This window comes from Dermochelys coriacea, chromosome 7 (assembly GCF_009764565.3).
Source record: "Dermochelys coriacea isolate rDerCor1 chromosome 7, rDerCor1.pri.v4, whole genome shotgun sequence".
Lineage (NCBI taxonomy): Eukaryota > Metazoa > Chordata > Testudines > Dermochelyidae > Dermochelys > Dermochelys coriacea.
In genome coordinates this window covers 55,430,676-55,569,813 of record NC_050074.1, presented here as the reverse complement: position 1 = coordinate 55,569,813, position 139,138 = coordinate 55,430,676, and the positions used below count along the sequence as shown (strand labels likewise).

Below are 139,138 nucleotides of genomic sequence, written 5' to 3'. Positions count from 1 at the left end.
CTGCTCTTGTTTCTCTACCCCAACCCTTCAGCTGAGCTCCCCGTTTAATTCATGGGAAGGAACAGGGATGCATCTAGCTATTTTGCAGCCACACCTGATGCAAGCAGAGCAAAGACTGTGTCCTTACAGCTTCATCTCTGGCTTGCATCTCCTAATGCAGCAATGTGGTTCCTTCCCAAATGCTGCAGAAGGTGGGAGCGGACAGGCTACCTTCCCAGCTTGGAGCCAGCTATCACTTTGGATAGGAAGGCAAAAAACCCTCCCATCCATTGGGGTTTTTGATGAGATGGGAACTGAGGTCTAGAGCAGGTTGGGTGGAGTGGGCAATGAAATGCACTGTGGTGCTCACCAAACTCTAAGCTGGATACTCAGGGCACCCGGTTCTGGGTGGTGATGGCAGTGGGGTTCTGATTCTTCATCAGAAGTGATTTCTGGACCGAGCCAAAACAGCAGCCAAAACCCTTAGAAAACAATATGGGAAAGTCCACAGAGGTGTACAGTCCTTATTCACCGGTGTAGGAAAGAGAGGCATCAATGTGTTGTCTTAAAGGACCGGCAGCGTGAAGGGAGATGTTTGGAATTGTGGGATATTTAATTGTCTGAGTCTCTTTTCCTTTTAGGCGCAGGATCACTGAAAACTTGGCCACAGGCTAGTGCTGTTGATAAGGTGTCTTCTCTTCCACAGGGGTCAGCTCTTCCTCCCTCTAAGCACCTAGATGATAGACATGGGAGGAGGTGCAAAATTCAGATCCAGATTTTCCTGAAGCTGGGGATGTCTCACACACACACACACACACACACACAAAACATGCAGATAGATACATGGAGAGAAGCAGTATCAGCATCTATTGAGGCGGGTTTAGCTACCAAGATGCATTGGCCTATGCTCAAGCTTGTGTGTGGAGGGGAAGCGAATTGGCACATCAGGAGATTTAAGGGTTAAACAGCCAGTGAAGTGTCCTTCCTTCTCCTCCCCCTTCCCAAGTATGCAGCAGAGTGTCCAGTAGGTTAGTGCGCGGAGAGGACTAATTGTTATTAAAAGGCTTTAATCTGGAGATTAGTGCTGGCTCCAGGCGCTGTTTGCACATGAAGAAGACATTTCCAATGAGATGAACTAGAATTTGTCCCTGCTGTTTTGTTGATAGAAAATCATCTTCCCCTTGGTTTCTTCTCTTTATCTCTGCCTCTCTCTCGCTCTCTGATTATTTGCTTTTGCCTCTTCCTCTAAGTCGAGCTAAGAGCCTTATTACTTTAATAGGAACCGTCCTCTCTGAGCTCGATTGTGGGTTGACAAATGCGCACAGTCATCCAGGGGTCTCCCATTGAAACCAGAATCCCATGCTCCAAAAAGAGCCCTCCAGTGAATGGCTCCTGATTAGACAGAATAATGTTTGTATTTTCCCTGGGGTTATGATGCTTCTCTCACAGGGGATTCAAGTGCCTATCAAACTCTTCCTGCACCATGGGACTGGCCAACCGCAAGCTCTCCCAGGGCAGAGGCCAACCATGATCTTCAGTGGGAGCAGGAAGGAGATGCATGGCCTTTTGATGGCCCCACTGTCCCTATAGAGAATTAGTGTGAGATAATAAAATGTATGGGAAGAGGTGGAGAGTTAATGGGCCTGATCCAGCACCCATGGGGATGTTCCCATTAACATTGATGGACATTGGCTCAGGCTAATAGTGAATGAATTTAGTTAAATGCCTGGTCATTTTTCCAAAGAGCCTGTCACTTTTGTCCTGTGAGCCCAGGAGTCCCTGCACCCCACCAGGATCCAGGAGCAAGGTCCAGTGGTGGAACTTGAGATGGAGTCACATACATGAGAAATCTTTGTGCCTGCCTGCCTGCCTGCACTGGATGTATCAGTAGACGGTTCCTGCTGTTCCTTTCTGCTGGGGGTTTCAAAGAGACCTAAGGAAGGTGGGTGCTCAGCTCCCATTCAAAAGCCCATGTCGAAGCCATAGAACCTCACTAGGGGAACAGAAGGACCAAGGAGCTGGCATCCTGAGGAGATGGAGATGGGAGGGTTGGATTCTCCCATTGAGACATCTAGATAAGGGGAATTCAGATGAAGACATGAATTTACCTCTTCAATCTATCCATGAGGGAGGATCAGAGAGGATTCATTGAAGAGGTCAACGTAATGTAGAACTGAGCAGCCTCAATTTGAAAGTGGTAGTGAATCTTAAAGGCAGATCTATGAAGGGCAGGAGTCCATGGGTAAGAGGGAGGGTTTCAGGACCTTGGTGTGATGTGCAGCAGTATCTGAGAGGTTGAAGTGTTTTGTTTACACACCTGAGAGTCAGGTCTTCCCTTTCTGTGCAATCAGGTCATTAGGGATTCAGTTAATCCCTGGTGAACACCATTAGGTTCAGTGGAATTGCACTAGAGATTAATTTGACCCTTGTTTTCTAAGTTTGGAGGACAGTTGGTAGAAGCTCAGGATGGAAAAGAAACTAGTTGGTCAACCTTCACTGGGATCTTCTTTAGCAGGAATGCTTCCTGATCAGAGCTAAAGAGTGTGGAGACAGCTGGTTGGTAGGATTTCTCTTTAAAGAATCTTAAAGGAGATTCTTTCAGGGGTTCACAGTGCAATTTCTCTTTTGGGTAGCCTTCGTATTTGATTGAAATTTCCAAAGGAGATGATTCTAAACTGCTCTTTGTCTGAACCTGTCTGAAAATTCAAACTGTTAACCAGCTCTTCAGCTGGTGACAATTGCCATAGCTCCGTTATTTCCACTTGTTACATCAGGTTTGCATTTGATGCTGATTTACAACAGCTGAGGATCTAGCCCTTTGCGTGTGTTTCTCCCCTCTACTAGCCAGCATTTTAACTTGCATGTAATACACAAACTTGCATGGACTATAATTTCAGGTTGGAACTACTATGTCAGGTTGGGACTGTGATTGAGCTGGTCCTTGTGTTTCTGCTGACACCAGGAAAGTCACATGGGAATGGAGCATATGTTACACCTTTGGGATGAGCAGAGCAAGAACTGATTCTGAGAATGCTCCCTCTGCCAGCATCCCTAAGCATAGGGGGTTTGATTTTCATAAGTACTCCATATACAAAAGCTCCCAATGTGAGTCTTCTGGCTAGGTTTTCTCAAACCTGCTAGAGGGGGTTGAAAAATGTGAGGTGAGAGGGGTCACAGAAAATTTTGATTCGAATGACATTTTCAACTTTTGTCAAAATCCTGGAAATTTTCAGCCAAACACTGCTAAAAACCTATTCAGCCCCCCCCCCACCCCAGTTTTTGGCTACGATTTTGGATTTTTCCAACTAAAAAATTAAAAATGTGTGAGGAAAGCAGGCCCTGTTCATTTTGTTAAAAACCCAGTTTTCCATCAAAAATATGTTGACAGAAAGCTTTTGATGAGCCCTACGCAGTACCCAATGTGATGAGCTAGTTTGGAAACCTGGTTGACATCCCCATAACCCCTGCTCCTTCCCTCTTTCGCCAGTAGCTGTGCTTTCTATTTCTTTTTTGTTCCTTTATGCAGAACATTGTTTTCTGTTTTGTATTGAGCCTTGCTGACTAAGCCAAAGACAGCTTGAACCTGTTTCAACAAAACTAGGAAATCCTGTGGGGCAATTTGGAGATTCATCGTTCCCTCTACATGACCTATTCTGAACAATTTGCATAGCGCCTTTTGCACCACTTAAAGGGCACCATCAGCTTAAAAATCACCCCGCCTTAAGTCTTTTTTAACCTGCCATTGTTACAAGCAACACCTCAAGCCTGGATCCTGCAATGAGGTCTGTGCGGGTGGATCCCTGTGCCTGCACAAAGTCCATGCAAAGCTCATTACTGGATTGGGCCCTAGCATTCCTATGAGTCTAACAGATTAGAAGAAAAATATTAGTTCACTTCTTTGTGCATTGCTCTGGATCTATTCAAACTTGATAGGAGGGGAACAATGTTAGGCTATGACACAAGTTGGTCTTAACTTCTTGAAATTTAATGTTGACAAAATGCACAGATGTTAATGGCCAGGTTTTTTAAAAGTGTTTAGCCCCTTTCAAGCATCTCTGGCTGGGGATTTAAAACTGGAGGTATCCAGAATCACTTCGGATAATGTTGGCCACTGTGTATTTTTTTTTTTTTGCTTGTCAGTGATTTTAAGCAAGTGGCCTGTGGCACTCAGCAGTGTTGCCAACTCTCACAGTTTTATTGCAAGTCTTGTGTGTTTCCAGCTCCTGGAGTCATGTGAATATATGAGAATTTCTGGTTTCTTTTTTTTTTTTTTAAAGGTACATTTTGAAGCCTTGCATGTACAGAGAAAACAGGAAAACGTGTCCTCTGGGTATCCTAGAGGTTCAAAACCAAAATGATAAATAACAAGAACTCAAGGTTTTTTGTTTTTTGAAGTCTTGTGATTTTTTAAGCGAACCTCATGATTTTGAGGGCATAACTCTTGAGGTTTGGCCATCGTGCAACCAGATTCCAGAGTGCTTCTGGATGCTTTGGGAAATGTGTAGAACAGCTGCATGGTCATGCCCATGGCCCCTGAGTGTTCTGGAGTCTGGACTCTGAGCAGGCAGATCCAGCATGCAGGGAAGGGGCTGGGTTCTCCAAGAGCATTTTGGCATGTGCTCAGAGATCCCCACAGGCTCTGGCAGGACCCAATTTAGGGCTTGAGCCACAGCCCTGTGATGATAATTGTAAGACTCCCCCTGACATCAGAGGGCTTTGGATCAGACCCTTAGTCCAGGAGGGGCAGGTTCCATCACTCAAGTACTCCCACATCACAAACCCAGCCGCACCATTCTAAACACACAGGAGAACAAAGGCAAGGGAGAACCATCCAGAGGCAGGCAGCTAGCAGTTCTTTTGGGGCTGGGATGGGACAGGAGATGTGGAAGGGACAAGGTGAGGGATCCATACAAAACAGCTGTAGGGGGCAGATCATCAATAAAGTGAATGCAGTGGGAGGCCGCAGCAGGCAGTGGCGGAATGTTAAAAATATACAGACATCATTCCCAGCACAAGACGGCCCATTGCTTGGCAGCTGTGCAGGGAACAGCAAGCCTGCAGAAACAGGGATCTTTACTCAGTGAGTAATCGCTCATCCCTGATCTTCCCTGGAGCTCTCCAAGGGCAGGGGATTAGCCCCTCATAGCCTAGTAATGGTTTTAGCAATTGTAAGGCAAATAAATAAAGAAATAATCCCAGCCCCAGAAGGGGGCTCTGTGCCCCAAATCCAATTAGCCAATCGTGGCTTTTCACTTAACTACAATGCCTTTAATTGGATCAGAGTGACCGGGAAAGGAAATAAAACAACAATGATCAAGTTAGCATAGTGGGTGGGGCCTATTTACAGACTCCAGCCACATCACTCCATCTAAAATTCAGACCCCAATGATCTCCAGCTACCAGCACCATCCATCTGGCCACGCAAAATCCCAGCACGTTTCAGACCTTAAAGGTGCCAAAATTGCTTACAGCAATAGAGCTGCAGATTTTAAGGCCCAAGAGAACAAGTGCGATCATCTGGTCTGACCTCCGACATAACACAGGCTAGAGAATTCCACCACAATTCTTAACATTCCATGCACTGTATACTAAATTGTGTCGAGTTCCTGCCCATTCCAGCCCACTGGAAAGAAATACTCCTTTGATTTTTGTCTCAGGGGATGAACCAGACCACTTCTCAGACAGGCTCAGTTTGAAGAGTAATTCAGTGGAATCTGGGCTCAAGGGTCCCTGAGAACACTTTGTTTAGAAACCCTTGTCCCAAAGCAGCCCTAGCCAAAGATTGCCACAAAGGCTATAAGTAGGAACGGACTAAACTTATCTCAATAAACGCAAAGCATCCTGGGAAATCTGGAGCCACAAAGAGCCTAGATGATATATAGGATGAGCTTGTGACCTAGCAGACAAGGCAAAAGGAGTCTCCAGAAAGTGCTGTGGCAGCATGACAGGGTTACTGGCCCCTTGTAGCGGGAAGAAGCCAGAGCATCTGTGATGGGCCAGCTGCCTCACATCTGGTCTGAAGAGAGGGCTCCTGGGCCGTAAGGGAATGAGCACCATTAGAAGGAGCAGCAAAGAGTTGTCTGAGGGAATGAGCTGCAGGAGACCAGGTGGAAGGTGGTAATTGTGAGCTGCTGGTGACGAGTTCTGAGCTGTGGGGAGGACTGGCTGGAGCTGGGGGACCCTGCTGAGCTGCATGAAGGCTTGTGTAGAAGCCCTTAGGAATGAGGGGAAGAATCAGCTTGGTCAGTGTAAGCAGGGCCCAGAAGCATGTTGATGCTGGAGGGTGGATCCCAGGACTCACAGACAAGGAGGCCTGGGGAGGTGAACACTGTAGGGAGCCCTTTAGCAGAAGACCTGAGTGGAGAGCTGCAGGAGGACCCCAGAAAGAAGGGGTTGGTACTGGGAGGAGGTTCCCCTGAGCAGGGGTAGGGCTCGCAGGTGAGGAGGCCTGGGGGAGACCTGATTGTGGGAGAGGAGTGGCAAATGAACTGGGACTGGGTGGTTAATGACTGTTGAGTGGGTGACCTGGGAATGGTGACCTTTAAATGGGATTGAAGAGCTGCTGCATTGTCACCTTGTTTTTCTTTAGGAATCTGGGAGGAGACCCAGGAGAGAGGAACTTGGGAGCTCCCTCTCTGAGAAGGGCATGGTGAAGGCAGGGTGAACAGGGCCTACAGGGAACAGGTTAGTTTCCTATGGGAGGCCTGTAAGAAGCAGGGAGATCCCTGGGAGAAGCTGCCAAAGTACCCAGGGAAGGGAGGCAGTGGGGAAACCTGCTGGAAAGAAGGGGCTCCAGGGGGAAGCCCTGGGAGACAGTGTTCAGCTTAAGAAGCACAGAAGAATCAGTAGGGGTGAAGAGCCAGGACTTCAGTATAGGCTAAGTGAGCAGAAGGATCACTTATGTGTATATTCAGGTGGACATTTATCCCAGAAGGGGACTGAACATAAAAAGTGATCTGTCCTGAGGGCTATGAATGAATCACCTATGACAGGAAAAACATAGAATACACTAGCCTATTGCATTTTTATCCACTTTAATGCTTTTTTTACACTTGTCTGGCAATGTAAAGGGGCGTTAGCATAAATAATTTAAGTCAATGAGCAGGACTCCTATCACAGCAATGTCGGGCTGGAAGGGACCTCAAGAAGTCATCAAGTCCAGCCCCCTGCTCTTGATGGCAGAACCAAGTAAAACCTAGACCATCCCTGACATGTACTTGTCCAACCTGCTCTTAAAAACCTCCAATGACGGGGATTCCACAACCTCCCTTGGAAGCCTGTTTCAGAGGTTAACTACCTTTACAATTAGAAATTTTTCCTAATATTTACTCTAAATCTCCCTTGCTGCAGATTCAGCCCATTACTTCTTGTCCTACCTTCAGTGGACATGGAGAACATTTGATCAGTCCTCTTTTAAAACAGCCCTTAACATATTGGAAGACTGTCATCAGGTCCTCACTCAGTCTTCTTTTCTCAAGACTAGACACGCCCAGTTTTGTTTTAACCTTTCCTCACAGGTCAGGTTTTCTGAACCTGTTTGTTGCTCTCTCTGATTTGCCCCCATCTTTCCTAAAGTGCAATGCCCAGAATTGGACACAATAATCCAGCTCAGGCCTCACCAGTGCCAACCAGAGTGGGACACTTGCATCCCATGTCTTATGTACAACATTGCTGTTAATACGCCTCAGAATAGCAACTTTTTTTGCAGATGCATCACATTGTGGACTCGCATTCAATTTGTGATCCACTATAACCCCCAGAGACGTTTCAGCAATACTAACACCAGTTATTCCCCATTTTGTAGTTTTGTGTTGGCTTTTCCTTCTTAAGTGAAGTACTTTGCACTTGTCTTTATTGAATTTTATCTTGTTGATTTCAGACCAATTCTCCAATTTGTCAAGATCGTTTTGAATTCTAATCCTGTCCTCCAAATCCCTGTAACCCCTCCCAGGCTGATGTCATCTGAAAATTTTATAAGCAGACTCTCCACTCCATTATCAAAATTGGACTGCCCATGTGCTTAAAATTCAGCATGTGCTGAAGTGCTTTGCTGAATAAGGGCCTATAATCAACAGAGTTCCATGGGGCTGTGTCACAAGAATCCAATCATTATTTTGAAACACAGTGGCTCTGAAAGGCGTAGTCTTACCCCAGTAGTTTGGGGCTTAAGAGCCTATGATGCTACCCAGCAGCAGAGTTCTAGATGTGACAGCAAAGGGTGTAACTTCAAAGCAGGCGCTCAGTGATGAGGAGAGCTGGTCAGTGTCTTCTGAAATCCAATTTTTCAACAAAATTTGTAAAAGAAAGTTTGATTAAAAAAGCAAAACAAAAACAATTGACCACATTTTAGTGATTTTCCCCAGCTGCATCTCTCAACCGGTTCTGGTGAGGAGCTAGATGTGTTATAAATGCCAAATTGTTGTAGCCATGTTGGTCCTAGGATATGTCCCTGGTCTCTTCCATCAACAGAAGTTGGTCCAATAAAAGATATTCCCTCACCTCGTTTGTTTCTTTTATAAATGCCAAGACAGACAAATCTGAGCAAAAACTAAACTAAAGCTACCACTTTCTGTGCCATATACTGACCCCACTTATACCTATACCAAGTCCCATAAGTCAATGGGCCAGATTCAGATTGATTCTACCCCAGTGTAAATCCAAACAGTTACTCTGGATTTACACCTAGGTATCTGAGATCAGAATCTAGTCCAGTGCAAGTTGTACAGGGTTGAATGGAGGCAAACTTAGGCCAGTATTTATATAGCACGCTCACCCAGGGCCTGGTTCTGTTCTGTTTCACGGATGTAAATCAGGAATAAATAGAAAGTGTAACTGATCACAGAATCAAGCCCACATACCGGTGACAAGTGCTAAGAGCACCATTATCCCAAGCTAATGTAATGCCATAAACAGACAAAATGAGTTTCGCTGCAGCTGATGGTCATTAATTCCAGTGGAAAGAGTGGCTCACCATGCTGGGACCTATGCCAGCAAGAGTTTGCAGCAGGTATGCCATGAATCTGTGCCCCCATTCTAGAGAATAAACTCCCCAAAGACCCAGAGGTGACCACAAATCTATGTGGATGAGGCCAAAATCCTGAGAGGCGCTGGTATGGGGGCAGGGGTGATGAGCTATGCCCCATTGCTTAGCAAGGAGGAAGGGGCAGCATAATGAATGGCACGGAGGGCTTGGAAATTGTTTATGATGCAAATATGTTTAAAAGCACCACATTGCCTCCCCTGGGAAAAGGAGCCTAAAATTGAAGTCTAATGATAACAAATGATTGTTAATGAGTTGTCTAAACATAATAGATGGAAAGAATTAAAAGCCTAGAATAAACAGTGTTTCATTAAAGCACAATAAAGAAACAACACGAGTTTCATATCTCAGAATAAATGTGCTCTCATCAGGAGCAGGAGGGGAATGACTTGTGTGGGAGGTGGGAAGGAATGGACAGGCATCGGGGTAAGGGAAGGGTGGGTGAAGGTCATGCCTCTCCAGTGCTCCTACCCCTCATTGGAAGCAGGACAGTGTGAAGAGCTGAGCAGCTGGACGCTGATAGAGGGAAGGGTCCGACTCAGCCGTGGCTGAGTGGCTGTTGAAGGCCCAGTTCAGCAAGGTACTTAAGCATGTGGCTAACATGGAATTCCTTATGTGCTTCGTGGATTTCACTGGGACTCCCTATGTGTTTAAAATTAGACACATGCTTAAATATCTTGCTGAATTGGGGCCTAAGCTCCTATTATTGTTATTAGCTCAGAGGAAGAACCAGTCCCTGCCCAGTGAAGCTTGCAGACAAAAATGTGGCAAGACCTTTCAGAGGACCAGCCAGTAACTCATCAGGGAAAGCACCAACTCCACACCCACCCTCCTCTAAAGACCTGAGGGAAATGTACTGGTGACAGTATGCAATTCTGTAGAGAATCCATGAGTGGGTTTGAGGAACTGGCTTTACTTGCTGGATGTATGTCGCATCTGTCTCGGTAATGTGGCATGTCACAACCACACTTCAGATTAAGGGTGTATTTAGGGTTTGAGAAGGGTTAATTAATATCCCTCTATGAGTTTGTTTCATGCAATATTGATATTGGAGATAATGCAAAATTTTAATTATAAAAATATTGAAATTTCAAAGTTTTGCAGGGTTTGAAATGGATTCATTTTTTCTAAAAAAAAATATTTAGTAACTTTTTTATCATTGGCAATGTTTGCAAAGCCCTTCATTTGAATGTTTTGTTTCCTGAAAACTGGGATTTTGGTCAATGAAAAATTTCAACAACTGTTTGCTGACAGTTTTTACAATGGTTTTGATAAAGGCACGGAAAATGTACTGGAAAACATTGAAAAACAAATTTTTCAGTTTTGAAAAAGGCTTTTTTATTTTTCCTCCCAAAAAGTTTTTGTCCAAAAATTTTGACTGGCTGTAGTCTGTATTTTCTTATGGAGTCTGTACATTCAGTGGTATGTGTGAGCACAAATATGCTGGATGTACGTGCATAGTTGTAGTATGCCTGTGTTTTTTAAAGAGTCTGTGTATATATGTAGCATAATGTGCTTCTCTTTATATGTCTATCTTGCAGATATGTCTCTGGTGGGGAGCTCTTTGCAATAGGGATGGTCTCTTCCTATGTGTTCGTACAGCATACACAATAGGGCGCTAATCCTGATGGGAGTCCTACAGCAGTTCAGATAGGGTCTACTCCTACCACCTTTATTCATGCTGACTAATACCTTACTTTGTGTCTGGTCTGACCATAACCTATGGGTTACTTGTGGAATATAAGATTCTACTCAATGGGAGGAAGGCTGGCAAAATCCAACCCAGAATTAGAGCTGATCGAAAACCTTCTGAGTCTGCATTTTTCCCCATAGTAAAATGGCTTTTTGCCAGAAAAAAAAAATTTCCGTTTTTGTCAAAAATGTTCAGGGTTTGTCGAAAAGTTGAAAATTTGTGGTTTTAGTTAAACGGAAAAATGTTTGGTGTTCATCTTGGGTTTTTTGGGTAAAAACTTGAAAAATAAAAAAAGTGAAGATACCGAAAAAATTTGGTTGACATTTTTCAGGGTAAAAAAAAATATTTCCTGACCTATTCCATTACCAATAACAAGAATTATTGATGATATATTGAGGTGTGTTTGGGTTTAATGCAGTGCAGTCTGCTTGAGTGTGCGTATGCAGCTGTGTTTTTAAGCAGTGTGAGAGTGCAGGATCTGTTGAACCCCTCAGTTGGTTTGATAATATTGTCCCAGTTGCACAGAGCCCTTATGAAGGTCTAAATGTGAGTGAGACATCTCTCTAATTATCTGTGTTTATATTTAATGGCACATGTGAATATAGGAATAAGACACTCGTGTGTGTGTGTGTGTATCCTTAACAGAGGGGATGGGCTTGTGACAGTACTCTGAGTATTTGCATTTGAGAAGTGTTTGAGTGAAGTTATGTGCAACCTGCTTTGTGCATGTTTAACAAAGTGTGTGTGTTGGAATTTGAACACAGGTATATAGTTTTAATAAGAGAATCGTGGGTGGGTTCCAGAGTCAATATCCCTTGGGGAGTATAAATTATGATTACAGTAAGTGTAGACGTGTGAGACTGGTGTGTGTGTGTGTGTGTGTGTGTGTGTGTACATGCACCCATGTCTGATAGTGCAATGGTGTGTTAGGAGTGCAGGAGTGTGATAACTGTGTGTGTTAGTATATGCAAGGGCAGATGTGAGATTTCTGTGTGCGTACCCATGTGCTATGGAGTGTTGTGAGTGCAGGTGTGTGACAGCTAGAGCTATCCAGAGGATGATAATTCCAGTATGTGACAACTTTTGAGGTTTGGGAATTTGACTTTGTTCTAACATGGAACATAAACAAAACCTTTCATACATTTTCACAAAACAGAATTGTATCAAAATATAGCTTATATAGTTATTTATTGCATTCTCTTTCTCTCATTGAAAGAGACAAGGGAACCTCTGGGCCAAAAAAATCTTTCTCAATGAAAACTTTGTTGAAACCGACACATCTCCATGTAATGCTTTGGCTTTGACTAGATGAAATTTCATCCAAACAGTTCTGACCACTCTAAGGATGTCTGAGTGTCCGTGTTGCAGGTTTGCAATAACCAAGGGCGAGGGGGTGTCTGTTGGCAATATGTGTGTGTGTGTTTAGAGTGTCTCTTGCACGTGTGATTGTGGCTAATTGCATTGTGTGTCTTTGTGTTTCGGCGTGTATCTTTGTGTTTAATGAAGTATGTGTGTTTGTTTAATGACCTGACTGTGGGTGTGTGACACACATCCCTGCATGCCCGTGGTAGGAATAGCAGGCCTCAGTTAGCCAGCGCTGGCCGGTCAGTAAATCATTGTGCAGTTTGTTTGTTCCACCTTGGACTCCATAGAGAATCAGACAGACTGTGCTGAGCTGGTCCCATCTGCACACTACCCGGACAGCAGCTTTATCTTGCCTTGTAAAACTGCAGAGCCTGTGACAAAAGAGTTAATCTCTGCCTTTGTTTCTCTTCCTCTCTCTCCTCTCTTTTGCAGCAGGACTGAAAGGCAAGACGAGAGCAGATCCATCAATGTCAGCCGCTTTCGGCACATCAGCACTTTTGGGGGGTTTATTGGGGACTAGCCCATCAGCAGTGCTTCCAAACTGCAAATACATTGCAGGCGGGCCCCTCCTCCTGAGATGCAGCCAGGCATCCTGGAGAAGCAGTGGAAAGACCCAGAGTGCTACTGACCAGTGACTGGGTGATAAATGATTCTGTGCAGCATCTCCTCTACTGGCAACGTCCGGAAGGGAGGCTGGATCCAAGCTCTGGGATAGACGGCAATGAAACGGCATTAATTTCTGGGCACATTAGTGTGTGGGGGGGTACCCCCCTTCCCAACACATACACGCTTTTTTAAACAGAGCAATGTAGGTGCAAGGCAGAGTGAGAGGGAGAGAGATAATGTGATTGACAGGTTAATGAAGCAATTCATAATAGTGATGTATATTATAACCATAGAAGCAGCTTGTAAATACCCAGTTGCTTTACACATATAAACACACAACTATATATAAAGTGTGTGTGTATGTATCTATATATTTTTGGCATATTTATATGAATGCAGTGTTAACGCACAGCAAAAGTAAAGGAAAAATGGGAAGTGCAAAAGTTAAAGTTCATTAACTTAGCAGCATTGCACAGCATGTATCTTGCAGTTTATTTAGAAGGAGTGGCACTTGCAAAAGCGCCTATGAGACTTGGGCGCACAATTCTCAATGGCTTGTGCTCCTAAACCCTTTAGGTGCTTTAGGAAATGCATTTTTATACACTAATCATCTTAGTTTCTGAGCATCTCACAAGCCTCATCCTTGTGAGGGGGAAACGGAGGCACAGAAAATAAGTGACTTGCCTAAGGACGTGCAGAACCTGGCAATTGAACCCAGATATCCTGAATTTTAGTCTAGTACTGGAACCTCTTCCTCATCACCTTGTCATATCACTTTTTAAACAGCTATTTGTTTTACTATGCACCTATTTAGATGCCTCTGAATTCACCATGTTGCTGTGCATTTGTCTGTGTATTGTATGTGCATGTGGGAATTCACCAAAGCATTCTGCACTAGGGCAGTGATTTAACTGCAAGACCATCCTTTCTCTGTTGTGGTAATGTATTAAGCTACTGTATAAGGGTAGCAAAACCAAAGGCAGAAAATATGACATGCAAAGAGGCTGAGTTCACATTGTTGTAGGGACCTTCCTTTTTGCATGTTGTGACTTGTTTTTACTCTTAGGCCTATATGTTACCCTAATACAGTCCTATGCACTCCCCCACCACCCTCAAATCCTAATTTATTTTAAAGGAAAGAGAAAAAACTAGGGGGAGTGTAGCGCTGCGAGACTTACCACCATGGCACCTCCTGCTGGCCGTTCTGGGATTAGCTCAAGACTTTCCACCAGGCACCCTCCTCCAGTGGTGTCTCACTCACCATTACTCCCGGTTTGCTGTCTCCACCACTCTGGGACCTGCGTTGCTCCCCGGAACCGGAGTCTATAGTCCAGCAACTCGCCTCGGTGGCCTGCTGCAGTCACCAGTCTAGCCCCTTGCTCCAGGGGCAAACTGCAGTCTGGGTTGGCCACGTCTCTCCGGGCAAATGAGGGCAGCCCTAGCCCCTTATCTGCCCTTCCTCCAGGGCCTCAGTCTGGCCACGGTCAGCAAGAAGCTCCTTCTGCTCTGCTACCCTGCCCAGCACCGCTCTAGCCATGTTGCTCCTGGGCAGCCAGCCCTGCTCCCTAACAGGCCAGGAAGAGACTCTCTCGGCTCCATAGAGCCCCTGTAGGCCTGATTGGCTGCTCAACAAGCCACCTCCCAATTGGCTCGCTTAGTGAGCCCTCCTCACTAGAATTGGAGGGTTCTGCGCAGGCTCCCTCTGGCCTGCTTTAATCCTTGGTGTGAGGCAATCGCCCCACTACAGGGAGATTTTGAAAGGCACAATGGGCAGCTGGGCTCCCAACTCCCATTGAGAGCCATTGGGAACATGATTCAGGGTTTGCCACCTCTTGGGCTATTTGGTATTTTTCATGTGAAGTCCCAGCTCCTGGAGTCATGTGATTAGGTGAGAATTTTAGCTTGCTCTTTTTTAAGTGAAAGTTTCTGTTGCTCATGGTTGCGGAGAAAAGTGTGGCCTAAGTGCATCCTAAAGGCTCAAAAAGCACGGCAAAGAAAAAGAACCCCAAATGTATATGTTTACCAAAACAACCTCCCAATTTTAAAGATTAACACCTGATTTTGGGGGGGGCCTGATTCAAAATTTCAGAGTGTTTGCGGTTGGCAACACTGCATTTGTACCTCTGCACGTGTCCCCCTGAATGTGTGCAGTTAAGCTTCTTGCACATATGTATCAGTGCTTCTACAAGTGGTCACTTAGACTGCAGATCTGTTAATGGCGCAGTTAAACAGGCACAGATGGGATGTTTATAAAGATTTCTCATGGAACTTGAATAATACTCAGAGAAGTTGCAAAGATGCTGGATCTAGATAGGAACCAGAATTTCTATTTCATGGGAAAGACCATGATTTTGAAAGTTGTCTTTATTCCAAGTCAGAACAAAACTGAAAAACTTTGAAATTTCCTGCAGCACAAAATTTCTGGAAAAAAAAATTCATTCTGGGGCAATCAAAATATTTCATTTCAATAAAATCAAAATATTTCTTTCTGATTTTGTCTCAATTTTTTTTCCAAAACAAAATTGTTTTTAAATGAAAAACTGAAGCCTTCAGATAGCAAAATGATTCACTGTGACATCAGTAAAATACTTTATTTTAATGCAATTTAATTGAAATTGACAAAATATTTTAATTTTGACAAAATGACATTTGCCATCTGAAAACTGTTCCACTGAAAACTTTCTGACCAGCTCTAATAGATACACATATTAACCCATACCTCTGCAAACCAACATACATACTTGTGAGTAGATAGACATACACACAGGCACTAGAGCTTTTACGAGCTAGTGGTATTATGGTAGTACTTTAAGGCTCTATGATCAGAACCCCATTGTCCTAGGATCTGTACCAATAGATAGCAATGAAGAGTCTCTGCCCTGAAGAGCTTACAGTCTAAACAAACAAATCAGGTAGAACTATGACCCATTTTACAGATACAGAAATCAGGCAGAGACTAGACTAAGATACTGTGAAAAGGTGATACCGGAGCTGGGAATTGAACCCAGAATGCCAAGACCATCCTTCACCACTTGATCTAGAATCTCAATAATTCATAATGAGTAACTAAACTGAGTTATTTTGCCTCTTTTCATGTTTGGGAATAGTCTGAGATTAGCTCTGTGCTCTTATTCACCCAATAATTTCTGCAAATACTTCTTGGTCTGTAGATTGGTCATTGTAAGGCTCTGCTATTCAAAACTGGAATTGTTTTCATTGAACACGTTGGTCACATGGTATGTTTCTGTCCCTTAACTGGATACCAACAACTCTTGCAATGTTTTTTGAGGCCATATTTACTTTTGATTGTAATTTTGAATGTGGCTTTCTGCAAACACTCATTATTAGCTGTTCAGTTAATATTCTTCCCAGGGAACGAACTTACTAGGGTATTCACAGAAACGGCTTCAAATCGGATCTGTGCAGCACAGATTCAGTTCAGGACAGGCTTGTGAATGTTTCTCTTTCAGAACAGGGTTCAGGGAATAAGATCACTGACCCTAACATTCCAACGGCCTGGGGTTCAAACCATTTCCAAAGGCCAAATCTTATTGCAAACCGCTAGGCAAGGATTGGGTTTGATGAGTGTGCACCTTTGCTAAGAGGGTATTTGAAGGGGCTGGAATCATGGCTTTATACTAGTGATGGGCAAAGAGTCCATTGTGCTGAACTGGAAGACAGCCATTTTGAACAGAACTGGACAGAAATTTTCCAATGGAAAATGCCAGTTTGTCAAAATGGGAACATTCTGTGGGAACGTGTTGATTTTAACAAAACATTCTACCTAATTTCTTGCTGCCTGCCCTGGCTCTGCAGAAGCCCATTTAGTGAGGTGCAATGGAGCCAGGGCTCACAGCTCCTCTGCAGCCTCGTAGGCAGGGACCATGAAGCAAGGGATTCCAGGGCACATCTACACTGCAAAACCAAAAAGCCCCAGCAGCAAATCTCAGAGCTGGGTAGACTGACTCAGGTTGGCAGGATTCATGTTCCAGGGCTAAAAACAGTAGCATTAATGTTTAGACTTGGGCTGCAGGCCAGGCTCTGAAACCCGGTGATGGGGAGGGTCTCAGAGCCCAGGCTCCAGCCAGAGTGGGAGGCTCTTGCCTGAGTCAGTTGACCCAGACTCTGAGACTTGCTGTTTGGTTTTTGCAGTGTAGCTGTGGCCCCAGACCCAGGGCTCTGCAGCAGCCTCCTTGGTGAGCTGTCACAGAGCCTGGTGCCCGGCGAGCTGGGACCAGACAATTGCCAAAAAATCCTGTTGAATTTCTCCTTTGGCCAATGTCCCTCCAGTGGGACACTCTGCCTCTTCTGCTTTCCATGCTGATTTGGAACAAATATTTTTCAGACATTCAAAATTCTCCCTGGGTGGGAAATTCTGGTTCTCTCACAGGTCTGATATCTAGGGCTCCTCATTTTCAGCAGGCCTTTGGACCTCTGAATATGAACATCATCCAATCCAGCATCCTCTGCCACTGCCTGGCCTTCCCAGCTGCCAGTTGGCCCCACCCCATTTGATGTTGGGTGGGGAGTGGCTGTCGACCAGCCTTCTCATCCCCCTCCCATGGTGGATTAAGAGTGGACTCAGGCCCAGGCCTGGGAGAGTGACTGGGATAGATAAGGACAGATGTGTAGCTGGGAAAGACCAGGGGTCCTGGGCCTGAATTTGTGGCTCCAACAATTTAGCCTTAATTCTCTCTAGGGAGGGCTGCTAGTGTTTGGGCAGACAGGTGCTGGCCATATAATTGTCCCCCCTGCTCAGGAGAAGGCGAGATCTCTGCTCTCGTCACCTGGGGCAATAGGGTGGGGAGTCTGCTTTTTCTCTCTCTCCTTCCCTTCAGTGGCAGGTAGGATGAGGGAGCCTAGCTCTGACACCAGCAGCTCTGATACTACCTGCCATCCAGTCCAGAGAGACAAATCTAGGAGCCCTTCCCCCACCCCCCGGCCCCCACATCAGTGCTGCTAGCTCAGCTTTGCTGCTGTCAGCACTGCTGAGCGCAGAAGACGGGGATGGGTGAATCCGGATAGCACGGATATTGGCTAGAAATGGTCTACCATATCCGGGTGGCTGGCTTTGGCTGATATTCATGCTCTTTGGAAAATTAATTATTCCATTCAGCCGTCCCATTGTGTGGGAGGGTTACCTCTTAATGCCGAGTGCTCGTCTGACACACTCAGGGCATATGTGGGCACCTGGGTGCATATTAGTGTGTGTGTCCATACGGTAGTGTGCGTGCCTCTATGAGCCGGGAAAGATTGTGTGCGTCTGCAGGCGTGTGAGGGAATGGTTGTATATGTAATCGGGAATGGGGGAGAGGGCAGGTGTCGGTGTCTGTCTTTCCTTATGTGTTAGTGATACCTCTGAGGTGTCTGGGGTTGGGGGGGATACTGGGAATTCCTTTATCTTGGTAACTGGGTGATGTGCCTAGAAGAATGAGTACAGGGCGGGTCTGACAGGTACTTATGTGTATAGAGCGGGGATGATGTAGGTATGGTGTGAGTGTGGCCCATGAGTGTGTGTCCTGCACCCCTGTAACACAAACACACACACTTAGGTGTACTGCACACACAGTTATGCCAACCAAACTGAAGCAGGTAATTGGGGAAATAAATACATGCATATGTGTGGGAGAGTGTTTCTGTGTGTGCGTGTAATGTGTGTGCACTTCTGTGTATGTGGAATGCCTGGGGACTGTGTATGCACATGAGTTTGTGTGTGACTTGTTTGTGCAGGGAAAGAGAAATATACATCATATGCCTATTGGGTATAGAAGAGAGCTGTGTGTGTGTGTGAGAGAGAGAGAGATCATGCTCCAGGGTGTGTGTGATTTTGGACACAGTTAGATTTAACTATTGCCCTCAGCATCATGGCTCTGATTCTGTTCTCACTTACACCTGTTATACACTAGTCTATCACCATTGACTTCAATGGGGCTACTCCCAATTTACACCTGTGTAACTGAGAGCAGGATCAGGCCTGGTGTGGCTTTTTTAAAACACCTCTTCCTGCACCGATTCCTGCTCCTTGCTCTGCTGTAGCATGGGGCCCTTGCTCTGACACGGGGTGGGACGTCTTGTTGGCTATGCAGGTGGCTTGTGGGGCTTTCATACTTGATACATTCATCAAGGAAGGCCGGGGATCCTTGAGAGGAAGCCTCTAATTGCAGCCTGAATCAGGAAGTGTCCTGATTGGCTTCGTTAGGCAGCGCCGCGCTGAGACTCAGGCTGGAGGTAGTCTTGGAAATTTGTGTTATTAATTTAAAGCTTATTAATGGCGAACACGGGATGACATTTTACATGGTTTAGTTATGTTCTGCGAGTCACTGGTACAAAGCAGCCTCAGCCACAGGGCAAGGAAGCTCTGCCATCACCATTTGCTGCTGTAGCTGATAACAGAGGAGCAATAACCAGCATGGTTCCCTCCAGGCTGATCATGGGACATCCCTGGCAAATCTCCTGGGGTGGCACTTGGGGTCCAGTAGAAATGGAAAGGCTCAAAGAGAAGGAGATTTATCCCCAGAGAAGAGAAACTTACACAATCCTGAGGGGGGGAAAACTTGAGTTGTCCAAACTGCTGGGCTCTTGGCTTAAAATTCAGATGGTCCTGTCTCTGTGGAGTTAGGAAGCCACCAGCATAATATCAAGTCAGTATCATACCACTGAAAGCTAATAAAACTACAATCAAACCTCGACACCCAGAATCTCACTGCCAGCAGCTTTCACTGACTATCTCCTCTGGAGTGAGACTTCGGGTCATGCTGACATAATGTCTGCCCGGAGCTATGCCCTGTGCAACCCCACTGAAGTCCAAGAACACTGTGCCTCCAAGTACCCAGAACAGTCACAACGGACTCAGCACCACCGCAGACTGACAGGTGCTTTCCCCTGGTTTCTGAAGCCGTTCACATGGCCAGTGGAAATCCAGAGTGACGGAACTGATTTATGCACTGAAGTTGGCACAGTGACTCTAGATTTGCACAGATACAACTGGCCAGAGTTTTCTCACATGATGGGTGATTTAGGGGCCTCCATTTCTCAGTGCCCAGCTTCAGACACCTATGGCACCCAAAATCACTGGTCACTTTTGCCCATTGTAGCCACTGAGGGCACATTCTGACCCCTGGAGTTACAGGGGGAGGAGAGGAAGTCAGAGCATCATGACAGAGTTTGGCTCAAAGTTTTTCTATTCCTAAAACCCTCCAGAAACCTTCCTTTGCTAAAGTCCCATAGCCACATCCTCAGATTGCCAATGCCAAGTAGGCCAAAATTTGACCTATCTTTAACCTGTCCCAGTCTGGTGGCTGCTATCCTTTGGGTTATAAATATCCACTAGAAACCAAAGAAAACAGCATAGCTACTATTGGGAGAAGACACTGCTGCTGCGGCGCCATCTAGTCAGTGTAGAGCAGGTCAACCCATCTCCCGGATCTCTGCAGACCTTGGGCCAAACCCAGAGCCCAGAGTAGTCATGTCCTTCTCACCCTCTGGCCATTCGATCACTACCTCCCAAGTCAGAAAGGAAGAAGGAGGCTGGACCCCTTGTCAGTGCCATGAAGGGCCAACCATGAGTGTGGGAATCTCCAGGGTGTGACCTGCCTGGGGGACAGGGCTGCAAACCTCAGAAGACAGGTAAAGACCCCGAAGCATCATGACTCTCTAGCAGAGCCCTCTCTTAAAGGGAGAGTGTCTCAGAAGTGGGCGCCAGCTGGGGAATCCCTGACTCTGCAGCTCCAGGGGAGCTGTACTGCCCAGTAGTACAGAGTCACAGGGGGGACAGAGTCACAGGGGGCCCACCATCAGTGCAGGCCAACCAGACCTTTCCCATGGATTTCTCTTTGCCCCCATAGATCTCCCATGTCCATGGGGCTTGTGGGATGGACCCTATGTTTCTTCATGCCAGAAATTTGAGGAAGGGAATGGTGGCTCCTAATTTGGACATAGGGGCACAACCTGGCCCTACTCCCACTGACCTCACTGTGAGCAGGTGCTGAGCACGACTGCATCAAGGATCAGTCCCCAGTGCATAGAGGTGACAGGGCCACCCATAAGTGAACATACAGACAAACCTTCACAGTCTCCAGGGGAGGAAGGTAGGAAAGGATCGCTATTTCCACCCAGGCCACACAAACAGCAGGGGATTACAGACCAACTGCTCCAACTCTTCCACTCGTACTTAAAAAGAGCCCCACAGCTGCGGCTCTCCTGAAGCCAGCAAAGCCAACCAGATGGAGTACATGGATGGAGCCCGGCCAAGTTGGGATGGATAGTACACAATACCGTCCTGCCTTAATGGACTGCTGGAAGATGATGCGTGGGCAGGCTGGGATTAAAAGCACCTCTGGCACTAAAGCGCCCCCTAGTCTAATATGGAGGTGTGGGGAGATGGAAGCCCCTGGTTAGGTTGGAAAAGCAACACCGGTGGCAGACCGCCATGGCTAATATCATGCTAAAGCAGTGGAGATGGGGCAGTTGGCCCAGCCAAAGTAGGATGGCACTTCCTAACCTAGTGAGTTGCTGGAGAAATGGGACCCGTCCAGGCTATAAAGGGAATGTCAGTTCAAAGAGGACTTCCCGCCTCCCATTCTAGCATGGACCATATTTGGCTTCTGAAGGGTAACACTTCCGGCACCACTGTGCCCCCTATCAGTGTGGTGGTATGTTGAGAAGGAGCATGCCCTTGTTATCAAGGACACACCCCCAGCAGCATGCTGAGTTACTACAAGGTGGAGCATGTCTGGGCTACAAAGCTGGATGCTCCTTGGCACCATACAGGCGTGCTGGGAGATGGAGCGTGTGCAGGCTCTGAATGATTGCTCCTCCAGTAGCACTACCCGCTGGTTATCACTACCTGCTCCTTGAGTTACAGTGGCATCTAGAACCGAGGTCAGGGCTAGGTGCCGGACATATGAATAGTGAGAGGCAGTCCCTGCCACAAACAGCTATCCAGCTACATAAGTAAGACTGCCAAGGAAGTATTATTATTTCCATTTTGGCCCAGAGAGACTAAGTAACATGCCCAAGATCACACAGGGCATCTGTGACAGAGCAGGGAGCTGAACCCAGGTTTGTCCTTGTCCAGCACCTTAATTACAAGAATGTCTCTTCCTCTCTAGAGACCCCCAACACCACTGCATCCCCCCAATGGCACACTGAGATGCAGTCTTCCAGGTGAGAAAGGCTACCTCTTCCGGCAGACCGCCTCCCTAGCATCCTGCTGAGCTTCTGGGTGATGGTACTTGTCTGCTTAGAACAACCAGCTGGAGGTATCAGGTAGTGCCCTGCTCAGCCATGCTGGGCTGTGGGCAGAGGGAGCCGTGCAGTTCATGAAGGTGCTGCTGCCTAGAAGCATCATATTGTGATGGTGGGAGTTGGAAGGACTCATGTGTAGGTACCAGGTACACGCAAACTAAATAGCACCGGCCGTTACTCTCTGTTTAGAGGCGGGTGGGCTGGGGGTGGGTCCTTGCCACATTTTCCATGATATTTATGGCTGTGAGGATGTCTGCCCTTCCTCCAGGTATGATTGCCACCTCTCCCTTTGCCCTCATCCCTCTATCCTCCCATCCTTGAAACAGCCCTGATTGGTTACAGTCGAACGTTACTGTGGCCAACCTGCCTAGAGAGCGCCAAAGAAAGTTAATGTGGAGTTCTGGTCTACTCCCAGGATGCATTTGGGCTGCAGCCCATAATGATATGTATAATTGCAAAGGCCTGCCAAAAAAAGCAGGCTGGATTTAATTGAGTCAACACACTGCTATTAATAATAAAATGGCAGAGGCTTTGCTATTAATCACTCGTGCTGGCTTTATCACAGGCAGTCTCGGCTATCTGGCTACCAAACAAGACCTTTAAAAAAAAATAACAACAACAAAAAAAAAAAACCAGTGCAGTGGAAAACTTACTAGGGGGAATACACCTGCTAACAAAATAAACCTTGTGAACCAAATGCTCCTTATACAGGAATATACTTTCTGGATGGATACCCCCTTTGGAGGGCAGATCAAGAATATGTCAATTAACAGTATATATCCTGTGGTAGACTGTACCTGTTATAGGAAAGTGTCAGCTAAGGGATGCATTCATCAAAAAATACATCTTATAAAAGGTTATACCTGATAAAAGGGCTGTGTTTGGGATAGGAATATGTGTGGGGGAGTGAATATTCCACAGGAGAGAAAAATAATTGCTGGAGGAATATATAGCACAACAGAGAGGAAGGCATCTGTGACTCGGGAATGGAAGCCACAGTATTTGGGAACGGAATTGGGCATAAAGAGAAATACAAAATAAATAATATATCTGACATTCAAATTGCACTCTTCATCCTGGTGGCTCTCAAAGCATCTTATAAACTATGGTACATGTGCAGAGGAATGACTGGGTATGGTATGCAGAGCCTGATTTCTCAAGCAGGTGTGAAGCTGTGCACCCAAAACTGCAAGAGCAATTTTCTGCCTAATTGGCATGCATCATCACTTCATTGCACATGCAGTCTAGTATTTGCATGCACAAATGACCAGTTGGATGCAAATGTGTCAATTTGCACATGCAGTTACCTAGCAATGTGACAGATGCATGCGTGAATTAGGTGCAAGTTTTTTGCACACATAATTGTACATCTAACTTTTTTTAAAAAAATATCATGCTTCTAGTGATGACTATATCTGGGAATGGATTATGTCACAAAAGTGGTCTGAGCTTCCAGTAGGAAAGAAATACATCAGTTAGAACAATACACCTGGCCTGGGAACACATTGCATCTGTACGTAAAGCCAAAGTATACACAATAGAGCAGGTAGGGAAACCAAACGTTGAAAGAATAGACACATCATGTGGCAAAGAGTGTAAAAAAATGGTAACACTTAATGGAACAAAGAGGGGGAAATTGGCATCTGACAAGCACTTGGAGGTAAAACAAACAAATAAACCTGGGAATGCTAAAGGGAATAAACCTTTTCTTCATCGTCTCTTCCACTCTTACAAGATTCTATGTGCAAAGGCATACATTTTCTGTGCACCAAAGCAAATAATCTACATGCAGCTAAACCCTCTTAGGCCAAACAGCTGAACAGACTAAATCATTTAACAGGATAAAAGGCCTCTCTCTGCTGTGAGTTAAGCAGGGTTCTTGAGTAAGTGGAAACATTATCCCTCTTTTAAAGAAAAAGAACGAAAGAAAATGAAAACAACAATCAAACCCCCATCCCCACCTCGAAAAATCCATCCAATTCCTTGCCGTTTTCCTTTCCTTCCCATAGAGTGAGTGCCTTATTCTCAAAGAAATTCACGTCATTGTTAGAAATAGCTGAAATTGGCTTGCAACTAGTAAAGATGCCAAGAATTTGCACCTTGCTCTGTGACCTAAAGCAAAAATGACATGAACATTGACAAATTTGACAAGGAAATTTGTGCAAAAAACAACTTCTATTTGGCTAGCCAAGCAGCAAATATGTCGGATGATATGCTTTATTAAGCAATCCATTTTTCAGCAATAGCTGCGCCATCTGCAAAGGTTAGTGTGCATCAGGCTTTCCACAGAATTTCATCTGCGTCTGCAGCTAGGTGCAACACACGACCACATTTTTCATGTACATACAATTTTGGATGCAAATAGAATACTTGATGAAAGAGGTGACCTTCCAGATTGACTTCCCCCATGCAGTAAAGTCACAGGCGCAGAAGCAGCTGAGAGAAAGAGATCTCTGCTGGGTTGGTTGGAGGGAGCGGGGGGGCAGGAGGCGTGGTAGGGCAGCCAGGGAACGGGGGTTGAAGAGAGTAGAAGGAAAAACTTCAGGAAAAAGTGCTTCCAAAGTGAATGCTCCAGGATATTATATTGCAATTCAGTGAGAAGGAGAGGGACAAATCTTAAACTCTCTTGGCTATGCTAGTGTAAATCTGGAGTAACTCGATTGAAACAAATACAGTGATTCTAGATACACGCCAGCTTCTGTTTATGTAGCTGACATTATCTTTAAGTTGGTCTTTTCTATCTATCGATCTATCTATCTATCCCCATACACCCAATCTATCTATCTATCTATTTTGGTAGCTCACCCATTGCCATATAGCTAACCATTTGTCCTCGTTAATTTCTGTCTGTACTTTAATGTTCCTCCTTGCATCTTTTGACTTCCAGACACCCAACCCCAGGAAGGGAGGGTCTGTTTCCCTAATGCTCAGATGTCCCTGAGTAAAGGAAAAAGCTGTTGTATCACTCCCAGGCAGTCTTATCTCCCTGGGGAGGAGGTGGCGTCTACCCCTGTAACTCTCCTATGCAAGGTAAAGTGTTGCTCTTTCAGACACCGCACATTTCCTCGTCCCTGGATCAAAAGTTAGAGACATCCCTGTTCCCTACATTTTTAATGTGTCCTTTGTTGGGCATAATCTTCCTGGCTTGAATGCCAAAAACCCTTTTTCCAGGATACTTTTGCGCCCTGACTGCCCTCCATTCGGTGGAATGTCCTTGATCGCCTTCCCCAAGCGTATGCAGCCTATGTGGCTCCCTACACCTCAGCACTGTTGCAGGTTATAAATTCATGTGCTCCATCCCAAATCTGCTCTGCAAAAGTTGGATGCCATCCCAATGCCTCGCAATTGTCCCTGGTCCAGTGGCAAGTTTAATCTGCCAGTTCATGGCATGTCGGCCTATGGGGAGAGTTCAATTCAGTGCAGTTCCACACTGCATAGAGAGAAGCTCATTAGCAGGACAGGGTTGTATCTGATGACACTGAGCTCCAAGAAGGCCTCATTAGGCAGAAAATGTTTTCTGCCACTGTGAAGTTTCCTGGTAACTTAGGGAATTCAGCTGGAGATACCAATGGGTGAAAATGAAGGGGGAAAGGAGATGTATTCACCAAGGACGGTCTCCCATCCACATGCTCTGGAGGCAGTGGTGACTTGGACACACCCTTGAATTCTTTCAATCATCTCCATCAGGAGATAAATGGGATAGGCCAACCTTGGCAACGGCTCTCTCCCCTGGTTGGCTGCTAAGTGGTGTTAAGTGATGAATGTTAAACTTAACAAGGGGACTTACAGATTTACGTAAGGATTTTACTGCCTGCCAGGTATAAATGATGGAACTGCTTTGATCTTCAGGGGTATCAGTGCTGGAAGTGATTTAAACTAAAGTTAATCAGACTGCCTAAAACTATATTTGCAGTCCCAGGGCTTGGAAAGCCCAGGTGGTCACTTTAGTGCTCTAACTGAAGCCTATTAACATTTACTAGGGAGATGAAATCTTGCCAGAGGCAATGGGGTTTCCAACAGTAAAATACATGGCATCCTCCAGTATTCCTAGGAGTGGTATGATGCAGTGCTTTCCCACATATTTTGGGACTGTACCTCCAGTTCGAATCACCATTCTGTTTCTCTGTAGATCCCTTGCTAAAATGGCAGAGCCCCTGGTATTTCAGTGGTTTCCTCATTCCTCAGACACTTCACTCAGTGGCAGGACCATTTCCACAGATCCCTTCACTGCTATGTGGAACACTAAATGCTCCTATTGTTGCTTTTGTCTTTCATCATACCACCATGTTTCCTCTACTGTGTGTGTCATTTGTCCACCAATATCTATGCATCACAGACCCCATGGTATGTCAGATTGCTGGTGAGCTGATAAAGTCTGGTGTTACTTTCACTGAATTCCACTGAATTCAACAGCATTCATAAACATAGCATCAATGAGTCTGTTATTCTGCTTGCATTTTATTGGATCTGCCCTGGTTTTTAGCTTTGAAGTAAAACCACTAATGACCTTTCCAAAGAGGCAATCGGTAAAGCAGTCTTATGGGTCCTATGATATGTCCTGTGGTATTTGTTCCAACAGACACTATGGTGATTGCTAAAGATCTCCAACATTTCATGCACTCCAGTGGCCTGTTTCTATAGGTCCTATGAAAATAGTCTGCATCCCAGAGTACTATCACAATCTGTGTTACTTGTCATAGGTTTCTTCATGGCATTTCCATTGAGCCTTGCCACAGTATTGCTATAAACTCTCTGGGCTCAATCCGGTATGAATCGTAGTGTAAGCTACCCATTGTGGTTAGATGTTTGGCTGCATGTGTGTGTTCTCCCTGTGTGCTGCCCCAGCTCTGCACAGACAGCTGGCACAGCAGACCTCAAGCGAACCACCCAATGACCACAAGATCCGTTAAGGTACGAAGGTGCCAGGCCAGGTTTACTGTCGACAAAGCACAGTAATAGCACCTGGCAGACTCCATGAGGTCCTGCCTCATATCAGGCCTTTAATATAAGGCCTTATGTCTCAGGCTGTCTTCCTCCTACACCCCATATGAGGTATATTTGTCAGACAATGAGTGTAAGAGGCACTTGCTCCAGTCTAGGGTGAATTCCTGGCTCCATTGAAATCAATGGGAGCTTGGCCACTGACTTCAATGGGGCCAGAATTTCAACCCTGTTATGTAGTGGGGGTGCCAACAAGTGTAATTATGGCAATCGCGTATTGGAGGAGGACAAAATTCAGCCACTGGCATCAGTGAATGCAATTCCCTTGGATGTCTCTGGGAGCTGTGTATATTTATACCAATGATTAATTTGGCCTTGGGGTGCTGGATGATGCAGGTAAGTTAAAGTATATTTGGGGTGGAGGACATGGGGATTCTTTACCTTGCCCTCTCCTGATGTGTTGCCAAATCTTGCAATTGTAGTGCAAGTCTTACAATATTGGGTATTTTTTTTTCTGGAGTCCTGGGATTATGAGAGAGCCTTGGCTTTCTTATAAAGTAATTTTCTAGCCTTGTGGGTCGCAGAGAAAAATTTGAAAATGTGACTGCCCTAGAGGCTCAGAATTCAGGCAGCAAATGAAAAGAACCCCAAATGTATAATAATAATAATAATTAATAATTAATAAACCCTCACGATTTCAAAGTCAAATGTTAAGATATTGGATGGGGGTGTGGCGCGTCATCTGACTCATGATTTTTTGATTTGAGATTGGCAATGTTGCTCCTATAGTGGCCACTGAAAGAGTCACTTTCTTCTAACACTGAAAAAGGAATGCTACAGCTGCTCTGTTTCTCTACAGAGCTTCTGGCCCAAACCTATCTCACTCCTCCAATCCCCCCAGTCTACTTTCCTGCCACAATTTTAAAGAAACAGTACACATAAATCATCACTCAGGGCCCATACACACAGACATATCACTGATTTCACTAAACTTATCCTCCAGTTAGTTAAATTGATGGAATTTCTTTGCGAGGACACTCTCTTAAATTGGTTTCCAAAGGTCTTATCTCAAAAGGGTAACATACCACATAGCATCTCCACAGACCTGTGTGTTACTATCAGTGCAACTGACCTGACAAAGTCACAATTGATTAAAGGGAATGCTTCTTCACACAACATACGATTAGCCTGTGGAATACATTGTCACAAGGTTTTGTTGACCAACATCTTAGAAGGAGTCAAAAAAATGACTCCACTTTTATATGGATAACCAGAACATCTAGAGGTAGAAGGAATACAATAAATAAACAAGAGTTTGGGAAGGGATCTAAACCCTCAGTTTCAGGGCAGGAGTCAAGCTCTCCCCATTGGGAGTCACGAGGAAACTTTCCCTGTGGCCAGGTTATCTGATAACAGCCTTCTGCAGGGGGTTTTCTCTGAAGCTTTGGGTCCTGGCCACCCTCAGGGACAAACTTCTGAGCTAGATGGACCTTGGGTCTGAGCTGATCTGGCAATTCCAATGTTCCTATTTCTGTGACAGGCCCTAATACTCTTGTCTCCTGTCTGTGGCCCTCCTATGGCATTTCCATGTAGCTCACTGAGATTTTAAATTACAGTTTTTCTGCGACACACAGGTCTGGGAATAGGGATTTCCACACACAGCCTCCATCAGCATTTCCATAAACCATGTGGCCTGTTCCACAGACCTCCACAGCATTGTGGTAGCTTCCATGGGAGTGATTCTCTCTACACCAGTGCAAATTCAGAAAACCCCAGGGAAATCGATGGCATTAAAATGGCACCACACTAGTTTAAATGAGAGGAGAATCAGGCTCCGTGCTGTTTCCATCATGTCCCTTTTATAGACTCCTTTTCATGGTATTTCTCCTGCATTTCCAGAGTTTCCCCCAAGTTGCTTGTGCAGAAGCCCTGATGCTAATTCTATGGAGCTGGTGAGGGTTTTGCTGGTGGATTTTTGTGTGCTCTCATGTATTCTTATTACATCACAGGGGATGGGCAAGCGGGCTCGGCTAACAGAAGAAACACTGCACCCTGAATTCACACCCACCCAACCCAGTTGTGTTTTTATTCAGCAAGACTCAAACATGTGGGTTCATTTGTATTCTTCTTCTAATTTCTGCGTTTTCCTGACCTATCATGGGTCTAATGGTATGGCAATAGGGCCTGAGTCAGAAAGCCTTACTCACACTAAGTTGTGCCTTACTCCTCATTGAAAGGCTGTGGGAGTCAGGCATGTCACTGCCTTGGGTTGTTTTGACCACTTGAGCCTTAGCTTCAGCACATTTCTGCTCCTGATCTCCAGCCGTTGGGGTATGCAGCATTAGAGGAGTGTCTGGAATAAATAGGAGTAGCTCCATTGCACTCATGGTGCTATGCTGATTTACACCACCTGAGGATTCATCAGCAGCACAGCAGCATCTCCACTGAGGGTCCATTTAAAATAAATTGCTGCCAGGTCTCCGTCATCTCTTCCAGCCCAATCAGCTGGACAGGCAATTATGGCTCCAGCTATAGAGCAAAACCAGTTTTTCCAAAGGACACCGGTAGCAGCCTCTTAAGAAAGGAGCTGTGGCCCCTCCCAAGTGACCTTTCCTTGTCAAATGCTACATGCTGTGATGTTCCTACACAATAGAGAACACTCTGGTCTCTGTGTACTTGGCAAAGGAAGAAATGGCTTTTTTAATCTCATTGCATGAATTATTGGCAAAACGTTTGAAGTGGATCCAAGATTTTTCTCTGAGTGACTTGCATTTTCTCAAGAGATTTGTGTAGTTTTTGGGGTTTGGAACGTGTAACTGAGTAACTCAGAGAAGGCATTTGTTACCTTTGAAAGTCTGCTGTGTCCTCTCTGGAAACCACTTCATCTTCCGCCTTAAGAATGAGGACATGGCTTGTTGGGGTGAAAAACCCTGACTCATCATCACCCACAGAACATGTCTTCCTCCTTCAGTTGTCCTGTTCATGCACCTGGTGAGAGCCAGGAGACATTCCACTATCCAGCCTCTGACCTGTTCTTAGGATTACAACACAGGCTAGACGCCTTGACTGAGGTCAGGATCCCATTGTACCAGGCCCTCACATAATGTGAGACAATGCTTTCCCTGAAGAGCTTACTGTCTAGGCAAAGGAAAATAGAGGGACAGAGACTCACACATAAGAAAACTGACAAAGCTGGGAATTGCATCCAGGTCTCCTGAGGGCTGGGCCAGTACCCAATCCATTAGGCCAACATTGCCTCCCACTGTCCTAAACAGTCCTCTTCTCCATGCTATCAGGTGACAGCACCTTATGGGGGTAGCCACTTCTATGGTCAGCACTCTCCTCTCCCACCGGGATGCCTTGAACAGCTCCACCTTGGGCCCAGTGTGCACTCAGTGACACCAGTGAAAATCCAGAACATGTCCATTCACATCTCCGGAGTTGCTCTGGATTCCAGCCACCATAAGTGGGAGCAGAATGTGCCCTCCAGGGGCGCTGCCATCTCCCTCGCTGAGGCACTCCCCTCATTCAGTTCGGGGCCTCTCTGGGAGGAGATCAAAGCCGTGAGAATGTGCCAGACCCTGCCAAACTGCTGCCGCAGAGACTGACGGAGAGTGACAGAGCCTGAAACTGTCTGGCAGATTGTTTGTTTAATGGGGGGAAATGTTTTCCTGACACTGGATAGCAAACAACGTCAATACCACACGGTCCCTCACCAGCATGGCCCATGAAGGCCTTCCCACTCCTGTCCCTTATTACCAGATTCCATCAGTGCCCAGGATTCCAGCCAGTCAGCTGCCACCAGCGCCCGGCTGATTAGCCAATCCCAACGTCCAATGAGAGAGTGACCATGCCACCAGGGCAATGATCCCTGACCATCTGACAGAGCGGCACTTATTGGTGAGAAGGGAGCAGAATCACAATGGCTCCATTCTTCACCCACTGCCCCCGCCCACCCACTGTCTCCACCTCAAAGGCCTATTTTCAACTTTGAGTCACCGGTTCTGCAAAGTGGAAAATGAATTGGCACTGAGCCACATGGTAGCCTGCTGTCAACTGGTGTCATTTTTATTTTCCAATCTGAAAATGGCCCTGGACTATTGGCAGCTCTGAAATCAAAAGAATATCTAATCGGGTGATTGATGCCAGGAGGCCTTTGACCGATAGCCAGATATCAGTGGTCAGATTGTCCCAACTCCTAGCCAGGAAAGAAGCTCCCATTTTTTTGCACCTGCTGTGGTCGCCTTTTAGCCCCATTTCTGTCTGTCACAAAGCCATGACCTCAGCTTCCCCACCCCACCCCAAGCGGCAGAGCCAGTGAATAATTACCTTCCCTACCCGCCCTGGAATGCGTACATAAACAGGCCTGGGCTACCAATGGCCACCTGCTTTGTTGTAAGTCCTAAATAAAGCTAAAAAAGGATTAATAGCCCTTTGTGATACAACATTAAAAAAAAAAAAGAATTAGACGGCAGTTTGTCTTGCACTCCATCACCTTCGGACCCAATGAGGGAGAGCGTGGAGTGGCTGCCGCTCTAAACTGCACCCACGGTGCACGCTACAGTAACCAAGAATGTGTATTTCTGCAGATGATTAAATCAATACAATTTTGACAAGACTTGTTGGAACATGCTTCTTTATTTTACGCAATTCCTTCCCCTTCGTCGGGGGCATTTATCACCCTGCCTGCCTGTCAGCTAATGGAGATTGCTCTTAGTCCATACTTGATAGAAGGACGTGGTTATGATGCATGCCAATAGTTCGGCTCAGATGCTATGGTGGGAACAAAGAGCCAGGCTGGGGGCTGGCGGCCTTTAACCAGAGGGATGTTTTCCTGGCTGAGAAGCTACAATAATCATAATAATTAAACAAACCCAACCCTATCTTCCCTCCCGGACTAATTCTTTCCCCTGCAGACATTTGGGAGTGACACTGTGGGAGGGAGGCCAGTAGGGGGCAGAAGTATGTGTGTAGGGGTCGGGGGGCATGGCCCTAAAGAGAGGTGCCCTTAGGTAAAGAGTAGCAAGAGTATTTATTAATATTATGAGTATTGTGGGGGTGCCTAAAACCCAGCCAGATTGCAGCTGAACTGTGCCAGGCGCTGTACAACATAGACTAAATTACAGTCCCAAAGTGCTAAGGAGTAGGCCTGAGCTGCAAAGACATTCCCTGGGAATGGAAGGTAAGAGCCTACATACCTGTGAGGATCTGGCCCTCGGAGTTATTTTCTGAGCGCTGTTACACTGGAATAACTCCATTGGCTCCAATGGGATCCAGAGCAGAATCCAGCCCAGAATCTTCATCCTAGAACGTGGGAATATTGGATTAGAAGGTTCCCCTGCAACCCCACCCAGCCCTGCCCATGTCTCTCTTTCTCCTCAGCAGTGCTGTGTGAATCGTGCCATTGGTAGCAAGCAGCCATGTGCTTCATCTCGTGGTGGTTGTGTGAGGAGGGTGTGGTGTGGGGAAGGGGCAGATGGGGAGGTGGGGCCCTGGGTTTTCAGTGCAAATAGGTTTTGCTGGAGAAAATGCACTGGACCCCCCTCTCCCCCCTCCAAAAAAGGGATCAACAGCCACCAGCATTGGATGCAAATACACAGGGGGCGGGGTTAGAGGGGGTTGGGGTGAAGCTGGCCTGTGTACTGCTTTATGCTTTGGCTTGGCATGGGAAAGGGGTGTTTTGGCACCTTTAAACTAAGCCTGGATATTCCAAAACCCCCAGCAGCCAGGAACTGATGGCAGATGCGCAAACTCTAGGATGTTTGATCCACAGTCCCTGTAAATAAATCCGTCCATTGGCCCTTCTGAGCAAGCAAATCCTGCCAGTCCAACACAGGCCGAGCATCACGATGAATAAAAGGTGACATGCGTGTCACAAGCTTGGCGGGTCTCAGCTTTGCACTGGCACAGGTGCATGGCCCGAAAGGTGGGGAGAGGGGGTGGCGGCTTAGGGAAAGGTCAGATTTAGGACACATTCCCCCACCTCTGGCAGCAGGGGATAGAGGAGGAGGGGGAGCAGAGACCACCTCAGTTAAACAGAGACCCTGAAATGTCCCATGACCTGAGCACTGATGTGTTTTTGCTTAAAAAAAAAGAAAGAGGAATCCCTGCCCCGCAAGATCCCCTTCATCACTGTCTCCTCTCTCCTTAATGAGCACTTAGGGGGGAAATTTAATGGCCACTATGAAGGTTCTGCTCTTAGGGACACAGGGAAGGTGGGATGCTACAGGAAGGGAAAGGAGGAATAATAATAATAAAAAGAAAAAAGACCAGGAGAGAGAAAACTAATGACAGGTGGAGCTGTAAATGGTCCTTTCTGCATAGGCTGATTGCAGCTTCGTAGCTGTTCGCTCGGCCGTGACTTTACAACTAATCCTGTTTGTAAGTTATTATTTATCTTCAGGAAAGTTTGTCAAACTTGGGCTTTGATTTTTCCCCCTGATTTCCCTCTTGTGGCACGCTCTCACACATGCTCCCCATATAATTTATGACTGCCTCTGGTCCTGATGACAGATTATTAAAAGTAGAATTAGTTTTTCGCGCAGAATTTTTCCACTGGGAATTGGGAAGGCAGTGCTCTCTGCGGAAGGTCTCTGGCGAGGTCTCCATTACTAATAGAAGTTTTTTGATGGGGTGAGGAGACTAATGATTTGAATTTACTGTGGCAGCAGTCACGTGGGCTGGAAGGCATCAGCCGAAGAGACAAGAGGTTAACTTTCTCCCTGTGGAGAGGTTTATTGGATTGTTTAGCAGCCGAAGGATAATGTTTTTGTCATAGACTGCTGGTGCTGCTATGCAGTAACACGGCAGCCAGCTCAGAGAATAGAGAGAAGGAGAAAGGGAGACATAAAGAGAGGGGCAAGATGAGGAAGCGGACAGGAAAAAGAGAATGCGAGAGAATAAAGAGGAAGGTGGAGGGGAAAGGATCAACGCAGAAGCTTTGCAGGCATGTTGTTTATTGATGCAATGGTTGAAATTAGCTGCTGAGACTTTACAAGACTGTGAGCCATACCAGCACTCCATAAAAAAGAGAGAGAGAGGGGCGGAGGGGAAGAAGAGGGGTTAGGAAAAAAATGAGCTGTTAGCAGTATTCACCTGGTTGTCCGTTTGGAACTTGTACTCCCAGCATGCCTTTACAACATGGGAACCGGAGGGGAGTCGCAGCGCAGCTGAGAGTCTCGGCTTAATCTTATGCACCATTAAGCACTCAGCAGCAAGCCAGTACTGTTCATATACATCATCCACGCTTAATAAACATAATGATGACATAAGATGTAATTCTAGATGAATTTTCATTTTATAGGGAAATGGAGAATTCCTGTAGAAGGGAAAAAAAAAAGTAAATTATCTGGGAAGTGCAAAATAAATGATGTTTCTCCCAGAGATGAATAGAGGTGTTAGTGTAAAAAAAAAAAAGGAGCGGAGAAGAGGTTTGAGGGAGAAATGTGTGTGTGGATGGAAGGAAGGAGTGGAGGTAAAAAATGAAGGAGAGAGAAGAAAAAGGAAGAGGAAGAGTGGGCTGGGGTGGGAATAGGCTGGCCCTGTTTGTTTGGTAATGGTGGGCTGTGATGGACAGGCTCAGAGACCCCGCGTGGGCTCATCCATCAAGGGGAGAAGAAATCATGAGCAGTTTGGCTGGTGTTAACTTACTGGGAGGAAATTGAATTCTGATGAAAGTACGAGAGGAAATTGGCACAAAGCATCAGAAAGGGCAGGAGAGGCCACGGGAGGGCAAAAAATGAGAGTAATAGCCAAGTTCCCAGTGCTTGAAATTAGCAAAGGGGAGGGGAGCAAAGAGGGCTGGAAAGTGCCAGTCATAAACCCTTTAGACAAACATCCCGCCCCCAACACTTCCTGCTTGGATGGTGAGGCTGGAACTCTCTCCTCCTCCCCCACTCTCCCAAGCCAGACCTGACGGAGCCCATCCAGGGAAGGGAAAGGCTGCCCTCGCCAACTGGACCCACACGTGCTGCTCTGAGTATGTTTAGGAGCGGAGACAGCGTTCTGTGGCCGTGGGGAGGGATGACTGTTTCAAAGACGCAGGGCTGCCGATGCCACTGGCTCCCCCCTCTCTGCTCATCTCCGCTTCATGTCCACCCAGATCCTTGTTGATGTGCCCGTCATTGGGCAGTGGACAAGGAGAGGACTATATGGAACATGGGGGGACAGCATGTCACATCAAGAAAGGGAGAAAGGCAAGGGACAGCCAGGCCACCAGCCTAGCAGCTCAATTCCAGGCCAGAGTGTTGGTGAAACGGCCACAGAAACATTGAAGCTTTGACCAGTGCAATACAAGAGTGGTCTGCTAATGCACCTCACCCCTGGCCTAGAGGGGCCCGCATCTCAGAGAGGTTGGGGAACTTGGTCTCTAGGTCCTGTTCAGTCTGTGGCCTTGTTACCCCAATATTTGCCTTTCTTGTGTGTAGCCCAGAACTTGACAGTACTGCAGTCAGCCATTTTGTATGTTCAGCCACTGTCAGCTGAAAACCAAATACCACCTAATGAGAAATATAATCTTAGGCCTTTGTGAGGCAAGGTCACAGAGCTGCATACTTGCAGTTTGCTAATCAGAATGGGCGGATGGGACAGAAAGTTATCAAAGAGAGTGAATGAATAGCAACCTTGATTTTAGCTGCCCCAACATATTTTTGTTATGGCTAGAAATACTTGACATGTTTTAAGGTGAGTAGTTGAAATCAGGAGAATTGGTGACCCACTAGAGGTTATTATATTGACCACTAGGAGTCACTGTAGCTTATGTGCTTTGTTAGAGTTAGCTATAAAATATTAGCTAAAAGTAAATACTTCTGAGCCGTCCGAGGGAGCTTTTCTTGGGCAAGGAGCTGATATTGATCTAGATAATGCTTGGTTGTACCATAAGTGCAGGGGACTGGACTAGATGACCTTGTGAGGTCCCTTCTAGTCCTACATTTCTGTGATTCTATGACTCTAAACTCCCCATCAGCTAGCCAGAAAGAGGGCCCCTGGAAACCTAGCTGGTGATCTCTCAAAAACATCTTAGACTGTGAGTAACTATATCTGGGATGTCCTAAACCTATTGCATATGTGTGTGTGCTTAAAATCTAATAAATAGTAGTTTTAGATAAGAGCACGCTTATATCAATCATTTATCAGATGGATGAGCTGTGCCCTCTATTGATTTATTCCTGATACCGCATGGAGAGAAACAGTTAGGTTACCACTTCTCTGGGTTCTAGAAACGCTTGGTAACAGCCTCTCCTCTAAGGCTGCCTCTGTTATGGCTATTTGTATAATGAAAGCACTAAGGCCAGGCCCCCCCGCATGCTAGGCACTGTACAGTCACACAGGAAGAGTCACACAGACCTATGGCTGGATTTGGCCAGGGACGTAGAGCTGAAAAGCTCTATGTCCCATCACGAGTCTGCTGAACACAGCTCTTAATCACAGAGGTGTCCCAGGGTAAATTGGAGAGACACGCTTTCGATCCATCTCCATGCGCAATGAAGTCTCCTTACCTTTCGTGTTTGTTTCCCTGGAGTGAGTAAATTCTTTGCAACCATCAGTTCCCAAGGAAGACGTTGATTTCTTCCTACCATATCCTTGATAAACAAGGATGCTTGTATTATTGCTTTATTATTTCAGTGCACACAATGTACATTTAACTTTGAAGCATGAATGTATTATTTATCCTTTGCTTCTAGCTAAGTCTCTCTAAGGAGGGGTAGGTACCACAGTCTCTGGGGACATTGTTCCCTGTTTAATGTTCAAACAACAATGCGCTAGTCTCTTTGTATTGCAAAAGTGAAGAGAGGACCCAGCTGAGATCAGGGTCCCCTTAAGGGCTGTGCATAGGCAGAGATTGCTCAGGGTCTAAACAGAGAAGATGACAGAGGGTGAAATGGGGAAAAGGAAGGATTTTTTCCCTCATTTTATAGACTGGGATGAGGCAGAGAGCTTAGCTGACTTGCCCAAGATCACACAGAGTCAGGGATTGAATCCAGAGCTCCTGGGTTCCAAGCCAGTGCTTTGACCACCAGCCCTTGCTTCCTTTACAAAGATCAAAAAATGCTGAGTGATGCAGAAGTGAGTGGAATGCAATTGGGGAGATCTAAACCTCCTCGGGGCCCTCCCAACTTCGCTAGTATCCAAGAACCCAAAGGTCTGCTGGACAGAGTGGGAGTTGCTCCCAAGAAGCTAAACAAAGATGTTGAGGCCTGGTCTACGCTTAAAACTAAGGTCAACAAAGCTATATCGCTAAGGGCTGTGAAAATTTCACACCCTGCAACGCAGTGAGGTCAATATAACCCCCACTGTAGGCACAGCTAGGTCAACAGAAGAATTCTTCCATTGACCTGGCTACCACCTTTCGGAGAGGTGGAAAAACTGTATCAATGAAACAAAACCCCTCCGTTGATGTAGGAAGCATCTACACTACAAATGCAGCTCTGTAGCTATGCCACTGTAGTGAAGATGTACCCTGAGGTGACTGGGTTGAGAATGCTCCTTTAATTCAATTGAACACTGGGGAGTAATGCGGGGAGTCAACATGGAGGCTGAATTCTGTGTTTATTCCAGGCTTTTTTTCCAGGTCAGGAGTGGGGGGATCCATGAGTGCCTCAGTAGAGAAGAAAGCTCTGGTGGGAGTAGGCATGGAGATGGATGTTCCTCTCCCACTCCAAGAGAGAGTGTCCTTTTCAGGCCAGGCTTTGGGGCAACGGGTCTGGGGAATTCATGATGGTGTCAGGCAACTTAGCACAGCTCTGACTAAGGCTTTCTGGGTGCTGTCCATGTATTTATCTCTCAGGTCATTGTGCTAACAGTGCGGGGAGCCTGAGGACTGACTTAATTACAGCAACCCAATCTCTCACATCTCCACCGTCCATTGAAACTCGAACCCACCTTCATGTGCTCCCCCTTTCACAGAGAGCCTCCTATCAGGCATCTAAACAAACAAGTGGGTAAGACAGAAAGGAGCTTGTTTCCCAGGGCTGTGTCTGCGAGGGAGGAGTGGCAATTAATGCAGGAGGGACCGAGGTGAAACCCAACATCAAAGGCAAGAGGCTGTCAGCACATTTAACTTTAGAGAAACTCTTCTCCTAATAAAAAAGGAATGACCTCGTTACTGCGGACACTAACAGTTCCCAGGGGAACCCCAGAAGGCTGCTGCCTGCACTTTTAATATTCGCTTTACAAACAAATGGCAAATCTTGGAATTATTTTGGTGTTGTTCTTGGCAAGTCATTACAATGTTGTGTCCTTATAAAAAATCATTGAAGAATTTATCTAGTGTGAGTTTACTTTTCATTGGCCTCTTTTCCTTCCTATCAGTCTCTCTCGTGCTCCTGGAGTCTGAGTCATTGTCAGAAGGAATGGCAAACATGGAGGAAGGGGCATTCGCTGCTACTACAGTCCAGCAGGAGGCGCTGTATGAAATAGTGTACAGGCACAGGCTGTAGGAGAGCTCACTGCTCCAGCAGTCCCAGCTGGAGGCACTGTATGGACTGGTTTTGTAGCCCAGGGTGGGTGGATTCATAGCTATTGTAGTCCCAGCTTCTCCAGGCAGGAACTATTGTAGCAGTGATGTCAGAAATGCTAGCTGTGACTGAATTTGCAGATACACCAGTCCTATATGAAAGCCAAAGGGAGAGAGAGGTTGGCAGAGGGAGGGGGAGAAGATTGCTGTTAATAGAAAGAGGACTTGAAAAGTAGGAGCACAGAATGATTCTATACAGTCAGCTAAATAACTCTAAATTATACTAGCCTTCTCTTCTCACCAATTAAACCTTTTCCCCAAATTACCAAATTTTGAGTCACACAGAAGTCTTCTGGCATGCTTTTTTGGTGTTAAATTCTCAGTGTGATATACAGGAGTTACAGACAACAGTTTCGTTTCTTGTTGGCAGTATGTGCATTGCACTGAAAGTATACCCTCTGGTCACATATCTTGAGTACTTGGACAATGACCCACAAACTTGCATGCACTTTCCCAGCATGCATGGATGAACAAACATGTGGGCACACTCAGACGCATATATGCACACACCGCAACACTCCGGTTCACATACTGTGTGCAGTTCTGGTCTCCCATGTTTAAAAAGGATGAATTCAAGCTGGAGCAGGTACAGAGAAGGGTTACTAGGATGATCCGAGGAATGGAAAACTTGTCTTATGAAAGGAGACTTAAGGAGCTTGGCTTGTTTAGCCTAACTAAAAGAAGGTTGAGGGGAGATATGATTGCTCTCTATAAATATATCAGAGGGATAAATACAGGAGAGGGAGAGGAATTATTTCAGCTCAGCACCAATGTGGACACAAGAACAAATGGGTATAAACTGGCCACCAGGAAGTTTAGACTTGAAATCAGATGAAGGTTTTTAACCATCAGAGGAGTGAAGTTTTGGAATAGCCTTCCAAGGGAAGCAGTGGGGGCAAAATATCTATCTGGTTTTAAGATTCTACTTGATAAGTTTATGGAGGAGATGGTATGATGGGATAATGGGATTTTGGTAAGTAATTGATCTTTAAATATTCAGGGTAAATAGGCCAAATCCCCTGAGATGGGATATTAGATGGATGGGATCTGAGTTACCCAAGAAAGAATTTTCTGCAGTATGTGGCTGGTGAATCTTGCCCATATGCTCAGGGTTTAGCTGATCGCCATATTTGGGGTCGGGAAGAAATTTTCCTCCAGGGCAGATTGGAGAGGTCCTGGAGGTTTTTCGCCTTCCTCTGTAGCATGGGGCATGGTTGACTTGAGGGAGGCTTCTCTGCTCCTTGAAGTCTTTAAACCATGATTTAAGGACTTCAATAGCTCAGACATGGGTGAGGTTTTTCATAGGAGTGGGTGGGTGAGATTCTGTGGCCTGCACTGTGCAGGAGGTCAGACTAGATGATCAGAATGGTCCCTTCTGACCTTAGTATCTATGAATCTATGAATCTATGTAAACACATTTGAATATCTATATACACAACACCTAGCTGCCTACCTGTGCTGATTTGCATGTGCACACAGCCAGATGTATGTACCTCCATGCATACATATGAGTACATACATCCTTGATCACACAGTACTACATACTGCACAGTACATGGTAGTACACAGTACATGCATGCTGCCCACTACTGTATACTTGCCACATGGTGGAATCAGAGATGCTGAAGCGTGAATCAAGCCAATGTGGAGGTCTTCCTGGGTGGTGCCATGACAGGGCTTTCAACTAAGAGACTGAAATCCTGTGTTCTGTTCCCAATGCTGTTGTTAACTTGCTGTGTGACTGTACACAAGCCACTTAACTTATCTGTGCCTCACTTTCCCTTCTATAAAAGGGATGATAATGCTCCTCTGCCTTGGGATGAAAAATACTGTACTTTTTCACATATGTTATTATATACTCAGCCTCTCTTCACCTCCGGATTGGGCCATGGGAGCCCAAGGCTTTTGACTTTTAGTTTGAGGGCTCAGTGTACGGCCCATCTATTTCCTTGGGCTCTGGCATGTGAGGCTGGGGTGGGAGAGAGGAGGAGATGGGGGTTCAGACTGGGCCAGGCCAGGTGTATGGTTTACAGCTGGGCTGAGTCTGTTGGACTTCTGATGGCTCGGGGTGTTCAGACGATGATGATGGACACATTTTAGACATTCTAAATGAAATAAATAGCTGCCAGGAGTGAGGACTGGCAGATGGCCACACTCAAGTGTATGAACCTGGAGCCCCAGCTGTGAGCTGGGCTTTGCATCAGTGAGCTAGGCAGGAGAGATGGGCCAAAGGGAGCCTTTTCATTCCCCGACCCTCCTCCTGATACATAACAGAGCAGGATCTTCCACTCCAAAGGATCTTCCACTCTGAAGTGCATGCCATCTGGGTCAGGTCTAAGGTCTGATCAAGCCCCCAACCAACTAGCACCCAGGATGTGACCAAAGAAGCTGCAAGGAGGACCCAACAACACATCCCTGCTTCCCACACCCAATCCACCATGAGCCATCCTTCCCTGTGCCAGCAGGTTGGCTCCAGTGCTGGATGTGTAACTGGTACCACTTGCCTGTCTCTGCTCCCATCTCCTCTGCGTAGTCACATCAGGGCAGCGCTTCACTCACAGACCCTCTGGAGAGCTCACACCAGAAGCGGGCTGGACGAATGGCTTAGCAATAACGCTGAGTGCTCCTATGCCACCAGCTGGGGGGTCAGGCTTTCAGGAGAAGGTGGGTTTTGTCTCATGGCACCCTGCCTGGTGAATCAAGGACTCTCCATGGACTTGGATGCAGGCATCTCAGCCAGGTGCAGGGACATGATCCACAGCATTAAAACAAAAGGAGGAGGAGTAAAGGGTAATCTGGAATTAAAATTAGTCTTCTACAAAGGTGCAAAGGAGGCCTTGAGGCTTGGGCCTGCGATTCTGCTTGTTTCCAACTAGCCTAATACAGGCCATGTGGCCAGTAGTGACCTCAGAGGATCCAAAGAAGGGGTTTGCGGAGGCTGAAGAAACCTTACACTGGGTTATCTAAAAGCAAACGCCCCTTTATACTACTGCACTCAGTGTGTCACCACAGACACTCAGATCATGCCTATCACACATGCCTGGAGAACACAGAACACACACACAGACTTTCAGCGCAATTCACACACGCAGGAACCAATGTACTATACCTGCTGGCCCATGCACGAAACTCCCAACCCTGATGGGGAATTCGCAGCCATGCAACAATGGGCCTCATTCTCACTTATGCTAAAACCCCTTTGTGCTCCTCTTGCAAATTCAAGGGGGCTTAAAGGGAGAGAAATGGCCTCTGGGGAATCCCTCTGCACAGGGGGGATTCCCTGGCTGGTGGAGAGTGGTGTATATGGGCTCTGCACTGGCCCTGCTGTCAGTCATTGCCATAGAGGGAATGGCACGAGGTAGCTGGTGGCAGGAAGGGGCAGGTGGAAGGGAGGGGCGAGGCCAGAGTGTACCACACTGTGGGGATTCTCAGCCACCTTGGGCCCCCGATGCATTTGGAAATGTCACCCTTGTCCTTGTTTCCCAGAGATCGCAATGACCCGATTGCCATTTTTCACACAATTTCATATTTTTGACAGAAATATTTACCAGCACCCTTGCCAACGTTTTTCACTGACTGAAAAATCTGTTTTTCTTTTTGTTTAAAAAAACCCCAAGATCAGCTCATGGGAAATGCTATTTAAAGCTAAGCATGTGCCAAATGCTGCCCCCAGTTTGGGGAAAGGGCTCATTTTTGAAAAAAGGCCCTTTTTTTACACCACCAGTGAAAAACATTTATCGCCAAAACTCCATGCCCAGCTGGAACGCTGCATGGTTCCTGGGAGCTGCAGCACATCTTGTAGGCTTGGACTCAGATGGAGCTAATAAAGTAGGGTCTGATTTTTGCATCACTGATTTTGTGGGAGTTTTGGCATTGACTTCAGTAGCAGGTCTGAGCCCTCAGTTAAGGAGTTATATAATGCAGATACAGAACCAGGCCGTGAGCCTGCAAGTGCAGCCATAAGGCAGAATCTAGTCCGCACACAGAGCCCATCTGACTTCACTGGAGCCATCATGAATGCAGAGGGGATTGCCAGCACAGGCACAGCTGTATGTTGTGGTGGTGGGAGCTATGGAAGTGCCTAGCTAGATAAGTAGGTACATAGGTGAGTGGTGCTGTCGCTGCATGACCTTGGTTTCTGGGCCTCAGTTTTTCCCATGTGTAAAATGGGGCTTACCTCCCTGGTAAAGTGCTTTGGGATCTCTGGCTGCAGAGTGCTAGATTAGAGCCAGCTGTTATTACAGAGCGACAGATTGGGGCCAATTTCTCTCTCTTGTACCAAGGCAAGGTCGGTGTTGGAATGGTGGCTGTTCCATGGGTTTAGTGTAAATTTGAAGTCTCGTAGCCCTTGCACTGGTGTCCCAGTTCCCAGCCCTGAGCTGGCAGAGCTGGGTTTCACAATTCAATGTCCCCAATGCCCCCCTGCAATCTGAAGGGAGACAGGTTGTAGTCTAAGAGGTGAAGTGAGACTGAGTGCAGGGTGTGCCTTTTAGCCATTGTTCAGCCTTTGAAATGCATGACAACGAATCTGCTGCTGGTCAGTGTGCCAAATAAGCAAAGGTGCCATTTATCAAGATGCCTGTACAATGGAGCTGAATATACTCACCTGAGGCTGCTTGTTGAACTGTTGTGGCACTTTCATTTACTCTGTCTGTCTGTCATGGTGTACGTGTGCTGACGCTGATTTACTCCCATTTCAACACACTATGGAACTTCCAGTGCATGGCAGCAGGGGCCCCATGGCCGGTTAGTGTGTGGCACTCAGGTGTGTTGTAAATTTACACACCAGCTTGCCGTGCACCAGCTCTCCATCCAGACAAGCGCACAGATGCATACTGTGCCTGTGAGCACATAACTGTTCTCAAGCGAATTCAGGAGCAGAAGCAGTCCCATGCCGTCAGTCAGACTCTCAGTCGCCAACCTTCACTCCCAACTATTCACAGTTTGTCATGGGCCAACCTGCAGCCCAGAATGTTGCTTTACATGCACCATCAGTGCTTGCCTGAATGAGCTTCCACACGAAGTAGACAAGACAGACAAGGAAGAGAGGGGAGCCAGAAGCACAGTGAGGGTAAATGCTACACTAATGGGGCAATATAAGCACTTACGCTAGAGAAACAGAGCCAGAAACAGAACCCAAGTTCCTGATTCTTAATCAAGTGCACTATCTACTAGGCCATGCTGCCTTTCAAGTGAGAGCCTTCTTCTGCTAGAGTGTGTGTGTGTGTGTACATGCGCACTAACACCCACACCCAGGACTGCACTACAAAACTAGCCTTTTCCTAGGGGTTCGCCCCCACAACTGATGACTAAGGTTTGCCTGCTGGTCATGGCCGAGCTGAAGCAGTTTAGTGACAGGACAGACATTGGTCTCATGTGTAGGGAGCTTGCACGACCAGGCCCTTTGTTAGAAGGTTGGGGCCTGCAGCCCTGCAATTATCAAGTTACTTCGAAGTCTCGTGACACTTGCAGTGTCCCAGTTGCCAGACTGGAGCCTGCAGAACTAGGCCTCGCCATTCAGCGGCCCCCGTCCCCCACCTCTGTAGTCTGGAGGGAGCCAGGCTGGTGGCCATTGCTGCTGTGCTGTGAGGGGTGGCATAGGAGAGGGTGTGAAGAGGAGAGGGGAAGAAGGGGCCATAGGAGGAAATGAGAGCAGCGATGGAGGAAGAGGAGAGGTTGTGCTGGGCTTTGAAGTTGAGGCTGAAGAGGCCGTGGCTTGATTTCTGCATCAGGCAGGTGGGGCCCAGAACAGAGCAGCAGGAGACCTTATCCACTGCTGGCGGCAATCTGAGTCCTCCCAACCTGATGCAGGTGTAATCAGGAAAAGCCTTGAGCATTTCCAGGCTGCAGAGTGTGGCCTCTTTAACCCCATCCCTGGATCAGCGCTCCCCAGCTGGTGTACTGACCCCACCTGCGTTAAACAAGTTCCTTGCGACTCCTCTCCCGCTCGGCCCGGTGCCTGCATCCCCCTCCTCATCCCTCTCCCCTGAAGCCCCCTGCTTGTGGGCTCCTTGATATTTTCCAGTCCTTTCCTAATGAGCACTGCAGAATTACAGCTAATTAAGGATGTAAATGATGCTGGAGAGCAAGGGGATTGGAAGGGGGGGTTGCTACTTGCTGTGTGCAACTCTGCAGTAAAGTGTCTCCTACCTCAGCAGAAAAGTTATCATGGGAGACAATGTCAACTTTATGGGAGGGGGAGGGCCCTTTCACCCGCGCCAGCCCTGCCTGTAATCGTGGCTGCCTCGCTTTTATGTGTCAACTCTGCAGATGCTGCTGCCCTGCCTCCCAAATGCTGCTTCGTCAGCTGGCACTTTTGCAGCGCCTTGGGTCTCTCGTGCTTTCCCTGCCGCTCTCCTTGTCTTGCATTCTGGGTAGAGAAGAACTCAAAGATTTGGAGTCGGCTCTGGAAGACACCTGGGCCCCGATGGGGCTGTGGTTTGGTCCAGCTCAGTGTAATGATCAGGCCCTCTGAGGGATTCGGATCCTTCCAAATGCCTCTGGCTGCTCGCAGGGGTAGAGGTCTGATCTGTGAGCTGGGGTGGAGATCTGTGCTCAGGAAGGAGCCAGCGCCAGCTGCAGCGCTGCTGGGAGCCAGGAGGCCTGCCAGGAGATTTGGAGAGAGGCTGATGCTGCGTCTGAATCTCACTCTGTGTCGGCCCTCACAGCAGCGCTGCCTCAAGGGAGTAGGGCTGGTTCCACTATCTTGGCAGAGATGGACGGTGGCGTTAGGAGGCGCTCTGCGGCCGGTGGTACACGCTTGCAGCCAGAGCTGACGGCTCGCTCCACGTGGCCTGCAGATTCATAAATAAATGGGCTGAGCACCCCAGGCTTGACCATTGCTCCGCTGTCTGTGCCCTGCTGTTATTCATCGTTTACTGACTGTGGAGTGGACCAGGGCAAAGAAGTCCTGGCCCTTTCAGGAGACAGCTGTCCCTTAAGGCTGGACCAGACAATGAGGGGTGGGAGGCAACTCCCTAGCACAGCATCCTAAGGTAGCTCCATACTAGAGGCCAAATTCATCCCTGGCCTAACTCCACTGACTTGGGCCCTGGTGTCAATGAGGGCCGCAGCACAGCCATCCTGAGCTCAGAGCCCTTTTGCCTAATGATGCTCCACCCCTCTCCAGCCCCATGGACAATATTCTCCTCCATGGCCCTTTGTTTAGGAGCTAGCCAGCCTAGGGCTGTCGTGCAGGCAGGTGAGTGGGACCCTACTTTTCTCACGTGGGCGTGAGCATGCACCAGGCCTAGCGCTCTGGCCTGTGTATCCCGCAGCATGCAGAGACTGGGAGGTATGAAGCCTGGGATTTATGCAGTCCTCTGCTCCGCAGGGAGCCTTACGGCCATGAGCACCCGGGCATGCGGTTTCTTCATGCACTCCGACACTGGGAGCTGGCATCCTGGCAGCAGCGCACAGGGATGTGGATCCTACAGCACTGAGCAGCTGTTTGAATTCATGCCAGCCTCACTGGGTCCTCCTGAGTTGCATTTCAAAGCGCTTAGAGTCCCTGTTGGTGTATTTCTCCACACATGGCCCAGCCAAATGAATTGTGAAGGCATGTTTTTCCTGGCCCTGAGTTCAGTCTGTCTGTCCTAGCGCGAGGAGGGCCGGACCCCTGACGGTCGAGCCAGGAAGCTCTCTGGTTGTCGTTGTGGGTTTCGTTGTTGTTGTTGTCTCCCCAGATCGCTGTGCAATATATTCTGATTTTTTTTCTTGTCATTAAGCTAGTGCCTGGGAGATGATGATGCAGTCCCTATGTGGGCCGCAGAAAGCACTTTGAGCCGTGCTGGAGTCGTGCTGGGTGGCTCTGATAGCAGAGCTAATGGGAGCGAATGGGATGCAACGAGCTGTTCTAATGACACCAGCCAGGGAAGAGACAACAGTAAGAATAAATAAATGTTAACTATTTTCCTCTGCCAGACATTTGCATCTATTGCCATTAAGTTCATTTAAATAAGAGAGAGAGGGAGAGAGAAGGGGAAACTTACTACCACTCTTCATAACGAGTATCTAAAAATAAATTAGGATGCTGGGATGCACTTAAGGCATTTTAAAAATAAGTCAGATTTTTTTCCCCTTCTTTTTTCTTGAAGTGTTGGAGGGTTTTAATTTGGGCCGAGTAATTTTGGTGCGAACGCTTGGGCGCCTTTCGTTGGGAAATTGGGAGGAATGCAAACAAGATTTCACTTCATTAAACAGGGGCAAACACTAGAGAAATTGCACTTACTTATGGAAATGACTTTTAAACATGAACAGCATTTACTTGCATTGCCTTGCGCTGAATTTTTTTTTCCAAAAGATTATACATGTGAATAATTCACTGCGGGCCAATTAGATGATGGCTTCATTTCTAACCTCTCTCTTTCTTTCCACCACCCTGGCTATCTCCCTCATCACAATTTCCACCCACTTCCTGCCAAGAAAGCAAGAAAGATCAAATATTACACACTCACACCAGCTTCCTGAGAAATAGATGCAGAGAAAGTGTGAGGAAACAAAGATCAGGGACTGCCATCTAATCCCAGAGATGCTGGTGTAAAATAGGAGTAATGTCACTGAGTTTATTCCAGATTTACACTGTTGTTGCTGAGAGCAGAATCTGACCCACAGGCTTGAAATGGAAGGAAAGAAAGAGGGGATGACATGAAAGGGAAAAGGAGACAGAGGGGGAGAGACATGCATGCCAATCGCTGGCAATATCAGGCCTTGGACTTAGACAAAGCGGCTTGGATTCATCTGGTTTAATTCCATTGGCTTCAGTGGGGTCACATCAGGGATGTTGGAGTGGCAAAGCTCAGAATCGTGCCCGCTGAAGTGAGTGGGAATGGCACATGCAGATACGGGGCAGAATCTGAACCAGAGGAGTGTGGAATTGAAGAGGAAAGGAAGAGAGAGGAGATGAGAGGGGAGTGAGGTGTCCCCTGAGCCTTTGGCATGGGGCCTTTGGTGAATGTTCCCTCTAGCAAGAAGGTTCACATGTACAGACAGTGCTCCAGGGGGTTCCCTGTATTTCTCCCTGTAACAGATCATATGAAAAATCACCTGTTCTGCACTCAGCACTGTCATTAACCTCTGTGCCTGGGGATTTTCCTGACTGGATATGGACAGCCAACATGCAGCGTTTGGTGCCACCAGGCTGTGATGAACCTTACGGGGTGTTTGGAGGATTGGATCTTTGTTTCCATCTTTGTCAGGGTGAGAGCAAATGCCTTGCATCCTTCTCCAGTGGATGCATTTCATCAGTCACTTGCCAGATTCAAATTAGCATTGGTGGAATCCAGGACTACAAACCCCAGTCACTATCTTACATGGGGTCCTTGAAGAGTCATCTTCAAAGTGCTTTGCAAATGTTGATGGACTAAGTCAGTGCCTATCCATTGCTCTAACTAAAATATACAATTCAAAGAATAAAATCCACCAAAAGGACAGTAACAAAGTGCATATTGAACTCTCCATGCAATATCTATCTATCTATCTATCTATCTATCTATCTAGTTTCTTACATGGCATTTCAATATGATTTTTAGGGCTTAGTATGTGTTAAGTTAATACTGTTTCCAGTAATACATTAAAGTGCTCTAGGGAACTTTTAGTGTACACTAACAGGATCTACACGGGCCAGGATCTACACATTGGTGTGCATTAGAATTCACTCCCCACTATCCCATAATACACATTACCGCCCCGGGGAGACAAGCCCTTCTATAGCAGTTATATATGGTTCCAGTGTATCACAATAATAGTCACCCACCGTAGTAATAGTAACAACCCTAAGATTCCCACACTTGACCACTTATATCCCTCAACCTACCTGTTCTAAATGCCTAAAAGAAATGATGAATTTTGCAGCTTGTCTAGGAGAATTACACATCTGAGCTCTGGCAGACCACAGGGAACACTGAGTTCCTATGTTCCCTTCTTAGAAAACCCACTGACAGCACCCTTTCCATTTCTAAGGAGGAGGCTGCCAAGCCCAGCACCTGCACTGATCCCTGCTGAAGGGGTATTGCCTGAGATTAGCTCAGCTGGAGATGATGCCTGATGGATGCTCATGACACCACAATGAGATGAATCTAGTCTGATTTCATCAGCTACATGTTACAGATACAGAGGTAAAAGCCAACATTTTCCTACACATCTATTTATTTTGCGTGCTTCCATTTTTGGGTGCTCAACCTGAATCCCCTAAGGCAGCTCAAGATGCACATAAAAAGCTAGCAGATGTCATTTGAAAATCTGTGCCTACGTGACTCAGCTAACATCACAAGGCAAGTTGGAGCTAGGCTGGAGCTAGCTAAAGTGGGAGCTAGGTCAAGACTTGGTAGGACCAAGGCAGGTGCTCAGATCATCGCTCTCTCAAATCATCCCAGCTTGATAAAACTTCTTCATGTCAGATCTCAGTGCAAAAAGTTATCTGATGAGGCCCATCTTTTTTAAAGACAATGTGCCAACCAGAGACACTGCGGGTCTGAGCATCTCTTAAACGACCAAACCAGTTGAGTTTTGCATCACAGAGATTCATAGAGTCACAGTTTTGCATCACAGAGATTCAGGTTTAGGTTTGATATTAGGAAAAACTTTTTCACTAGGAAGGTGGTGAAGCACTGGAATGGGTTACCTCGGGAGGTGGTGGAATCTCCTTCATTAGAGGTTTTTAAGGTCAGGCTTGACAAAACCCTGGCTGGGATGATTTAGTTGAGGATTGATCCTGCTTTGAGCAGGGGGTTAGACTAGATGACCTCCTGAGGTCCCTTCCAACCCTAATCTTCTATGATTCTATGATCTAGTCTGATCTCCTTTAAAACAGAGGCCATAGGACTTCCCGCAAAATAATTCCTGGAGCACATCCTAATTAATGACCCTACCAGGGACAGGTTGAGAGGAATGGATTGTTGTACTGAACTGGATGCTGGTTTTTCTTCTTGTCTAGAAAAGATAAAGAAGGTGTGTGTTGTGAGAGAAAATATGGCAGAAGCATCAGCAAATATGGAAACTTCAGACTTCTCTTCATCCTGTACTAGATCCCACAAAAGGATCGCCATGGGCATAGCCATATGAACCCTTTGACAGGGTCTAGCCCCCAGATTCCACATGGCAAGCTCCACTGCTCATCTCACCCTTTCCTCAGACCTGGTCCAGACTCATCTGAGAGGAAGCCATTTGTCCAGGTGGCTTCTTTCTCTTCTAGGCTCATTCCCAGTAGGATGGATGACTAGGTGGAAATAAGGGAAGCTCAAACCAAACCTTTCTGGAAGCTCAGAATAGTTTGCTTATATGTGTCTATTGTTGCCTGTACACACCCATCTATCTCTCTTTCTGTCTGTCCCTCACTTAGGTACCTGAGCTCTGCACTGAGGCCTGGCTAGTCCTCACTGTGTCTGGAAGCAGAAAGGATGAAACATCACAAGTGAGGCTGCCCTTGTGGATACAGACAGCACGACCTGGAGGTCTGAGCATCAGGCCAATTCCAGTCACTCCTGAGTCCCACCCCTGGACCTGCCACCAACTCACTGTCTGACCTTGGACAAAGTCACTTCCCCACTCTGGGTTTCAGTGTCTCCATCTTTGACCTGGGATAAAGACACTCCCCCCCAACACACACACACACGGGGTGTGGTGATGGCTAAAGCCCACCCTGCTCCCAACGACATCAACAACAAAACTCCTGGGGGCAGTTGGTGTCTCTCCGGTACTTTGGCAATGCAAAGCGCTATCTGACTGCTGAGTGTTGTTACTCCCGGCCTGGCTACAGAAGGGGTAACTGGAAGCTTGCAGGCAGGCCTGTGCTAAGACGCTTCCAGTCCTATTTTGCAGAAGCAGGAGGTTCAGATACATAGAGTGTCCATCCCAGGCCTCTCCTGGGCAGGTCCAGCGTACACAAAGTGGAGGCCTCAGGATGTGAACTCCTTTCCGGTTGCTAGAAAGATCCCTTCCCTCACTGCTAGGAATAGAATCACAGTCCTGAAAATGCAGCATGAGACTTTTCCATTAACCCCTTCTCTGTGTGGCTTGCTGGGCGACTCCGGGGTCCTGCCTGCACTGTGGTTTCTGCTGCGCTAAGGGACAACAAAGTTATCCCCTGCCATGCTTAAAACACACGTCAGTGCTGTTGTGTCAATGGGACCAGCAAGTATCCAAAGCATGTTCCTGAATGGTGCCACTGTCTTGCAAAAATCCAAGGCACAAATTCAGGGTGGAAGGAAGCCTGAGCTCATGGGCCATACACCTTTCTGGCCCCTCTTCTCACACCTGCTGACACATTCCCTCGGGATGGATCCCTTTGGCAATAGCATAGCTCGGAGACACTGCGTGCATTGAATATATGAATCATATTCCAGCTGCATTGGGGGATGATTATATTGTGGACAGGTCCCTCCATAGAGTAGATGAGCCCTTCCAAGCACCATCCACCAACGTGCCAATTCTGCCACACCTTTGCTGTCCCCATGCTATTCACACGCTGGCCTGTCACTGCTGGGTTATAGTGCTGGAGCCCAGAGCCTAGGGGATATTGTCTAAATTAGGGGAACAGGGGAAGAGTCCTGCTTTCCCTGATTGCCTGACTCGCTTCCTCCGGGAGCTCCCCGCCGGCTGTCTTCCCAGCATACTAGCTCTGAACTGTTTCCCGGGGTATTTCATGGTCATTTTGCCAAAATGTTTCCTTTCTCGTTATATTAGTCAACCCACCTCCCGGCCTTTCACAGCTCCAATCCTTGGTGCTTTTACAGCCGCCTAACTGATTACACTTTTATTGGGTCACAAGTGATGACCTGAGAGTTTCAGGGATGGAAGGAACAAGAAAACTCCTGCTGGGAGCAGCCCATTTTAGAGCCACCATGTCAATTACAGTCTCAAATGGCACCTCACCTCTTTATTTATTTACCCTGGAGGACCCTGCTATGCCCGCTCCAGCTTCCACTCCAGACTGATTGACAGGCCGAGCAATGAGCTGAAGGTTTCTCAAGAACCTTCTATAAATACATTTGAAACCAAGTCAGGCCCCTCCGCCCCACCCCGCTGCAAATCCAAACTTTATCAGAAAGGCTTCCTAAACAAGCAGAAAATGGAATATTTAGGCCATGCACATGAGGCTGCTCTAAGTTCCACTGGTGGTTCGGCAGCTGCAGCCAGAATACAACAGGTGCTAAGGTGCATTGAGCCCACTTTGGCTGGAACAGAGGATGTGGATGAGCAGCGTTAATCCAGATTGACACCAGTGGATATGAACCCAAAGAATGGTGCTGTTAGAGTCAGGGAAGGGAACAAACCAGAACTGTTCAACCAGCATGAAGCCTTTCTTCTGTGGGACATTTGGGAAGACATGGTGTGTATTGTCTGGGGCTCAGCCAGGAGCTGGTTCTGGGGACCTAAGCTCTGGGATGAAGAGGTGGAAAGAGTCTGGGTTCCTTTGGAATATAACAGGAAGGAAAGAAGGGCAAGAACAAGGGAGCATGCAGTGGAACAGAAGGGTAGCCAACACCAAACTGGTTAACACAAGGCACAGTTAGCCTGTGGAACTCATTGCCACTGGATATCATTGAGGCCAAGAGCTCAGTACGATTCAGAAAAGGATTAGACATATATATGGATAACTAGACTAGCCAGAGTTATAATGATAAATATTACAAAACAACCTAGAGTTTGGGAAGGGACATAAACCTTCCTGTTTCAGGGCAGGCGCTGACCTCTAACTACTGGGAGCAGGATATCCCATAACTGCCTCTTGCAGGGGTTCTTTTATCTTCCTCTGAAGCAGCTGCTGCTGGCCACTGTCAGTGGCAAGCTACTGGAATAGATGGGCACGTGGTCTGATCTAGTCTGGCAATTCATATGTTCCTAGGACATGGGGTAGAGAAGCTCACAGAATGGTGTTTGTACAAAGTCATCAGGAAAATATGCAATTAAAACAGGATAAGCAGATGTGTTGTTGCATCTGTATGTGTATTCTCCAACTGCGTATTAACTGCATTAAGGCGAGGGGCAAGAAGGACTAGGGACATGTAGAAAGGCGCAGAGATAGGTCATTATTAACTCGATATCATGCTGTATCTCCACACATCCTAGCAAAAGAAACAAACCTAAGGGCCTCACTGAACAGTGGAATCCTATCAGATCTGAGTGTTTGCCCCACTGCAACCTCACAGTTGGCTGCACTCACAGATCTGAGCGTCTGACCCCCCCCCTCCCCGGACTCCACAGCCTGCTGCGCTCAGAGACCTGAGCATCTGCCCCACTGCACCCCTTAGCCTGCTGCACTGTACCGTACACTGCTTTGCTGCTGTGTAAGAGTTCTGAGCTTCATCCACAACTGGTCTTCCTTATATAAGAGGATCCTGATTGCATAGAGAACATGTTGTGTGTCTCAATATCACAGTGTAGGAGACACTCTTATTTCTATATATCCCCTTGATGTGGCTGTTGGATTGCTAACTCTATGGACTTTATAGGGCTTATAGCTGGGCAAAGTCAAGCCTGTATGTTTGCATGGTTTCCTAGAAGTTTATTCTAGTCTAAGTGCCTTGTGCACTAGGCAGATACAAAAAGAAAAGGAGTAGTTGTGGCACCTTAGAGACTAAATTTGTTAGTCTCTAAGGTGCCACAAGTACACCTTTTCTTTCTGAGAATACAGACTAACACAGCTGCTACTCTGAAACTAGGCAGATACACACACACACTGCTTAGATGTCAGCTGTCTGGGGCAGGGACTGTCTTTCTGTTCGGTGTTTGTCCAGCTCCTGGCACAGTGGGGTCCTGGGCCATGCCAGGGGCTGCGTGGTGCTACCTCTGTAGAAATAATAAATAATCCCAGTACATGATCCAGCAGTTGCTCAGCTTCTTTACCAGGCTCTGCAGTTCCTCCTGGCTCAGAGGCTGGGCAGGAAGGGACCTGAGCTGTTCCCCCACATGTGGTGCTAAGGAGCATTGAGACTGGGAGGGCTGTTATTGATATATCTGACGCCAAAATGAGCCTCATTCTTTTCTGCAGCTGCCTCATGACAGATCTTGTCTCTGGATGGCAAATCCACCCCCAAAGGCTGAGGTGAGCAAGTTCCAGCCGCTTGTATTGACATTGCCACGGACACAGCTACACAAGGTACCACGGTGCTCAGGGCTGCAGCTGGCTGTGGAGGGAGCTCTGTTTAGTTATCAGTGCATGGGGTGTCGGTACTGGAGTTAAGCAGTGGAATTTCCCGCAAAGTGCCTTGTGCTTCCCTTTTTTATGGGTGTCTGCTGTGCACGGAAGTCACCTCTGAGCTGGACTCAGCAGCACTACTTGCATGATACATCTGTCAGGCCAAAGACAGTCATTGCCTCAAACTGGCTTCCCAGTGGGGCTGACCACTGCTGGGGTGCGTGCAGACGCTGGAAAGATGCTGCTTGTGTTGGCTGGCGCTGGTGGGGCATTGTCACAAGCAACATCCCTCTGCTAGGGACTCAGCCAGCATCTGCAGGGCATGTTACTGCTTCCTGAGTCCCTGCTGGTGTCAACACCCCATTGGGGTGAGCACAACACCCCATTGGAGTGAGCACAATGCTGCTGTTTCAGTCCTGACTGACACCAAGTAGAGCCGCTTGAAAAATGAGTGATTTTGCACAGGGAACGTCCCACTAGTATTTGATGTGGGGGTGGCTTTTTGACCACACTGGCTGTGGACATTTTTCATTTTAAAAAAAATTCACCCCCCTAAATGTTTGCTGTGCAAAAGCCATTTTTTGGCTTAGAAAATACTTTGGGTTTTGAACAACAAAAATGTCAGTTCCCAACATTTTCTGAATTTTTGGTTTTGGCCCAGTCCCACTTGTTTTTGGTAAATGTCTTTCAATTGCCTGGTCTTGGGGTCCAGAAATGGGACTATTTTGACCAAAATGAAAAAAGTTCATGCTGGTGGAAAAGTTATTTTTTTACCAAAAAAAAAATGGTTTCAGGGGGGAAAATTGTGACCAGCTCTATTAAATTTTAAATACAGCTGCTGCTGTTCAACCTGCCTTTAATGCAGCTGGGTGCACACATTACATTTGTTTCTCCAGTGCAAGGGGCAAATGCTGAGCACCATGTGGCTGCCGTGCTCTTTGGGATCAGGGAAAGATGTCCTCCTTCCGTCTGCTGTCTGCATGGCCCACTCTCTCGTTCTAGCAATGACTGGGCCGTGAAGGCAGGTTGCGCTTACATTGGAAGAGTCTTTACAAACTTCTGTTAATTTTGCATCCAAACCCCCAGGTCCATTATTATCCCCATTTTACAGATGAGGAAACTGAGGCACAGAGAAAAGCCTTGCCTTTCCGAGGATCACAAACTGAGTCAGTGTGAAAGAAAGCATGGAAGACAAGGGCCAGCTCCTCAGTTGGTGAGAACAGGCATTGCTCCATAACACTAGCTCAGGATTTGTTCTCCCCACGGTGGCACTCCCAGTTCAGTACCTCAGCCACAACACTGTCCCTCAGATCCACTCTCCTCTCGTCAAATGCCCCCACCATCTCCTCTCCTCCTGACAAGCCAGAGAAAAGCATGGAGAGGAAGGGAGAACCCAGACCCCATCTGCCTGTAGCACAGTCAGTGAAGTCCCTGGGGAGGTGGGAATGGAGTGCAGTGGGGACTGATGCTTTCCCCACTAGTCAGGTCTTGCTGTAAGCGTGTTCCTGGTCATGGTTCAATGCTCCATGCCCCCTAAGAACACATCTCTGGCTGGGCAGGAGCCCATGGACCAAGTAACAGAGGGATGAATTCAATGGTTATGCTATTGCTTGGGGACTGGGGGTGAGGTGGCCCTGGCAAACGGGGGTGGGGAGGTACCCAAGGGCATGGGGTGACTGGGAAATGACTGTGAATCCTGCCCATCCAGCCTCCCCCAGGTTGGTTTTCCCACTGTGTAGGTTCCCCCCGTCCCTCCTAGGAATGTACGGAGAAGCTGCTACGGAGAGTAAGTCAGTAATGGAGGTGGGGCTGAGAAGGCAGTGATTTAGAACCAGAGGCTTACAGTATTATTGCCTGCAAAGCCATTCATGGGAAATGACTCCCCCCATCCTAACCCCTGTGACTCCCCCTCCCTTTTGCCCCTCCCCGCTTTCTCAGCTCTGCAATAACAATAACAGAAATGCCCCCAGGAGCCTTTTCTGCTCAGAACGGGGGCAGAAGGCTGCAAAGGAGCTGCTTTCACCCCACTTCCTCTTCCTTCCTTCTCTGCACCGTCCCTCCCCACCCCCCCACCCCCACCACTCCAGCCCAGCCACTGCCCCTCCCTCCCCAGTCGCAGGATTAAAAAAAAAATAAAAATAATAATAGGGGTAATAAGAGAGGAGGTAATGGAACGTTCTCCAACTGGGCACATGTCAGAAGCCATTATATGTGGTGCAGATTTGCATAATTCAAGAAGCATCAAATTAAATTTGCATAATTCCTTTGATTACACTTGTTATTAAATGTAAGTGACATTGATTTACAAAATGGCCCAATATAAGGTTAATAGCGAATGTCACCTTCCAAGAGGGTGAAGAGGGTGCATGGGGGGAGGGGTTGGGGAGTAGGGAGCAATTGATTCCTCTCCTCTCTCTGCCTTAAAGGGCTCAAGCCTCCTTTCCGAGGTGCCCTCGGCTTTTGCCAGGCTGCTCTTGGGTTTCATGTGGACAAGATGTAATTAGGATCGCCTGCCAAGTGAAGTTAATGCCATGATTCTATTACCTCTCTGCTCCGGCTCTAAGCTGCGGCAGGCCCCCTCGGCGCCGGCTCAGGGCTCCGTCAGGCAGAGCGCCTGAAGGGATCGGGACACAGCAGGGTGGGGAAGAATGTGGCCTTGCTAGGTATGCCGCAAAGCTCTACTCAGAGGCGAGGAAGACTGAACGTGCACCCCGGGCCAGAATCATGGATTTTGCCGGATACCTCTCACCGAGGTGATTAAAACACCACATACACAGGATGGACCTGAGCAGTTATTCATGGCCAAGATGTGCCGTGTGCATCTGACAGGATGCTATGCAGAGAGAGTGAGTGTGGCCCAGAAAAACCCTGGGGCACTAGTGATGTGGGGAAGGCGGAGGATAGTGGTACCTAAAATCCTGGGAAATGAAAGAGCATATAGATTCCCAGTGGTTATAACAGGAACTATCAGGTACATATAGATCCCCTGGTAATTACAACAGGATGTGGGGGTACATATAGATCCATAAGTGACAATTACAGGGCCTAAGGGGGTACATATAGCACTATAGTTGAGAATGAAAGAGTCTATGGGATATGTATAGATCCACAGTGCTTATGATAGGGCCTGTGGGGTACGTATAGCCCTATAGGTGATTACAACAGGGCCTAAGGAGTACATAGAGATCCTAGAATAACAATAACTTAAACTCATTTTGCCAAGAGGTGCCCAAGCACCACCTTGATCACTTGACTTGTGTGTGGGATCCCCTCCCCGCCAATCTCTGTCTGCCATTGCAGGCTTCTTAGGGCAGGGACCAAGCTTGTCCAGACAGTGACTAGCAGTTTGTGTGCACTGCCACCAAATGATGGCCATAAAATGCATATTAATGATGATAGATGAACTCACGACCCCCCAGAGCCCATTTCTGTGGATGGGTAAACAGAGGTGTCCAGGAACACGCAGCAAGTCAGCGGCAGAGCTGAGGCTGGAAGGCAGGAGTCCCGACCTCTAATCCCCTGCTCTAACCACCAGACAATGATGATGTTTAATGGCAGAAACGGTATAAAGATAATGGGACATCCTAAGCAGAGCTGGCCGGGGGTGGGGCGGGGGTGGAGACCTGATGTGTGAAAAATACAGTGCTATGGTACGGGGTGGGGAATATTTACAAAACACTGCGTGATAATGACAGAGCCTGCAAGCTAGATGCACGACCCAGGCCTGATCCAAAATCTATTCATCTCAGTGGAAAGACTCACACTGATTTCTGTGCACTTTGCCTCTCGCCTCCTGAGCTGATAAAGGCTGGACCCTAGGGCATGAATGACAGTTGCTTTGGAGTATAGGGATAGCTCAGTGGTTTGAGCATTGGTCTGCTAAACCCAGGGTTGTGAGTTCAATCCTTGAGGGGGCCATTTAGGGATCTGGGGCAAAAATTGGGAATTGGTCCTCCTTTGAGTAGGGGGTCGGACTAGATAGATGACCTCCTGAGGTCCCTTCCAATGCTGATATTCCTATGATTCTATGATACAGAGTCTGGTATGATATGAACCTTGGTGATAGGAAAAGCTGTGTAACCCAGACCAGGTGCAGAGCAAATATACACCTGGGGATAACAATGCCTGGGCAGAGAGAGGCTCTTGTCTGTGTAACAAGCACAGTGACCCTGGTTGTGGGTTATATACAAATCCTGGGTATTCATAAGGGAGAACCAGAGTTTCCAAACATGTTGTATAAAGTGAGGCTCCTAAATCCCTACTTAGGTTTCTAAGGGCCTGATTTTCAAAATCCCCAAGCTCCCTTGACAGTCCCTTGAAGTGCACATGCCTGAGGTGAAGCCAGTGCAGCCATTTCTGAGACGCAGGGTCATAGGCTGTGGTGTGATTGTGGATCCCAAAGGACACACGGGAAGCCAGGTGTGGTAATGTAGGGTGTGGGCCAAACCTGGCCTAGCCATTAACAGAGCTGTCAGGGATACGTCATAGCACATCAGGTTATAATGAGAGGAGCTGTAGAGGATACAACATTAATATTCCACCTATTGCACAGGAGGTTTCTTGGCCAGCCATATGAACTCCACTGAGTGACACGGAGCTTCTGCATAGCAGGCCAAAAGTCTCAAAAGGGACTCGAGATTTTGGGTGCCTGGCTTGAGTCAACTTAAAGGGACCGGATTTTTCAGGAAATAATAAGTACGCCTCTTGAAGGTTTCTCACGTTGACTTCCCAACATCACTACTCCCTGCTGAGAATCCTGGGCCTGAACTGCTGACAGATCCGGGGCGAGAAGATGAAGACGAAGTATGTACAGTTGCTGATGTGATGCTGGAGTTGGGGGATTCAGACAGATCTTGTGGGCAGTTAGACTTTATTGCAGACTTACTAAATTGCCTGATAAAAGGCATGAGAGACATTTTTGCATGATACCAGGGAACCATTTTGATTTAACATATTTGTAATTTAAAAGCAAGTGCTGTGCTTTTTGGGCAGCACTGTTCTGTAGTGCATAGTGCACTGGGCTGGGACTCTGGAGACGTGGGGTCTATTCCTGGCTCTTCCACTGGCCATGGCAAGGTCACTTTCCCTCTGTGTGCCACTGTTTCTCCTCCCATCCTTTGTCCATTTTGACCATGAACTCTTTGTGGTAGGGACTCGTGCTCAGTGTTTCTGTGCAGCGTCTAGCTTCATGTGGCCCTGGTCTTGGCTGAGGTCCCTAGGTGCTACTGTAGTACAAACAATAATAATTGTCAGTTGATAGGCTGTGCTGTGAGTGGGACACCTTGTGTACTAGCTCCGAACATCTAACCAAATGTGTGTGCAACAGCGTTACTCAGCTTCCAGACGAGAACGGGCACCTTGGCAACAGCCATGTGTCACAGCACTGACAGCAGCGCTGCTTTGGTCCTACCCCTGGATATATATGAGTGCTCACAGCTATCTGCACCCTCTCCTGCCCCTCCCCCCCCGACACTTTTCCCATACAGCGTATCTGCAGCATGCATAGCCAACCTTGGGCATCCCAAAATCCCAAATCATTCCCCCCACCATAAACAATGAGACTGGCTTCAAGTCCATGAGTTTCCTAAAGAAGAAGAAAGATTGGGTTCATTTCCTGTGCCTTTGGGTTTTGAGGCCTTTCCGCAGTCACGGTGCCAAGCTTTTCTCCAGAACCAGCAGGGCTAGACACTCCCTTAATGTTTTTAAGTTCAGTCGAGAGCCTCACATATTTTAACGGAAACACAGGTCAGAGCTGGCATTTTAAGAGCTCTTTAGTGCGGGAAGCTGTTCCTGTCCCTTTGCCAGGGGAGCGGGTCACTCGTATCCACGTCTCTGTCCCCCAGGAGCCCAGTCAGGCTGCTGAGGAGCCCCCCTTGCATCTGGGAGAGTAGCTCCCCAAAGAGCCAGTAGAGTGGCTGGGGGATTAAGCAGAGGAGAGGGTCTTATTAAGGGGAAACCTGGCGTTGGCTGACAATTGCTGACATCGTCATATTTAGCACCCGCACGCAGTGAGCCTGAGCCGCTCACGCGCCGGGTGAGCCAAGCTCAGCAACTACAAATTAATCGTCAGTTCATTACTGCTCGGTGCCTTTCATCCTGACAGCAGTCTTTCAAACGCAGGCATAATTGGAAGGGCCCATGCGGCAGGAATTTGGTGAGGGCTGGGAGCTGAGGTCTCTCTCTGGCGCTTGGTGTCTAGTTCTGGGAACAAGCAGCAAGGCCTGGACTGGCCTATGGAGGAAATATATCACTCTGGCCCGTCTAAGGTCCCTGCCAGCTCTACTGACATACACACAGGTCCTAGTGCCACAATACCTGTTCACATTCTGCAAGGAACTTCCCTTGAGCCATAACTGCCCACAGCTGGCAAATACAATGTGCAGAATAACAGGATTTTCTGTAACACTTCCAGGCATTTGTAATTAAGTATTATGATGATTATTTATATTATGCTAGGAGCCCTTGTCATCAACCAGGAGCCCATTGTGCTGGGTGCTGTACAAATGCAGGACAAAAAGCTAGTCCCTCATGGTGGCACGTTACCTGGGGGAAGGATGGTTCTGTGATGGTGACGATGCAAGATGGGGATTAGAATCCAAGCAATGCAGGGTACAAAGGGCTCCCAAAGTCTCCCATTAATTTACATCCTGTGATGGAGAATCAGGGCCAGGGGTTTTATGCCTGCCTCACTGTATGACCTTGGGGAAACTTCCCTGTCCCGCACTTTCCCATTGGTAAAGTTGATATAACACACCCTAGCCAGTGAGGAGCAGGGAAGTTAAATTAATGAATGCTTGTCTAGTGCAGCGAGATCCTAGGGTGTGGTAGGTCTGAAAGAACATAGGCTCATAGATTATAAAGTAGGATGGAACTACTGTGATCATGTAGTCTGACCTCCTGTGTAACAGGCCATAGAACTTCCCTGACTTAATTCTTGTTTGATCTAAAGCATACATCTATCGCAACTCTTGGTAAGTTGGTCCAATGGTTAATTACCCTCATGGTTAGAAACTTCGCCTGGAGTGAGCCCAGTGAGGCTTACATCTTGCCAACGTCTCTGAGGAAGCTCCGTAGTAGGTAGGTGATATGGAAGGGGGGGATTCAGCTGTTGTGACCTGCACTGGATGTGCCATGTTTGTCTTTCTTCCACAGGACAGAAGCGACTTTGTCTGTACAAAGTGCAAGCTGGTCTCCATATTGGAAGAGAAGATTGAAGGTCTGGAGCAACAGGTAACGACCCTGCGTTGTATACTAGAGACTGAGGATTTTCTGGACCAAACTCAGGATAGCCTTCTAGGGGCACAAAGCTCTAAAGATGTAGAGCAGGTTGCACAGAGGAGCCAAGAGGCCAGTGAAGAAGCTTGGCAACATGTGACCTCCAGAAGAGGTAAGCGGAATGTCCGGGTTCCAGTAACACAGACACAGGTAACTAACCGCTTTCATGTTCTCTCCACAGGTACCAATGCGGAGAGTGGACCAGATGATATGTCTGGGGGGAGAAAGCGGAAGGAGACTCCGCTGGTTGGGAGGCATGAGATGCGATGTCCTGAGGTTGGGGGTTCCACGACCACCACTCCCAAGAGGAGAAGGCGGGTGGTGGTGGTCGGGGACTCTCTCCTCCGGGGGACTGAGTCATCTATCTGCCGCCCTGACCGGGAAAACCGAGAAGTCTGCTGCTTGCCAGGGGCTAAGATTCGTGATGTGACGGAGAGACTGCCGAGACTCATCAAGCCCTTGGATCGCTACCCCTTCCTGCTTCTCCACGTGGGCACCAATGATACTGCCAAGAATGACCTTGAGCGGATCACTGCGGACTACGTGGCTCTGGGAAGAAGGATAAAGGAGTTGGAGGCGCAAGTGGTGTTCTCGTCCATCCTCCCCGTGGAAGGAAAAGGCCTGGGTAGGGACCGTCGAATCGTGGAGGTCAACGAATGGCTACGCAGGTGGTGTCGGAGAGAAGGCTTTGGATTCTTTGACCATGGGATGGTGTTCCATGAAGGAGGAGTGCTGGGCAGAGACGGGCTCCATCTTACGAAGAGAGGGAAGAACATCTTTGCCAGCAGGCTGGCTAACCTAGTGAGGAGGGCTTTAAACTAGGTTCACCGGGGGAAGGAGACCAAAGCCCTGAGGTAAGTGGGAAAGCGGGATACCGGGAGGAAGCACAGGCAGGAAGGTCTGTGAGGGGAGGGCTCCTGCCTCATACTGGGAATGAGGGGCGATCAACAGGTTATCTCAAGTGCTTATATACAAATGCACAAAGCCTTGGAAACAAGCAGGGAGAACTGGAGGTCCTGGTGATGTCAAGGAATTATGACGTGATTGGAATAACAGAGACTTGGTGGGATAACTCACATGACTGGAGTACAGTCATGGATGGTTATAAACTGTTCAGGAAGGACAGGCAGGGCAGAAAAGGTGGGGGAGTAGCACTGTATGTAAGGGAGCAGTATGACTGCTCAGAGCTCCGGTACGAAACTGTGGAAAAACCTGAGTGTCTCTGGATTAAGTTTAGAAGTGTGTGCAACAAGAGTGATGTCATGGTGGGAGTCTGCTATAGACCACCGGACCAGGGGGATGAGGTGGATGAGGCTTTCTTCCGGCAACTCACGGAAGCTACTAGATCGCATGCCCTGATTCTCATGGGTGACTTTAATTTTCCTGATATCTGCTGGGAGAGCAATACAGCAGTGCATAGACAATCCAGGAAGTTTTTGGAAAGCGTAGGGGACAATTTCCTGGTGCAAGTGCTAGGGGAGCCAACTAGGGGGAGCGCTTTTCTTGACCTGCTGCTCACAAACCGGGTAGAATTAGTGGGGGAAGCAAAAGTGGATGGGAATCTGGGAGGCAGTGACCATGAGTTGGTTGAGTTCAGGATCCTGACGCAGGGAAGAAAGGTAAGCAGCAGGATACGGACCCTGGACTTCAGGAAAGCAGACTTTGACTCCCTCAGGGAACAGATGGCCAGGATCCCCTGGGGGACTAACATGAAAGGGAAGGGAGTCCAGGAGAGCTGGCTGTATTTCAAGGAATCCCTGTTGAGGTTACAGGGACAAACCATCCCGATGAGTCGAAAGAATAGTAAATATGGCAGGCGACCAGCTTGGCTTAATGGTGAAATCCTAGCGGATCTTAAACATAAAAAAGAAGCTTACAAGAAGTGGAAGGTTGGACATATGACCAGGGAAGAGTATAAAAATATTGCTCGGGCATGTAGGAAAGATATCAGGAGGGCCAAATCGCACCTGGAGCTGCAGCTAGCAAGAGATGTCAAGAGTAACAAGAAGGGTTTCTTCAGGTATGTTGGCAACAAGAAGAAAGCCAAGGAAAGTGTGGGCCCCTTACTGAATGAGGGAGGCAAGCTAGTGACAGAGGATGTGGAAAAAGCTAATGTACTCAATGCTTTTTTTGCCTCTGTTTTCACTAACAAGGTCAGCTCCCAGACTGCTGTGCTGGGCAACACAAAATGGGGAAGAGATGGCCAGCCCTCTGTAGAGATAGAGGTGGTTAGGGACTATTTAGAAAAGCTGGACGTGCACAAGTCCATGGGGCCGGACGAATTGCATCCGAGAGTGCTGAAGGAATTGGCGGCTGTGATTGCAGAGCCCTTGGCCATTATCTTTGAAAACTCGTGGCGAACGGGGGAAGTCCCGGATGACTGGAAAAAGGCTAATGTAGTGCCCATCTTTAAAAAAGGGAAGAAGGAGGATCCTGGGAACTACAGGCCGGTCAGCCTCACCTCAGTCCCTGGAAAAATCATGGAGCAGGTCCTCAAAGAATCAATCCTGAAGCACTTAGAGGAGAGGAAAGTGATCAGGAACAGTCAGCATGGATTCACCAAGGGAAGGTCATGCCTGACTAATCTAATCGCCTTTTATGATGAGATTACTGGTTCTGTGGATGAAGGGAAAGCAGTGGATGTATTGTTTCTTGACTTTAGCAAAGCTTTTGACACGGTCTCCCACAGCATTCTTGTCAGCAAGTTAAGGAAGTATGGGCTGGATGAATGCACTATAAGGTGGGTAGAAAGCTGGCTAGATTGTCGGGCTCAACGGGTAGTGATCAATGGCTCCATGTCTAGTTGGCAGCCGGTGTCAAGTGGAGTGCCCCAGGGGTCGGTCCTGGGGCCCGTTTTGTTCAATATCTTCATAAATGATCTGGAGGATGGTGTGGATTGCACTCTCAGCAAATTTGCGGATGATACTAAACTGGGAGGAGTGGTAGATACGCTGGAGGGGAGGGATAGGATACAGAAGGACCTAGACAAATTGGAGGATTGGGCCAAAAGAAATCTAATGAGGTTCAATAAGGATAAATGCAGGGTCCTGCACTTAGGATGGAAGAATCCAATGCACCGCTACAGACTAGGGACCGAATGGCTCGGCAGCAGTTCTGCGGAAAAGGACCTAGGGGTGACAGTGGACGAGAAGCTGGATATGAGTCAGCAGTGTGCCCTTGTTGCCAAGAAGGCCAATGGCATTTTGGGTTGTATAAGTAGGGGCATAGCGAGCAGATCGAGGGACGTGATCGTTCCCCTCTATTCGACACTGGTAAGGCCTCCTCTGGAGTACTGTGTCCAGTTTTGGGCCCCACACTACAGGAAGGATGTGGATAAATTGGAAAGAGTACAACGAAGGGCAACAAAAATGATTAGGGGTCTAGAGCACATGACTTATGAGGAGAGGCTGAGGGAGCTGGGATTGTTTAGTCTGCAGAAGAGAAGAATGAGGGGGGATTTGATAGCTGCTTTCAACTACCTGAAAGGGGGTTTCAAAGAGGATGGCTCTAGACTGTTCTCAATGGTAGCAGATGACAGAACGAGGAGTAATGGTCTCAAGTTGCAATGGGGGAGGTTTAGATTGGATATTAGGAAAAACTTTTTCACTAAGAGGGTGGTGAAACACTGGAATGCGTTACCTAGGGAGGTGGTAGAATCTCCTTCCTTAGAGGTTTTTAAGGTCAGGCTTGACAAAGCCCTGGCTGGGATGATTTAACTGGGACTTGGTCCTGCTTTGAGCAGGGGGTTGGACTAGATGACCTTCTGGGGTCCCTTCCAACCCTGATATTCTATGATTCTATGATTCTATGAAATTTACACCAACTAGAACTGCCTGACATTCCCTGTACTACTACCAAAAGTTGTCTTTTCTGTTATTGATGAAGAATGGCCTTTTTTATAAAAACTAAATAAAAAATCCTTGCCACTGCCGAACTGTTCTGTTTTTTGACACATTTCCCCTGGCATTTTTCAATCAAAATCATTTTAGACATTTGCCATTTATCCAAAATCTGGCTGGGTGGGAAGGAAACGGGGTTTCCAATAAATGGAAAATTAAAAAAACACTTTTGACAACAAAAAATGTCATGACAAACGGTCCATTCTGAGCTCGGCTAAACGGAAACAACTTTGGAATTTTCTGCAAAAATTGGTCTCCTGTTTCTGGACCAGCACTCACTATGACTGATGGCCATTGTGCGTCTTTCTTTCTCTAGCTCAGCAGTGTCCAGGAACCAATCTCACACCAACCTTGTCCAGTCTGGCCCATCCCCAGAAGTCTATCCCTGCATGGGAGCTAGACTCAGATACAGTAGCACCAATGCCACAGATCACTTCTTCTCCACTGTGTGTTTTTAATCAGTGACCATTGCTAGCCACCAACATGGAGGTCTGTGGGTGTATATTTTTCTCCTGGCCTGTTTCTCAATTTAAGGGAGTTGGCCTGCCACGAGGACAGGAAGGGTTAAGCATTTCTTACAACCTGTTTTGCTGCTGCCTGAGATGTGTTAATTTGTTTCCCTGAATGGCCTGAAGGATGTGGCCTCCATGCATCTTAGTGAGGCAGAAGGAGCCCATCCCTGTGGATATTTCCCTCCCTCCCTCTGTCCCCCCCACCCCCACTCCTCCTGTGTAAAAGTTATTGTCGTATTCCGTGGAGGCTCAGGTAGGCAGATGAATGGGAAATGTTCCTCTCCATTACTAGCTGCACTTGACTGGAGTCTCATTACATTACTATGGCGCTTTAGCAGGCGAATGGGCCTTGCGTCTGGGTTCCGAGCACCCCTCATACCTCCCTGATAACGTAAATTACCCTCCGCCTCATTGCCTCAAATGATCAAACATCAAATTGCTAGTAAAAAAAAAAAGAAAGAAAAGGGAGAGCGAGGGGGGAAAGGAGAAAAGCTGAACAGAACCATGGGTTGAATCTAGATGGTTTGTCAGCAACAGAGACGAGTCAGTGGCTGTTAAGCACTTGCTAAAGATGAATCCAGTGAAGGCTTTGAGTACAGTAATTTCCCTGACATTCAAGTACACCTGAAAAACCCAAACAATGCTCTATAATTCCAGATTACACCCGTCAGGATGTGATTCTTCCAAGCGCCCTTGTTTCTTTTGTTCAGGGAGGGGGAAGCACCCGCAGCTGATCCTTCTCCATCGTCAGACTTCGGCACAGCCACTTGAGATAAATGGCGTCGATTTTTGTTGTTGTTGTTGAACAACGCAGCCGGCTGCTGCTCCCCAGATGAAAAATCCCTCAACTGTGCTGAATCCTTCTAACCCAAACAAAGCAGGGGAGAGCTGTCAGGGTGGGGGGGCGAGGGTTCACGTGTGTGTGGAGGGACAGTCAGCTCCATGTAGAGAAATATGGATCTAGGGAGGGTAACGAGGCGCAGTGGAAAGACGAGACTATATGTCTTTTCCCAGTATTTAAACGTGTGCTTAATGTGATGCTCAGTGGAATGTTTAATCTGATAATGCTGGTTGTGTTTGCTGTAGTACTCAGAGAACTGTTTACTGCAGTATTTCATGGGGATTGTGTTCTGGATGGCACAAAAGGAGGAATCGCTGTAGCGTACGCGGAAATGTTCATTGCAAAATATACTGGAATATTAAGAGGTTTATTTAGTGGCGTACTTAGTATAATATGAAAAGAGCTAAGTGCAGAGTATTTTATTAATATTTTTGGGGTGGGGATGAGGTTTAATGCTCAGGAAGGTTATGGATAAGTAATTCTGGCTAGAGATGGTCATATTCATAGATTTATAGATTTTAAAGCCATAACGGATAATTATGACAATATAATCTGACCTCTTGCATTGCACCAGTATAGACATCCCGTAGCATAGTTCCTGATTTAGCAAATCGCTTACGCACATGCTTGATTTTAAGCACGTGACTAGCCCCTCTGAAGTCTCATTGAAGGGCTACTCATGTGCTCAAAGTTAAGCATGTGCTTAAGTGTTTACTGAATTGGGACCATAGTAGGGTAATGAAGCCAGGTGAATAATTCATAGCAAATAATTTAGCCAACAGATTTTGCCTCCTTTTCTGCTTGTGGATTCTTCCTGAGCTGATTGCCTTTTTCTCAAATGTAGTCATTGTTTGAAATCATTCACTGAATAATTTCAGACAGTGAAAAGTTCTTGGTCTGTAAATCGTTTGTGAGCAGCTCACTGTGAATACTAGAGAGTCCAGGCCAGATCCTCAGCTGTCATAAAGAGATGTAACTCCACTGACGTCAGGGGAACTGTGCTGAGCTGCTGATTTACACTAGCTGAGAATCTGGCCTTCCTATCTGAAGTTGTATTGCTTTTGTTTCCATTGGACCTGGCAATCACATGGTATTATTTCTGTTCCCTGATTGGGCAAATATAATTCCTGTAATCTGGTTTCCAATGCAAATATTTGCATTTAGGATTTCAAAATTTGCTTTCTGTGAATTCTCTCCAATATTCACTTTAAATGTGCTGCTTTGGTGCAATTCTTGCCCATCAAGTGATTTTGCTAGAATATTCACAAGAAGCAAAATAGAATGAGGTGCGAAAGCAGCCAAGGTTAATTTAATGCAGCGTCAGAGTGTGTTTTTAAATGGATCATCCTTTGTGTCTATATTTTTTTTGAGTTAACAAAGTGTTCATGAACTAATTCTAATTAGGGATTTGTGAAAATAGTTGGACTGAATACATTTCAGACTAGATTGTGGGTTGTTTTCAAACAGTTCATGGTGTGTAATTGGTCATCTAAGTCACATGGCATAGTCTGTAAGCATGAAAATAACAAATAACATGGAATTACATTGGAAACTCTTCATGGGAGGGATTATATTTGCATAGTGCCCAATTCGATCAGGCCCCAATCCTGTTAGGGAACTCTGGCTGTTAGTGCAACATGCATAATATTAATAACATAGTAATAGGGCACTTAGGGTACAAATTTTCAGATGCTAAAATTTGTGAAAATTGTAGGATTCGCTAATATTTTCACCAATACCCAGCAGTGATCTGGATGTTCGTGAATAACAAAGGCCATGAACCTTTGAAACTAGTGACCTTCCATTCACAAAAATGCTTTCACATGTTTTTTTCTTTTTTACTCTGATCAGCACTAGACCGAGGTGTATCTAATGGAACATTGGGAGTGTGCTTTGTACAATCTCGGAACAGGGATGTTTCACGTAGCAGTGGTAGGTTCTTTAGTGCAATGTAAGATAATGAGTTAAGATTTTCAAGTGACCCGTAACTCTGTGTGTCATCATTTCTGGGTGCTCAAACATAGACACCTTAAAGGGCCATTTTCAGAGAATGGGTGCTCAGCACTCTCTCTTTAGTTGTCATCAGTTGGGCCACTAACAATGGAGGCAACCAAAAGCACTAGTCCCTTTGAAAAGTGCATCCACTCTGCTTAGTTCACTGTTCAAGCAATTTTTAGCCCCACGGGAATGATTTCCTTGGTGTGAGGTTGGAGATGTAGCTCACCTGTTGAGAGTGGGGGTGTTGCACCTGGTTGCAGGGTTAAGAGGCAGGGGTGGCTTCTAAAGAAGTGAGGTAGTTGCCTGGCATCTGGCTGATGGTGAGGCTGGCCTCTCAAGCCAGGAGTGCGTGATGTGAAATATTGCTGACATAATGTCAGGGGAAGTTTGTGTGGAGTTGTTTTAGACCAAGTTTTGTTGCTACAGTTGACTGTTGTGGTGCCAAAAGAGATTTGGTCGGTGCAAGTGCAACCCACTGGTGAGTGTGTGTTAAGGGTCCCCCTCTGTGCCAATCCGCAGAGGATAGGAGTTGTTACAATCCCTAGCTGTAGCGGCTTATGCCTGTAGCTCTGGAGGTCCCAGTTACATTCCTGGTGTGTTGGCCAAGATGGTGGCCAATAGCGGTGGAGGCAGGTTGGTTGTTGCATTGTGCCAGCAGGTTAGTTTAGAGAAGGGTCGCTTGATGGGAAATCGGAGATGTTTTAAAGGAGAGTGTGTGTCTTCCCCTGAGCTAGCACAGCACCTAGTACAATGTGAGCCTTATTATAGCAATGAGGAGGATTGGTTCCCAAACCACTAGCAGTGTGGTGTATGGCATGGATGTGTATACGCGATGGCACAGATTTATTTACACAGTGGCTCAGTTGTGTTCAGTACCCTGTAGGTTCAGCTGCCTTTTTAATGGAAGGTTTACTACTTGCACACACAAAAGAATAATTTCTTGATGCTTTTCAGGCCTAACAAGAGTGGGTCAAAAATTTTCCATCTAAAATTATTGTGGATGAAAAATGACCTTTTTTAAAAATGAAAATGGTCTGTGAAAATTCTCCTTGTGTTCAAAATGTCCCATTTTTCTCTGTGAAAATCCCAAACCTGTGGTTTCTCGCAAACCAAAAAAACGGAAAAAAATTAAAAAAAATCTGTGGTTACTCACAAACCAAAAAATGAAAATTTTGAGTGAAAACTGAACTTTAAAAAAAATTTCCATAGAAAAATATGGAAAATTTATGCAGGAAACCCATTTTCATTGCTTTTTGAATTCTTCAAAGAAAAAAACTTACAATTTTCCAGCAAGTTCTAGGCCTCACTTTGAGCAGATGCTACAATATTTGGGGTAGGGTTTGGAGGTTCTTCCTTATAAACATCCCTTTGTAACCTCAATTTGGATGAAATGCAAAATCAAGTCCTGCAAGATGTGGTCATTAAGGATTCTGTGGCATGTTTTGAAACAGGAAGGCTGTTAGCCTCAGTGTCTTGGCCATAGGCCAGCTTGGGTAATTACATTCTGCTGGCCTGTATTCCACCCTGCAGTTCAAATGGAAAAATTATTCTCCACTTCCCTTCTTAAAAGCACTGCTGCATGGCGGGTTGCAGAATGGCTGACACTTTTCCACCCCAGAGGTAGCTGCATTTCAGTGATGGAGGACGCGTCACCTTTGTGCGTTAACATTGGTTAACATGCAGTTTGGATGAAAGGTGCCACAGTTATTACTGGGCCAGATTTTGGCTGGCGTAAATCAGCAGAGCTCTCAAGCGACTGCAAGCGAGCTGGGCCAATTTCCACCAGCTAAGAATCTGGTCCTTGGTCACCTTTTGGTCCTGTAAAGAGGTGCTGGGTCTAGTGCCGCCGTGATGAATGCAGCTTGGATTGGGGCAGTTTTATCCTTTCAGCAGCATAAGCACAGCACAGGGAGGAAGGGGCAAGCGGGGAGGGGAGAGCTGTGTGGGCTCCATGAAGCTGGCACCAATGAGAAGAGGGAGGACTTGCTGGCAGGCTTGACCTGTGCATGTAATTTGTAAAGAGCAGTTTTTACTCCAGATCGATGCTTTCCTCGGCACTTTAATGCACCCCATTGGTGTCCTTAAACTCTAATGATGCAGTCTGTGAGAAGCTGCCATTTATTTCCCACAGATGGGGTGATAATTATTGACAAGATTGTAACTAATAATTAAACCCATTTGTTCCTTTAAACAAGGTGGTGTGAATTATTTCCAGGGGATCTTTCGCAGGGCTGTGGTCACCCTCTTCTGGGGGCTGGAATTCTAATGCTGCTGAGAACCAAGCCAGGTGAAGGGCACTCTCTGGGATTCCCAGGCACTTTGCCAGGCCTGGGACCTGCTCCCCCAGCAATGGGATCCCCCACCGGCCCCATTCGTGGGGCTGGTCTCTACCCTTCCAGGCTATCACTGTGCAGTTCCATTGCTCTGACCCTCGATGGCTGGTTGTCGCTTCCTATCCCAGGGATGGATCTGGCCCTAGCTGACTCAAGTCAAAAAGCTGCTCCAGAATTCAATCCCCCGTCTCCCTGTACTACAATTGCTGCTGCTCCCCCTCCATGCAATAAGAAAATGTGGCCTAGTGGATAGGGCACTGGAGTGGGACTTAGGAGACCTGGTCCCAGCTTGGTCACTGGGTGATCTTAGGCAAGTCACTTTGACACCCCGTGCCTCAGTTTCCCCTGTAAAGTGGGAAAGTGGGGATAATGATACTGCCCTCATTTGCAAAGTGCTTCAAGATCTAGTGGTGAAAAGAGCTTGGAGCTATTAGCATTGTACCCCTTCCCCTAGGACAATGAAAACCATGGAACACACCAGGGAGTGAATTGTGATGCAGAGAGCCACAGCCTGCTCCCAGGTTCCCCCTTGCTCCAGAGGGAAGTAATATACCTTTTGAAGCTCACCTCCCGCTCTGAGCCAGCCCGGCTGGGGCACTAAGTGTGTGGGAAAAGAGTCTGCCACACCTCACCCCTTGCCTCCCACTCCCTGTTCACTGGCTCCCCCCACCATGCACAGACTGGCAGAAGGGGCAGCCGATACAGGAGAGCTAGGGACTCCTGATGTACCTGTGCTCCCCTGTGCAAGCATATAAGGCAGCTCATGATCATCATATTTTGCACATACATGTCACATTTTGTGTATATGTCATGTGTACATCTATGAATTGTAATACATGAAAGGGGCCACTTTCATATTAGCTCCCATGGGAATCAGTGCATGATTTCACACAGGTTCAATGCCAGAAACCAGCTCCAGTACTTATTCCAGTCCCCCTTCTAGGGCCCAATAGGGCAAAGGGCTGTGGGTAGATCTCTAATCTCAAGCAAAACCTCTCTCTTAGGCTAATCTTGCAAGTTGGAAAGAGCTTTGCAGGTGAAAGCTACCTATAACCTGCTAAATACCATTATGTCCCCCCAGCTGCCACTTAGCTAAGCAGTACATAAGAGGTTTTCCTCATAGGCACAGCTAGTCAAAGGTTTCCAAAATTTGGTTTTGGGGTGAAAATTTTTGTTGACATTTTAAATTTCAAGAGGAAGGGGGAAAAACACAAAAAAGCTATTGAGGGATTTTTCATAGTTTTGTATCTGTCACATTTTGACCAGCAAAAGAGCTGCTAGAAATGTTCGGAACTGAGACATTTTGATGAAAATTTGTCTGAATTTTGACAAAAGTAATTAAAACATATTTTTTTCAACTAAATGAATTTATGCCCCGATCGTTTTCTTCCTCCTCTCCATTTCCACTCCAGTTCATTGACATTTTCCAGGCTATGCTGTGTCAAGAGATGAACACAATATTTGCACCAGTACACAGACAATGCCTATTGTCTCCCTGCTCTTTGAGGGACTATCTCATCTGCTGCATTGTCGCATCACAAAGTCATGTCTAACTTGCTGCCCATGCTTATCACCAAGTCCCTTTCAAAAAGGACATGTTTCACAGGTCACCCAAGCAATGCAAATGATTCCATCCCAAAACTACTATGCTGAGTTGGAGAGGGAGGATGGTCCAGTGGTTAGAGCAGTATATTCAGCTTTACCACCAACTTCCTGCATGACTTGGGCAAATCATTTTGTCTGTTTTCCCATCTGTAAAATGGGGGGAAGCAGTTCCCTACTCCCAGCGGTATTGTGAAGGTGAATGAATACATTCAAGATTGCAGGATGCTCAGATCCTACAGTAACGGCAGCTGTAGACGTGTCATAGCTAGATTGCATCTGCCTGATTGTGTTCATTCATGTTCACCATGCCTCTACGGAGCCAGCTGCCCACACATGTTTATCTGGGGACTGAGCTGAAAAGTTTTGGGTCTAGGGCTGAACTTCCCCAACATTTGGGGCTGTTCAGAGTTGGGGTTTTGCTTCAGCCACTCCCTGCTTAGGACATATCCATTTTCCCATGGAGAGAACCCAGCACAAACTCCTCCAACCCAGAGCCCGCTCTTGAGTTTGGCTGCTCCCTGGTGGTGGGATACCTAGGGTGCATCTACACTGCAATTACGGCGTGTTTCATGGCTTCAGTGGGGGCAGCCCCAAAAGTAATTCAGCAGGGTGCCGGGCAGGTTCGCACAGCCTGTGCTCAAGTTAACTCAGGTAGATCTAGATGAGCTGCAGTCCTCCCCGGGATTGCAGTATAGACATCCCCCCAGTCACAGAGACGCCACACTGTCCCATGCTCACCACTTATGCACAACTCCCGTTATGTGTGGAGCACTGCATGTGTAACCCACACACCTTCTGGGTGTGGTGTTCTGGCACATCTAGTGGCACTGAGAGCATTAGAGAGACAGATAAAATGAGTCTGCTCTAAAGCCTTAGTTAACAGCCAGTTGGCTTTTAGCTCATGCGGTAGAGGCTCATGCACTAAGCTCCAGACATCCCAGGTTCGATCCCATCTACTGATGGAGGGGCCTTTAAAGGGAAACTGTAAAATTCCTGTAAACAGGGCATGCTCCGAGTGTGGGGGAGAAGGGGTGCACTCTCTCTCCAGGGCTAGATTGTCAAAGACCTTACTCAGTCACACGAGGAGGGAGGGGAATAAAGCCCCCTCACTCCCCTGCTCAGTTAGTGATGTTGGCCATGGCATAGGTGCCAGATGGAATTACCCCCCCCCCACACACACACACACACAAACGAGCCGGTGGGGAGGGATTGAAGAAGGACAGGCCATAGAGAGAGCCCTGACTCCCTGTCTGGGTGGGGTGGGGTGTGGGTATCTCCAGGGGGTGGGTCAATACCCACAGAGGTCGATACCCACAGTGCTTTCATAATGCAGGGGGTTGGGCATGGAGTGCATGTCTGGGGGTGCCAGTCTGCTCACTGTCAGCAAAGAGCTACGGGCAAAACCAAAAGCACTGTCGTCCTTCCTGCTCTGGGAATGCGGGCCGGGTGCTGGGACGCGGGATGGCCCATGCCAGGGGATCAGCGCTGAGGGGGCAGGTTGGGCAGTGAGGAGCAGGGGCTACAGCACAGTGACATTCAGTGGCCTGGCTGGGGGAGCTCCCTTTGCCTGGCGCATGCTTCCAGGGAAGGTGTAAATCTAATCTCCATGCAAGGGTCCATTAGCATTACAGGGGAGTACTGGCTAAGCAGTCCTTCTCCCCCCCACACCGCCCCCCGCACCCTGGATGACAGAGTACACCCCTCTGCTGTCCCCTGCAGGGCACAAAGGAGGCTGCACATGCATTCTGCAGCGTCACCGTATAATGACCTCGTAAGTCAAGGGACCCTCGCAGTTTTGTGAGTGAATTTTTACAGTAAGAAACACCCCATGGATGTGCCTATAATTATTAGCGTCTCTCTTAGGGTGTGTCTATACTGCAGGCCAAGGTGACCAGCGCTAGCTTGAAGCTAGCTAGAATGGCTAAAAAGAGCAAGGAAGCTGCGGCAGCACGGGCTGTGTAGGCTGGTACATACTTGCATTGCTGGCCTGCACCGGGGCTTGTGCCCCCACATCTTCACTGCTATTTTTAATCATGCTAGCGAGATTAAAAGCCACACAGATATGCCTAACTGAGCGGCAATCAGCTCTCCGTTTGCAGTGTAAACATATTAGTTTTGCCTCCTGGTGCAATAATATCTCTGTCTTTTGACTTGATCCTGTGGGGTTCTTCTCTTTCCCCCATCAAACTGGCATGACTCCAGAGGTTCCTGACCTACACTAGTGCAAGGAAATCAAAATTAGGCTGTTAGACTCCATATCTGTCAGTCTATCTACCCATCTGAAAGGCCTGACTATAGAATAAAGGGTTTATTAGCATGTGTTTGGGATGGCGGCATTAGTCATCAGCGAAGAAGCAAACAGCAAAGCATACAATTGTCCCCAATATGTATCAGCATAATCATAAAACTCTTGGGCCACCTTACACCATCCTGTATCAGGTATGTGCAAAAACTATTATCAATATGCGTTTTAACTTGAAATGTCTTGACACTATTTTTCTATCTTCCCAACTATAAAGCAGGGCTCCTTTAGAGCCCTGAGTGCAACGGTACAGGCCATGGAGAGAAAGGAAAACAAAACCTCTAAAACATACCTAAAATATCTTGCCTGCTGATTTGTCCTTATCTTACTCACTGTGCATCTTATACGTTCATCTTCTTCCTTGACAAAGCATGTGGGAGTTCCAAAAGCCAAATATTTCCGCATTCTGGGCTTTCATAATTCGCTCTCTTTTTCTTTCAACCTCTTCCCTCAAGAAATTCCACTAAAAATGTTACAATAACAGACTATTGCTTTGCACAAGCAAGCCCTCACCTCAGCTGTCTTAAATCAACTCAGCTAGGCCACAGTCCAGCAAACTTACTCATGTGCTTAACTTTAAACATCACAACGAACTCAAAGGGACTACTCACAAGTTAGTTGTACGCATACATCTTTGCAGAGTCATGGCTATTTAGTGGAACAACTCAAAAATGGTTGAAGTGAAACCTGGCTAGTTTTGTACATCTTACTTACAAATAAAGTTTGGGGAAATCAATCCATTTGTTTAAAAGAGCACTTAAAGTAATTCCTTAACAAATCCATTTTTAACTGGAAGGTGCTTTGCAAATATCTCCTAAAAGGACATTTCAAAACAAAACAAAATTCTAATGAACATGGTGAATTTCACTTTAGATATCATTAAAAATATTGAGCTAATTTTTGCCAAATTTGGATTGATTTTTAACAGATCAAAGAACATCTAAAACCAACCCAACGTCAACACTTCTAACTCAAGGGTTTGTGCGGGTTTTTAAAGTTATCCATGCTCAGCAATTCTGATTGGAAGATATGGGCATAGTGTAAATCTTCCTCATAAGTGGCTTAATCAATTCCACTGAAATTTGCAAATAAAATCACCATCAGGCCAAGACCAAGCATGGAAAATGCCAGCTGGAAAGGAGTCCATTTGAGAAAGTTAAGAGTAGCTGGAGAAGAGAATTAGAATGGAAACTGGAATTATTCTAGTGGGTGTTCGTGATCATCTGGCATATCTGGCAACAGGGGTTCTCAAACTTTTTCATGGGGTGAACCACATCTTAAAAGAGAGATTGTCTTGTGGCCATCTCTACTGGCCTTCCCAATTGTGCAGACTATCCGCCCATCCATAAGCACAACAGAATATGCCATCCTGTTGGTTACTACAGCAATTGCTTACATGAAAATATAATATTAGGAAAGCACTTGATGTATTTTTTTTCTTCTGTTCTAAAGCAGTTTAGCAGGTAGGATTTCCAGCACCAGCTCCTCGCAGGCCAGTGGCCAGAGCTCTGTAGGCCCCCAGTGGTCCACGGGCCAGTTTTAGAAGCAACATGCTATAATAATGTATCCCTAACCATGCTTTATACCAATAAGTAGGCTATAACCCTGTCAAGGTGTGCTGGTGACTCTATAAACCATGAGACCTGAATGGTCAATGGTCGAGTGGTTTAACACTGTCACCAGAATACTGAGATAGCCTTATAAGCCTTGTGCTGCATGGCTGGGGATACATTATTCACTATAATATATGGTAAGAAATACCTGTGCAGGGTTTGAAATGAACTGCTTTAGCCACTAGCCAGCATGGCTGATAGGTGCATCGGAATCCGTCAGCATTTCAGTGTGCAATGGGAGGCAGAAGTAGAAATGCACGGAGGGAAATTCACCTCCCTGCAACAAGTAATTGGATTTTTTACAGGAAATGTATGCAGGGCAGTTGGGGGAAAGAATCTTACTCTCTGCCCCAGATGTCAGGCAGAGCATGGAGCAGCTGTGTAGCCCCTCTGCACCACCCCACTGGGCTGGGAATGGGGGACATGGCTCCTGTGGTCTGTGGTTTATAGATAGGTGCCATCACAGATTCAGGGACCAACCTTGCTGCTCCAGCATTTTCTGTCCTCCTCCTCCCATGTGTCCTGTGCAAAGCTGGTGCAGATAGATAGATAGATAGATAGATAGATAGATAGATAGATAGATAGTGTGGAGATGGATAGCTAGTCAGGCTAGTACACTAGGATCTAGGAGGACAGATAGATAGAGATTCCACCTTTACTCATAGTACCTTACTCTGTGATTTGTAAGGTTGGCAGATTATCATAATGTCCAGTAAGCCTGTGTCTATTTCCAGCTGTCACCAGGTCTAGAGCTAGTTGAACGGCTTCCCTGGAAGCTGTATGTGCATGTGGCAGGGGGATGGATCTCCGAAAGAGACGAGAGGATGAGTTGGATCTAATGGCTGCTAAACGGATGAGTATACACAAATTCTGGAGAGGCTACGGCAGGGTGAGGGGTGGAGGGCTAAGTCCCTATAGCCGCTAACCTTTCTAAATAAATTATTCCCCATTCCCGTAACATATGCAACCACTACTGTACACCTTGCCCATTTGAGTACCATGGGAGTGGGTTGGGGGCATGAGGAGGGTTTGGGGGATTTCATTAGGACCCAGAGAGGGAGGGGGAATAAACAATAAATGAATCTCAAATTGCCTAAAGGGTTTGGTTGAGTTAAAAAAACAACTTGATTGGTCTTTATCAGAAAAGGACCCAGGGGCATCTTTTCACATTGAAATGGCCAAGAGACAATAGCACTGCTGGGGAAGCTATTAGGGAAGACACGGGCCCTGGGATCAGGCATGCTCCCGCCTGGGCTCAGTATCTGGGAAACGGAGCACAGGAGCTACGGAATCTGGAGCTGTAATGACAGCCGGGCTGGCCTTCCCCGCCTCTCTCTGTTCTGGTGAGAGCCCCTGCCCTGGAGCAGTGGTTGTGCAGCACATTCACAACAGAGGGGCCTGCTTTCTGAATGCAAGCCACTCAGCATCCTTCTGTTCTCCATATGGATACATTGTCTGGCCTTTGCCTGACAGGCCCCCTGCCTCCGAGCTGCTCTCTTCTCCCTACTGTGCTCACATAAACTGTTAGTTTCACTTTTTATTAAACCCCCGGAGTGGACAGCGGGGCTGTGGGCACCAGCAATTTGTGAAGGACAGAGAAGGAACAAGTTTCTGTTGTGGAGCGGAAGCCCCCGTCTTCCCTAGTCCTTCCTGAGCTGGACCAGACTGTGTGCACGGACAAAGGGAGGAGATGGCACATGTGCTTTGGGGATCCCGACCCGAGGCCAGGGGAGTGCTCCCCAGAGCCCTGTCAATGACTTCACTGGATGGCACTGTGACGCAGCTCTCCCCATTTGAGAAACACAGCCGCTGTGCAACACCAACCACACACTGCAACTCTGGCTATGTAAAGCACTCCTCTATCACGCCCATCTCATTGTAACACCCACTGCCAACTGTAACTGTATAAAGCACTCCTTTATAACAACCACCCCAATGTAACACCCAATCACATATTGTAACTCCGATTGTATAAAGCACTCCTCTAACACCCATCTCATTGTAACACCCACTGCAGACTGTAAGTGTATAAAGAACTCCTCTATAATACCCACCCCACTATACCACCCAATCACAGGTTGTAACTCCAATTGCATAAAACACTCATATAGAATACCCACTCCTCTGTACCACCCATTGCAGATTATCACTCCAGTTGTATAAAGTGCTCTACAACACATCACTGTAACACCATTGCAGACTGTAACTCCAATTGTGTAATGAGCTCCTTTACCACCCATCTCATTGTGACACACATCGTAACTCTGATGGTGCCAAGAGGACTATCTGAGTGATCCCCACTTTAGGTGAGTCCATAGACATGCAAATCAGGAATGGACTATCTAATCTAACCTATCAACTCATACAATGTCAAACTCCATCGCTTCTAGGTTCCAATCTAGTTTGGATAAAATAAAAAGCTGCCAGACCTTTAGTCCAAAACACAGAATGAATCTGAACTGACACAGCTTTAAGGTCTGAAAAAACATAGTTAACTTTTCCTTTTCATGTTTGTGTTTTTTTCCGTTACCTGATTTTTACTTGGACTAGATGTATGGTGCCAAAATATCCCCCGAAATGATCCTCATAGTAACTCCCACCAGGCCAGGGCCAAGATGTCCTGGGAAGCTCATGAGAAAGCCTTACTTTTCACAAACTTTTATTTGTTCAGCACTGAATGTGCTGTCTGCACTCAGTGGATGGTAAGTATTAATGTCAAGCCTGACTATCAGTCAGAAGAGCTTTGCATAAACTAGATCACCCTCCAGAGAGGAAGGATGGTCCAGTGGTGCCCACATGCTAGCCTGCAATTCAGGAAACCTGGATACAAATCATTGTTCTGCCACCGACTTCCTGTGTGACCTTGGCAGGCCGCAGGAAATCACTCCATGGGCCGTATGTGGCCTGCGGACCACATGTTTGAAACCCCTGGTCTAACGCAATGGACCCAACATGATTTCCATCGTTTCCGGCTGTTCACGCTTTCATTTCATGCTATGATTTTCGCTCAGCAGGGTGGTATAGAGTTTAGGGCCTGGGAATCACAACTCCTGGCTGCTGTTCCTGATTTCTGCCATTGGCATTCTGGGCAGCCTTGGCTGAGCAACCTAACGTCTCTGCACCTGAGTTCTCTCTTCTATGAAAGGAGGATAAAATGAGGAAATGAGGGGGCGGACTGTGGGTGGGAGCAGGGAGTAGTGGGAAAGAATGGGGTCAAGTGGCTTTGGATAGAGTAACAACTGGTCTTAGTCTTCATCTCACACTCTTTTGAAGCTTGAGAACTGCAAGTGACATTTATTCTTGTGACTTTAGTTTGTCTCCCTGATGTCAGGTGGTTCTTGAAGTGAAAGAACAAAAATACCATGAGAACCAAGAAGCACTGATGAGAACCAAGAAGCACTGTAAATCTTCTTGTGAGATCTTCAACTCCAAGAGGTTCCAGTGAGCTCTGGCTGAACATCCAGGTGTTGATTCGTCACTTGCCTTACTTGAGTTTTTTGCTGGTGTCCCTAGAATTGGTTGGGAAGATTTTGATGAAAAGCTTATCATTGGAAAATGCTGTTTCATTAAAAAACAGAACTGTTTGCAGGGAAAGGATCAGTTTTGACAACATTTCCATTGTGAAAAAATTCTGTTTTTCTGTCCAAAACCGCTTTTCATTTTGAAATTAAGATTAATTGATGGGGGGGGGATAAAAAGAAAAAAGGTTGAAATTGAAACAAAATGTTTTGAAATTATCAAAATGAAACATTAAGATTGACACGATGTAATTGGGGGTGGGAGGGAGCAGATATTTGGTTTGCAAAACTTTCCAAGGTTTTGAGTTTTCATCCTGATGCAAGAATGAAAAAATTCTTGAAAATTCTTTAGGACAGGAAAAACAATTCCTGACCAGCTCCCAGTGTATCTCCAGGAATTTCTGATTTCAATGCTTGCGTGAATCTGGATAATACAGTGACCAAACAGGCCCAGAAAATTTTGGATGCCTAACTTTTGAGGTTTTCCCATCATGAGTGAACATACACCTGCTGTTTCTCTGCAGAAGACGTAGTCTGAAAAAGAAGCCCTGTGAAAAACCCCTTCAAACCCAGTGAAAATATTACATCATTCCTAAGAGGTATTTTGAGATCAATCAAGAGGATGCCTGTCCCTTAGACAACTGGTTTTTAATTGATCATCTATAGCCAATTTAGTGCTGGTGGAGAGTGATGGCATGAGAATCCTAGATACTTACATCCTTTGATGTCCACAAACCAGGCTGGAGTCACGCAATCTACCTAACGATTGTCAGCACTGCCCTGATGAGACCACTGCTGTGGAGTACAGTCTCCAGGCCCATTCAGCCTTTCTTCTGGGTTTGATATCAGGGTGTTGTTCTGGGGGGTGGAGACAGCTGGTGACTAGGTCACCCAACTCATTTGGGCAAAAGAGACCATTGTACTCCTTCCACATACTCCACCAAACGGTCGTCAGGCAGCAGCCTGAGCCCCTAACCCCCCTAGGATACACATAACTCCCCAGTGACGTCAGGAGCCAAGACTGGGGTCAAACTGAGCATCTTGGTGTGATACCCACTGCAGCCCATTACTAATCCCCTGAGCCATCCTACGGCTAATGGGGTAGCGATGGGGATCAAAGCTTTGTCTTGTTGTGTGGGAAGATTGGTGAAGAGAGAATCAGTCACCAAGTCTGCTGGTATAAATTGTCAGGGCTCTGTTGCTTTCAGCAGAGCTGTGTCAACGGGCTTTAATCCTGGGACTCAGGCCGAGTACCACTTTGTTCCCCAAATACTCTTGTTGGCTTCCCTGGGTGTAGCAGGCAGCTCTGCCCAGTGACAGAGGCTATCAGAATCGGCCTCTCAATCAGCCCCTGAGAATCTCTGACTCTCAGCATAATCACCCACTGCACACTCCTCTTCCAGAGGGGGTGATTTCCTCCTCCACATCCCAGCGCCGGGCTGGGGAGTGGAGAGTGCTTTATAGCTAGGATCTGAAGATGCCTGTTTGAATGTAGCATGCGCAGGGGTGGGAGGATGAGGGTGGGAGAGTGGAGAGGTACCGACACAGCACTCCTTGGCAGTGATTTATAGACTGGGTCAGGCACAAATTGACTCGTATGCAAGAAATGTAAATGGAATCGAGACTTTTGATGGAGAAGCTCATTTTCAGACTTAAACGCTTTAGATTAAACACACTCGCACACAAATGCTGGCGAGGAGGGTGTTTTATATAATTTACATTACAAATCAATTCATTATCCACACAGGCAGGTTGCACTGATTTTCAAGGATCGGAGATTTGATGAAGAGGATTCATTTCAAGAAATAAACCTTTTAAATTAACCACAAGATGAGGGAAATTTCTTTATTTAAAAAATGTGCCAGCCCCTTCTTTGTTGCTTTTATTATTATTAATATTATTTTCAATCTGGTTTTGGGTCATTAAGGCAGGTCCAGAAGTCACCGATTGCCTTTTGGAGGGATGAGAGCTGAGAGTTTAGGATGCTGTGAATTTCATCTGGCTTCAAATCCATCATTTACTGCAACACAATTTGTTACCCAAGGTGGGCTTTGTGCCCCATTGCAGGTGGGGGAGTGCTCAGGATTAAATGAACATGGCCTATCTTCTCCTTCTTGGACCAGGATAGTTACGCAGTCCATTGTGGGACACTGGGGCAGGACTGAAGGTTGAATGAGTGTGGAATCTGGATTCCTGACTCCCCCTGGGAGCATGGGTGAGGTCCATCCAGGACCGGGGTGAGGTGCACTGGCAGAGTGCATGGTGGAGGAGTTCAGGATAGAGTGGCTACTGGTCCTAGGAGAGGGTGATTCTTCTAGGGCACATTTCTGGTCCAATGATAGAGGTGTGAGGGAAACTCAAGACTGAATGAACATGGGTCCTGGCTTCTCGTCTCTTCCTAGGAGAGACCTGGTCCTCTGGAGCATGGCCGTTGAGGCTTCATGTTGGAGAGAGGAAGGTGGTGTTCAAGAATGAATGAATACTAAGACTAAATTCATCCCTCACTCCAGGAGATCATAGTTCTTCATGGACAGGGCTTTAGGGTACAGTCTCGGGTGTGTATCCCTGGTCTTCTTTCAAAACCTTGAAGGCTTCAGTTGTTCCTCAACATCATGAAGAAGTGATCCCTCGGGTGCCATGCACTCCCAATGACAGTCCCCTGGAGATCCCAGTGACCTGGCTGAAAATGCAGCCTTAAGTCCCTCCAGCATCCTTCCGCACAGTTCTGGTTACAGAGAGGAAGGAAATTGCCCCAAGGGAAGTCGGGGGGATGCACAGTCACAGCATTCTCCATCAAGACTCCCCTTTCTAGCTACTTCTGCAACAAGAACTAAATAGCTGGGCTCTTTTCTTGCTAATTTCAGACACCTACCTGTTTGACCAAGAACCTACCCATGTAACAGTATTGAGGGATGCTTGATAATGGCAGATCACCTGCATGCCTTCCAACACCAATCCACCCTCAGTCTATTGCCCACTACTTTTATAATAATTATATTATAATTGTCATTTATTATTTTATTAATAAAATAACCTAGAGGCTGCAGCCCAGATGGGGATCCCATTGTGCTAGAGGCACCTAATAAGAAACAGCTTTACCAACTATACACAAACTACATGCAGAGAGACCCATTTCAGCCACCACTGAAGTGCAGTCACCTCAAGGGAGGAATGTGGCAGCTGTTTCACAGCAACACACTCTGACATTTTAGGACAGGAAGTGAAGACTCTTGTATTTCGCTGAAAATGCAAGTGGAATTGAAGTAAGCAGAATGTAATTACCTGAGTTGGAATTTGGCCAAGACATCAGGGTTAACAACCCTAATCTTGCAAAAAATGCCATGGGATCTTTAATGACCATGGCCGGCCAAGACCTTAATTTTACATCTCCTCTAAAAAGCGACTGTGCACATTTTAACAGTTTTTTTTTTACTCTCATGCTGCTAGCATGGCCAATTCTGTGTCCTCTCTTAGGTGCTTACAACCGTGGCCAGCACAGACCTGGGGAAGAAAATCCTAAAACACAATCGACCTTCAAAACTTTTCTTTACAGACCAACAAGCAAAAACCCTGAAGGAATTTAACTGAGTTTATCCAAAGCAACGCTTGCAACCTCATTCAATATTTGCCTGCAAAAAAAAAAATGCCATTTATTGGGAGACAGTCCTGGCTGGGCATCAATAGGCAGCCAGGTGTGAGAAGTTGAAGAGAAATACATCTCATTAATGTGGAATTGTTTTTAGGTTAATAATCTTGCGTTAATTTTCCTTTAAAATATTGTCTTTGACCGTTAAACGCTCGCACTGTTATAAAAAGAACGTAATAAATGATCTTGAAGCAAATTCTCCTGCCAAATGTCATAATTTATTTGCATAATTAGCTCTTAATTTTAATTCAATATGCAAATCCACGCTTCCTTTAAATTGCAGCAGCCTGTTTCCCGGCCCTGGCTGCCATGAATTTATTGTGACGCGGCTGCTGGAGAAAGCAGCTTTGCTGCCTTCTGGGGATGGTTGAGTGGGGGAGGGGCCCTGCCTGCCACCGGGTTGAGGCACTTTTGGGGTTTGGTTTTGTAGGTTTGCTTCCCCTTCGATTGGACCCCAGCCTCCCGTGAGTCCTTGTCTCCTTTGTCTTCTTCCTCCTTCACCTCCTCTCCGCTTTCCTTCCCCCTTTCTCTCGCAGTGTTCTCTGCTCCCCAGAGGTTCTGGCTAAGGGCAACTGCTTCCTTGATTGCCTCTCTCTCTGCATGCTTCAGCCCCCTTTGCACAAATGTCTCCTCTTCCTGGATGGAGCAGACTGGTGGGAGGGGACGTGGGACAGGTCTGGAGCATGGGTTCGGTTTGGAGAAGCACCCACCACACATCCGAACTCAGAGCCCACAGAAGTCAAAGGGAGTCCTTCCATCCCTCAATGGGCTTTGGGTCAGGTCTTGCTGGAACGCCAGAAGGACCCTCCACTCCTGAATCCAGCTTAATGCTTATCTCAATAGTGACCCAACCCAAGCCATCAAAGACACATAGCCCTAGCTCCTAATGGGATCCACACCTGATGTCACAGCTCTAGACCATCTCTGCAATGAGCTACTCATTGCTCTGACAGGCCCAGACTGGAACCTGTTCCTCAACCTTTCCACCTCTGTTCGCCTAGTTGCACCCAGGCTATTGGCATGGCACAGAGCACAGCTAGGCAAGGTGGTGAAGGGCCAGGGGAAATTGGTTTGTGTAGTGGAAAGGAGGGCACTGGCAGGCTGGGGAGCAGGTGGAGTCGTGGAGAGGGCATCTCTCATCTGAGGCAGCCTGTGGAGAGCTGATTTGGTGGTGTTCAGAGGGCGAAGTGGGGAGGAGGAAGTTGGAATTAGCTGTGTGTAGTGAAGGACAGAGTGATTAGCCTGGTGAAGGAGCAAGGGGCATGGATGGGTATATACTGGGGGAGGAAGCGGACAGTGAAGGTCGGGCTGGATCTTCCATGGCAAAGGAAGGCAACTGGGTTTATGAAATGGCAGGGCAAGGCAGACTGCGTGTGGACTGGTCAAAGGAGGGGGAGATTACTAGAGGGGGTACACAGAGAGGGCAGACGGGGTGTGTTTAGGGGAAAGGTTGGGTTTAGGGGACGGGGGAGAGGCACATGGGGTGGGTTTGGGGCAGTGACATAAAAGAGACCCCAGCTGGGGTGCGTGCACTGCTTCAGGGTTAGTGTTCGGCATCTCGTCTGCCCCAGGCCTGGAGACTGTGCTGGCAGTGAATTTGTTGTGTTGCATCGAAGGGGACAGGGTGGCTTCTTGCTGAGAGCAGACATTTCTCCTTCACCAGCTATTGCTGGAGTCTCTAGAGGTTTGTACGAAACCACTCCATTCACACAGTACTAAGGTGGAGAGAGGATGTCTCGGGTGTGACCTTGCAACTAGGCACAACGGGCAGTGCTTATCTAATGCCCTTACCTGCCCAGCTAGCTGGCATGGGAAACCATCAATCCTTTCCTCTCTCCTTAACAACGAGGGCTCCAGGGATTTCTGCTTCTCCCTAAAATTATTAACATATAATAATAATTAAAAATAAATCCTAGCTGGTCTGAAACCCCAGCCAACTAGTTTGACACTAGAGTGAGTGTTCGTGTCCTCAGGGTGAGAGTCTGCTGGGACCAAACCGGTAAATTGGTACTGCTGCATTCAAGTGACTCCACTGGCTCCAGCGGAGTCACTCTGGGTATAGTCTGGTGTGATTGGGATTGGAGTCTGACCCATATGGATAAGTCCCTTGGAGAATGGGGGTGGGGGACTATACAGGGAACCCTGCCATTATGTTTTGAACCACAGGAGGGGAGTTTGAAAGCATCCTTAACAAGGGGAATAGGTAAAGTGGGTGATGAAGTAATCTGAGCCCAGGGCTTAGCACACAGGCTAGGGAATTCACTGAAAGGGACAAATTAGCTTAGACAATACCAGATCTTTTTCACTGGGGGGATAATTAAATGTTGCTTCATCAAAGGCGACAGTTTGCAAGCTGCTCTCCCTTGTAACTCTATCGCGTTCACCTCCCAAGCTGGACCTTCAGCATTGGCACTTCTGTCCTATGATCACTATTGGGTGCATTTGATCACCACGACCAGGGAGGGCTAAGGTTATAGACCTCAGGATGAGCAGTGGCAATAGAGGGGTGACAAGTCAGGGGCCTTGCTTGGGAGGAAACCTGGCTGGGTGGATGTTTAGGGATGGGGGTTGAAGGAAGGAAAGTCAGAGAGGCTCTGCTATCTTATTACAGTCCAGGCGGCTTTAGATCTCTGGAGGGGAAAAAAAAAAAAAACCAACCCCAAACCACAGCCTTTGTTAGAGCTGAAGTCATTCTCCAGGAAACACTGAGAACCAAAGAGAAAAAGCGAACAGCTCAAATTCGGCCTTAAATAATTAAAACTTGCAAAGAAAATGCCCTCATCTGCTTCCAAAACAGGGCTGGACAGAACAACCTCCTTCCAGGAGCCACTCTGGAGCAAAGTCAGCACAGTGAATGTCACCCTGGCTAGGGGGATGCCTGGCCTCAATGGGGCGGCTTGGCAATGGGAATGTGCCCTACATTATAACAGGGAAGTACAGGGCTCCTTTGCCCTCTCCTCTGCTCTCTGGAAGTAGTTTGGGGATAGCCAGGCCAATGAGAGGAGCACAGAGAGGATTTCAGCGCGGGTTTGTTACTGTGTTCGTGCCAAAACACCCAGCAAGCCGCTCGCACCTGCAAAGCTGGGTGTTTGCAGGAAGTCCCTGTATGTATCTGCTCTTCTGCTACAGAGTTCTGCCTGGCCAGAGTGTGTATACCTGCTTATGCAGATAAGGGAGGCTGAGTGCTTGTGCCTTTGTGTACAACTGTGCAAGTGGGACAGCATAAGCATGGGTATGGTTGCACCAGGGCATGCACATATGTGCATCGTGGGCTGTGAATGCATTAGGTACAGCTGCACCGGTATGATGTGGTCTGCACATGCGTGTGGGCCTGGCGTGCATGTGGGGCTGCACTGTGTGGGTGGGTTAAAGTAACATCTGTGGACGTGCATGTGCACAGACATGCCAAAACCTATACACACAGCAGCCATTAGTCCGCCCAGCTCCTTTCTCCTTTGGACCGGATTCTAACAAGGGGACAGACTGGCTCCCCCTGATCCCAAACCCATTCAAACTGCAGGGCTCAAAAGTGTGACCCGAGCCTCCCAGAGTTTGTGTCTCTAGGAGAGACTGGGAAAAACGGGCCAGGGAGAAACACTCAACTGCAGGAACCCCTGGGGTGGATCTTGCCATTGTCAATGGAGCTACATTGATCTACACCGGCTGAGGATCTGGCCAAGTGTCTATAGCAGCATACAGAGGGCACCCATTTGAACCCACCTAATCTTGGTGGTTCTTCCCACAGTATATAACACACGCTTGGTTAGGCAAAGAAATACAGATCCCTGGAAATCAAATCACCCTTGTGGGGAAGGAAACACTGGGTTTAAATTACAGGGGAATTAGGGTACAAGATTCCAAGCTCCTCCAAAATACTGGTGAGGCTCACAGCCCCGCCACGCTGGGCTCCAGGTCTGTCATCCCTCTTAACTCTTGGGCCACCCTTTGGGCTGCTGCTGCTCTAGTTAACCCTCAAACCCCTCCCCTGCCTCCACCAAACCCTGCATGTGAGAAGGGGCTAAGGCTGTGCCTTCACTGGATTGTCAGTCACTGCAACTGGGCAAGCCCCTAGTGTAGGTCCTACTTACACCACAGCACAGCTATGCAAGGGGTTTGCCCCTGGGGCAGCTCTACCCTGGTTGAAATCCCAGTGCAGGCAAGGCCCTGTGAGACAAAAATGCCAGCAGGAGCCACCAGGGGGAAGGGGGTGTTTAACAGTGATATGCCTGCATTTCTCTACCCTACCTTCAGAGGTTGAGGGTGTCACCTTCCTCCTGCTGCCACTGGATGCTCATCTCCAGATCTCCTGCATAGCTGTTCGCTGAGCTACCCTCCGGGGTCATTGCAACCACCATGAGAGCTGTTCCTTCCAGCAGCATCTCACACACTGAAGGGCTGCTTAGCTGCCCATCCCCTAGGTCCCCTGCTCTTCCGCTGAGACTTGGGACCCCTCACACCTCTATTTGAAAATGAGGTTGCCAAGTTAAAAATCATCCAGTCGTATATTTATAAACTAGTCATAACCTGTGCATCTAGCAGGGCCTGGAGTGACAATTGTTGTTATCACATGTCTAGTATGGTAGCAATAGGAGGACCTGACCAAGATCAAAATCCCAAGGTGCAAGGCACTGCACAAACAGAGTAAGAGAGAAGCCCTGCCCCAAAGAGCAGACAATCAAAATAGACAAGGCAAAGTGGGGGAGGGGAAGCATCCTGCCCAAGGTCACACAGCAAGTCAGTGACAGACCTGGGATAGCACCCTTGTCCCCTGAATCCCAGTCCAGTGCACTAGCCAATACCACAACCAGCTGCACCCGTTTTTGGGCGGGGGGGGGGAGTTGTTTTTCATGCACAAGCACAAGGAGCTGTTGGATTTTGCTCTCACATCATTTTTACACTGGCCTCAATGGAGTTCATGCTGCTATATCCCAGTGACTGGGAGCCCATCATCAGCACCCGTTGTGTTTGGATTCACTGAGGAGGAGCAGGGAAGTTCACACAATCCTCACCTGGGTGTCTGCACTAAAGTAGGGAACAATCTAGCCCAAAGCATTTATTCTCCTACAGACCCTATTATAGTACTACCCTCCATTCTCACTCTATAGGAGCAAATGTGGACTCCAGCCCTGCTGGAAACCAGGACAAACAGAATTCTTGGGAACCAGAAGGAAGCCCACAGTCAAGATCTGCAATAGAGACAAGTGATTTTAGTGCTTCAATCCTTATGTACCTAGCTAGTGATGTCTGGAAGGGGCCTAGTTTTCAGAACCTGTTAAGCACCTGCCCTCTGAAAATCAGGGCCTGTTAGAGGTGTCTCAGCAGAGCACCCAAAAACCACTGGGTGCTTCTGAAGAGCTTGGGTAAGCCCAAACAAATCCACAAGTCTCCTCAGCTGCAATTCTTTCTCTACAGGCATTTTGGGTATTACTAGATTTTTGTTGTTTTCAGGGGCCAATTATGGGACAAGCTAAAATAAGCTCTGGTCTGCTTGTGGCATTTCCACATCCACCTACTGAAGTGTCCTGGTCCAATGGATCTTGTGCTACTTTGGCTCCCAGGGGTACTAAAAAGCCCATGAAGACTGCATATACATAGATAGGACACACAAATACATATACAGGGCCAGATTCTCCTGGGTGTAATCTGGTGGAGCTCCATTGCAGTGTCTTTACAAACCTTCAGAACCTCACAAGAGCAGGTTGATTGCACATGGTCCCATGGAGCAATGTCCATTCACCACAGCTAAGGACCTAGCCCATGAATACTAGTATCCATGCTCACCCTAACCGGAGCAGATGCACGCTTACTCTCTCAATGTCTCTCTCACACACAAATGAACTACTGCTGGCAAAACACCACAAGCTGTGAGAAATAAAGACCGGGCAACACCTCAGGAAGTGGATCCTGATTTCCTCACTTCTCAGTTTGTAAATGTGGTGTTTCTGTTCCCAAGGAGACAGGAGAGGCCCTGGTATGACTCATAAAAGTTGAGCCCTCTGGGAGGAAAGAAACAAGACTCCAGGGAAGAAATCACCCTATGGCCCATGGCATTCAGTCTCATTTGGTGACGTACTGAGCACCTCCATCTCCCATTGATCTCAGTGGGAGCTGAGGATGCTCAGCCTGTCACAGGTTGAGCCCTCATTCAGAGAGTCAAAGGCCAGAAGGGACCATTGTGAGCATCTCGTCTGTTTCTTCTTTGCACCAGGAACCATAGTTAGAGTTATTTCCACCATCCACCCTGCTGGGAACAGTTTCTGCTCTTCATGGCCTCGTGATGAGAGCATGGGACAGGGCCCCAGGACATTTAGCCTCTTCCTGGCTCAGAAACACAATCCCTACATAGCTTTCGGCAATATATGCAATCGCTCTTCTGTGCCCCAGGTTCCACATATTTAAAATGGGGATAACACACTTCCCTTCCTCCCAGAGTGTTGGGGAAGTTTCATTCATCAACGTTAGAAAAGTTCTTTCAGAGGCGTGGATGGCAGACTCTAATGAAGTGCATGGTATTATCAGTTGTATGCGGCACCAGATGTCATGGCTAGAATGGATTTTTTTCTCTGCCATATGTCACTGAATCATTTCTGCTTTTTGATGTACTCTCTAGTTCCCAGCTACCAAACTGAGATCCAGATTTCAAACCCTGCAATATTTGGGGATGCTGAGACCCCTGGGCTTCTGGTCGTTGCATCACATAGATAGGAGCTGTGCTGAATTCTCGGTCGGGGCATTTGCATAGCAGGTTTTACTTTGGCCTCATGTCTACTGGAATAATGCTGGCTGTGATAATAACACCTAGCTCTTCATCAGCAGATCTCAAAGCACTTTACAAAGGAGGGCAGGATTGTCATCCACATTTTGTTGCAGACTGAGGCATGGAGGTGACGTGACTTGTCCAAGGTCACCCAGCAGGCCAGGGGCAGAGTTAGGAACAGTTCTCAGAGTCCCAGTCCCGTGCTTTATCCACTAGGCCACAAGCCTCTGTATATTATAACCCCCTCTCAAGCTCTCTTTGTGTCACTCACACTCTCACAACTTCATTGCGCGTCATGTGCTGTTTGGTGTTTTCTTAAATCCCCCGCCCCGGGACCAAATGCTTTACTGAGACAAGAAAAAGGCATTTTGAGCCCTCCTGGCTGCAGTGACAAGCCTGAAAACACGAACCCTCAAGGCTTCAAACCCAGAGGGCAAGTTAAAAGGACCCCACATTTATTATTCGTTTTTAAATCTCATGGTTTTGAAACCAAATCTCTTAGGATTTTGGGAACCTGACTCATGAGTTTTGAACAGTTGGGGCTGGCCATGATTTTCCTAATCAGGGATGCCTAGTGGATAGAGCACTGGACTGGAGCCAGGGACCTGGGTCGTAGCCTTGCCACATTCCTCCGAGCAGTTTATAGCCCTATTCGGAAGTGCTTCTAGTTGTTTCTTTATATCATTCAGAGTTAAAGAGAAACAACGCTCTCCACCTAATCCTCGTGGAGCAGCCCACTGGAAGAGGCAGCATTCCATGTGGTCAGAGTCCTCTGTTTATTCAAACTTAGAGGGCTAGGGACATCCAGCCAGTTGAACAATTGGATTGCCTTAACACGCCTTAGTGCTTTATAATATCTGCCATTCTCCATGCTTGAGTCTGTTTCTGATGCGTGCCATATTCGGTGGTTATACTGCCATGCTTTCCCTGGCCCTTTCGATAAATGCTGCCTTCTGTCTTGCTTAGTTAATGGTTAAAGCGGTTGCCATGGCCTGCCAATGCTCTTTGGTTGCACCTTTCTCTTTGCCATGGCTGCAGCATGCGTTTCCCTCGGAGCCACTTCTGGCCCCCGGCAAACGTTCCACCCAACGCCTGTGGAAGTGTACAAAATGTCAACCTCAGCGTAGTTTTTAACCTGGAGTGATAGCTTTACTGATTTGCCACTTTACTACTCTTGTTAATGAATTTTTAATCTTCTTAATGACATTAAACACAGAAAGTAATTAAGGAAAACAAGTTTGAAACTGCTGACTTAAACCCTTTATTCAGAACTATTTAATGTAGAATTAATTTGATTTTGCCCATTATTCAAATGAATGCATTACCTTCCCATGCATTGGCCTCTTTTTTATTATTATTTTTTGTCTTGTTTTATTCACTATATCACATTGAGGGTTTGTCCTTTCTCTGGGACGCAGCCGGAAGGGTTCTACTTCCTGCTGATGGGGAGGGCCAGCCCGGGGCATCACTCACGGGTCCTGTAAAGTCTCGCTGCATCAGGGAGTCGTTGGTGATTCATAGCCAAGGTAACACACGCAAAATATCTAGTCACTGCCAACTGTTCGCCTCGCAGGGAGAAGCTCGGATTCAGAATTAGCTTGGCTCCGCTGAATTCAGCAAAGCTGATTCACACCAGCTGAGGATCTGGCCCACTCTTTACAAACCACTGGGTGTCACCTCAGGAAGCAATATATGTCAAAGGCTTCTGACATGTACCAGCTATAGAGACTGGGCTGTATCATTCTCTCTCTAAAGACCAGGAGCATGTTCCTTGAACCCTTGTAGATACCAGGAGTCAGAACTGCAGTCTCACCAGAATCAACTCTTCAGTGAGACTAATGCAGGGGTAGGCAAACTACAGCCCATGGGCCGCTTCTAACCCTTATAGAGCCCCCCATGCTACAGCCCATCAGACCTTTATATCCAGCCCTCGAGCTCCCGCCATGAAGCAGGATCGGGGGCTTTCCCTGCTCCACCTGTTTGGCACACCCACCGGGGAGCAGGGTGGGGGGCTTGCTCCGCTCTGCCTGCCTGGTACGCCCCAGCCCCCACTCACAATATCTTTGATGAGCACAAGCACACAGGGCCACACGGCTCAGGCGAAGCTTCACCACTGGGATTGGAACCCCACCCCTATGCAGCAGCCCCCCTCCCACGTGGCAGCATGCCCAATGCACTCCCGGTCTTCTACAGCCCCACCCTCGAGAGCCTCGACTCTGCTCAAGGCCACACCCATCCCAGCTAGGGTGCCTCCGCCCATGGCGGCACTTGGTACGGCACTTGGCGGCACTTGGTGCCTCCACCCATGGTGGCATCATGGCCAGCAGGGCTCCTAGGAGTCCCCGGTACCACTCCTGTAGAGCCCTCCCTCCTGCGCCACACCCCATGAGTCCCCCCTCCCTCTACCTCGGTAACATCCCTTATAGAGCCCCCCATGCTATACCCCACAGAGTCCCGCTCCCCCACCAGACATTCATGGTCCATCATACAATTTCCATACCCAGATGTGCCCCTCAGGCCAAAAAGTTTGCCCACCCCTGCACTAATGGAATTATACAGAGGTCAGAATCTAGCCAGACGCTGCCATACAACTGATCTCTTCTTTTTCCATCTTGGCTTTTCTGGACCTACATAATTGTGGGACTCGAATACATTGCTGCCCCTTTGGCCCGAACAGTTCACCAAAATTCGGGCCTTGCAGGATTGTTTCTGTTAGGGTGAAAAATCAGTGCTAGGAGACGGGTCTGTTCTCTGTGTCACCTTGTTTATTTGCAAAAAAGATACACACAGCTCTATTCCCCCAAACACTGTAGAAATAAACAGCAGCAAAGAGTTTCCTTGCTCAGAAATCCCCACATCTGCCACTCCTAGCAAGCTCTGTGCCCAAGAATCCCGGCTTCCTCTCAGAATCACACTCCTAATTTCTTCTTTGGCTTTCTGCCTCCAAAATGCTCAGCCTGCATCTGATAATCTAGCCCCTGCATTTGCAACCAGGGTAACCACTCTATCCATATGGCTTAGCTCTGACTTGCTACATGGCCTAGTGCCTCCAGCAGCAGCCCTGCTGTCCCCAGCTGGCTCTGCTACCAAAAGGGTCTTGGTTGCTCCATCTCTTGAGGACACATGGGACATCTATTGGCTTTAATGAGGTTTGCGATTGCCTTTGGATCCAAGTCTCACCTCATGGCAGCCAGTAGCACCTTTCACTTTGCACTGTATAAAAGAGCACCCTCCTATGCAGTGCTGAAGATTCACTGACCTACTTGACATGGAAAGAATCAAAAATATGAAGAATCGTAATAGAAATACACACCCAGACCTCCATCAGATTTGAGCTTGACTGGAAATGGGAACTGAAATATAATGCAGTGGTGTTGTAGTAAGGCAGATAGTTGACCTGCAACCAATGCAGATAGCTAGGCAGGTGCTACAGGTGTTAAGTAGTTACCATCAGAAGTCTCCCTGAATAGAATTGAAACATCCTGAGAACTGCATGGAAAAAAATCGTTAAAATTATATCTGTGTCCAAAATGCTCCTCAGCCTGGTATATTCAGGAATCTACGTCTTTAATGTTCCATGGAGGCATCTGTACCATGGCATGGCCATCACAGGGGATCAGACCTGTAGCACTAAACACTTGATACTCCGCCACGTGCTAAAGGAGCAGAAACTCCTCTAGTGGCCCTGTCAATGAATAGCTCTTAGCCTCTCTGGGGTTTACCACTAGAGAGAGACACAGTTACAGTCACTAAGAGACTGATTCAATGATTAGTGAAATTAACAAGACCCTTTCTATGGATCTGGATGTGTGCCAGATCAGGCCCAAGCCAGGGTGTTAAACTTGCCTGCAGAATGTAAAACCTGCTTTAACTCACCATGTGCTTTTGCTTCTTCAGCTGACATGATAAAAAACAAGGAGGAACAGTGACTATATGGCTACATTTTGTCCATAAGATGCTCCACAAATACCACATCTACCCTCAGTATGATTTATTCCCATCTGATATCAGAGCGACCAGATCTGTGCAAGAACTTTTGAGATGATATCCATATTCTTCTGTGCAGGAGCTTAGATGGCCCTCATGTCCATAGTAACTGTCCACCTCATAGTCAATACCAGATTAGCTTAACACCACTCCCAAGGGGCAGGGAGCACTGGTTTCCCCATGTAATGATAAACTGAGGCACAGGGTAGCTAAAGGGACTCCCCAAAGGTTGCACAACAGCTGAGTTGGGAACAGAACCCAGGACTCCAAAGTGCCCTACGTACCAGCCCATCCTTCTTCATCCCCTCCAGCCTATACCGATGGTAATGGCTGCTTTCTTGCACTAATGCAACTCAAAGTCACTATAGTACCTGTGTGTCTGTGTGTGCATGTGCGCGCATGCACACACACACACACGTCCATAGCCAGAGCTTCACTGCGGATAATAAGTCACATTATACACAGAACTATTTCAGCATCAGAGCTTCCTGTGGTCTCAAAGCACTGCCTGGTCTGTTCTTACCCAACAATGGAACTTCCGTAACTTATAACCTAATGGGACAGCACAGTTCCATATTTCTTTTAATGCCCTTTCACCAGAGGTCGACACACCTCTGACACATCTATTTTGTTGGCCTGCTCTGTGCCCCCTTTGCCACCCAGCCCACTTAGTCCTTGCCCGTGTGTGCAGCGTTGACAAAATATTCTCACTGCGTGTCTGGCATTCAGCTGCTACCCACGCTGCTGTGTGGAGGGGCAGGGGATGCATGCCGTGCCCTGCAAAGACATAAAGCAAGGCAGAGGAGAGAAGGCGAAAGAAACGGGGCCTGCCAGGAGACATGAACAAAGAGGAGCTCGTCCCCGGGGCTGAGAGAAGGAAAGCTATGAGGACATATTGGGAGACATGTGGGCTGGGCTGGGTGTTTCCGTGAGCATCAGAACAAGAAATATGCTCAAAATCCATGTATAGCACCAACCTTTCACTGAGTTACTGTCATGCATGTGCTGTGTTTGTGTTCCCCATGGAGGAGCTCTGTGTGAGTGCCCCATCTGGGGGGCTGGGTGAGCTATGTCTGCCCCATACATGTGCCCTGTCTGCCGTCTGTGTTTGTGCCATGTGTGTTGGGTTTGCCATGGCTGCGATGTACACTGTCGGCTGTGTGTGATGTGTCTGCTGCGTGCATGGTGAGGGTGCCACATCTGCTGGGGGTGCCGAATGCTCTGCTGTATGCATGCACCAGCCATGAGCCCAGTATGTCGCCCTTGTCTGCAATGTGTGCAGCATGTCTGTTCCATGTGTCAGGTTTCTGCTACATGTGGGTAACGTGTGCATCATGTTTACTGTGTGCACCCATGATATATACCATTCCCAATGCGTTGATGTAACTATGTGCATTGTCTGCTCTATGTGCCTTGTCTGTACCATGCATGCACATCTACTTGACATGTACATACTGTGCGTGTGACCTGTATACATGCTTTCTACCTGCCATATGGCCTCATGTCAATTGCAGGTGCTTTGCAGGCTTCCCTTTATATATCCCATGTCCACCCCATGTATTTGCTTCATGTGTGTCATGCATGTATCTTCTGTGCTACCTCTGCCATGAGTGTTGCTTGTTTGCTTTTTGTCTAATACATGTTACATGTCCACCCTCCATGTGTGTCAGGTCTTCCATGTGTCCCAAGAGGGCAGCGAGTGCCCTGTGCTGGATCCATCGAGTGTGCTCCAGGTATGCTGTGTACCTGCATGAGCCTGCTGTCTGCACTGGTACTTCACTCTCCCCTGCAACTTTGTAGCATCATTCTCTAAACCTGGGCCCAGCCCTGACCATGGTGATGCCAAGAGCTCTCCGGAAATCTATGCAGCTGGCGGAAAGACAGGGCCATGGATTCTCTCTCTCACATCATCCTTTGCCCCAGAAGATGGGCTGACCCGAGGCAAGTTGGGCAATTCCATTCAGGGCAGGGGCATGGCTGGGACTCTCTGTGAACTATTCAGTGCCAGGTTCTGGGGGAAGGATGCCAGTATGCTCAGATAAGCCCTAGCCATGGGAGAGTTAGCCAGGAGAGGGGGGAAATACCTGGGGGAAGGGAGAGAAGAATGAAGGGGCCAGACCCCTGGGGCTGCTGCAAATGTCTAGCCACTGCCTAGGCCTGCAAATGTGCCCTGCTGCTCTGAGGGCATGAGCCTGCGCTCCATCTCCAGCGTGCCTTGTTTGAGAGACTAACCCTCCCTCCAGCCTAGGCGCCGATAAAAGAGGAAGCTCTGCAGGCAGCACTCAGCTGTGGCAAGCTGCCGACTTTCATTTCTTTTTACTACTGACTTCGTCTCTCTCTCGCCCCTTCCTCCCATTCTGGGGACTTTATGGGCTGAGACGCCAGAAAGCAGGGGCCTGGCGCCAGCCAGGAATCCCAGGAAATTCTCAGGGTTCTCTCTGGAACCAGGACAATTCACACAAACGCCGGCAGCATCCAACACAATTCAAATAGAGATACTGCAGCATTGCTACACACCAGATACACACTGCCTGTCGCTGCCATGAGGAGGTGCTGTCACACCACCACACACCCGATATACACTGCCTGTCACTGCTATGGGGTGCTATACCCCATAACCCTAGTTTAGGCAGTTGCAGTTCCATAGGCCCAGTTATACCAGGTCTGAAGTGGGCCCTAAGACTGGAAGGAAGTTGTGGACTTTCCTTACTAAGCTGTCATGCTAGCCCTGCTACAGAGTCTTCGGCAAATCCCCTAGATCATTCACTATTAGTTTTTTAGTGTGTGAGTGATTTCATTTATTTGAAACCCCAATTTTCACTGGAAAAAATCCCAATGGAAAATTTTTAACAAGCCATTACGCAAACTCCAGTTCCCACGAACACACAGGAATCTCTGCAAGGAACAGCCGCTCCCCAAACATTTGCACAAACTTTCTTTGCCCAGCTGTCAATTTTTCCAGGAAGCATGTTTGTGCTTTGTTCCGTGCAGTGCCTTATACATGGAAGGCGTGTCCCCTAAAAAATTCAGCACAGTGTCCTTCAACACCCTCTTTAAAATTCACCTCTGCCATGATGCCTACAAACTATTCAATGATCCTCCCCCCACCAGTTTGTGGTGCCTTCTAGAACTGGTTTGGCGCTGTTCAATTAAATGTTTTTGCAACAGCAAATGCCAGTTTGTCAAAACTGAAATTTTTCACAGGAGTCAGTTTCGACTAATTTCCTGTTTCAAAAGAATTGTGGAGAAAAAGCTTCAAAAATATCAAAGCAAAGTTCTGGTTCTGGTTTGAAACAATTTGTTGTTTCAAAATTCAATCTAATTTATTGTAAAAAAAAATCTGAATAATTGTAAAAGGTCCAAAATCAACCCAAAACAGTTTGAAAGTATCAAAAGGAAACATTTCTATTAACCAGATTTTATTTTCCAGGTTGGTGAAAATGTTTCAACTATTCAGCTCAATTAGAGAAGGGAAATTTTTTCAAAATCTCAAATATTTTCCCAAAACAGCAAATCCATTTCTCATCCTGCTCTATCTCCATCATGTTTCTCCTCTCTTAATTAGGTTACAAACTCTTTGGGATAGAGTTTGTTATATGTTTGTACAGCTCCTAGCACAATGGGCCTGGGTTCTCCCAAGAGCTACTGTAATAAATAATAATAATAAACAAACATTTCTCTAACACCTGCCACACAAGGATTTCAAAGCATTTGCAAACATGAAGACTTAGCACTGCTTAAGGGTAGGTAAGAACTATTGTTCCCATTGAACAGATAGGGAAATTGAAGCACAGAGCAGTTAACTGATTTGCTCAAGGCAGAGCCAGGAAGAGAACACATATCTCCAGACTCCCCTTCCTGTGCTTCAATCCATCAGGAATCCTTCCTCCTCCAGCAAAGCAAACAGAAATGAATCAATATTGGCTGTACTGGATGGTTGCGTGACTGATTTGTGCAGGGATTGCGACAGGGCCGGTCTCGGGACGTGTGAATGATCACTCCCTTCTAATGGCTTGAAGCGTGATGTCAGGGCCAACACCTTTCCTGGCAGGCCCAAGCAGGACCACCACTAGCCCTCTGATGGGCTGGCAGAGCTACACTCTGGGGGCCCAAAGGCTTTTGGGTCAGGTTTGAGCTTGGAGAGATTCCTCATGAAGACCAACACCAAAGCCTCCTATTAGCTCCGAATTCCTTGTAGCCCAGCCTGCCCTTGTCCTTGGGCATGAGTCCCAGGGGGGACCATTCTGCCATCCACTCACATAGTCCAGAGAAATCACATTTTGAATTTTCATATTCATCCAATCAGGACACAGAAACATTAGCATGTGACTTATCTGACCAATCCCAGCTAACCAACACAACTCGGTGGTGAACTTACAGCATGGAGCGAGTTTGGCTGACCTGGCACTAGCCTAGAATCAGGTTCTCTTCCTGGCTCTGCCACTGGTCTGCTGGGTGACCATGGGCAAGTCACTTTGCCTTTCTTTCCCTTCTCACATGTAAGCTATTTAGATTGTGAGCAATTTGGGGGCAGGGACTGTCTCTTACCATGTGTCTACACAGACCCCTGCAGAATGGGGCTCTGATGTCAAATGAGGCCTCTAGGTGCTACCATTAAATGCAAACAGCAATAATACCAACATCGTGAATAGCTGCTAGTGAGTACCTGACACTCACAGAGAACACTTTGAGCTCAGTTGATGGAGTAAATAAAATCCAACCTCATTGATTAATTCCAAAGTAACAAACACCTTATGATGTGCCCACAGACATTCCCTGAAAGGAACGAGAGGCTGAATCTGCTCTGATAAATTATTAGTTGCAAATTATTGACTCCCCTCTAGTTACCTTCCCAAATCAGGAGCTGCTACAGTCCCACCTACGTCCCACCAGCACACACATGTGCACACATTTTTTGGTGTGTGTGCCTGTATGATATGATACACACATGTGTAATTTATGACACACACATGTATTGTATTACATCAAATTTCTGTATTATAACATATGTACATATATTTTCTGACACACCGCATGAATTCTGACATTTGTGCATGTGTTTTACAGTACACACGATTATATATATTTGTCCCTGTATTTTATGACATACTCCTACATATATTCTATGACATACATGTACATGTATTTTACAACACTCATGTGTATGGATTTTATGACACACATGTTCCTGTATATTTTGGGTTTCAGAGTAGCAGCCGTGTTAGTCTGTATTCGCAAAAAGAAAAGGAGTACTTGTGGCACCTTAGAGACTAACAAATTTATTAGAGCATAAGCTTTCGTGAGCTACAGCTCACTTCATCGGATGCATTATGAGCTGTAGCTCACGAAAGCTTATGCTCTAATAAATTTGTTAGTCTCTAAGGTGCCACAAGTACTCCTTTTCTTTTTGTATATTTTGGCACACTCCTGCATGTGTTCTATGATAAAGGCATGCATGTGTTCTAGGACACACATATTCCTGTTGTTATGACACAGGCATGCATGTATTCTATGACACACACATGTTCCTGCAGTCTATGACACATATGCATGTATTTTTATATCCATATGCACTTATCTGTTTTGATGTATGCTACTGAATTGGCCTCTTTCCTTTGCAGGGTTACCAGCGAATAGATGAATAGCGAAAGAGGATGGTAGACCACACCAGGAAACCAAATATCTTGGTATCTGTGTTTGTGTTTCATCTTCATGGGCCTCATTGTGCCTCAAGGAGCCACTTGTGGGGCTGAAATACTGCAAGATCTGAGCTCCTCTTGGTATTTCTACCAGCCAGGCAGTGAAATACCCTGAGCAGAACAGCTCTCACATTATTTCAGCTCCTCAGAGTGCTCCCTAAGGCATATGTGAAAACACACTCAGCTACAAAGACACACAATAACTTGTGACACAGATGCAAATAACAGACCCCACATAGGGAACGATCCTACAAGCCCTTATGCACAGAACCAACCCTGATCAGCTGCCTGATTCTGCCAACCAGGCTCACATCAGGCAGTATTTTAATGCACAAGCAATGGGAACTGCTTTGGGCAGAAAAGTGCTAACCAAGCTGAGTGAGGCTGGGAGAACTGAGTGGGGTCTAGGCAGGTTGCAGTAGCTGACTGCTTTCCTGGGGAAGGGTTTGCACATCTGGGCCTTCGTAGCACACAAATGATGGATAAATATCAAACTCGTGAATTCCCAGGGGGTATAAAAGAAAGAGATAGATTCTGTTCTCATTTAAAACAGTACTACTCTAGAGCAGTGGTTTTCAACCTGTGGGCCATGGACCCCAGGGGTCCACAGACTAGGTCTAAGATTTACAAAGGGATCTGCACCTCCAGTCGAAATTTTTTAGGGGTCTGCAAATGAAAAAAGATTGAAAACCACTGCCCTAGAGCAATTCCATTGCTATCAATGAAGTCACGCCAGACTGAAGCTGGTATAATGGACAGCAGAATTTGGTCCACACATTCAGTCCAGTTACTACAGATCCTGTTTAAATTTACAGTCTCAGCTGATATAAACTGGCATAGCTCAATTGACTTCACTGGTGCTACACTGGTGAGTGCTAGCTGAGAATCTGGCCCTCTGATCCTTTTCCTTGAGCCATGGATTTGTTTCATATGGGTCACGGTGGCTTCCGGTGTCAGGTTATTCATAGCCAGCTTGTAGGAGGAAAGACTGCCTAATGTTCTCTCCATGTGCAGGTGATCTCCCATACACCTAGTACTGTCATTTAATTAGGTTAATATGTGCAACAATGGTATCTACTACCCTCGGTGCCTTTCAGCTGCATGAACTAGTGACATCATCATAATGCACCCAGCAGCTAGCCAAGCCCCATCAAACGCAACTGTCAGCAAAACTCCCTGTCCCAATGACAATGTTGCCATCAAACACTCCCTCCCCCAAAGCTAGAGTGAACATACAAGGCTTGGAGCCTGCCCTGATGGTGAAGACTCGACTAGATTGTTCCAAGGGTGGGTTAGTTCCCAAACTGAGAGCCTCTCACGGAGAATATTCTACAGCCAGCGCTCTCTCTCTTAACTCCAGAGTGAGCCAGCCCCTGCAGCTTTGTGAGAGCTGGAGGGAAATCTAGTCTGCATTTTTTCCACAGAAAATAAAAAGAAAGCCAAAATATTTCATTTTCACTTTTTTTTTCATGGACTTTATATTAAAAAACACAAAAAGTTTTGGGTTTTGTTTGTCAAAACCTGAACATTCCGGTTATTCTATGAAAATCAGAACTTTTGACAAAAACAAAACTTTTCCCATGACAAGTTTCTTTTTCATCAAAACATAGGATCAAAAAAAAATGTCAGTGTAAAATTTGCAACCACGTCTAGCCATTGCTGACCACAATACAGCATGCGGGCCAGGGCTCTTCACTAGGCAGGCTGCAAGCCATTTTGGGCTTCCTAAATCAAATCTAGCTCCTTAAGCACCATCCAGGCAGGCAGCCAGTGCAAATCTCAGAGCACCAGTGTCATGTGCTGTGCCCAGGACACAGACACATCACTTAGCTGATAGGTTGTGAACCAGCTAGGTGCCAGATTGTCTGAAGATGTTACCCCATGTAGACCACACAGCTACTTTCAAAATTTTTCACCAAAACAGTTTTCTGCCAAAAGTGCCATTTTGCTGACACTGAAGGTTTTTTGATATAATTACTGTAGAAAAAAATATTTTTGAAATAAAAAAATGCATTACATAAAATTTTGTTTAGGAAAACTTTGGAAATTGCATTTCAAAACGTGATTGTTGTTTCAAAGTTTTTAAAAAATGTTTTCTTATTATATCATTTATTTTTTTTATTATTTCATGACATGTCTGTAATAGTAATGAATAACGTGGCATATCACATGGCAAGTCATGTCAACTTGTCATATTATGCATTACTAATACTGACAAGTCACCACGTAATATGATATAATGTGTCATTATGTACTACTACTGAAAGGGTATTTTATTTTTAAAATCATTAAGGGCAGCTGCTACTTAGCACTGATTGAAGCATCTTATCTTATTTTCAAATCGAAGTATCTTCTACTACTGTTGCGATTAAACGGTTTGACACTTTGACCAAGACAAGAAGATTAGCGCTCTGGGTGCTAATTAGAGGAAAATCTATTTTGAATATCCGAAGAAAAAGGATTCCACAAAAAGGAGTAGTTGTAGCCACGTTGGTCCCAGGATATTAGAGAGACAAAGTGGGTAAGGTAATATTTTTATTGGACCAACTTCTGCTGGTTAGAGAAACCAGCTTTCAAGCTTACACAGAGCTCTTCCTGAAGACACATCCCCCCTGAACTGAACTTTCATTGTCAGGGATTAGACAGCAACAGAAGAGAGTAGGTAGAGCAGCCTAGAACTCTAAAGCCTAGAGCAGAGCAGCCTAGAACTCTATAAATTAGAGTAGAGCAGCCCAGAACTCTATAGCCTAGTCTAGATCTACACCCTACAGCAGAACATCCTACAATGCTATAACCTAGCGTATCTAACCACCCTACAGCAGAGCTGTATAGAACACTATAGCCTTCATGCTCCTGCTTGAATAGTCAACAAATTAAAATAGAAATGTCATTAAATGCTGTGATATTGATACCAGGCTGGGCATTCTCTCCCCTCCTCCCGGCTCTCTGTTTCTTCTCCTCCCTTTTTCTCTCTTGATTATTCTTCCTTCTTTTTCTTCCCATCCCTTTTTACCCCATCCCCCATCTCTGGAAGAAAAAATGTTGACCCCTCTCTATGCCTACGTGTCCACAGATCATTGCTCCTGGGTCCAATCCAGCCCCAAGTGACCATGGTTCTACTGTGGGGGGAAGGGAGGGAAATCATTCCTTCCAAGGCCTGGCTTGTCCTTTCTTTCTCATCCATAGCTCTAGGCTTCAGTTGTTCAATATGGACACCATCCTAAACCCGCCTTTCCTGTGACACAGTTGGCAGCCCCTAGTTGGAGCCAACCCTTCTCCACCACCCTACGCACAAACGGCATTTCCTCAGAAACAAAGAGACGAGTTAATCTGTTCAGGCTGCAAATAAAGGAAACAATGGAAAAAAGAGTGAGAGAGAGAGAGAGAGAGAGAAATGATATTTCTCTCCTCCCGCAAAGGGGGCATGTTGGGGTGGTGGGCTGGGGGGTGGGGAGGGGAAGGAAGGTTGCTTTATTTTATTGATTTTAAAAAAAACCACACACATACACACATATCCCAGAGGCGCCAAAAAGCACAGGGCAATGATTAATGTCCCCTCAGAAAAAGAAATTATATAGAATAAATTAAACTACTGTGGCAGCAAATTGAAAAATAAGGATGTAAATGAGGTTTGAATACTTAATATCTGAGAAGGGGAAGCTAGTCCAGGGCATGGTGAGAAAGATGAGAAATTGTTACAGACCCTAGGTATTAACTCCAGGGGGAGACACTCGCTTGCCCAGTCCAGGAAACTCCTCCAGCGGCACCAGGCAGCATGCCAGTAGCAAAAACACATTAAGGAACAGGGCATAGATCAGACACCAGGGAGGAGCCAGCTGCACCACGGGCTTGATTCTGCTTCAAGCCACTGTAATGCTACTGACTGCTGTGGGGTTCCTGACACGCCAGAGAGAGACCAGAATTAGGCCCGGGCATTTGAGATGGGAGCCCAGCCACAGAAGGAAAATTCTAGCCCACGTTCAAAGTGCTCTGGGCTAAGATCAGGAAGGAATTAACAGGAGGGGGCTGAGGTGCAGGAGCATACTCCAGCCCCAGTCCAGACATGCCAACCCCGCAAAAAAAAAATGCAGAAATTGGGCTTATTTTTGGCTTAATTGGCTTGTGAGTTACTTGTTGGCTAGTTTTTGGCTTGTAGCTTGTTTGGCTTGTAGCTTGTTGCTTCTTTTTTTTGATTGGCTCCTGGCAAGCAGGGGCAAGGGGGGGGGGGGCAAGCAGGGGCAAGGGGAAACCAGAGTGGGAGAGAGTCGGGGTGCACAGCAGGCCCACCATAGTCCCAGATTGCATGCTGGGATCTAGTCACAGAGTGTTGGCTTGTTTTGGCCTTGTTTCAAAATGGGATTAGCTTGATTTTTGGCTTATTGTGAAAGTCGGGGTGCTTATTTACCACGTGAAAGTTGGCAGCTGTGCCCCAATCCTGCAACAAGGTCTGCATGAGCATGGGGACCTACCCACGTTGAGCCAGTGGGGCCTTGTGTGTGTGTCTGGGGCTCATTGGAGGAGCAGGGGCTACCTGGGTGGGACTCCACTTTGGACACAGCTCCATCAGAAATGGATGCTAGTGGTAGCAGTCACTGTACTGCAGCAGCAGGTCGCATGTTTGGGTGCATAATTTTGTCTCTTGGCATCTGCGCCAGTGTATCAGGGTTGCACGGCTCTAGGTGCTGCTCTGATCAACAGCCTGGTCTTAGGCAGCAAGGAATGTCTTTCCCCAGGGATCCATTAGGAGGAACTTTGCTTCCATCCATCACTTACACCAGGGCAGGTGTCTCATCATCCAAAGTGCTTCCAGACACAGGCTAACTCAGCCAGCCAGTGTGGACGGGGCAAAGCTGAGTGTAAATCACAGCTATACTGGGGGTCAGGTCCTTGGCTGGTGCAAATCGGGCTAGATCCATTGACTTTATGGCTACACCAATCTACATCAGCAGGGAGATCTGGCCCGAGGTAGGGAAACCATGCAGTACCAATGTCATCGAGAGCCAATCAACACACGTTAACTGGCAGACACTGCCCCAATCTAAGAGTTGTTTAGAAGAAGGAACCCTGGGCCATAATCCCCAGCTGGTGTATATCAGTGTAGCTCCACTGATCCCCCAGCTGAGTCCTTTGTCAATAACCCCCATGAGGGAAGCAGCTTGTCTACTATGTACGGAGCTTGACTGAGGAGCCAGTTGCAGTGCATTACAACACCTTTATTGAACCAATTTAGGAATAATGATGAATATCCCTGTGTGCCAGTAGGTGACGCACTCTCTATTAAGTAACAATGGGTGTTTGTACTGGAATCTATCCACAGATCCGGCACTGGCCTGGGAGTGAGACCTTTGGTCCCAGCTCATCCAGTGAAACTCTGCAGCTCCTCGGGCCAGTCACTTCCCCGTTCTGCCCCCCATGTCGAGAAGGGGACCAATCTACTGATCCTCCTTTGTAAGTTGCTTCAAGATCTAGGGCTGGACAGCTCTAGGGAGGTGCTAAATAGTACTAATATTTATTAGCACCTTGGTATCAGCTGGCGAGGATTAGCCTGAACGGGGAGGTAAGCGGAACTGTATTGCTTCTATTATCCACTACCACATACAGCCAACACTCAGTCTGTTTGCCATGGTGTAAGGTGCAGATCAGAGATCCTGACTGGGGATAAAAAAAGAAAAAGCCCCAGTGAAAGGCTCCATTGCAGCTCAAGCAGCAGCTTTCATTCCAACAGGACTCAGGAACAAGGCTCCATTGGGGAGCTCAGAGAGCAAAGGTTGTTGAACCTGAAGACAACAAAGAGCCCACGTGGTGTCCGGGTTGGACCAGGGCCATGTTTCTGTTCCCTGGGATGCTGATGGGAGAAGCAGTGGAGTGTGAAGGAGGAGAACCCCAAGACCCAGGGAGAGGAGAAACGAGAAGAGATTGAAATGAGAGAAGCCAAGCTGGTTAAAGCTCTACGACCCCACTATTTGTACTGCAGTAGCACCACGGAGCTTTCGTCAGGCCAGGCCCCCTTGGTGCTAGATGCTGTACAAACTCAGAACAAGACCCCAGTCCCTATTCCCAAGAGCTTGACGCTGATTAACACAAGTTGTAGATCCAGCTCCTTGAGGGGCTTACCCAACCAATGAGGGAGAAGAAGGGGGCAATCACTGCCCAAAGAGGGCATATGGGGTTTGACTGAGTGACTCAATTTCACTAATTGAGAAAAGCTCCTTCCTCCGACCTTTTAGCTGCTTAACCTCTGGCACGGCCATTAACCTAACCTGATGGGAAATGAATATTCCCCAAATTACCAGAGAGCTGCTAGCTCCAGCTTATTTTCTTTCCATCTGGTCAGGGTGGAGGAGAGACTCTCCTCAGCTCATGGCTCAGCTGCTCTCTCTCTTCTCCATCTCCCGTCCCTTCAGTCTCTCTCCCCCGTCCACTCTCCGCCTGGCTCGGTCTGCGTGTGTCCCTCATTCTCCCCTTCTGTCGGTTTTGTTCATATATATTTAGTATTTATTTACAAGCTTGATTTTTTTCCCCTGGGAGTGAAGCCAGGCATGCCCAGAAATCCTTAAGATGCTATAAAGCCGCTGAGGTATAAAATGGAAAGTGCTTAGCCTGCCTGTACAGAAATATCTCACTGCGCCGCACTGGAAGCCACCGAAGCTGGGCACTGTAAATCTCATAGAGTTTAGCTTGTTTGTTTACGGCATGACGAGGAGCTAAAGAGGAAGAGAGATGCTCTCGGCTCCTCATCAGGCCCCTGCACACAGTCCCCTTGCCCCAGCCCATTTACTGGGCTTCGCACACACAGCGTGGTGCAGACTCCCAGGTGGCACAAGGCCAGTGGGCTTTGCTCCCCAGCCCATTCGTGTACAATGGCGTTGGCCACCGGTGTGTGCGATGGGCTGCTTCTCCAGTCACCCCCTGCCCCAACATTGCACAGCAAGGCAGGTTCTGGTAGCCCCGGGGCAGGCCTCAGAGGGGGTGCAAGGGACCGAATGGCTCGGCAGCAGTTCTGCGGAAAAGGACCTAGGGGTGACAGTTGACGAGAAGCTGGATATGAGTCAGCAGTGTGCCCTTGTTGCCAAGAAGGCCAATGGCATTTTGGGATGTATAAGTAGGGGCATAGCGAGCAGATCGAGGGACGTGATCGTTCCCCTCTATTCGACACTGGTGAGGCCTCATCTGGAGTACTGTGTCCAGTTTTGGGCCCCATACTACAAGAAGGATGTGGATAAATTGGAAAGAGTACAGCGAAGGGCAACAAAAATGATTAGGGGTCTAGAGCACATGACTTACGAGGAGAGGCTGAGGGAGCTGGGATTGTTTAGTCTGCAGAAGAGAAGAATGAGGGGGGATTTGATAGCTGCTTTCAACTACCTGAAAGGGGGTTTCAAAGAGGATGGCTCTAGACTGTTCTCAATGGTAGCAGATGACAGAACGAGGAGTAATGGTCTCAAGTTGCAATGGGGGAGGTTTAGATTGGATATTAGGAAAAACTTTTTCACTAAGAGGGTGGTGAAACACTGGAATGCGTTGCCTAGGGAGGTGGTAGAATCTCCTTCCTTGGAGGTTTTTAAGGTCAGGCTTGACAAAGCCCTGGCTAGGATGATTTAACTGGGACTTGGTCCTGCTTTGAGCAGGGGGTTGGACTAGATGACCTTCTGGGGTCCCTTCCAACCCTGATATTCTATGATTCTATGATTCTATGATTGCCTGTCTTTGGGGCTGGGGAAAATGTCCCCTTCTTTCTAGGGATAGGAGAGTCCCTTCTCGTCCTTTGGACCTGGTGTTTCTGCCTCAGAGTCAGCTCAGAGAACGCTCTGCCTAGGGTCACCACCTTTCTGATGGATGGTAACCAGACTCCCGAGGCCCCAACCCCTTCTCCGCCTCTTCCCCCAAAGCCCCGCCCCTTTCCCTCCTCTTCCCCCGAGGCCCCACCCCCTTCTTCACCTCTTTGATCTCGCAGATTAAAAAAAAAAATGGACACCAGGGCTCAGAATTCAAACTTGGCTCATCTTGACAATGGGCCTGCCCGAGCCCTCGGGATACAGCTCCTGTCCCTGCATTCTGGTAGAGCTCCAGTACGGACCTTATCAGAACCTTCCGCGTGGGCCCAGCTGTGCTCCAGGAAGCACCTCTGGTTTACTGTCGCTGCTGCAAAGCACTGGGATCCACAGGCCAGTTCTTGTGCCACCATCTGCTGGCTGAGAGACTGGAGAACTGAAGATGATCCCGACTCCTTCATCCTAGGCTAGGCGTTGCACAGGAAGCTGAGGGAATTAGGCTCCCAGATGCCACTGATATCCAATGGTGCTTAACTCCCTTAAGTCCCTCTCAAAATCCCAGTCTGATTTCCTGAGAACTCCCTTGCTGAACTCTGTTCAGTCATGGCTCATGGAGCAAGCAGGGAGGTGGAAAAGTGTAGGACCATCACCTCTGCCAGATCATTGACCCCCACACAGCTGATGCCCTGCCTCAGACATGGCCAACACCTGGGAGCTTCAGAAGAAACAGAAAGAGAAAGTAACTCGAATAGGATCCCAGGATTAGACCAAAGAGACAATTCTAGGCCACAAGCTCCTTCCACCGCTGCAGCCCTGAGCTGGAAACACCATGCTTCTACCCATGGCCTGCTGCTCCTGGGTAGCTCTGCTGGCTCCCATGTAAGGGGAACCCCCTTGGGATGGGGATGCTACTTACATGGCAAAGCAGGGATTTCATAAGGACGTATGAACGGCCATACTGGGTCTGACCCATGGCCCATCTAGCCCAGTGTCCTGTCTTCAAATGGTAGCCAATGTCAGGTGCTTTGGAGGGTGTGAACAGAATAGGGCAAATATCAAATGATCCATCCTGTTTTCCACTCCCAGATTCTGACAAATAGAGGCTAGGGACACCCAGAGCATGGGGTTGCATCCCTGACCATCCTGGCTAATACCCATTAATGGACCTTCCTCCAGGAACTTCTCTCATTCTTCTTTGAACCCTGTTATACTCTTTTCAATCTCCGTCACCTCTACCACTGCAGCTTCTTTAGACTGGGCTGGGAGCCCACAGGGGGCACTCCATGTGCTGGGGAGGTTGGTGGGGGGGGGGGTCAGTGGGCTAGCAGTGTTCTCCCTCTGCATAGAAAGAGTGGGAGCCTAGTCGAGGTTGGAGGATGTTCCTCCCACCATGCTGAAGCAAGGGATGATGCAGAGCTGGTGGCATCCCCTGCTACGTATAGAGCCTTAGAGAGTCAAAGATTCCCAGGCCACTGGGATCACCCAGTCTGACCTCCTGTGTAACACAGGCCAGCGACTGCCCCACAGTAACTCCTGTTGAATTAGACCACACCCTTTCAAACGAAAAGGGGGTGGAGGGCAGGTAGAATCACATTCAAGAAAGATGGTTGTCTCCTGTTAGAACCAGCCAGGGCAAGGAGCCAGGTCAAGGTGGGATGTGGGCTCTCTACTGCCATCGCCCTAGAGCAAATGCTAGATACAGAGTCTCTGCCAGGAGCATGTAGCGTGGGTAACACCATCAATGAAGTCTGGAGGGCTGGGCCCTGGGGCAAGCACTTAGGGCTTATGTCATGGCTTCCCCATGACTGTAGAAGTAGGCATGTAAGGTGCCCGCAAGGTACCCGCAACTGTGCAGTGATGGGCAAAGGAACAAACATCCTTCCTGACCTCCGTGGCAATCAGCTGATGCCCTGAAGCATGGGGGCAGGAGGGACAATAGACTAAAACAATAGGGGGAACCATTTCCTAAAAGCATCAGGAGGCTCCTGCCCCGATCTCCAGCAGGAAAAACAACCCTGAGCTCCTGACATATCCCCAGCCCCAAACCTGAATGTCTTAGGGAGCCTTTCCCCAGGACATTCTGCTTCCCATTGTAGCCGGCAGCTTGAGCGGTTCTTTTAGGTGCCTGCTGGGAGAAGAATGATGGGGGAACTGGCATTTGTTGCTGTTCTCTGACCTGCTCATGGAGGATCGACTGCCAGGATTTCTCTTTTTGCTAGACACAGTGATTTCCATCCTGAGCAAAAGATGTAGCAGCAGCGAACTCTTCCAGAGCACCTTCCCCGAGCCAGATAATTAACAAGATGGGTTCATGCTGGATGGAGATGGGAGGGGGGAAAGGAAAATATACATTTTTCTGATGCAGAGATTATTTATATCACAGTAGCGTCTGGAAGCCCCAACCCAGTTCGGAGCCCCATGATGCAAGGTCCGATACAAACACATAGTGAGACACATCCCTTCCCTACAGAGCTTACTGTCAAAAGGCAGAATCATTACCCCCAATTTACAGATGGAAAATTGAAGCCTGGAAAAATGGACTGACTGGGCCAAGATAATCCAGACATTTTGTAGCAGCGCTGGGAATTGAACCCAGAGTGCCTGAAGCCCAGACAGTATCTTAGCCACAAGCCCAGCGTTCCTCACTCACTGCACCTGGCCACTTGGAAATAAAAGTTTTGGTGGCCATGGTGAGTTTTGCTAAACACCAGGCAGGCTGGAGAGGTGGTCACAGGTCTCTTTGCACCTGGTGACTGGCTAGCAGGTGAAGTTGAAGGAGACAAGAGGAATGTTTGGGTCCCACATACAGAGACATTTGCAGGGGACACCCAGGAGAAGGTCCTAAGCAACAAATCAGGGATTCTGCCGCAAATCCACGTAACCAAAGGTCACTACACAGCTTCCCTGGAGCCCCGGGCCAGGTCTCCTCTACATAAATGGAGTCTGTTGCAGCCCGCTATGATTGGAACCACATGGTGCAGCCCCTAGAGATGATATCTCCAAGCATGAAACACAGTCTGGAGGCTCATCTCGAGGGAGCATTGCATGCTGGGCCTAGTCCTTTCCACAGGTTACTCCACCCTGTGTCTGATGAAGTGACCACAGCCTGCCCTATAGAAATCCGTGGTGCACATATGGCCACTTTCACACTCAACTTCCCCCAAGCAATTGGAGTCCATAACCTAGCTGATCAGATTCCTTCCTTAGAACAGGAGCATTCAGGTGCCGTGAGCCCAATGCAGCTAGCAATGGCTAGGAAGAGTATGGAAACTATTTCACGGCCGTCACCAAAAACCCTAGAAAAGATCATTCTTAGTCCCCAACAGAGCAGGAGAATTCTCTAGTTATATGGATTGTTCAAATGAAACTATGCACTAAAGCGCCATAAGAAGACAGTATCTATCTATTGCACCTACCAGTATGTTTGCACTCCCTCCCTTACCCACATAGGATCTAGGGAGACAGGTCAATTTATCCCTCTTCCCAGATATGTGAACAGGGAGTGAATAACTCACTATGAACAAAAAGAAAAGGAGTACTTGTGGCACCTTAGAGACAGTGGTGGATTCAAACCCTTCTGTCACTTGTTATTTTTAGAAACCCTTTTAGGCTTGCAAAGCAAGGGGGAAGGAAATGGGAGAAATACGTGAGAATCATCTATGGGGGCGCCAGCTGGCCAGCAAAGCAGCCTTTAGGATGACACTGAGGTGTGCAAGAGCACACCCTGCAGGAACATAGTTGCTTCACAGATCTGAGGTAGGCCAGATGTACCAACTGCCCATCCTTTTGCCAAAGAAAGCAGAGAGAATACAAACCTGAAGTCCAAGCTGTGAAAGCATCTTTGCACCTATGTACATTGGCAGGAATGGAGGCTTTTTGTGGGACCCACAGAATTACAAAGGAAAGGTACCTTTTTGTCCTGACCCATGTGAGTGTAAAGAAGGACTCACCTGTGCCTCCTGAGGGGAACCCAAGCCAAGCCACCAGGATAACACCCTTCCACACTGCAAGGAGGGGTTATTGCCTTAGCAGCTTTCCTTTTTTCTTTTGACAACTTCCTGGCCTTCACTTTCAGGGGGCAAGGAGGGGGCTGGCATGAGGAGCCAGGCCTGAGACAGCTGCAGTAAAAGGGATGCTGCAATCCTAAATGCCCTGTGCGCTCTACATATTGTGGGGAAAGCTGTTGCATTCATCAATGTCAGACGCAGAGTTTGAATAAATTTGAATGCACTCAAGCGTGCTGCCTGCAGTTTTCTATAATATCACTTTCCAGTTTGAATATTTCTCTGACTTTTTTCAAATTTCTTTTTATCCACCAGTTTTTCCTCCCTTGCCTCTCCCCAGCCTCCCCTGTCATTGCGCCCTATCCTCCCAAGACCACGGCACAGGCACCTGGGTCACAAGGCCGACTTGCGAGCTTCCTCTCAGCAGTGCCCAGCTGGGATCTTGGCATTGTGAGCTCTTTCCTGCTGAGCCAGTGAGCCCGCAAGACATGGGAATCGGATTCTGGCACGAGCAGAAACAAAGGCTCGGGTTTGCTGGTGGGCAGTAGGTACAGCGCGCCATGACTGACAGGAACTTAGAACCCGCCTTCCACTCTGCCAATCACACCAGCCAAGCGTGGCGGGTACCATCCTGTCAGGTTGAACAGAGGAGGTAGACGTGCCCATTAGCCAGTGTGACAACGTGTATTTTAGGAGTGGGGTCTAGTGGTTAGAGCTGGAAGGCAGGGGAGTGAATTCTGATCCCAAAATGGCTTCCCATGGAATTATTCCTGATTTGCATTAATGTAAATGAGATCAGAATCAGGACTGCTTTCTATCCCTGGCTCCCAGTGCAACCTTGAGCTTCTGTTTCTCCCACCTGTAAGACGGGGGTGATAATGAGAAGAGAATTAAGCAGTGCTTTGAGATCCTGAGCGAAAGGAGATAGGAAGGCACAACACATTGTTAGTTACTGTATACATCAAGCCATGAGAAAGAGCCATCGTTTATAACTCATCTTTGGTCACCTCTTTTTGGGGTGGTTTCCTTGTATTTTTGGTGAGCGAACAGAAAATAGCTTGAAATGATCACGAACGGAGGTGGCACCAGGCAGAAGCAATTACCTGCTCTAGCCCTTTGACCAGGACTCTGGTATCCCAGGGAGAAAAGTGGGGGATGTATGTGGTTGGGGAGCAAGGGAGGGAGGAAGACGGCTGGGGGCAGCAAGGAATGAAGGGATCTGGCCGCTGGTATTGAGAATTCACTTCTCTCCCTTGTAGTGAAAACTCTATGATCTTGCGACTAACCACTTTCCCCTTTCACTGTTTTTGATTTATATCCCATTACTTCGCCTGTTTGTGCCTCGCAGACATGAATTTTTTTCCTGACATCTTCTATGCAGCAGCCTCGTCAAACGCCTTTGATAAAATAATAGTGGTACGACGTTTGCATGGCTGTTTTTATGTTTCCGGGGATATAGACATCAATTAAAACTCTTCATACAATCTGATCCGTCGTTATTAAAGGCATTAATAGTGGCACGCCCCTCAGATTAGGGGCTGCTCACCGGGCGATGTGGGAATGCCGATAACACTGTCCGCACATGTCCCCTTTCCACTCAACGCCCCGAGGGACACGGCCCAGAACGTGGCTGACGCGGGCCATTTAAAGCCACCATCAGCAATAATTCCATGCTGTGCCAAACTGGGGTGCAGACAGCAACAAAGCACAGGAAAGCCGTATCAGCTGCGTTAGTGTGTCCTTGAGTAATAATAATAATAATAAATATTAGCTCTGCCACTAACCTGCTGTGTGTGACCTTGAAATAAATAGTAACAATAAAAAATAATAATAATGATTACACTGCTACTTATCTGCTGCGTGACCTTGAATAATAATAGTAAAGCATTACTGTTAGTGTTTAATATGTGCATTGTGGTAGCCATAGAGGGCCTGGCTGAGATCAAGGCTCCATTGTGCTAGGCACTGTACGTATGCATAATAAAAGTGTGCACAGTCCCCGCTCCAAAGGGCTTATAGTCTGAATAGACAAGACGGGAAACTGGGGCACAGAGTGGGGGAGTACGACCTTGAGCAAGTCCCAGCAGGTCAGAGGCAGAGACTATTATTATTTAGTTATAATATTGCTATTATTAATTTTGATACCACCTATGGGGTATTTTTCATCCAAAGATCACAGAGCAAAGGCAGTAAGTATCATCTCTCATTGGCACATGGGGAAACTGAGGCATTTTGGAAGCAGGCTCATTGTGGAGCAGCCGCTGAGAGCCAGCACATGTTGTTATCTCCAGTATGCCGAACCACCAGCCCAAGTGCAGGAAGGAATCGCTCTGCACAGGCTCAGTGATATTAAAAGGCTGGTGCTGTTGTGTTTCCCCACTGCATGGGCATTTCTCAGTGTAGATGAGCTTCCTCCCAGAGTAAGGACAACAAACACCAAACACAGAACAAACATCAAGGTGTCTCCAGAGAAAGAGCCTTACTCCCAGCGCCACATTCTGCAGCTGAGCTGGAATACAAAGGGGCAGCTGCCCCATAGCCAAGCTGGAATGGAGCAGTACACAGGGACGACGTGTCCCAAAGGCACCAAAATTCACTTTGTGCTGCACTTTCATGGAACCCATTTATATGTTAAGCTGCAGGATACCCTGGTATAGAGAGGAAGCTGGTAAAGTCTAAACTAGTGCTATGACTCCTCTTGGTAAGGCAAGTTCAAACACTCCTGTCCTAGATCTGAACACACTTGCCTTCCAACCACTATCGTTTTTAATTAATAGCACCTCCTGCTGGGGAAACCTGGACTTGGGTAATTGTAGGCACTTTCCTCACAGTGCCTCCTGCTGGGCGAGTTTGGGAGTTGGAGCTGCTAGAGGCAACTCACCTACACCATCCCTATAGCATCTCCACACAACCACTACTCCTGCTCCATTCCCTCTATCCCCAGTGCTTCTGCTCCATTCCCTGCAGCGCCTCCTGCTAGGAGATACTAGGACTGGAGTAGCTGTGAGCTCCTCCAGCCAGTGTCCCTATACCAGTCCCTGCAGCGCCTCCTGCTGAGAAAGACTGGGACTGGAGTAGCTGTGAATTCCCAGCTCCTCACAGACCGTTCCGCTACCCCCTTTGCTACAGCACCCCCACGACACCCAGTATTCTTGCTCTATTTCCTATAGCATCTCCTGCTGAGAAAGGCCACACCTGGGGTAGCTGTGATCTCCCCCTAGCTAATACTCCTGCACCATTGCTCTCAGGAGAGGTCTGGTAAACCAGGGCTTGGATTGGGAGTCCCAGAAAGAAAGGGAAGTGGGCAGGGGTCAGGACATAACCCCCCAAGCCCGCCCTCATATTAAAGAAATCCCTCTGCACAAAGGCAGTGCTGCAATCCGTGGGGGTCTTGGGTGGAATCAACCTGGGAGCTATCTCCAATGGGTAAAGATGGGACCGGGGTGGGGAGTTGTATGGCGTGGCCTTTCCCATCTCACTAGGATGGGAGGGGGCGTTAGAGTGGCACCTTGTCCTGCTTCCAGAAGTGGGGTCAGGGGCAGCTCATCCCATGCTTATCCCCAGGGTAACGTCAACAGCCATCACTGCCCTCTGCAAAGTGCCGTGTCCCGAACCCCACAGCTCACTGATCACCCCTCGCACACCTTGTGCTTGAAACCTGGCTCTGAGACAGACATCGGCAGAGGCAAACCAGCCCCATTCCCTTCCCCTGAAGAAGCACGGGGGCGGGGGGGGGGTGTATGTCGACTGGGGTGACTCCTACATTGTGGTGTCTATTTTTGAGGCCCGGTTTCCCTTGCTCAGGGGAAGCCAGGGGGAAGCTGTGTCTGCGGCGCACGGCAGCCCTGGCTGGGTAACGGTGCAGAACGTAAAGTGTTGTCTATTAGGTAGGAGACTGGTTAATACAAAGAGTTGTTGGTAATAACAATGTCCTTTCAGCAGTGACAGAGACAAAGTACCTGCGTGTGGCGTCTCCCACTGCGTGCAGTGCCTGATGGGCGCAGGGAAGCTTTGGAGAGCATTTGAATTGCACATCCAGGGAGAGTCGGCCTATCATTAAAAACCCCTAATTTCAGTGTCAGGTGGAGTTCCAGGTAATCGATCATGGTGTCAGCTGGCAGAGGCTCTTCCCAGCCCCCTCAGCAGCCTTGGCTTTTCCAATTAAACTTGTTGCTGGGATCCGGCGAGGGATGGGGGAAGGAGCCGGGGGAGATAAAGGGGGGCCTGCATACCTCCAGTGGGGTAAGGGGTGGATCGGGGAGGGGGATGGGAAGGAAGCAAGTGGCTAATACAGAGGTGGGTGCAGAAAGGATGGCAAAGCGGGCGTGGGGCATCAGGGAGAGGGATGCGTAGTCCATGGGGGTGGAGAGGGAAGCCCTGCAAAATCCCCATTGCCCCCCACTGCCTCCACCCACTCACTCCCCCCCCCACTGCTGGCACAACCATCATCTACTCTCTCCCCGTCTGCCCATGTAACCCCAAAGCCCCTCCCTCATTCTCACTGTACCCCCACATCTCATGTCCAACAGTCACTGCCACTGGCCCTCTACTCTCATCCCCTAAAGCCAGTCCCCCTGCCCCCTCCAATCCAGCACTCCCCCTTCCCCAGCCCTGCAGCCCCTCTCACTCAGTTGGGCTTCTACACAGGATGGCAGAACTGGGCAACAATTTTAGCAAGAGATTTTTCATCACAAACCCCCCCTCCCCACCCCAGCAAACCCAACTTTGCATGACGAATGGTTGAGGTCCATGAAATTTCCCATGAAATGTTCTGCAAACATTTATTACCTAATTTTTTTAAAACCCACATTTTATTTTAGAAAAGGGTTTCGGCCTGCGAAAGTGGTTTTGAAAAGGATTCTGGTTAAAGGAAAAAAGTGGCAGAAATTTTTCCAAAGCACAAGAAATTGACCCATTTCAAACCCTGCAAAATAGAGGCCGCTCTGATATATCAGCCATTTTACAATCGTGTTTACCCATATATGCCTTGTGCCAGCATTTCAGTCACACTGGGCTCCAAAGCAGCTGGAGATAGCCAGGAGATTCCAGTTCCGGGAAAGACACGAAGAACAGGAGATGGTAGTTTCAATTTGGTGGCAGCCAACAAGATCCACTGAACATCATGAGCTTGATGTGTTGTGTGGAACAACTTCCTTTGAGACAGGCTTGTCTACTCCCTGCATAGCAAGGCAGAACACAAAGGCCCATTGTCTCAGCCTATGTTCACTGTACCAGCAGCAGTGGAAATCTCACTGTCTATGGAAATCATTGCAAAGGACACCAAAAGCAATGAACAAATCAGCTAAGATGCACTAGATAATGGCAGAGTTCTTAAGCGAAATGTCAGATACTTGGGAACATACCCAATCCACCAGGGAGTCATTCAGGAACGGAGTCAGCATACTGCAGGGATGGCTAACCTGAGCCTGAGAAGGAGCCAGAATTTACCAAGGTACATTGCCAAAGAGCCACAGTAATACGTCAGCAGCCCCTCATCAGCTTCCCCCCGTCCCCGGGTCCCAGCGCCTCCCACTCATGGCAGCCCCACCGATCAGTGCCTCCCCCTCCCTTCCCACACCTCCTGATCAGCTGTTTCGTGGCATGCAGGAGGCTCGTGGGGGAGGGGAAGGGGGAGGAGCGAGGGGGAGGGGGCGGGAAGGGGTGAAGTGGGGGCAGGGCCTGTGGCAGAGCCAGGGGTTGAGCATTGAGCACCCCCTGGCACACTGGAAAGTTGGCACCTGTAGCTCCAGCCCTGGAGTTGGTGCTTATACAAGGAGCCGCATATTAACTTCTGAAGAGCCGCATGTGGCTCCGGAGCCACAGGTTGGCAACCCCTGGCATACTGGTTTTTTTCTGTTTTGCATATATACATATATATATATATATATATATATATATATATATATATATATATGCAAAACAGAAAAAAACCAGTATATATATATATATATATATATATATATGATAGTTTTCCTGCTTTTTGTCAAAAGCCCTAAAACTGAAAAAAAAAATCAATTTTGGGGTTGGTTCATCCCCCTTTGTTTTTCCTGTGTCCCCATTTTTACAGTGGCCAGAAGGAAAAAAGGGAGAGAAAAAAAATACAAAAATGAAAAACACTGAGGTTTTTTTTAATTGAAATATCTGAAAAATTGGGGGAGGGGGGAATTTCCAAAATCTGGCCCAGAGAGAACTCAGGAGGAAAAGCCACCTTGAGTCCCATGTATTCCCATAGGGCCATTCACAGCGCGAGGCTCTGCTCAGTGCAGTCCAGGTGGCCCAAGCTGGTCCTGTTTCAAGGTCTTTGCATGGAGTTTGGATGACTCCATTTTCAGAAGCGGCACAATTTCAGCTGGAAGGGGGCCCAGGAGCTGCAGTATCACTCAGCAGTGTTGTGATTCAGTCACCAGGGTCATAATATTTGGGGGGTTCCTGAAAGCCCCAGCTCCTGAAGTCGTGGTATTGGGCAAGACTCTCAGCTTACATTTAAAACAAGTAAAAGGAGAAAGCCTTGGAAAAACATGAGCTCCAGCAACTCAGAAGGCAAAGACAAAGACCACCCATTTATTTATTTAAAATCCCCCATCTTTTAATACCGTCTCATGGTTTGGGGCCTGAGTCATGATTGCATGGGGTGGGCCATGCTGCATTAGATATTGTGGATCATAGCAAGATCAGCCACCTTCCCTTGGCTGGCAAACCATGAAGAGGAGAAGTGCCTGGGTAGGTTGAACTCCATAGAAGAACCGCTAGATTGGCAGTATTTGTGATGCAGGGTAACAGCCCATCTGGGCGGAGCTCTTTGTGATGGATAAGGCCTGAGTGACTCGGCAAGGAATCCACATCCCAGCAAGAGGTCAAGCAGGTGTAACTGCACTGTTGCAGAAACAGGCTGTCTGTTTCCATGGGAGGACGGGGCAGTAAAGCTTAACCATGAAGCTGGCCAAGTGCTGCAAGGGGAGGACAGCATCATGCACAAGCAGAACAAAGGGCAAAGTGGATCTGGAATATTTAAAGACAGGAATTTGGTCATCTGTCATGCATAGCAAAGGGGCAGCACCTGTTGTGCCAGTGTTAGAGAATGGCAGTGCCCCTGAATCTGTGGCACTTTCAGAGCAGCTATAAAATTCACTGCTGAATGATACCCACATGAAAATTTCTTTGATGCTTTAGCTAGTGGGGAGGCCAAAGATTAGTGAAATTTACCCATGCCCAGCTTAATTACAGATGTAGGCGAAGAAGCAGCTCCAGGAGTTTAAAAACGATCATGCACACAGGATTCATTGATACCCCCGTTTCTGTATGTGCTGGGATAACACCAGCACTGCCCTGCCTAGAGAGGGTTACAGACTAGGTTTGGAGCAGAGTGCCGGGAGTACAGCTGCCTAGATGGCCAACAATTATCCAAATGGCCATCTCCAGAATCCAGATGCCAGTCTTGCAGAGACTGGAAGCTCATGGGCTGATGCAGCGGCAGGTATTAATTCTTCCACCTCTCCAGTGAGTTTTGAGGCTGTGCACTCAATGGCGGCACAAGGGCCAAAGAAAGGTGATGGCCAAAGTGGAAGCCTTAGTTCCCAGAAGCGTGAGTCAGTTCCTTTCTTTTCCAGGATCACTGATCTGTTGCATAGATACCTCATTTCCTCTCTGGCTATGGGACTGGGTCCTTTTGATCATCTCCTCACCCTACCTCAGGCAGGTGAGGGTGACACTCTTGTTGCTAGCCCCAGAGATGTTAATACATTTTGATCCCAATTTGTCAGGACAGTTGGAGTCTGATGCATCTGGTATGGAGCTGGGAGAGCTTGCGTCCCCCATGGTGCCAAGAGGAGAGGAGAAACCAATTGTCTTTGCTTCAAGGGCACTAAGCAAAGCATAAAGAAACTATGCACAAATTGAATGGGAAACATTAGGAAATATCTTCAGAGAGAGCATAAGTTTCATCAGCACTTGTACGGACTAAGATTGATATGTCCCACTTCAACCTCACCAATCTATCTTTACCTCACATGTATGTTCCAGCTGCCAGCAGAATGCAAAGGCAGCTTCTGCTGATACCTGCCCACACCTGTGATCTCTGTTACAGAGCAGCCAGCAATGGAAACTGCTTGGCTAGGTTACCTTTGCCATTCAGCCACTCAAAGACTTACGGACAAGCCACCGTGACAGACTAGGCTAACTGCACAGCATAAAGCACTAGGGACTTGGGGCTAGATCTCGGGCCCAGTTATGGCCCCTTCACATGACTGATGGGGGATGGAGGCCCGACAGCAGCCAGCTGAGGATTTCCCCAGCACAGGGCGGAAAGGGAAGTGAAGATACCACCCTCTCTTATGGCCTCAGTGTAAGGAGAATCAGGAGTGTGGCCAAAAAAGAGAACACGGCCACAGTGGTACTGAACTCCAACAGTCCCCAGTTTGGTAGAGGCCCCTTAAGGGCTATGACCAGCAAGTTAGAACCATAGAAGTTTGTGATGGAAGGGAGAGGCCACCTAGTCCAGCCCTCTGCACTGGGGCAGGATCAAGTAAACCTAGACCAGTCCTGACAGGTGTTTCTCCAACTTGTTCTTAAAAACCTCTAGTGATGGGGATTCTTCACCCTCCCTTGGTTACCTGTTCCAGAGCCTAACTAACCTTATAGATAGAAAGAGTTTTTGCTACTATCCAACCAAAAACTGCAGCAAGGGCAATCAAACTACTTTCTTTTTGTCCTACCTTCAGAGGACATGGAAAACAACTGATTGCCGTCCTTGTCATAGCCGCCCTTAACATGTTTGAAAACTTATCACATCCCCCTCAGTCTCTTTTCTCAAAGCTAACATGTCCAGTTTTTTAACCTTTCCTCACAGGTCAGGTTTTCTAAACCTTTGATCATTTTTGTTGCTCTCCTCTGGACTTTCTCTAATTTGTCCACATCTTTCCGAAAGTAGGGAACCCAGAACTGGACACTACTCCAGCTGAGGCCTCACCAGTGCTGAATAGAGCACACAATTTCCTCCCGGGTCTTACATCGGACACCCCAGAATGATATTTAACCTTTTTCATAGCTGCATCACATTGTTGAATCACAATTTGTGATCCACTGTAACCCTGAGATCCTTTCCAGCTGTACCACCACCTCGCCAATTATCCCCCATTTGGTAGTTATGCATTCGATTTTTCCTTCCTCAGCGAAGTACTTTACACTTGTTTTTATTGGAGTCTGTCGGCTCCAATTCATCAAGGCCATTTTGAATTCTAATCCTGTTCTCAAAGCTGTAAAAACAAGGATAATAGCACTTCCTTTCTCTGTCTTACCTATTTAGATTGCAAGCTTGCCTTTGCGGGGAGTTTGTACAGCACCCAGCACAAAGGGGCCCTGTAACGTTAATAATAATTCGGGCATAGCATGCTGCTGTGAAAGAGGCAGCTAAGGCTCTCCCAAGCTGATGGTAACAGTGACAAATCTCGCATTGTTTTGTTCTGTCCTCGCCTGGCACTTCCCTTTAAATGGAATTTAGCATGGTGCAGTGGGCTTTTTTCCACGTTAATGTCTGTCGGCTCCAATTTGTTCAAATGACCTTCTTTGGCCCAGGGGACTTTTAAAAAAGAAAGAAAGAAAGAAAGAAAAGCCTGCTGGAGCTGTTAGGGAGATTTCACCTGACAGCCAATGATAGAGACACCTTATAGCCCGTGCAGCCACAGAACCTCAGGGAGTAATCGGTGGGAAATGGGCTGATTAGAGAAAGATTCTGGGCTCAAAGGGATGCTGGCTGATTGGAAGGGAAGGCGGGGGCTTCAGTCACATCCGGGCTTCCAGGCAAAGCAACATCGACCATGTATACCCTCTGCTACCTGAGCTGCCAGGGCCCTGGATTCCCTTCTGTAGCTAGACTATCCCTTACTTAGCATGCAGGTGAGTGAAGGCGGGCACATATTTGGGTAAGGCTCACCCACAGGAAGTAATGGAGTGCTCTGAAGATCTCTTATAGGAAGGAGACCCTCTTGCTTTAGATTTACTGCAGAAGTTGGCTCCATGCGTTCGCATCGTTGGGCCTCCCACTGAACGGGAGCCTTTTCAGTGACTCAGATCCTTGATTCTTAGCTGGGGTTTTGCTGCAGAAGGGCAAAGTCATTTTGCCCGATTTTGAACCCAGCCAAATGTTCAGAGCTAGAGAGCTGGATGGAAACGTTGATGCATCCGTTAGTACTGCAAGTGATAGTAGTACCAGCTGGGTTCTTAGGGGATTCTTCTATCCCAAACACCACACAAACTGCCTTGGAGCTGGGGAAAAGAGGGATTTAATATGATTCATTCAGGAGGGTGGAAGAGGGAGAGTCATGGGCTTAAAGTACAGGGAGTATGTTGGGAAAGTTGAACTAGTTTTGCAACCCTCTCCCCTCCCCCACATCATAAGCAACTGTCAATCTCCAACTCCAGGAGCAGTCTGGGTAATCCTCTCTCTCACCAGTGGTCAAAGTACTACCCTGGGTGATGGGAAATCAGGGCTTAATTCCTGCTCTGCCACAAATACCCTGGGCAAGTTACTAAGTGTACGTCCAACTGCAGCTGGGAAGCGTAGTTCTCAGTGCGGGCAGATGTAGTCCCACTAGCTTTGATTGAGTTCACAGGCTAATAAAGAAAATAGCACATGGCTGGGGCAACTCAGCCTAGCCAGCCAAGGATGTCCCTAGAATCTCGGGTGGGATGGTACCCAGCCAGCCGCCCACGGCCACACTGCTATTTTTAGCATCCTGGCTCAGTACTGTACATCTATCCGAGCTGGAAGTTACCCCTCCCGCTGCAGTATAGATAGACCCTTGGGTGCCTAACTCCTCAGGGAGTTAGGCACCTAAATACCTATACATATCCAGGATTTAGGATCTCTGTTTACAATCGGGGTTGACAGCACTTCCCTCCCGCCTGGGGTGCTGGCAGGATAGATCCATTCAAGATTGTGAGGTGCTCTGATACCATAGTGCTAGGGGCCTTGGCTAGATAGGCATCTCTGGGTGGAACAGAGCAGTGCCCTGTCTCTAACCGTGGCCAGTAGCAGCTGCACCTGAGGCAGATACAAGAACTGCTGCAGATAACCTGGCCTGCCAGCATTTCCACCCCAGGCGATGGAGATCCGCTGAAGCAGGAGTGCTCGAATCCCTTGGCAGTCTCAAGAGTTATTTAACCCTTACCGTTATGACTCCGATGGACTTGTGAGCCCTGGAAATAGCCAGGATCCTGGCCTCAGAATCTGCCCATAAGGTGCCCAAGTCCCTTGAGCTCCTCTGAAAGTTTCAGCCTTAGTGCTTATATGTGGCTTTTTATACACCAGAGTGGGGGGGGGTTCATCCATGTCCTGGGCCAAAAATAAGCCCCCTTTCCATCCTGTTGTGCCATACATTGCATGCCAGTTGAGACTATTAATTTGTATTGTGGTAGCACCTGGAAGTGCAAGTCCTGGCCCAGGACCCTATGGTGCTTGGTGCTGTACAAACTCAGGGCAAAGAGACAGCCCCGGCCCCAAAGAGCCGACAATCTAGGTAATGAGCTTGCTGGATGTCCTTTACCCCACGCGTGGCTGCATCTCAAGGGCCCTGCAGATGCCTCAGTGCTGCCCGCTCTTCCCGGTGGGTAAGTCTGTGCTCCCACACAGAAACCTGTAGGAGTCAGTGCCCAGCATGAGTGCAGGAACCTGCCCACATGTAGCAGTGTGTAGGATCAGGGCCACAGCGTTTGGCAAGTGCTTTGGAGTAAACGGTGCTGTGTAAATGTGAGCTATTGTTACTATGTTAGTCCCTTGCTTGCACACCCAGAGCACTGTGCACATGCTACCCTGTCAACCCTCAGCCACACCCGTGAGACCAAGCATTGCTAGCCTGAGCAGCAAAGACCTGTCCAAGCACCCTGAATACACCCCTGGCTCGCAGGGCATGCTCCCCAGGCCTGGTCACAGCTGAATGGAGCCCTGTGCTAGGACCTTGCAAAGCTTGTAAAGGATTGCCAGCACAGAGCCCTGGCGTGGCAACAGCAGCTTTGGTGCCGGCCATGCTTTGGGCTGGTATCTCAGGATATTGAGCCAGTCACTAAATCATGTGCCCCTCCTGGGCCAGATCCTGCAAACCCTCACGGAAGAGTAGACTCACCGCTGGAGCAGCCCTCCGTGGCTGGCTGTGGTGGCTCAGTGGACTGTCTCCTCTCTAGTGCCACTGGCAAGTGGTCACTCCAGGCCTGTGGCAGCAGCCCTACAGCCAGGTCACCTTAAAGTCTCTCCCTTCTGGGTATCAATGTCCCACATGGACAGAGCCCCGTTGGACACAAGCCATTGATAGGATGTCTTCCAGGGCTCCTCTTCCACTCCACTCTTCTGGCTCCAGGAGGGTTGCCAACTTTCTAATCACACAAAACCAAACACCCCTGCCTCACCCCTTCTCCTAGGCCCCACCCCTGCTTGCTCCATCCCCACCTTCCTCCGTCACTCACTCTTCCCCATACTCACTTTCACCAGGCTGGGGCAGGGGATTGGGGTGCAGAAGGGGATATGGGCTCTGGGCTGGAGTGCTCTGGGGTGGAACCAGGAATGAGGGGTTTGGGGTGCTGGAGGGGACCCCCAACTGGGCCAGGGGGCTGGTGTGCAGGGACGCTAAGGGTTCTTGCTGTGGGTGAGGCTGGGAGGGGGTTGGGGTACAGGAGGGGGCTCCAGGCTAGGCCAGGGGGTTAGGGTGCAGGGGAAAGTGCGGGGTCCCGGTTGCGATTATCACAGCTCTGAGGAAGCCGCTGCCAGGTTCCTGCAGCCTCTAGGTGCATGGGTGGCCAGGAGGCTCTACACGGTGCATGTTGCCTTGCACCTGCAGGCAGCGCCCTCTGCAACTCCCATTGGTTGCAGTTCCCGGCCAATGGAAGCTGCAGAACCAGCATTTGGAGCAGGGGCAGCGTGCGGAGCCTCCCAGTCCTTGGCTGCCCCAGCATCTAAGGGCTGCAGGGACTTGGCGGCCACTTCCAGGAGTCATGGGGGAGCCAGGGCAGGTAGGGAGCCTGCCTTAGTCCTGGGCCCCCGCTGCGCAACCAATCAGACTTTTAATGGCACAGTCGGTGGGGCCGACCAGAGCTGCCAGAGTACCTTTTCAACCGGGTGTTCCAGTCAAAAACTGGATGTATGGCAACCCTACTCCAGGGCCTCTCCCTGGAGTCCCTCACATTACAGTAGTGCCCGGTCCAATAGGACCAACCATACAAATGCACAGCGAGTTAGTTCCTGGGCCTGAAACCTCACAGTCTAACCAAAGGCACAGTGACTGTGAGTTGGGACTCAGGAGAGCCGGGCCCCTGGCTCTGCAAAGACTTTCCCCAGGCTTGGGCTCACACTGGGTGCTCCCCAGCTCTCCCTTGCCCTGCACAACACTGACTATCAAGGGTTACCCCTAGTCTGGATCCTCCACTCCAGCCTTGTACCTGGAGATTGGCCTTCTCTCAGACCCACTCCCAGGGTCTCGGTCACCCCTACTTCCCTCTCCCACCAGGGTGTAAACTCCCTCCCGATGCTTCTCCACTCATCATTCACCAGCGAGGACTGCAGACTTTTCTCCCTGCAGCCACCTTCTGCTCTGCACTTCCTCTCTTTATGGAAACCACCCAACTCCTTCCCCCTGCTGGGATTCATCTTTAATTGGGCCTGGCCCGCTCTCCAGGTGCAACCAGGGGTGTTCATTGGTCTCTGAGGCCCACAGTAACCCTTTCGCTGCCTGTGTGGAGTAAACACCCCATCACAACCCAGCCAGCCTTAGTGTTTGATTCCTGGGACACCCTCTGAGGCAATAACGGGGCTAGGGACATTGTCGTGCTGCTTTGCTAGAATTTCAGCATTGTTGCAAAACCATTTGAATGCACTCCCCAAGGGCCACGTTTTCCAAAGCATTTGATCATCCACCATAGGTGCACAGAATGAGCAGTTGCACAGGCCTAGCGTATAATTGCACATGCAAAACTGCAGTCTTGATGAATTTTTATCTGAACCATGTTGCAAATGAATTAGCATATTTAATGTATGCAATTACCTGTCTGCATCTTTGGAGGGGTAAATTAGAAGTCCATTTTTGAACATTTAGCCTTGGGCAGTCCCCAGTTCTGCAGCCAAGGAGTTTGCTTCAAGAGTCACCTCTTGCCACAAAACTGTGCTCTAAAAATCTAAACTTTTTTTTATTAAAAAAATTTATAACTGTAATGATTCCAAAGAAAACCTTAAAAAGCTGAATTGAACATAAGCTGATACAATAATGTCTGCCTGAGTCTACAGACAGGGTAAAACAGTAGCTCAGAAATGTGTGAACTACCGCATGTAGCACACTGTGTGGACTTTGGAGCCCACTGATGACAATTGAAATGTCAATGTTGTTAACTCACTGCAGCTGATTTGAACAGAAACGGTCAGCTGATGTGATTACCTCACGATCCCGTTCACTCCTCCCAAGGTGTCAAAATGCCCCGCTGCCCTCTCCCACTGGGCCAAACCCTCCAATTTCCAATCCCCAGCAACTTCTCCTGTGCAGCCCTATGTGCTCAGTTCAAAACTCTGAGGCAGTTCAAAGGGATGGGGCAGCGTGAAATAAACGGAATTTAACATCAACGTCAATAACAAAGGGTGTTCTGGAATGAGTGTATCGTTCATGCTGATATTGAATTCATCTTGCCCAGAGTATAAATCAGCCTGCAATGCTGTCTGCGTGTGTCCTCTTACCCTGACTGCAGTGTGATATACAGTGAGAATCAGATGAGCTGCGCGGATATCAGCAGTATTGTCTGTGTATCTGGCCTTACTCTGCTGGTATATATCACGCTGCAGGGATGAATGTGTGGTCTTTTTCCACTGACTCTGTATGTCACACTGCCAGAGTGACTATGCATCTCACAGTGACCTGCCTGTGTGTCACAGCAACACAGCCATGGCTGTAGTCAGATACCTGATACTGTCCAGGGGTGAGGGAGAGGGGCTGTGATTCTCTGGGTTTGCTGCCAGGGGCTCTGGGCAGTTTTCGCTGAAAGAAGCTGGAGTTCAGAATTTTGATTTTGAATTTAGATTTTGCTGCTGAGGACAAATTTTACAAACTTAAATGATTAAAGTGTCCTTCCCCACCCCACTTATCACCAATGTAATGTCTGTCAGTCTGCATAGAGCCTGACACAATTCCCATCCTCCAGCATGCTCACCTGCCCCCACATTCCCACCCCCACTTCACGCCAAACCCAGTGCACCCCTCACTATGCTCTCAGCTGCATTCCTTACCATCATGCCCATCCTGGCCTGTGCCCCACACTCATATCTCTGCTCGTGAACAAAGAGGAATAGGCCCATTTGAACGAGCTATCTATATCTATCTATCTATCTAGCCAGCTGTATCTGAAAGCCTCCCAAGTATTTAAAAATCAAAATAAGAATAACAGTAACAATCTGTCTCTCATCACTCTGTGTTCTACACAAACGCAGATAACCTCAGTTAGGGCCGCCCCTGTCCTTGGCATGATCATTCACACACACTACCCCCATCTTCTCCCCATCTGAAGAGCCTAAATCTACAGGGGCACCAGCAGGGAGTGCAGCAGGGAGGGGCTGGAGTGTGTGTCTCATGGAAAGCTTGGTGCCAAGCGTTTTCCTCCTCTTCCTCTTGCCATTGTGCTTCCTCCTGGGGAGCCGGTCTGGCAGATCAGAGCCTGCGGTCCTCCCTCCCCCGTGGCCCCCAGCTGGCTGGAGAGAGCAGCCTGGCTGGAGAGCCTTTCTCCAGCATGCCGCACTATGACAGATGATTGACTCGAAACAATATCTAAGGCGATCAGGATAAAGTACCGACCATTTCAAGGCTCAGCAGAATTCAAATTCTAATTAGACTTCTCACCACATTCCAAATAAAAATTGTTCCCCTGATATCCTTTTTGCCTATCAGGTGTCTCTCCCTGATCGCTGGAACAAAACGCATAAAGAAAGTGATTAAAGCCATAACAAAGGCATAAAATTGAAATTATCGCTGGCATCACATCTGGGAGCAGAGTGTGTCACCACACTGCTCCCCCCGCCCGAGACCGCCCTCCCCAAATACACACATGCCGCGCCCCACCATTGCTCTGGGCTGGAACGTGAGTGATGGGCTGCAGGGGGGCTTCAGGGACAGGAGCTGGTCTCAGGTTTGAGTGTGCCCTGGTCCCAGCATTGGACTCTCTCTTCCTCAGTAATAGGTACAGGGAAAGCATCCTCCACCAGTAAACCTGGGCCATGATCCCCTCCCAACATGTATACTGCTCCCTGCTCAACTTTGGGCTGGGCCAGGCTCCCAGCTAGGGGAAATTGGCTTAGCTCCACCAAATTTACACCAGCTGAGGATCTGGCTCCTGGCATCTGCAGATCCAAACACAAACACACACATGCCAACAGAATTTACACAGATCAGCAGATAGGAGGACACATAAAGCTACAGTCATGCTTCCAAGCACTATCTCCCCAATGAAAAGCCATACAACCCCTTCCCCATGTGCCTCCCCTGCCCTCCCATACAAAAACACACACCAGAACACCCAGCATGCACACACAAACACACACACACTGCACACAGCCCAAAGGATGGCTTCTCTGCTCAGCTACAGAGAGTGTATCAAGGGCAACCTCCCCTGCACACAAAATACATACACAACCCATGTACTCCCAAAGCATTGGCTCCCTGCTCAATATACACCAGGCGACAGCCACACCCAACGCAGTGCACCACACCCATGCAGACAAGAGACTGGCCATGCATAGCACACACCTACAGTCATTCTTGCATAGCTACAGGCATGCCTGAGCGGCATATGCAGTGCACGCACAGACATAGCTTCGTACGTGCTCATCCGCCATCACTGTCCCCAACAGGCATGGCCCAGAACACACAGACATGCGCACACAACTAAGTGCGTCGGCCTGTGCGTGCATGGAGTGACTGCTTTGATCCAGACCAGCGCTCCTTCAGACTGAGGAAAACACATGTTCACACAGGAATGGTCCTGGGTCTGGCCCCCAACCACCTTGTGTCGTTTTTGTACTGATGCGACTCCACTGGGATATGTGGCCCCGCTCCTGATGGCCACTGGTGGAGGTGAGAGCAGAATCCGACACATGATGTCGGGCACTGAGGGCTGTGTGATGGACATACCTGTGCCATTTATCACTAGCAGTGCCCCGACCCATCTTTGGGTCCCTTTTGCCACCTCTGCCCCTTTCTCCTTTTTGGATACCTGCTCTGCCCAGGATGGCTCCTGGATGGTCCATTTCGCTTTTCAACTCCATGAGAGGCTACTCCAGAAGAGAGTTAAAAAAGAGAGAGAGAGAGAGAAAGGGACTAAAGCGATATAAAATTAAAAGGTAAAAAGCAAGAACGCAAATGGGAGAGAGCTCTTTCAGCTTTCACATTATTAATGACTCTTCAAAAAATCGGCGAGTTTTCCAATCTTCTCCGAGAAGCGCTTGAAGGAGCTCACAGATGAAACTGACCTTCAAAATGTTCTTTGGTCTTTAGTTAAGAAATTCGCTCGCCATTATGGCATCATTAGGGAAACAAGGATAAAATTACTCCATGGTTAATGACCTATAGTATCTCCCCACCAAAATTTGTTTCAGATCTAATAAAACTGTGCTTAACACACTCGGATGAGTTATGAGGACTGTTCTGCAGGGTATTAAAATGTGGAAAATAGATTTTCCGAAGCTGGGGGGACTGGACTTTTCGAATCAGATAGCAGAATGGAATTTTCTGGGCAATAAATTCTTCCATGTCTCAATTTCATCTCGCTCTCTCTCTCTCTCTCTCTTCCTGAAATGCTAAAGCAACATGGAAATCTTTAAAGTGCAAATGCTTATATAAACTTTAAAAATATCGGATTCACCCCCACACCCCACGTTTATGCTATTTGTCTTTCCTCTGGGAAGGAGGTGTTGTTTACAGGGTTGATTCAGTTGTGAGGGCCTTTTTGTGTCAAAATTGGATTTTACATTAGCCCAGCATGCTTGCCAGAATTAGCTCACTGTGGCTGGCACGTCAACCGGGGGTGGGGGAAGAGGACATCGGGTTTATCCACAGAGGACGTGTGTACATAGCAGGGATCCATCCTATTTGCCTATGCACAGGGGTTTGGCAGGCAGCCATGATGCGTGCTCTACTAGTGACCTCTGAGACATCCATCACCATACTTTTTGCAAAAGGGCATGATCCAGCCATGGCTTTGCACATGGCTACATGTTTTCACATGTGTGTTTGCCATGTTGGGGGGGGCATGAATGTATGGACTTCTATTTAGGTGGGCATGCACATCTGCTCATGAACTGCACATAAAAACCACATCCTTCCATGCAGGCAGGTCACCCGGAGCCCTTAGATGGGCAGCTGCGTGGGGGGGGGGGAAGGATGACACAAAGTGGGGGGGGCACATGAGCCCAGCCTAATCTGTTGATGCCTGAAGCAGAAGCCAGGGACTCCAGTGGTGCTTTTAGGTTAGTGAGGGCTAGTTACTGCCGCTGAGAGAGGTGGCTTGCGAGGTAATGGCATTTTGCTCTCTTTAAACTTTAATCTTTCCTATTAATTCCCTGCAACTGGAGAATGTATGAGAGTTAATGTTCCATGAACGTGTTTCTCAGCCGACAGTCTCTTCGAGCTAATTACCTTCAGGTGCTAAATGGAGGGAAATTGCAATCCATTTGGATGTGAAAAAATTTCGCCTTTCCAATCCCCTGTGAAACATTCTTTTTCCTGAGTGTTGCAGAAAGAATGCACTTGGTTTTTTTTAAAATGTTTTTCTCCCCCGTCACCCCCGCTCACGTCCTGCCACCAGCCCTCCTTTGCTCAAAGACTCCAAGTTCTTTGGGACTCCGCGGGCAGCCCACTAGAGGGAAGAACGTGGTCATGTGGGACCGCACGCCAGCCACAAGAAGGGGAGACAAAAATAAATATGTGAAACCCCAATGCATGGCAAAACGTGGAGGAGAAAACAGATTCTGAGATAGTAAACAGCTTTCTTTGGAGGGCTGGAGGAAAAGTGTATTTGCACGCTTAATAACACGCTTATTACAGCCATTTCCCAGTTGTTGAGTTTTGAATACAGAGATAATAGAATTTTACAGGCTACATCAAGCAATTATGCTCTGGACACTGAGCTAGGGAGGAAGTGGGATCTGACCCACTGAGATCAGAGTGGGTAGGTGATCCAGATCCAGGTGGGAAACGTAAGATCCAAGAAGCCTTCCACACACATGCAGACAGGGCCTGAAATTAGGTAGCTTCCTATGTGGTGGGCATGTGGCCCAGCCTGGAACTAGTCATTCTGAGTGCCTGGGGCTAGCACGTAAATGCAGGATTGGGACATCCAATGTAGACTTGAATTGCACCCCAGTGTCCATCAGAAAGTCTCAGGCCTTCTGTCTCTGGATGCCTGGACTTCCAGACTACCCTACAAATATCCATGGATGCTGATAGCTTGTATGGCAATCTCAATTGTAGGGCTATCTGCATCCAATGGTGATCCAGCACCAATGGTGCCATAGAGCCCAAACCAAAAAAACCCCATTGAAATCAATGGAAAGACTCCCATTGCATTCAGTGGACACTGAATAAGTCCCAGAGCTGGTCTACAATTGGGCTAATCTAATCTCAGTGGCATTTATGATACACCAATCTCCGTAATATTCAGGTGCCCCTTTGCTACCTCATCTCAGAATTAACTACTGCTCCCCAGCCAAAGCAGCATTTAACATTAGTCAAGAGTTTACCAGTAATAATCTGGATACATGCTAATTGGGGCCTCTTGACAAATACTTGGGAGCTCCTTTGAAGCATTCCTGCCAGACCACTGAAATGCTCCATTCTTATGACTTTGCTCCTAGTCCTGATGCCATGGAAGAGACAGATAAATCTGCAGTTTTTACATTTTGATTTACATTTAAGACATCTATAGATCTTTGTATGCAAAAAAAACGTACTACATTCTCCTAACATCATTCGGACCATTAGCAAACGCAGGTTTCTTTGAGCTAGAGCAGTGCAGGTGGTTTGATATTCCTACCTCTGGTTCCCTGTGTAGATACTTCAGTCCCTGTGTTGATGCAGGGAATGTTTCTATTGACCCAGTCATGGTGCAATTTCCAAACCTACTTCAGGTCTGCTCCAGGCCTCCTCTTTTTCAGTGAGAATCAGCCACTCCTCCATCTCAACTACACCTCTTCTAAGCCTGTTACAGTGGTTTGCACCTCCCTCCCACATAGATGCAATGAAGGAGATGAAAGGGCCTGTGCCGAGATATCCTGTGGATACTCAAGCATGCGCTGTCGGAGTTGGGTTGAAATCTGGCTCACTGCCATCAGGCTGAAGTTGTGTGATGTCATCCAGGCTGAGGAGAAGTAATGCCGCAGCAAAGGATGTAAAATTGAACTTCTGGTCCCAGAGACACTTTTCTTCATTTGGGAAGTTTATTCGCTATCTTTGATTCGATGCCTTATTTTTAGAAAAATACCTAGGGTCCATTACCTTTGCAGTTAGGATGCATTCACAGGGCCATTGCACCATCCATCCATCTATCCATCCATCCATCATCCCATTTACCCAATTCATTTGTCCATCTATTCATATACCCCACCCACCCATCCACCTACCTAGCTAGCTAGCCATCCATTCATGCACTCACTCCAAATATACCCATATCTGTTTATCTACCTGCCTATCCATCTGAATATCCATTCAAAAATTGGTGTGTCCATCCATCTGCCCATCTACTGCTCAGTCAGTTAATCAGTCAATCGGCTTTTCCATTTTTCAGTGACAGCCTGAATATTTTTCATCAAAATGGAATGTTTTTCATGAAAATTTCCATTTAAGAAAAAAGCAAATTTTCATTTATAAGAAGTTTCAATATATGTTCAGCAGTATAATGGGGCTCTGATCTCAGTGTGGGTCACTAGGCTTAATAAGAACAATGATAATAAAAGCATTGTATAAACTCCAGTGCCCATCAATCAGAAAATTCTCCTCTGAATTAATTGGCTAGAAAAACACTTCACGGTTGCTTCCAGCATGTTCCGATCATGGGGTAGGTCCCCACCTGGTGAAAATCAGCATAGTTCCATTGACTGATGGAGCTGATTTTTCCCAGCTGAGGATGTGGCCCATGAAGTTGCTTATACTTGGTATTAAAACAGCCAATGGTTACCGGCATTATCAGAAGCTTTGCCAAACAACAGACATGAACTCCAGGTGAGAATGAGCCAACACATGCATCCCACTTCCATCTTGGCTAAAAGTCTTGGGTGAATTTTGCCCCATGTAACCTGGCTAGAGATGCATTGATCTTTCCGTATTGGGAGCAGGGTGTATTGCTTTCTGACCTAACTGGCCAAAACATTCAACTGTAGCCACTTGTGCTGGGGAAAGGACTTTGTCAAAATACCCCTTGGGCAGCTCTCTGCAAAGAGTCCTCCTGCTTCTTAGTCTCTTTACTCATCCTCTCTCTCTTTCCTTCCTTTTTCTATTCTTGTTCTCAGATTTTCACACTCCCCCTTTTTTTATTCTTTCTTTTCAGCTTCTCTCTCTATCTCTCTCCATATTTACTTTCTTCTTTTCCTCTTCTCTCTCACTTTTCAACTACTCTTTTTCTTCCAGTTGTTCTTTCTCTCGCTTTCTCCCCAGCTGGCATGTTCTCTTGTCCACCCATCCCCAACACGCACTGGCCAAGACTGAAACAAGAGCCCTAAGAAGAGCAGTGATGCCTTCAGAGGTCACCGCGGGGTTAACAGGTGCCGCTGCTTGACAACTCTTTGAGCCATATGAATCATTTAAAGGCCACTTTTAATAGCTGAACATGGGCAGGTATGTCAGCTGCTGTTCAAAACTACAGAACCCCACATCTGTTCAGTGAGCCGCCTATGGAGAACACTCTATATGTGAAACGAAGACCTACAGTGATCCAACATTTCTATTAAAACCATCAGACATTTTCCATCTAAATAGTTTTTTGACAGAAAATGCAGTTTCCACAAAATCAAAAATTTTCCAATGACATTTTTTTCATTTTGCTGATTTCCTGGTAGAAAATCAAAACAGAATATTCTAATTTTCACAGGGCTTTTGTTTCCATCTAATTGTTCCTAGAAGTCTTAACCAAATTAACTTAAAATGTTTTTAGATGAAAAATGGCTTTTTAAAAAATAATAAAAACTTACTTTAAAGCTTTTGGGTTTTTTTTAAATGTTCTGAGGTTTTGTCAAAACCTTAAATTTTGCAAATTTGCAAATTACAAAATACCTAATTTGGATGGTTGGGGTTCCCCTACCACTACACCTTTTGATTTAGTCAGTCAATAGGAGGAATGATATCTGTTTGTTTGTTCACTTTTTCCCTTTTGCCACTCTGTAACTTTCCGAAAGTGTGGAAAAGTGGCAGAGTCACAGGGTTTAATTTTTCCCTTTGCAGCTCTGAACTTTTCAGAAGTTTGAAAAGTTCTGAGAAGTTGCATAGTAGCGGAAGGAAAAATATTTAAAAATGCAAAAGTAAAAAATAAAATCTCAAAAAAATGTGTATGCAATGTTTTTGTAGCCAAGGCTCTGTGTAAGCTTTAAAGCTTGTCCTCCTCACCAATAGAAGTGGGTCCAATAAAAGATATTACCTCACGCTCACAAAAAACTTGACATTAATCATTTTATTTCACTCAGTGAAAAGAAAAGAAAACCCTCCAGTGACAGGGATTCCATGACCTCTCTTGGAAGCCTATTCCAGAGCTTAACTACCTTTATCTTTAGAAAGCTTTCCCTAGTATCTGGCCTAAATCTCCCTTGCTGCAGATGAAACCCATTATTTCTTGTCCTACCTTCAGTGGACATGGAGAACAATTGATCACGGTCCTCTTTATAACAGCCTTTAGCATATTGGAAGACTGTTATGTCCCCTCTTCAGTCTTCTTTTCTCAAGACTAAACATGCCCAGGTTTTTAACCTTTCCTCATAGGTCAGGTTTTCTAAACATTTGATCATTTTTGTTGCTCTCTGCAAATTGTCCACTTTCTTCCTAAAGTTTGGTGCCCAGAATTGGAACTGGGGCCACACCGGTGCCGAGTAGAGTGGGACAATTACCTCCCATGTCTTACATTCGTCACTCCTGTTAATACATCCCAGAATCATTTTAGCCTTTCTTGCATTGGTTCCCCATTGATGACTCATATTCAATTTGTGATGTACTATCATGTCCAGCTCCTTTTCAGCAGTACGACCACCTAGTCAGTTATTCGCCGTTTTGTAACCGTGCATTTGGTTTTTCCTTCCAAAGTGAAGTACTTTGCACTTGTCTTTATTGAATTTCATCTTGTTGAATTCAGACCAATTCTCCAATTTGTCAAGGTCATTTTGAGTTTTAAACCTGCACTAGTGTTCTGGACTGGTGTTTGGTACTCTGCACCGGCATTCTGATAGGATGTTCATCCTCAGATTTCAAAGTGATTTACAGTCATTAATTCAGAGTTATCACACTCCTATGAGACAGACAGGTGTTGCAGTACCCATGCTGCAGATGTATACAGGCTGGCAAGGAGAGGTTAAGTGACTTGCCCAAAGTCATACAAGTCAGTGGCAAATCTGAGGCTAGAATTCAGAAATCTTGACTCCCAGGCCCCTGTACTAAACATTAAACAGTGCAGCTTCCCACGACTATTAGACAGGGCACCAGTTCAATCTCCTGTACTTGCTGGGGTTATGAAATTCACCCTTTGCAAAGGACGCTGTACCTCTTCATTCTAAGGGCTTATGTGACATTTAAGTAGTATCTAGGACATGGGTTGGCTCACGGCACAGGGGGGAATTTCATCCTTATAACATACATATAAGGCTGAGGAAGATTTGTTTGGATCTAGGCTTGTACAGGGTATACTATAGCAGTTATAGCCTGAATGGGATAGATGAGGTCAAATGCATCCTGGACTAACTCCACTGAGTTCAGGTATGTTACACTAGGAACAGGAATTTAATACAATCATGCCCGGCTCAATCAGGTTGTGATGAAAAGAAGCAGGACCAGGAGCCAGTGTTGTGTCGATCCCAATGCTGTTTGGTTTGAGGGTTTCGGACCCGGAATTTCCCAGCTGTCTCAGTTCTGTTTAGCACCAGCAAAAGGACAAAAGCAGTGTGACATCCAGGATCAGTTCAAGCATCAGGTGACTTGCTCATAAATTTCATATATAAATCATGTTCCTGCTTTTAAAACGGCCAGGGTAATTAAACACACAGTAAAAGGGGACAGACAGACAGACAGAGGAAAAATGTTTTCAGAGACCATGTCATGGGAACAAAATAAAATACAAAATTTAAAAACCCATATAGTGGGAATGTAACAACCCACTCGCAAGGGTCATCAGCAGGGACTGAGCTCTTCAGTATTACAGCACAACTGGTGACTCCGCTAGGGGATAACAAACTGCTATCCAAACTGGAACCATCTATCCATCACTGAAATGCAGCCACCTCTGAGGGCAACTCAGCATCTTTTAAATGGTGCACAGCAACACCATATGGCCTAACACAGCAAAGCACTGGAGCATATGCTAGGTTCAGCCCATAATAAAAATATCAGCCATTTGCAAATATACAATTCCCTCTCTAAATGTTGAAAGAGTTTGGTTCCGGCCCACCTGTGGTCAGAAGGAGCTGGGTAGATACGTGTTAAAGGGACACTAGACAGAAAATTGTTTTTATTCCTTACCTGTGTTACTACCAGCACCTCAAATAATTAACTGGAGGAGCTGCTAAAACCCAATTTACTCTTAACGTCTTGCCATGTTTGTTTGGGTTTTTTGCATTTCGCTCAGCTGGCGGGAGAATCTAACATGGTTCATTGCACTTTCTGTTCCTCATCAGTTTCATCTCCACAACCCCGGGCATTGAGATAACGCTGTTGAGTTCATTGCTGGTGGAGAATATTTAAATTAAAAAAACCCCCGAAACCCAGGTATTAATGAAAGATTATTATTGCTATTATTATTATTCTAGTCATGGTATGTTTGGCAAAAATCCTTAGAGAGTGAAATTTGGGGCCTAAACTGGTTGATAATGCAAAACATAGATTTATATATAGCATCTTTAATACAAAATGTTCTGCATATAAAAATGCATTGTCAAGTTGATGACAGCCTGAGACCACCGCCTATCATGCTAACCAATACTGTTTCATTGTTTCCTTGTACTCCCCTGTCTGGCTGGCTCTATCTGTTGTCTCTTATCTTATACTTAGGCCTGGTCTACAGTACGCGGTTATTTCAGAATTAGCCGAGTTACTTCAAAATAAAACTGATTCTGTCCACACAACCAAACCAGTTTTTTCAATTTAAAGGGCTCTTTAATCCGATTTCTGTACTCCACCTCTGCAAGTGGAGTAGCGCTAAAATCAAGATTGCAGTTACAGGTTACAGGTACTGTGGACGCAATTCAACGATATTGGCCTCTGGGAGCTATCCCAGAATGCTCCCTTATGACTGCTCTGGACAACATTCTGAACTCTGATGCACTAGCCAGGTAGGCAGTAAAAGCCCCGGGAACTTTTGAATTTCCTGTTTGGTCACCATCAGCACAGGTGATCATCAGCACAGTCCACCATCGCAGGCAACCACGCAGTCCCGAATTTGCAGACGAGCTCCAGCACAGTCCGAATGGGAAGTACTGGATCTCATTGCATGTTGGAGAGACGAATCTGTTATGGCAGAACTACGTTCCAAAAAAAGAAACACAAATATGTACACTAAAGTCTCCAGGGCCATGACGGAAAGAGGCTACTCCAGGGACACAGAGCAGTGTCATAGAAAAATCAAGGAGCTCAGGCAAGCGTACCAAAAAGCTAGGGAGGTGAACAGGCGCTCTGGATCACAGCCCCATACATGCCGCTTCTACTGTGAGCTGCATGCAATTATAGGGGGTGACGCCACCACTACCTCAACACTGTCCATGGACACCTGCAAGGGGGGAGTAGCATGGAGGATGAGTTTTTGAAGGACGAAGAGGAGGACAGTGCACAGGCGGCAAGTGGGGAATCTGTTTCCCCCCCCAGCCAGAAACTAATCCTATCTCTGGAGCCAATAGCCTCCCCCAACTTCCAAGGCGGGCTCCCAGACCATGACCCTGGAGAAGGCACTTCTGGTGAGTGAGAGCTTGATCAGAGCCATGCGGTGGGGCGTGGGGAAAAACCCAGCCGCGCTGGGCTGTTCGTGTTTAGTTTAAAGGGCTCATCCCGGCTCAGAGCCTCATCGGAGCCACATGGTGTGTGTGGCGGGAGGGTAGGGAGGGTGTTGTGTGAAGCGATCATCCCAGAGAGCCTGCAGGCCCTCCTTTTATATGGCAAACCCACCAGTCATTGCTTGCTATGGGAAAGGGGGCCCGGAAGTTTGAAAGCATTGAAATGAATGCAGAAGAAGCAGAACACTGCGTGCCCCTAGGGCTGCCTGCAAGCTGAATTCTGTTGCCTGGCCACATGTGATGGCTTACTCACACCAAAGTGGCTGGCACTTCAGTATAAGAGGCAAAATGAGACCTTGTACAGGAAGAACATGTGCTGTGTACTATGAATTGCCTGTTTCACTGAGAAAGAGTGTCGCCTTTGTTCTCTAAAATGTATCTTTTAAAATACTACCCTCCCTTTTTCTCCTCCCACAGCAGGTGCAAATGTTTCAATGCAGCCTCTATCTACTCTGTCCCAGAGGCTGGTCCAGATTAGAAGGCGGAAAAAACGAACTCGGGATGACATGTTTGCTGAGCTCATGCAGTCCTCCCGCATTGATAGGGCCCAGCTGAATGCATGGAGGCAAACAATTGCAAAGTCACGTAAAGCATTGCATGAATACAAAGAAAGGAGGGACGTGCGCGATGAGAGCAGGCAGGATGCAATGGTCAAGCTCATGGGGGAGAAAACTGACATGCTCCGCTGTATGGTGGATCTAATGTGGGAAAGGCAGCAAGACCAAGACTGCCACTGCAGCCTCTGAATAACCGCCCTCCCTCCTCCCCAAGTTCTATAGCCTCCTCACCCAGATGCCCAAGAACACAGTGAGAGGAGGCTACGGGGACCCGCATAGTCAACCCCAGAGGATTGCACAAGCAGCAGAAAGCTGGTATATCCTAAATTTTGATTTGGTTTCTGGACTTGTCCTGACCTCCTCCTCCACCCCCCAACCCTGTCTAGCTTCTGATTTCTCTCAGTGTTTTGTGCAACAAATAATAAAGAACGGTTTTTAAACAATTGTGACGTTATTTCCTTTCATATATATAGGGGGCGGGTAACTTTAAGAGAAATAAACACAACTGTCACACTGTACCCTGGCCAGTCATGAAACTGGCTTTCAAAGCTTCTCTGATGTGCAGCGCGCCCTGCTGCGCTCTTCTAATCGCCCTGTTGTCTGGCTGTGCGAAACTGGCCACCAGACGAGTTGCTTCAACCTCCCACCCTGCCATAAATGTCTCTCCCTTACTCTCACAGATACTGTGAAGCACACAACAAGCAGCAATTACAATTGGAATATTGGTTGTGCTGAGATCTAACCGAGTCAGTAAACTGCGCCAGCGCGCTTTCAAACGTCCATACGCACATTCTACCACCATTCTGCACTTGCTCAGCCTATAGTTGAACGGCTCCTTACTACTGTCCAGGGTGCCTGTGTACAGCTTCATGAGCCATGGCATTAAGGGGTAGGCTGGGTCCCCAAGGATAACTCTAGGCATTTCAACTTCCCCAACAGTAATTTTCTGATCTGGGAAGTAAGTTCCTTCCTGCAGCTGTTCAAACAGACCAGAGTTCCTGAAGATGCAAGCGTCATGTATCTTTCCTGGCCATCTCACGTTGATGTTGGTGAAACGTCC

The 139,138-nt window shown here is 47.4% G+C and overlaps 1 long non-coding RNA gene across 1 annotated transcript; it reads left to right on the top strand.

The window, feature by feature from the left end:
* The first annotated feature begins 35,609 nt into the window (after positions 1-35,609).
* LOC122460994 lies at positions 35,610-83,146 on the top strand. The gene is made up of 3 exons (XR_006282678.1): positions 35,610-35,895; positions 79,212-79,363; positions 82,456-83,146. It is a non-coding gene; the product is annotated as an uncharacterized LOC122460994 (long non-coding RNA).
* The last annotated feature ends 55,992 nt before the right edge of the window (positions 83,147-139,138 follow it).